At 41.0% G+C, this 144,179-nt stretch overlaps 2 protein-coding genes across 10 annotated transcripts in view; both read right to left on the bottom strand.

The window, feature by feature from the left end:
• The window catches only part of MGAT4A (alpha-1,3-mannosyl-glycoprotein 4-beta-N-acetylglucosaminyltransferase A), a 70,420-nt gene extending 8,144 nt beyond the window's left edge, over positions 1–62,276 (bottom strand). The window contains exons 1-12 of one of the 5 annotated variants that reach the window (XM_063339732.1): positions 62,154–62,276; positions 58,536–58,850; positions 35,473–35,640; positions 32,751–32,891; positions 30,689–30,822; positions 20,582–20,628; positions 19,882–19,995; positions 19,197–19,272; positions 18,171–18,285; positions 9,382–9,512; positions 8,622–8,729; positions 8,022–8,215 (exon numbers count right to left, since the gene is read on the bottom strand). In XM_063339732.1, coding sequence (XP_063195802.1) covers positions 8,022–8,215; positions 8,622–8,729; positions 9,382–9,512; positions 18,171–18,285; positions 19,197–19,272; positions 19,882–19,995; positions 20,582–20,628; positions 30,689–30,822; positions 32,751–32,891; positions 35,473–35,640; positions 58,536–58,629 — 1,322 coding nt within the window. In that variant the 5' untranslated portion in view covers positions 58,630–58,850; positions 62,154–62,276. Of the gene's footprint in view, positions 1–8,021; positions 8,216–8,621; positions 8,730–9,381; positions 9,513–18,170; positions 18,286–19,196; positions 19,273–19,881; positions 19,996–20,581; positions 20,629–30,688; positions 30,823–32,750; positions 32,892–35,472; positions 35,641–58,535; positions 58,851–60,733; positions 60,914–61,472; positions 61,493–61,704; positions 61,940–61,997; positions 62,021–62,153 lie in introns of those variants that run through there. The other 4 variants (XM_063339751.1, XM_063339722.1, XM_063339758.1 and 1 more) reach the window with 4 other exon arrangements.
• A 14,880-nt stretch (positions 62,277–77,156) lies between these two features.
• On the bottom strand, positions 77,157–143,731 carry CRACDL (CRACD like). 5 transcript variants are annotated; one of them, XM_063339902.1, is made up of 12 exons: positions 143,512–143,731; positions 129,248–129,377; positions 105,313–105,389; positions 104,190–104,355; positions 101,163–101,298; positions 100,635–100,799; positions 99,934–100,002; positions 96,554–96,784; positions 92,756–94,382; positions 82,085–82,284; positions 80,211–80,346; positions 77,158–79,403 (listed from the first exon to the last, which is right to left on the bottom strand). In XM_063339902.1, the coding sequence occupies exons 3-12, from the start codon at positions 105,377–105,379 to the stop codon at positions 79,258–79,260; spliced, it is 2,943 nt and encodes a 980-aa protein (XP_063195972.1). In that variant the 5' UTR covers positions 105,380–105,389; positions 129,248–129,377; positions 143,512–143,731; the 3' UTR covers positions 77,158–79,257. The 5 variants fall into 5 exon arrangements, with proteins under 5 accessions (XP_063195990.1, XP_063195972.1, XP_063195981.1 ...); XM_063339920.1 differs by lacking the exons at positions 129,248–129,377; positions 143,512–143,731 and adding an exon at positions 121,033–121,318 and having other exon boundaries at positions 77,157–79,400; XM_063339911.1 differs by lacking the exon at positions 129,248–129,377.
• Between the last annotated feature and the right edge of the window lie 448 nt (positions 143,732–144,179).

Raw genomic sequence — 144,179 nt, 5'->3', positions numbered from 1 at the left:
AAATTAATATCAGTGTTACTAATCTGCGCTGTTAGCTTTAATATTCTTCTTTGAATAGCTAAAATTTTCCATTTTGCAGCACTGATCCACTTTTCAAGAAAAATAAATCTGAACTACACACACCACTTTACCCTCCTCCTATTTTGCTTAAGAAGGGAATGCATCTCTCCTTTTCCTCACATCAAAGCATATTTAGGCCCAGAAAACCGTTATTTTCTCTATTACCTAATTTGTTTTCCTTTAGGGCATTAAAAAAAAAATCTGTCTTACTGTCTTTTATGTGTTATTTAGATAACTAGAAATGCCCGCATTTTTTTTTATGTGAAGTGGGATTCTATGCAATTTCTATTTTGTTAAGCAATTAAAAATTAGAACAGAACACACAATAACTTTATCAGTAAATTATAGCAGCTTTATAAAAGGAAGTAATATACAAAAATTCTTTAAAAAGCACAATTCACATTCACTGTCAATGTATTTGTGTTTTGTTTTGAAGGAAACAACAGACTTACCTCACTTGATGCTAAACATAAACATTCTAAGAATCTATTTATGAACATAGGCTTTTGTGCTCTGTAAACAACAGGAATCAAATCCTTTTCTCTGCTTATTCTCCTTACATCTGGTTTTAGCAATCTGATATATTTTAGTATATCCCATTTTCAAAAAATGAAAAGAGGTAGGAAGGCAGAGAGGAAATGTTTCCTTCCGTGTTTGAGCAAATTAACCATAGCAACGTGCAGCATAATAGTTTTTAATTCTGCACAACATGGATTTCTATAAAAGCAACATTCAGTCAGCAAATTTTTGGCTCTCTGCAGATGCCGTCATCCACTGCAAGAGTCATTATTCACCAATTCTACCCAGTATTTTTGATCACTGGATGCAAATGTGGTAAAAGAAGTCTAATCTACCTCCTCTCTGTCATTTTTCCAGAATCCTCATTAGGAAATGTTATTTTTCTGTCACTGGAAACCAGTATTAACCGTACATCATTTCCTTGCGCAAAATACAAATGGAAGATGAATAATTTCTTTTCCCTCTCTGAAACTCAATTTCTTCTCCTGTCCTTTATGCTTCTTACCCACTCTTTTGCCAAAATTGCTTATACTGAAAAAAAGGCTTAATTCCTCAAGTCTATATGGTAACCAATCTAATGGGAGCTTTTCTACCTTGCTGTTATAGTTTCCAATTAGGAAAAAAAAAAAAAACACCACACAAAAAAACCCCAAACACACACACACAAAAGGGGAACGTTTACCCCATTAACTTCTATGCAAAATGCCTCCTAAGATTTCATTTCCTGTGCCAAAACCAGCCAGGCTAACTGTCTATATATAAACTGGGATACACATTTGAGAGCTGCAAGTGATGAATTCCCCATTTTTACAGAAATCCCAAACTAGCACACCAAAGGCAGAGAACTATCTCATGTTTGTCAAAGGACCACAAAGTACCCTGACTGAAGAGGTGATGGGAAGATTCTGGGGAGTGGTCTGAGTCTTTTTTTATCCAAACACACACCTAAGAAATTCATTTTCTCACACCACATTAAAAGTCAATGTAAATCTTTTGATAAGGTTACACATACCATTTCCTAACTTTCTTCAACTGTGCAATGTGTGTAGGAAGTATTTAGCTGGGTAAGAAAATCCCATTGCCAGGTCTACTCTTGCCTTCTGTTTCCTAGTGAGGACTATGAGATCAGCTTTCTAAACCTGCACTGTGCTCTATGGAGTATACACACATCAACTGTAATAAAAAAAAAGTTTGGCACTAACTTAATTTTCATTATTTTTAATTTTTCATTTTGGAGGTGGTTGGGTTTTTTTGATATTTTGTGGTCAGGGGTATTTTTTTTGAGGGGTTATTGCTGTCTGTCTGTTTTTTAAGGGAGGGGCTGTTCTCTGTCCTGAAATCTCTGCTCTTCAAGGAATTTACTCAGTTTTCCACCATATCAATGTTAGTTAAACGGTCCTTGTGTTCTTGTGCAAGGTTACTTCTGCTGAGTTTTTAATCCGGTGAAATGTAGAAAGGCTTTGGGGTTTGTTTTTTTTTTTTTTTTTTTTTTTTTTAACATGTGTGTGTATATGTGTGTGTGTGTGAGCACATAAACATTTTTTTCCCCAGCTTAATTCTCCAGAAGCACAGACAATAACTCCTTTCAGTTTTCTTAAACATAGGCATTAGCCACTATTTGAGATGCACTTGGGTATCGTCACAGTCTGCAATTACAACATGTCAGAGACTCAAGCCCTTCTGGAAATCAGGTGAAGTATTTTAGGGTATCTCAAGTAGCATTCGACACCTAACTTTTAGGCAAAAGCATTAAGCCTCTAAGATTTCTGACTAAGAACTGTAAACCCAGGAACACTGCCAAACACGTAAATCCTGAATATTAGCGACATTAAGGAGAAAGCAGCATGTCCTTGGCTCAGGCAGCTCTTTTCTTCTGTCTCTGATCCATAGTTTGGCTTTTTTTTCCCTGCTTTTCATATGAAGTTCTTGCCTCATTGTTATGGGCAGAGTTCCATGCCGGGAGCAAACAGCATTAGTGGCTGGGAGCCTGCCTGCCAAATCCCTGCTGTCAGTGCATCCATTTGAGGATGTTCTACTCATTAGTACACAAGCTTATGTAAACACAGAAACCAAAGCCCCAAATTCTATTTTTTATATACACTAAAACTGTGATCCCACCCAAAATATACAAACATCAAAACATTTAAAATAATCAATTAAGAGACTTTAAATATTTCCTATCAACTGACACCATCATTAAAGCTTAATAAAATGAAGATGTTGTTAAACTTTAATAACCTATATTATATCTTTAGAATCAGAACAAAGACTGTTTCTAAATCATACACTGTGTGTGTGTGCACGTATTTGATTCTTCAGCTAAAATTGCCCAAGAAAGGTTAAATGTATTGCACTGCGCTGAAGGAGAGTTTCTATACTGTACAGTCATTATGAACAAAGAACAGCCTATACATCAGTCAAGTTACTGCTGTACTAATCTAAAATCCAAACAACTTTGCAGCTACCTAGGTTTTAAGTGGTTGTTACTGCAAAAGCAAATGATGAGAAAGTTCCACTTCACTGCCAGTTTTGGAAAGCTGTTAGAAAGTCTTTTTCCTTCATAATGCATTTGATCTTGTGTATCTCTAGCCACGGGAGGACTTGCAACGCATAGGATGGATAATGAAGTGCATTTTTAAATACATACATGACCAACTATTATGATAAATTTTTTTGAAACTTTCTTGTACTTTAAAAAAAAAAAAAATTCCTTTCGAGTTTTCACTGCCAGAGAACCTGTTTTAAAAGCTGTGTTTACTTTCCTTTACAACAAAGTGGCAGTAATAACAGGCAAGCAACTGTCACTTTTTATGCAGGTATTTTTCAGCACTGTCACAATAATTTCAAAGCAGACGAAGTAATGTATATGTTTAGTTACCAGGAGCCCAACAAGATACTCTTCACACTCCATACACTGATTTTTCTAGCTTAAATAGTCAAATAACTATTTCTTGCATGAGTGGGAATTCTATGTTGTGAGAAGATGCCACGGGAGATGTATGTGAGGTTAACATCACATGTTCCCTGGGATTCCAGGGTCAACAATATGAAAAATTAGATGAATAGTCTCAGATTCTGCACATCCAGTATCTATGCCAATATCAGAACACAAAGTAGTAGATGTAATCTACAAGCTGGTTTGTCAAACTACTAAGATTTCAGTTTAAAGCTGAAATTCCAGTCAGCACGTTCTACCTCATAAAATCACTTCATTAATAATCAATATCACATTAGGATGAATACCCAATAACTTGCTAAAAGAACAGAACTATGGGGCAAATACAGAGTTAAAAGCAGTGCTGGAGGGGGGGAGGAAAAAAAAACAAACCACAAACAAAACCAAATACCCCCCTGAAAACCAAACTCTGTGAATCCTTTTGAAAATATTCAAAGTAACACTACCAGGCAGTTACGTACAAGAAAGGATGAGGTTCATATTTTAAAAGTATAAAGCAAATTTAGATATATATACTGGCGAGGGTGGGGTGGGGTGTGGGTTTTGGTGTGGTTTTTTTTTTCCTTTCCAGAGTATAAAATACATCCTTGTCTTTTCCTGCAGCTTTTTTTTTTAAATAAAGATCAGCATTTGAAAGCAATTTATACTGAAACAAATCTGAAGCCCTTTTTATAAATATCCATTCTAAATTTCTATTGCAGAAAAACTGACAAGTGTAAACATAACCTAATTAAAACAGCTATAGGTTATATGTTTCCAAGGGTTTCCTCGATGTAATTAGCGCACGTGTTACTTGAAAACAATATCCGATTTGGGTCAATCACATCTATAGGGAGAACTCTGAAACTTAGGCAGCCAAAAAAGAGACGGTTGTGAGGACGCCAGACACCAGAATCACTTAAGTGCTACGATGGAACATCTTTCTGGGATGCTTTTTGTCATATTTTTTTGTTTTTTAATCCAGGATCACAGAGTTTACTACCTCTGTTCAAGATTCACTACTCATCTACCACTATTTTAGAGCTTCCTACATACAAAAAAAACCTCAAAGCAACATCTAAGGCTCTTCACAATGAGCTGCTTGTGTACAACATTCCTCATGGACATCTCTGAAGCAAAAGAGCAACTAGAAAAGAAGTATCTTGAATCTGTTATTTATAGTGAGGAAAATGAATTTACATCAGTACTAGCATTAAAGTAGTAATAATGTATGCTCCATAAAGAAACTCTTAAATATAGCTGTCAGTTTTAATAATTAAATGTGTGCTTGGAACAACAGTGTACATACCAAAATAGCGAAGTGGATTTCAATAATTATATAGCAAGCTAAGGGACAAAAAAATTAATTTTTTCTTATCTTTACAATGTAGGCTGTTATGAGCATTTAGAAAACAGTCCATCCATTTATTAAAAAAAAAAAACAAACAAACAACAAGACAACAAAAAACCACCCAAAACCAAACCACACCTTCAACACTGCTGTGCAATCTCTTTAAGAGCAAAGTCAGCACATCTACTTTCATTCTCAAGGATATGCTACTGAAAGAGAGGTATATATCTTCTCATTGCAAAAATAAGAATGAGATCCTAGCTTACTATTAAGGGACTTCAGCGTTGTGGCTGGAGATCTTTTGCTTGGAAAAAAAGCTACAAAGTTTCAGTAGAAAAGCTGTTACTAAAATGAGCATTTCACAATTTCAATTTACACATCTCTGCTCTCCAGGTGTGGTTTAGAACAAGCACCATCTATTTGACTGTTCAATATTCAGCAGGGATCTGCCAACCAGGTCTTTCACAAAATAGCCACAAATGTTACCTTCTGCTCAGCTCAGTTATCACTTTTAACTATTAAGAGATCCTTGCCAGTGTTATCTCTGACAATATTCTCAGATCTCAAAAATGAAATATTTAAAGACTTAATGAAAGCTAATTACTGAACTGCTATACTCAGCAGAAAATTGAAATTCAGTTCAGCAAAATGTTTGGCATGGAAAAATAAACTATAAGAACAAGTCAGTGCTCTGTCACAGCGTAACAGACCTGCCATTCATTCAGAGCTGTGGTCAATATTTCCATTAAAAAACTTGTTTATCAAGAATTTATTACAGGAGTTATTAAGCAGCTACACTTCAAACTGACTTGGCAGACAAATTTTTCTGTAAATTCAAAGAGCTCTTCTGTTACTCAAAAAAAAAAAAAAGAAAAAGAAAAACCTGTTGCATCCCTTCACAAACACAAGATGGCTTTCAGAAGTGTATTTTCTAAGCTTAATTTCCACAATCAGATACATAACTCCACCAGGTAAGTCATGTTAATGCTTGGGCCATTTTCCCTTTTCTGTGTTTCAACCCTCAAGTCCCAGTTTTATTTTTGACTGCCTCAACAAGCATCCTTGAAATATCAGGAAACATCACTGCTCCACTTGCCCTTCACCTACCAAAATCTGCTGCTGCTGAAGTAGATAAATAAAAACAAGTCACAGACAATTCGAAATTATATCATCTGTAGCCATAATCAGTCACTGACTTCAGAAAGGCAAAATACTGCATTTTTGAGGACACTGTGGCAATAGAAGCTAAAATCATAATAAACTTTGAAATAGCTTACAATGATAGCTCAAACAATATTAAACTTGAGTCTGAACAGGTAGCATCATTTAATTGGTAGACTTCCTTTGGGGAAGCAACAGAATACAAGATGTTCCCTTTCTTCTAAAACTAAAATGCATTTCTTCAATGAATAGCAATAACAACAACAAAAGAATCCTATTATCCTCTACTGCTGGGACTGTTCTTAACACAGCAGGTAGACATAACTACCTTAGGCCTAGCTACAATTTTCCAGGGCACAATAGCGAACACGATCTTCCCCACTTTTTGCACAGATAATTAGTACTTACTCACTCCCCTAGTTCCCTCACCATTAAGGTAACACATACCTAAGAAATGTTTTCTTCAGACCTGTGCATGTCATTTTTTAAATAACTGTGCTGACCTATGACACTTGCTGGCAATGCTTTCCAAAATTGCCATTATGCATTTGACTCATCGTAGCCCACCCAAGATCTACATTTGCTGCTTACAGTTACCCTATTCATAACGTAAATATATATAATTTAAAAAAAAAAAAGAATACACCCAAAACAAACATACAAATTGAGCGATGTTTACTTCATAACTTTGAAAAGGAAAAATTGATCAAAAAGAAATCAATGAATTCATACATCTGAGTTGAAAAATATGTAATTTTTTAAACTCTTGGCACAGGATAAAAAACATTCTGCCTTTAATCCAAGGAGGTATGGCAGTCATATTCCTCAACACATGCATCTTGGAAAGCCAACCAGGAAAGTCTTTTAAAGCATAGCAATCAACTGAAAGAGTAATTTCACATCTCAAACGACAAACTTGAGTTTCATAGGTCAGACTAGTTTGAAACAACATAGTAACAAGGAAACTACTGATCCTCACTGTTGTGCTAAGCCAAGGTGAAGACTTAGCCTTTGATTATCTACTAAGGCACAGAAGTTGACTAATTGGATTCAGTTCAGGACTGCAAAAAGGGCTGCTTCACAAGAAAAACATCCAGTCAAATTGATCCAAAGAAACTTTGCTCTACCAGACTATAGGTACTGATCTCAAAAGAACACGTAATGTATGTGAAGAAAGGAGAAAAGGAATCCACTAACATAGCAGCACTTAAACACTAAATAAGCAATTTATTTTTTAAGTTTTGGACTACTACTACATTGTCAAGACAGTAAAAAGCAAAGCAGCAAATGAGTCTCAATAAAACTAAAGGATGACTAAACTCTAAAGTGCAAACTCTATTATCCTTATTTAATCTAATAGCTAAAAAGAAGTCACCTTTCATCTAACAAATCACAGATATTTGTATTTCAAGGGCTCCCCACCCTCCTTTTCTTTCTGGTTAAATTTTAATTTTTTAAAAAAGGTCAAGTCGGATTCTTAGCATGGTGACTTTTTTCAAGCCCTAAAGCTACATCTAAAAAACATTACCCTTCATAGTTCCCAGCTTTCAGGTCTGGGGACATCGTGATATGTTCCAGCAAGATTTCTGATCTGGGCAATCAAGGGACCGAGGCTGCAGGGCACAACATACTGTACCACATACCATGCTGTACAATTGCTCTGTAATTAGAAGCAGACCAACCAAATACAAATAGAATCAAATTGACTTCTTTTAAATTCTATTATGAACTGCCAGAGAAGCACTGTTTTTGAATTGCATTTATCAAAAAGGCTCCAGATTAAATAAAATAAAATAAATAAATAAAAAAGCAAGACAAAAATTAGAGTAGTAAAAGAATTAGAAGGAAGACACTAGTGATCATAGTTTCAGCTGAACTCCAAAGATGCTATGTCATTTCACTTTAGGTCATAATGACAGCCCCAAATTCTATCTCCAAGCATTCTTAGCAAACAAGCGGCTTTAGATAAGAGATCAAAGGCAAATAATTACTAACCTTTCTACATTGACTGGCTTGTCAAATTTAAATAGAATATAATCCCCAGCAACTGGTGTGACAGCCCAGAAAAAATCTTCCCCTACGTAGGTTTTTTCTAGCGTATGCCCCTGGTAGACTTTTAAAGATGTCGAAACCTCTGCAGGTGGATTCACGTGGATTTTATGCAGTAATGGTTTCAGAAAGTCTTTATCCTAATTGAAAGACAGACAAACATCATGCAGGTCAGATAACCTGTTTTATTACATTCCTTTCTCAAGTAGTTACACTTAAAACAAACACTTGCACGAAGTGGAAAATGAATGCATTACTCACTTTTGAGTGTATCAGAACTTGTACTGATTAATAAAATGAACATACCATTAAAGTAAAAAAATTAGAAAAAACATCCCCTAGCAAAAATCCACAAAAATAGGCTGAGATTAGCACTTCTTATACTTGGTAGTTAACCAGTTTAAATCAGATTTCATTCCAACTGGAATAATATACAACGTGCCTGAAAATGCCAGACAACAAGAAAATGCCTGCCTTCTCAAATGCTACAAAGTTTTTTATTTAATCAGCCTGCTCTGGAAAGGAAGGAAAATTTTAGCTACTAACTGTGAGTTTCTGGATCTTCCCTGCTAGAGAGGAGTGGAGGCCAACGTGCTGGAAAAGAGAAGGCCTGAAGCGTATCCGTAGGTTAGATTTCTGTCGATCACAATGTTTCTGAAATGAGGGCGGGGGAAGGGAGGGGGGTTAAAGAAAAAAAAAAAAAATCGCATTAGTAAAACCAACACAAGGTTGCTGAGTTTTTACTGCAAGTATGTGATGTTACACAGACTGAAAAGACTCAACAAGAACCCAGACCTATTTATCCAGTTGTTCTTGTTTTCATTCCAGAAATCTACCAAGACTGCTGTGCAAATATAATACTGTTCAAGGTTCTTGCACAGAACCTGTTTATTCAGTCTTTCAGCAAGGGTGCTACTTGAGAAATGAAGGACCAAAAATCCAAAGTTTATTCCCTGTTCGGAACCTTCTCTATGACTGCTATCCAAGCAGTGGCATTCTGCAGAGCCTCAGTGGGGGTTAGGTGGATTAGTTTATTTTAGGACTGTTACACACAGAAACTAACTAGACTTTTGGTTTTCATCCTACTGCATCCATCTCCAAAATCTGATGCAATAACAGTTACAACGTCTCTCAGAATTGTCCCTCTGAAGTCCTTTTTGAGATTAAAATCTTGGTAGGAAGAAAGACTCTTTCAGGACATGCAGTAACCATAATATACAGTATGCTAGCCTCCAACTCACCAAACCCAACTGATTCACCACCATGAAAAACATTTCAGAAGCTTTATAATAAAAAACAAACTTACAGCATCCTTCTCAGGGTTACACACTTTCACCCAGAGGATATGGTCCAGGAGCCAATCAATAGGTTTCTCCTTATAAAACATAAATATGAACTCTACAATAAGAGTGATATCTGGAGACTGGAACATTTTACCTGTGATGACATGAAGAATAACTGGAGTTATTTTAGATTAAAGATTGTCTTTTGAAATCAGTGAGACAATAGCTGTTAAGTTTGTGCCAAGACAAGAAACGTTAGCAGTGAACAACTTGAAATCTCAATGTCAAAAGCTCCATACCTTTCAGCTATGAAAAACTAAATAAAACAACTATTCAAATAAGAACTCATTGTAATATATCTTGGTACTATCAAAACATTCAATGTATACTACAACACACTCTCCTTAAGAACAGAAATTGTCAGTCTGCAAAAATAGAGACAGAAAAGTTATGGATTCGTGTCTATTATTCTTCATGCCACCTGTAAGCTTCAAGCATCTGAGACAAGGAGTTGTTGCAAGTGTTATCTGCCCAGTCACACAATTTCAGCTTTTGCTGAAAAAAAAGCAGAGATTTTTTTTCTCTAGATCCACCAACTCCAGATCCTTCTGTATAGAAAATCAAAGAGAAAGAAGGAAGCTACTAGAACATAACCAGAGAAAATGTAACTTAAAAAAAAAAAGAGACATCACATAACAACAACCAGAGTTTTTTCTGAAATGCATAGACCATCAGCAAACTCATACTGAGGGCATTTCCAACTAGCCACACTCAAAGCAGTCAGCTGCCTAGTAGAAAGTCTAAGTCCCTCCCACAAACAAAAAATGTAGAACTTCTTTGCTAAGTACTACTGTGGCTTTGGGGCTTCCAAGAGAGCATACTGCTTGGTCAAGTACAGATAGACTTCTGGGTGGCACTGTGCTACAGGATTCTTGGGAACCCTGCAAACTGTGAGGCTTAAAGGAGGCCTTGGCAAAAGAAGGAAACTTGGTGTTGTTGAAGTCTATTTAATATCAACAAGAGCAACTATTTACATGGTCATGGAATACACTTCACTGCCAGTACAGGTGTCTGAAGAGAACGGTGGTCACACTGGGCTATTTTGTAAAACTAAATGCAGCACTTATGAAAGGTGCCTTGTATGAAGACACTGCTGCCACAAGCAACACGTAACTGTGAGTGGGGCAGTTCAAGGCTGAAGACAAGTGCTTATTGACTGGGATTGAGTGCCAATTAAACTCCCAAAGGCAATTCCAGATTTGAGGACAGATTCACAAAACATCATCAGGCTTGCAGATGAAGTCTGCCTGTACTTTGCTAGGCTGCAATGGAGGAGGCAAGGGAGAAAAACATTACATGACAATGAATCTCTCAGGAGGACATCACTGAAGTGATTCAGTTCTGCAGATGGTGCTGAGATGTGGGCAGTGCTGATTTAGACAGGGCTGGGCTCTTAGGGCACATGTGCATTAATGGATCAGAGTCCAATAGAAGCTCTTCTTTAATGTTTTCTGCCTGTCCACACTTGGGGATTTTGTACAACACACTAACACACAGCACTTAGACATGTAAAATATTTTTCTCCCACTTGTAATCTATGAGGCCTTCATAGGCTTTTAAAATAAGTTCCACAAGTAGTAGAGGTCCTAATATTTTATCCTTCAACATCTAGGAAGAATAGCTGGAGTAGACATTAAAAACGGCTTCCCCTCTGAGGTGGCAAAAACACTTCCCACACTCATCAGAAAATGGGATTTGGTTCTCACCTACAAGAGGACAAAATTCTTTGGAAAGTCCACTAAGGAGCTGTATAGACTAGTCTGCATGACAAACAAATAGGGAACAAAGTTTTGTATGAAGTTAAAAACTATCAGCAGAATAGCATGCTACTTGAGCAGGTGGCTGAGTGGACATGAAGAAACAGTACAAGAAGCCTACCTTATTTAGCCATTAAGGAGGATGTTCATGTTTATATAAAACAGAAGAAAGGATACAGATGAAGTATCACCCTGAACCAGTACTACACAAAAGATAAGTTATCTAAACCGATTAGGAACATACATTTCCACTATGAATATACATGTGGACTATCACTTAGAGCCAGACATTCAGCATTCGGTTACTTCTCTTTCTTTTGAGGCCCACTGAATTTTGTAATTCGTAGAAGATTATTGCAAGGTAGCATAAAAAAAAAAAAAAACAAAAAACAAAACCAAACCACCAAAGGGCAGGGAGTTCAAATTCCTGTTGTAATAGGGATAGAAAATTTCTCTACTGAAACAGGTGACTGAGCCTGGCATATTATAGAATATCTCAGAGTAGATATAGAATGCCATGTTGTTAGCTTACATACATTAGCAACAATGGTATTTTTAAGGGAAAGCAGGGGCCCTGTTATGTGTGCTCTGACATTGCCAGGTATCAGACTCTTACATATGGAGATTTGCTCTGAGAATGCCAGTATCTTGAATTGCAAGATCCTTTATTTTCTCAAAAACAGGATACATACTTAGGAGACCACCTAAAGGGCGTCATCCTTTCCAGAAAACAGGTCTAATGCAATCTCATTCCCTTATGACTTGTATGAAATTGGATAAGAACATAGCCAATGAAATAATACTTGTTTTGGAATTCTGAGATGGGTTTGGGGGGGTCTGAGTGAGGCAACATCATGATGCAGTGCAATAAATACGGAAGAAGCATCTGACAAAAGTCCCAATTATTTCATCTGTTGGAATGATGCTATATTCATAAAGCATATCATTCACACAGTAGGTTGGAGAAGTAAACACAGTGAGACATTAACTGGTCTGACATTGCTAAAACAAAGATATACCTTACAAAACCCTTGAATTCGGCTGCTTATAGAGCAAAAACATTGACATTACTTGTACATGCTTGTTGCAATGAGGTCCTCAAATAGGCATTTCCACTTGAAAATACTCTAACTAAAATTTGAAGCTAAATACAGGAAAACTGCAAAGCTTATTTCTTTAAAGACATAAGAAAGATGATTTTTATTAGTATATTGATACTATTTACACGCTATATTGTTGTCATATTGTTTAACATTATTTGTGGAAGTAAATATTTAAAAATGGGTAGGAAACAATCGTATGAGTTGTACAATGTTGTGTAAAACATTCATGCAGAATAACAGCTCTTTCAGCTTGTCACATTTCCAGCTAAATGGGCTCCCAATTTTCCTGGTGATTCATCTCTGCCTACTGCTTTCAATAGCACGGGGCAGGAGAAAAGAAAAACATGAGAAACCCTAATGAAACATGAGCTCAAAAATGGGACTAATCAGATGATTCTGGGATGTTTATGGAACTGAAACCATCATTTCTAGATGATACCTACTGAGGTAGTCTGTCAGTCACACCTGCTTCCATAGGAAGTGGACCTTTCCAAGTGGTGAGAGAGATGCGCAATACCACGTGACTTGGAAGACAAAACCATCCCCACGTTATTGCTCCAATCTCAACGGAAGCAGTCTGACTGAAGAGACAGTATATCCTCTTCCAGTAGGCATGCACAGTCATGCTGCTTTGGAATCCTTTTCTTCTACCCAAGGACCACACCGTACAATTTTTCCTTTGACTAGCTCATCTTATGAAGAACACAAGGATTACAGTCTTCAGCTGTCATCCACAGTGAAAAGACACTCACAGCCCATACCACTTATAACCTGAACACTAAGGTACAGGGTCCTTACTTACAATTAAATAAACAGAGAATAAGACTGAAGGTAAGAGTAAGAATTTACTCTTTTCCCTAATTTAAGTTATTCTAATTATACCTAAAATAGAAACAGGACATCAACAAACAAATTATTTACTTCCATATGGTAAACTTGTCCAGGCACAGATGCACTTTATTCTGGGCCTAGACTGGCATACTACTATCAACCATGCAGTCAACCACCTCTGACTTGGGGAATAATCCAGCTAATATGGTGATGTCACAGGGTCTACCAGGAAAAAAACCCAAAGAAAGACAAAGAAAAAAAACCTCTGATGCATCCAACTGCAACTAGTCAGCATATGGTAGGTAAGCATCAGCTGGCTATACCTGCACTAGCATCTTCAGACCCAACATTACTCACAGACCCAACTCTCTACATTATATTGTCCAACACCATGGAAGGGTTCAACAGCACTGGGAAAGCCTTCTCACTGTAATTCATAATGATCACTGGAGCTAAGATGAACAGGCAACACCCTGCTCTTGAGAAAAGCCATGTTCTCGCTTCAGTAACCAAGGACAGACATCCACATAGCACTTGCTGAAATGCTGTCACCACCTTCCACACCCAGCTTGGCACAGCCTTCCCCTAGCTCCTTGCCTTTCATCCCTCATCTATCACTTCTGTTTCAGGACATCACAGTAGTACTGCCATGGACCAACATCCCCCTTTCCTCCCCTAGAACATTCTTCCTCCAACAGCTCAAAAAACAAGCCTCTGCGGTGAAGCACCTGATGAAACAGGTCTTCAAAGCTCTGGACCCCTGACTGTCCACAGCTACTTCTTGTGATGGAAAGCAGCCCAGTACATCTCCTACTCCACAGATTTGACACCACAACTCCTCTGAATGAGCGAAGGTAGCAGCATGAGCCTGGCTTCCCTAGGGCATAGCCATAGCTCAAGAACAAGCAGCAGCATTTGCCAAGGTCCTGCAGTCCTGTGGCCTCCCATGCAACTGCAGGTGAGGAAAGTGCTGTAAGCCATAGTGCCACTGAAACGCCATCCAAATCCAGCCTACAGATTGCCCACTGGCCATCCCCAACATGCAGTCAAAAATCATCAAGCCAAAGAGACCTCAGCAAGAACTGTAGTCAACACACACTGCATCAAACCAAAGACAATGTGAAAGAATTGAAGCAATGGCTCATCTTGCACCGTGCTCACGCACTTGGTACGGTGCATGAGAACAGACATAAATCAAGGAGACTCTGCTGACAAAATTTCAGAGGTTTCAGATTCTGTGTGCGTACAGCCTACCCTTGAAAAGAAACTTCAAAATCCAAAAAAATTAAGACTTAAAAGTAAAATCTTGATCTATAAATTCCTAGAGATTTACAAAATGTGGAAGACTTCCTCCATATTACTTATCTATATTGATAAAAGTGAGAGCCGGGACTGAAAAAAAAATTGTGGAATATCTCCTTCTATTTTTTGTGCCCTGCCAAGAATTCTATTGATTTTCAGTCCATTTAAATGTTATCCTTAGTGAACTATTCTGCCCTCTCAGGAGATGGCAAGTACAATACACACACAAAATGAAAAACTTTATTTTCTATAGTTCTCTGAACTACAAATATCTGAATCATTCATCTGCATTCTTCTGCATAAGCATTGTGTTAAATGTATGCAGTCTACAGCAACAATAATTTTATACCTGCAAGCTCATATTCTAACTATAGTTGAAGCAGTTCAATATTTTCCCTGTTAATGATATGCAAATTACTGGCATTAAAACCAGAACCTCTTTGAAGTTATTTAAATCTCAAATATTTCACTTGATCTACTCTTCCCCAAGCTTCAACTATGTGGACAGTTTGAGCAAAACTGTAATCAGAACAATAAAATAATTGTTAATTAATCATGTTAACAATAATAATTGTTAATTAATTAAATAAAGTTAAAATAATCAGAATAACAGGCCTTAAAACATCAGGGCACAGTAAGATTCAGAGGAACTGTATAAGACAACCAAAAGGCTGATTTCAGGCTGCTCCATTAAAAGTTAGTGACAGCTGACATTATAGCCACAGCACAGAGTGTTGTAGATCCTCTGGAAAACACTTCAGCTCACAGGCAGTCTGAAGACAAATCAATATTTCTCCTAAAAAGCTAGTAGGACTTTCCCAGGTTGTGTCAGGGACCACAGCACAAACCAGAATTCAGAAGAGTAAAAGATGCATCTCCTTCCACAGAGCTTCTTAGAGAAACAGCATACATCTCACCCATTATTTATTAGATACCTGACAGCACTTCAGACTGTGCTTTCAGTATCAAAAAAACCCCAAAGAAAGCAACTTCTCTCTGTGACAGAGGTGACAGAATTCTGTAATCCTGCTGTCAGCCGAAATAGCTGCATTTGCCACTTTCTCATGTAGTACTTGCATAAATTAGATTTTCAGTTCAGAAATACACTATGACAAAAAAACATTTTTACCTCAGAACTTGCAAGCTGATCAAGGTTTCCAATAGCTTACAGCGAATCAGCCACACCTCTTTTTTAGAGATTATTTCTAAATCAGTAGCATCTAGGCAATTCAGTGCTCTACTTTCTCTCTTGGACATCTACACATAAAACTCATCCTCAGTTACAAACAACTAACTTTTGGTAATGAGGATAGCTATAGAGAAGAGCAAATTACCATAGTATCAGTCTGCATCAAGATCCACAAAGGGATAGTAGAGATGAGGCAAATCTAGATTACTTGCATAAAATCTCTACGCAATATATGGTTATAGTACAGCAATGTGTCTCAAAGTCAGAAGTTTTAGTCACTTTCACGAATACTAATTTTTCTTTCAAAACATAAAAGCAGGATAAGTAGTTAAATTGGGAGAAAAAAATCTGATTTAATTTTCTAGGTAGAAAAGCAAAATGAAGATGTGTAGCCATAGCTAAATGCATCTGAAATTCTATTTATATCATCTACTTAAAAGGAGGCAAGCAAATACGATACAAGGAACAAAGAACAGGGACGCAAGCAGCAGGAGCCAACAACTAAATTTAACTGTAAGTATTTTCAGAGCCTACACTGAAAAAAAAAGTATATAGACAGGATAGAAAAACAACTTTAAAATATTTTTCAACAGTTGGCAGATGATTAAGCCAAATCTCACGATTAAGAAAAATATACCTACCCCTTCTGGTTTAGACACTATGCCCTCTATAGCAGCACTGAGAACAGAAAGGGGTGTGAAATACACAAATAGTAAGTGATCTGAAATACATCTCCATGCGGTAGACAGTGCACGTCCTAAACTGTAAGTTGGTTTTACACCCATTTTGACATGTCAGTCTTACAAAACTGCAATTTGTGAGTACTCTTTACTATTTAATTAAGCAAATGTAGAATGAATGTAAGTTACTTCTATAGCCCAGAAACTTCATACAGAATTTACATTTAAAGTGCAATTAGGACTGGAGCTAAAACTCTAAATGCAATGAAGCCCACAATTTCAGTTTAACTGTTCAAAAGTAGAAACAAAGCCTAATCAGATGATGGTAATCAACCAGTCTCTGCAGCCACAGAATCACAGAGAGCTGCAAGGTGTTCCCCAACAGAAGAAACAAGTCTACTTAGGGCAAAAGCTCCAACAAATTCTTTAAATGCTTCTTTCTCAATGATAGGCAGCTCTGTTTCCTGTTCCTCCCTTTCACTTCTGAGGCCACAAAACCAGTGCCATAACTATTTCAGCAACAGTGCATCTCTGTTGGTAGCCCAAGGCAACCAAGCAGATCAGTTATGTAGTGTCCAGATAGATAAGGAGAATTCCCTCTGCCCATTTAATCTCTTCTCCATTGTTTCTGTAGGTTAGACCAACAGGCAAACATACAAAGGACCATTTTGTACCCTAGCATAGCATGTTTAGGAGATAACTACTATTTTCCTTCCTACTTGGCGAATGTCCGAGACCCTGAAAGTCAGGGGAACTATTGCCTCAGCAGCACACCTGATGCTGAGCTGGAAACAAGATAGTACTTGCCATTTACACAGTGCCAACCTCCTCAGTTCCGCCAATCTAGATGAATCTCCACTGTTTGCAACCATTACGGGTCACTGAGCTAAAATTGAAGCCTTTTTCTGCAAAGTAGATCCAAAGTAAAAACAAGAGAACAAGAATTTCCAAGAGAATGACAGAACTTGGGACTGAGCTTTATTTGTTACATGTAGGATTTTCTTCCTGTTCTGAGCTCAACTTACAGCCTTTGCATTGGAATAATCTGTGTTGTCTGCATACAGGAATCTCCACAGTCTGATTTAGCTTTTCATTTTTCCTCCCATATCTCCAGCTTATCACTTTTAAACAGATCATGACACATCACTGCAGTGATGAAATAACTTTTCTTAGTTTGTAAAAATCCCTTCGAGACATCTTTTTAATTGCTTTTCTGTTAAGTCTAGTACCTCTCAATAAAAACCTATTAGTGTAAGAGCAAATAGCCATGAAGCAATTTCAACAACAACTGGCAGTCAATCCACAACAGCCCGGGATGCTGCATTAGCTTCTCTCACTGTTGTTCATTGCAAATGATAGACGGACTCCAACTAGACCTAAGAAGGAGCAGACTGTCATACCTTCTCCTTGATGGAATAGAAAGGTAGAGATAGAACAAGCTTTGCAACCAAGACAAACAGGTGCCTGCTGATTCTTAGAAATTTTGGCACAAACACCAATGAAGTTGTTTTGGGTAGACTTAGTGATCACACTTTGTTCTTTTACTTCTGTCAGTTGTCTTTTAATGACATTTTTGTTTTAATGGCAGCTAAATTCAAAATAAGTCATTGCTTGCAGTTTGACTGTTAATATTTCTATAAATTAATTAACTTTCAGTTTTAAAAATGCCCTCTATTCCAACAGTTTGAGTTTGCCTCAGTCATATAAGAGTATATGAAACAACTGAAAAAAAAAAATCAAACCCATGAGTTAAACCAGAGTTCCTAAAAATGTCAATTAATTTCTACTTCTTGGTTCATTCCCAGTACAAAGAAGATAGCTTTGAAATCAGACCACTATTAATTCACAGACTCTGAGGATGAATGTGTTCTAAACTGAACATTTTCTTACCAATGAAACCCAGCTGAGAAAATTCTAGAATCATCCAATCTTCAGAAGCGAGCTGAAGTGCAAAATTTTTTATTGTGCTGAAATAATTCTGCTTGACAACGATGTCATCTTCAAGCTAGAGGAAAGTAGCAGTGATATCAACATAAATAAAAAAAAAGTACCAGCAATGCAATAGGAAAAAGTACAGCTAGGAAATACTGATTTACAATATATTGCTAACACATAGCCATATATTTCTAATACAAGCGCTGCTATAAAACCTAGATGCTATAGCCAAGAATAACTATTGTAGGGATCACAGTCTGTCTATTTGTGGAGAACTAATCCAGAATCTTTCTGTAGGAAGAATCCACAAATGTATCTCAACTTACTACTTCAGAACTTTGCTTTTCTAGCTTCTCTCTTCAGAGGAAAATCATCCACAAAATAATGTTAGACTAAGTGACATCATCAGTAGAACAAGTAGAATATATGCATTATTTGTACACAAACATGACTCTGTTTACTCACACACCTAACGGCACTGAAAGAATTTCTCCTCTGAGATAAGAAGCTAAGAGACACGTTGTCTGCAGAGATGGGATTCATTTCACCTGGCTTTAGCTGTCCAACAGAAGAACAGGTGCATGGTCCAAACTAGTCATCTAGTCCAGGCAGCAGAACTGCCAAGATGTGTCCCTTTAAGTCATACTAAGTACAGGCCACTGCTTTAAGGATCCTGCTTCTTCTGTCCTTTCTCCCAGTGCATTCATGCTCTCCTCCTTGTGCTGGCACTGATATTTGTGTGACTGCCTGATTTCAAAAAGACTGTCTCATGTAATTGGCTGTGCAGCTTCCAGGAGAGCTTTCTAATTCAGTATCCTCCACAACTTCCTCATATACCACAGCCTCCATACTTAATGCCCTCCTTCGACTATGGAATCAAGTTATCTCTTTTCTGTATAGGTCCTTCTATGGTGTGTCCAACAGTATAATTTCTGGAGATTCATTTGAAAACTTGTGTCAAAACAAAGAAGAGAAATTTACCTGAATGTAATAAACCCCCTTCTTCTGGGCATACATCATAAGAAAACAATAATCCAAGTTTTGTTTTGTTCTCCATCTGAAATTAAATGTTTAAGGATTATGAAAAAAGTTATTTCAATACATGCTGGCAGTGCAAAGTAAATCTCACTATGAAGAATGACACATATTAGTGAAATGTCAGGACGGCTGCTTTTGGCATTGTTCCCTCAGGAAATCCTCTGTCTGAAAAAAAGGAACAAACTTTTGCCTTATGCTTTAATACAGACATAAAACTGGTTTAACTTGCATCTGATTTTGTGAAAACTACCTGACATTTCACTAAAAATACATGTGCACTTTAAATTGTAATTCAGACAGAATTACTGGGTTTTACACTGTATTTCAGGAAGAAAAACAGTAAACAAAAAAGTCTACCTACAGCAAAAAAGTGTATCAAGTCTCAGTTCTCCTCCCAAAATTTAACACTAAATGAATTCAACCAAGCATGGCATTAGGCTCTGATCATGCACAGAACAGCATGCAGATAGGAGTGAGATGGATTCACAGAGCACTTTTAGCATCCACACACTTTCAAGAATTACAGTAAGAAAACATTTCAAGAATTCGCATCCCACTTGCCGTTTCATAAACAACAGAAGTGTAGGTGTGGGAGGAGATGGGAAAAGATCTGGGAGAATAAACTAACCTCACTCTCTCTTTTGAGTCTCCAAATGTCTCTTTCAAGTTTGTCAAGTCAGGATAGTAAGTTGCAGGAGGGGCTATTACTTCCACCAAGCCAGAACTGATCTCTGTAGAAAACCTGTAAATAGAAACATCCTAAAGTCACATGAAAGATTCTGAGTTCTGTAGACTTCCTCCTTGGTTTTCTGTTGGTACAGTTATTATGTGTGGTTACAACAATGACTTACGCAAATGAGCCACGTTAAATAAAAGTAGTATATAAAAAAAAATATTGTTTTCCTTAGCTTTGTCTTCAGAGCAGTATAGCCTCTTGCCCAGTAATTCAGAATTCTAACTAGATTCTAAACACTTCTTTTGCTTTTCTTTTTTCAGAACATAGTGATCCCTCCCACCCCCGACCATAGTTTTCTCCGAACATATGGAATACAAAGCCCTAACATAGATGTAAAATTTCCATTCATGTTCAACAAATCCTGCCTGTCTGTGTTGTACCAAATAATTTGATCTCATTTATTGTTTTACAATTTAACTGACTGAATCACTGCCCCTTAATTTGTCATCTATTACTTTGTTGTTTGAAAATCCAAACACCAAAGAATGCATGAGATGTATGATCTCATATTTCCAGAATACTGATTTAGGAAAAAACGAAAAAGCAAACCCACCACTAAGCTAAGAAGTCCCCCATTAAAACTACAACTTACTCTTTTTCCAGGCTTGCAACAACACTGTTAACATAATCAAGATCAGTCTGGAAAAAAAAACAAACACAAAAAACAACACACTTAACAGTTTTGGAGTTATACTTGAAAAGAACCCAGTAAAATAAGCATTGGAAATAGCTGTACTTGAAAATCAGTTTCAGCATGTAAAATATTTGAGTAATGTAGGAACACGTCATACACATAACTATATTTTATGTCTAATGGGAGAATAAACAATTTTTTTTTGTAAACAGAAGGGAATAATATCTACCTTGTATCCGCTTTTAACAGATAGTTCTAATCCAACTGTTGGTATTTTCTTGCAACTTCTCACGCTCTTAATGACAAAATGATCACTGAGTGTTTGTGGAGGAAGAACTTCATATTATTGTTAGATAATAATGAAAACATATATTAAAATATTATCAAGGAAAGCCTTCTGGAAAACAGGGCATTGAACACACTCTTCTTCCAAAAATATATCTCCTAAACTCTGCATTTAAAGTGTGAATGCCCCAACCACAGACAGCAATGAACATGGTGTTTCCCTGACTAGGGTTGATTGTTTGCATCGGAGATTAAACTTGAAGGACTATCAATGCTATAAATCACACAGTTCGTAAAGATACACTGTTTCCAAAAATGACTTGTTGGTTAAAATATAAATTGTGACATTCTGGAAAAGTCTAGATCACCTAGCTTGCCAGAACTGGCGATTACTCAACCTATTCACTTGCTCGTAAACATGCATTGCAGAAAAAAGAGAGTTTGTGAATTCATAAAGGTGACTGAAAATCCTAAACTTAGTTATACTTAATCTAATAACTTGACATGCTATTTATCAATCTTCAAAAGAAAATTTACACTCTATAAATCAACTCAGACTCCGGTGGCTCATGAGGATTCTGCAGAAATAGCTGCCTTTGAAATGCTGGAAACAAAGGAACAGTTCATACTTTTTCTGATGAATTTGTAATGCAGATTACCATTAAAGGATTATACACACGAAGTATAAATCCCTCCCAAGCATTTCTATAGAAGGACTAATCTTGTTTGATAAAGGTGCTTACCCTTTGATCTTAAAAAAAAATCACCATTCCTATTTTTAAAGATTTATTTTTATAAAATCCAACATAATGCCAGTGACGCACACTTTTCCAAAAAGGACAACAGTGGGTTTCTTCCAAAAGCAGAATCTAAATACTACAAGAACACGTGAGTAGAAAGCATTTGTCATAAGTTTTCTCATACATGTTTTCTTCATAAGTGCTATGCAATCACAATAGCTTCATATTCAAGAGATGTAGCCTGTATACTTCCAACCTCATATTGTAATCTGTGCTGCTGTCACACAAAGTCAAGATGGTCTGGTCTAGCTGCACTGAACACAAGACACAGCAAATACCACTGCTGGCTTAGTAGGTAGTCTTCCTTACGAATCAACAATCGCTGCATCGGCATAGTGCAAAAGGAGATGCCACTTTTAGAATTAAAAAAAAAACCCACTGAGATTAAAAGACTTTACACCATTTTTCACATGAGCAAATGCATTAAAAACTTGACCCTACCATTTTTTCTTGTATTGTGTTCAAGTGGAAAGGTTGTTTGTTTTTTTGTTGGTGTGTTTGTTTGGGTATTTTTTTTTGGTGGGCGGGGAAGGGCCAGGGGTGGCTTCTGTGAAAAGCTGCAAGAAGCTTCCCCTACATTCGATAGAGACAATGACAGCTGGCTCCAACATGGACCCACCACTGGCCATGGCCAAGACAATCAGCAACAGTGATAGTGCCTCTGGGATAATATATTTAAGAAGGGGAAAAAGTTGCTGCGCAACAGCAACTGCAGCCAAAGAAAAGAGAGAGAATATGTGAGAGAAACCACTCTGCAGACTCCAATGTCAGTGAAGAAGAGGGAGGAGGTACTCCAGGTGTGGGAGCAGAGATTCCCCTGCAGCCCATGGTGAAGACCATGGTGAGGCAGACTGTCCCCCTCCAGCCCATAGAGGCTAAAAGTGGAACAGATATCCACCTGCAGCCCATGGAGGACCCCATGCTGGAGCAGGTGGATGCAGCTACAATGAACTTAAATCTGTTTCATGGTATCAGTGCTCCCTGCAACTATTGAAAGGAAATTTCACTGGTGATCCCAACCAAAGCAGCACAATCTGTAAGACGACAGCTATGAATTAATGAAGACCACAGCTACCAAATCAGAAGGCAATAAGAAAGCCAGAATTTTTCCTTAATAAAACTATTCAGGTTGAAGATTAAATAATCCCTAGGAGTTGGGACCCAAGAAAAACAAGCAAAAAAAGTATGTTTTTAGAACTAATCATTTTGAAGCAATTAAATGCAAAATTGTGATAGGCCACAACCAAAGAGTTAACAGTGCCAGCCACAAAGATGCATCTTATCAATGAATCACACGGAGCCTTACAAACAAGTTTGTCCTGTTAGGTGGATCTCTGTGAACTAATGAGAGGCATATGTAGGGGTGTTTTTTTCCAATAATCAGCAGTTCACATCTTTCCGCCTGTCCTTTCTTCCTAATCATATGAAATTACTGATCTCAGAGAAAGCAAGAAACACTTGCAGCAAGACATCCTCCTTTTTTCATTCATACCAGATCAGATCAAAGATTGAGCCCCACTCACCATCTGGCTTCCAGCAGTGGCAGCCATAAACAGATACATAGCAAAGAATAAGAACAAGACAAACATACACAATACTCCCTCCTGTGACCATCCATGCTCTGACTATCTTCAGTTCAGGTTACTTCCTGAGACAGATGTGATTTTCTGTATTTAATATTCCTCAGTAGACTCCTCTTCAAGATACCTCGCCAGTATCCCCTTAAGCCTGTCTAAACTTTCAGCATGAAAAGATTTTAGCTTATGAGATCTATGGAGTTTCAAAAGCCTGTGAACATGGCAACATCTAAGGTTTAACTCCTTGCATCAGCAATTTTGATGAGACACACACATATAGACTGCTTTGATGAATCTCTCTAAAAGAAAACTGAGAGTCCATTGTGGAACAATCTAAAGTTTCAGACTGTCAGTGAAATAAGTTTTTAAGTTTCCTCAGGTTTTGTAAGATGCTGCCCTACAATTCTCTAAAGTACCTTCTCTAGTTTAGGTGAGGCTGCATTTCAAATTTGCAATTATTCTAATGTTTGTCTGAACAAACATTGTTATTCATAACAAACACACAAAGAACCAGAGGAGAAATGAACTTTCCAATATTTTTATTGATTTTTATGAGTGAGCATGTGCATAGCAAAGAAGTAGAATGTATTAGGTAGCAGACAAAACAAGATGTTAGAAAGTTCCTATTAAAAGCTGTCAGACAAAAACAAGATTCCTAGTTTTAAGAATCAACTCTTTTGTACTGTTAAATTGTACCTACTCCATACCTTCAAGAACGACAGAAGGTAGACTGTTTCTCAAAATGTAAGGAAAACCATGGCATTTTAGGCTGAAGGTCTATCTACTGTCTTAGCCAGTAGCAGATGCACAAGGAAAAAAAAAAAAAAAGAAAAAGATGCAATCACAGGGTATCTTGAGTTGAAAGGGACCCATAAGGATCATTGAGTCCACCTCCCTCCTCCTTGCAGGACTGTGTAAAACCAAACCAAACCATGTGACTAAGTGGATTGTCCAGATGCTCCTTCAACTCTGACAGGTGTGGTGCCATGACCGCTGCCCTAGGGAGCCTGTTCCAGTGACTGACAACCCTCCCTGTGAAGAACTTTTTCCCAATGTCCAACCTGAACTTCCCCTGATGCTGCTTCATTCCATTTCCTCATGTCCTATTGCCAGTCACCAGAGAGAGATTAGCACCCCACCTCCACTGCCTGCCTTGAGGAAGACGTAGACTGCAATGAAATCACCCCTCAGCCTTCTTTTCTCCAAGCTGAACAAGCCAAGTGACCTCAGCTGTTCCTTGTAAGTTTTGACCTCAAGACCTTTCACCATCTTGGTCACCTTCCTCTGGACACACTCTAACAGTTTGATGTTCTTCTTATACTGAGGCACACAAAACTGCACACAGTACTTAAGGTGGGGCCGCCCCAGTGCGGTGTAGAGTGCAATAAACAGGGTATGTACAGAACGAACCTTCTTTCTCTTCATATACCTCCCAGTTCTCAGTAATCAACAGTTTATAATTCCTAGGCCTGACTGGTATCCATACCATTATATTCAATAGCTCTTCCTGCATCTGGACTTTGTGAATTTGCGTGATTCGTTTCAAAACCCATTTACTCACTTGTATTTCACAATATCCAGTAGTAACAAGGTCCACAATTTAGCTATGTACCAAGCGAAAAATATTCTCTTTGTTTTAGATTTTGCCTCAATTTTATTTAGCAGCACCTAGATTGCATCTGTATCACCATGTGAAACTGAGAATCGGTTCTATCCACGGATGTAAAATCTAAATGTGTCCAAACAGGGCTGGAGCCAGGCTGACATACAGGCAGAGCAAGCACACACACACTTTGCATCAGACCATACAAGACATGGTCTTGTACTCTAGCAGTACCAAAACGACATGGCACTGCTAGAAGAAACAAAAATAGCCTTGAAGTTCAGACATCTACATCCCATTGGAAAAGTGGGATTCCTGCCCCCACTTTTATTTTGTGCCTCACCCCTCCTGCAACAACTTATCTAGTGATACTGGATACATTACAAATTTAAGTTTTTCTTAGTTTGCCACTAAGCATTACTAAATTCCCACGACTTGTCCACCTGATACTATCAGAAGTGCTAAACACTGGACTATGTCAATATAAAGTGCTACAGCTGCCATGAAAACTTAGACTATATGCTTTAACATTCGCACCTGGCTAGTGAAAAACTTCATTTTCACATTAGATTCTCCAAAGGGGGTGAAAAAAAAACAAAACTAAAATCGCAAAAAAATACAACATGATGGAATGCCATGATGCAGCACACAAGCAACATAACTGTAGCATTTTCTTGTTCTGGAAATTTTACTTGCAACCTTAGCTTTTTTAAAAGTTATAATTTTCAAGTTGCATATTGAAACACTCTGCAGAATGTACAAGTTTTCAGCAGCTGACTCTGCTTTGAGCAGGGGGGTTGAACTAAATGATCTTCTAGAGGTCCCTTCTAATTTCAGTGATTCTTTGAATCTCAGATCTTGCCTTAACAGACCAAACTTCTGTTTGGATTAAATTTCTATTTCAGTTGTCAAAAAGAGTCAGTTTTAGGAAGAGAAGTGCAAATAGAAGCAAAGATGGCACTAAAATTCCAAAGAGATATTTTTTTTTCCCCCCACAAGGAAAGGAAATTAAGATGCAGAATATCAAAATACTACAAATTCAAGAAGAGAAGCTGCAGGGGAAAAGGGAGGAAATTCAGACATTAACTGTATAGTACCTTCTAAACAATGTGGTTTATCCAGGCTGTTAGATTATCCAGGTCTTAATTCTTAAATGAAATCTAATATAAGTCAGTCTTAACTTATTCAAGAACATCTTCCAAAAAAAGAAAAAAATCCGTGGGAAACAATCATGCTAATCTGCAAAGCATGGGCATTTCATTGCTTACTAATTTCTACAATTTTATCTGATCTTTCATGTAGAATTCCTGTAGAATGGGGGTGGAATAATTTTACAGTGTATTTTAAATAACAACAAACAATGCAAAATTGAACAGCCTCCATAAAAGGCAAAGCAAACATATATTTGCCTTGAAATGGTGAATATATTTGAATGAATATAATTATCTATATACAAGTCATTAAAATTCACATAGGAAAAAGCAGCCACTAAAGTGGCATTTGAACCTATTTTTGGATATTTATGCAGTGAAGAAAAAGCCTTAAGGAATAAAAGTGCAGCAGTGGCTTCCAGTGGTTGCAATAGTGTATGGATATAAATAAAACCTGGGGAAAGAGGTAGTATCTGTTATAGTCCAACAAATGCATCTGAAAAAAAATTATTTTCAGGAATACAGTGTCTGAGGCAGCAAGTTCAGGGAATACATATATACATGGAATATAAGAACAAGACGCAAAGCAAAAAACAGGAATGCAGAATACTGTCATAACATAGCCCGCTAATGTTACATAAGCACAATGTACCTTCTGTGTCCTACATGAGCTAATGACTTCATTCCTCTCTTACTGGAAGTCCCCACTCTATCACACAGGTAAGAGATATCTTTCTCTCTCCAATCATTTCCACGATTAACCTGATTCAGTTCAGGACAGTGTTTCGCAACGCAGAGCCTTTGGCAGCAACAGCAGGAATACAAGCACACTCTTGTATCACTCCACTCTCATTTCTCCCTACGCTTGCGTCCTGCATGTCAGCCCCTCAATCGTGAGGGAATAAATCCATATGGATTGTGTTGTGAACCACAGCACCACATCAGAGAGCAAGTTAGCTTTTAAGAAGGCCAGCCAGAACAAAAATATCAAGGGACTCCTCAAAACAGGACATTTGGATGCAAGGTATGTTAGTGTCATACAGCATTCTACTAGTTTTGTGCATATTACAGATGAAGCCTGGTTTGTAGAGTCTGAAAGAAAGTAGTATATGTGGCCTGGCAACCTGGAGAAACTGTCTTCTCCTTGGGTAAGGCTGTAAATTGTTGAAAAGGTCTAGATTGTTTTTTTGAAGATAGTTGCTATGTACAGTCAAAAGTACCTTTCTATGGTATGTGTTACTCATAATGAGGAAAAATTCCGTCTGTCCTCCAAATCTTTAGGCCAAGGCAGACCACAATAGCAAAATTTGATAGTGCTGTCCAAAACTTAAAGTGTCAATTCAGTCAATCATCCAGGTATGAAGTCATCTGCTACAATGCTTCTGAAATAAGATTATTATTGTTACTCTCCATCTCATAAACACACTAGACATTACCGAAGAGATCAGACACAATTCCATCCACTAACAGTGATGCTCCCTTACCAGACGCATCAGATAGATACTGTGGCCCAGGTGCATCTCAGAAGGAATTTTACAGATAGAGAAGGATTTCAGTCAATCTTAAGAAAAGAGCAGAACCCTGAATTTTATCTTTGTGCTGGGATACTAAATTTGTCTCAGGTACACGGAAGTTTTCAAATCCTGTCAAGGATCTTCTCTGAGATCCAAAAAAGATTTTTAATCACTGGTTTAATCCCTTATAAAAGCTTTGCTAGGCACTGCCATGAAAAGGAGTGTAAAATGACACGAGGTTCCCAGTATCAGCAGTCCATACTCTTTGGGTACCAAAGCTTAGGTGCCAAAGAAGCAGGGATTGTAGTAGCAGCTTAAATATCTCAAATTCTCACTGACAGGCCAAACTACCCTTCCAGATATAAGAGTTAGCAGCATATCCAGAAGCTGTGTTCATTCGGATCAGTTTTGAGTGAGATGCCCAAAACAAAGGCTATCATCTGTGTAGGCTTTTAAAATTACCTGGTGAAGATAACGTATCATTCGGCACAACAGCCTTTTCTAGATTTGATTTTTTTAAAATACATATATTACATACATACATATGTATATGCTAAGATCTATTGGTCTGTCTCCAACTCGAGATCTTTTGAGGACTAGGAATACACTCTCCAATGCATCTCCAGGAAAGGGAGGCTCTCAAGTTTTCAACAATTAGCAGAAAGAATGGAACACCTCTTTAGCCAGGATGATACTAATACATCTGTGTTGAGACCAAGAGGCACAAAACACTCCTTTGTTTTCTATCAAGAGATCTGTTGATCAAAGGGATCTATAATTCAGGCCCAGAGCAAGAAGAGGGGAAAATATGGGCTCATTTATTTTGCTGGAGAAGTTTTCCATATTACACTCCAATGTTAATACATCCAAAAGAGATTCAGCAAGGTTTGACCCAGTATTTGCACTCAGTGCTTAATTTGCTAAGGCTTTGCTCATACCAGCCCACAGGATGGTACCTTGCTGGGTGCTTGTGTCACACTGACCCAACCAGTATAGACACTTTTCCAAACAAATAAAACAGAAAGAAGATTCTCCACAGAAGAAGGACAGATAAAACACTATTGAAGATCAACATCTTTTAATTTAGCAACCACTGTTTACATAGAGATGACATGGTGACAGTAAAAGATATTCAAGATATGTAGGTTTCTCTAAGCAGAAGTGCATTGTATGCACATGAAGCAATAGAGTAAGATTTGAATAAGCAATACGCAAGAAAGTAACATATGGACTAGTGCTCCAAGAACAAATGGCTGGTCAATTATTGCCTGGTCAGATGTAATCAGTAGCGAACAGAATCAGCAAAATGCTTTTGCATACCTGTAGTGTCTTCTGATTCTTACTGAAATTATTTGTCTTCCTGATATTTTTGGTCAAATCAAGGTCTTTCCAGTATACACTGATTACTGTTTGTACAAAAGATTGTGCTAAGTGCAGTCACTGATTAATGAAGTGGACTGACAATAATTTGTGATATATTTAGAACAAGCCTAAGATGCATTTTCTTCATGGTAGATGAGATGATCTCACAAGAAAAAAAATGAAATTGTTTAGACACCAGAAAAGTATGTTAATTTCTCTCATATTCAGTAGTGTGTGTGAAAATATATATGTCTGCTGTTTGATGATGTAAAGTACTTCAAAACCATGTTTCCTATGTTAATTACAAACCTATTTAATAAAAATACTAGACAACCATTTTAATCTGAAGTTCATAGCTTCTTAAATCTAGAGCCTATAGTTTATTCTGAAAGCAAGTTCTCACGCAGAACGGGTTTATGAGATTCGAATTGCTTGCTTCAAGTCATCTGATAAGCCTACGAACTAGCTACATAGTGAAGGGGAATGAAAAGATTTTTAAGTATAGAGGTATAATGAATCATGCCTATTTATTAGTCATCCTAATGAATACCTGCAAATTATTCTGTAATAAAGTTATTTTAACAAATTGGAGAATACAGACATGTGTCAGTGGGACAACTGCAGTTTACTGTCAAGCAATTCATTTAAATTGGTGATTAGATATCACATCAGCTGAGATATTTTAAAATTCCTTGAACTTCCAGTATGGAAGTTTACTGTGTATAATTACATTACTGAGAAATATCCATACAGTAAGTAAATATGCAGATCTCTGTTTAATAACCATAATGCATCTGTGTTTACCAGCTCATCTATTTATGTTCATGCTGTTTGAAGGCAGACATTAGCCTTAATTTTCAACTTGTTTTCTAGTAAAATAGTCAACTTTACAAGAGAGGAATGAGATTGATCTGCTAAAAAAAATAAAACATCAGGATTAAAAGCTTTTTAGGGTGCTTAGCACAAAGAGATTACAGTCCACTACTGGCTTCTGGCAATACTTCTTAAACACTGTCAACTTGATTTCTCAAATAAAGTCAGCAAGAAAATACTAAAGTCTTTTTAAAATACCATTTTTCATTTAATTATCTCATAAAAACATTTCTGTAAAGTCTTGCACTTTTTTTTTTGTTGGTACAAGCTATAGACAAAGCTCAGATAGTAATTTTCAGCTTATTAACAAAATTACCTAACCTCACACTATGCCCATTTCTTGCTGTACTTAAACGGCACTGGAGTTGAGCGGAGGTCATTTTCCTAATTTGATTTCCACTAAGTCATAGACAAAGCAATCAAACTGTCCAACTGAACACTGTTTGAATTAATCCACTAAAAAGATATGAACTTAAAATATCCACACCGTCCAGAAAAATAAAATCAGTAACAATCTATGCCTAACATCTCAAACTGCAGCACTCGTTTGAGCAAGGACTAAGCAGTAGCATGAAGAGAATGGGAAGAATCCTTGCTACAACCCCAGAGTACCTTAGCCATTATTTTGATGTTGAAGGAATAAAGTAATTAGCATATCTCTGTCACTAGGTATAAGCATCAAAAGATTTGCAAAATAACCAGTCCACTGAATCCACGTTCACTATTCCCTTCATAAATAGAAAAAGCTGGGCTCTTCAGGATCATTTCTCTGAGAAACACAAGACTGACACTGTCTCCTTTTTATGGAATCTGTCTACATCTCAATTTCATGGAATTCCTGAAAGGAGTGGTACTTGAAATTAAAGGCAGGTTAGAAACTGTATAAAAATATTTGATTACCTCTCCTATGAAGACAACCATAACACAATCCAGTTTTTCTTCAGGGGATAGCTTATCAATAAGAGAGTGGAGAGTTTCTGTAAGGTAAGACTTGACTTTTCTTTTCACCGTAGGTATTCCCATTACAATGGAAACTGAAATCAAACAAACCAGAAATGTACTTTCAGTGATTTCATACACAAGATAGAAATAAAAAAAATCTTATCTCATAATAAAGCATTGCTTAAGAAATCCAATAGTTAAAAGATGGAGTTAACAGTAATTTAAAATAGTTTAAAAATACACCACCCATCATCAGGAGCATGATTAACATACTCACAGCAAATACAGCAAACAAAAAAAAAGTAATCCTAGACATGTCAGACTATTGCATATGTAATAATCAACAACCATGGTATTAATCAGATAAGGTGCACCAGGGCTCATAGAGTGATTAAACTCCCTAACTTGGTTTTATTTTCAAATTGGCATAACCATTCTTCACAACCCAAGTATTTAACTTCTCAGAAATCATCTTTTAAAATGACACTGCTGAAAAAAACCTCTATTGCTTCCCTTGCACCTGATTTGGGTTCTTCTAGAAAAACAAGTCCAGGCCATCAGGACAAATTTCCAGGCAATCCTGGAAATCCTTTCTTAGTCTTTCTTCTGCACCCCACCCCATATCAGGGGCTGGCTACCTACTGGGAACACAGCAGACAGCAACAGGAACACAGTAAAAGGATAAAGCAGACTTCATGAAGTCAACATCAGCATTCTAAGCCATCTGTGTGAAATGATTTACCACATCATAAATATATAAAAATCAAACAACTTTTTAAAAAGGTTGTTCATCCTTCCTTATAGAGCCTGTTTTGCCTAGCAACTACACATTAAGAACCTCTGAATTTAAAAAAAAAAAAACCACAAAACACTCAAAAAGCACAGCGACAAGGAAAGGGGAAGATGGGAAAAATAATTTTAACTCAGAATTTCCTCCCTCTTTTTAATTAAGCCTGATTCCAATTTCTATTTTGTCATTTCAAACTTCTGTCATATATTCCCAATGGGATATAATACAGCATTCACTTAAAACAATAAAAGGAATATGAGCCTTTTTCTTCCTGAATAACAACATTGAAATAAATGGTGTTTATAGTCAGAAAAATAACACTAAAGGTTGAGTCCACATATTTGTCTCACAGGCATGTCTTCTGTTAAAAGAAGGAGCAACCAAACTTACTGAAGTAACAAAAAAAAAAAAAGTATAGGCCAGGAGTAACAAATGCTTCTTTCAAAAGCAAGGAGGGGGAGAAAATTAAAAAGTGAGAAGCCTAATGGAGAATGACACAAACCATTCAAGTCAGATGGCACACAGAGAAACCAGGATTCATTGGTGGAGCCTTCAAGCTTAGATACACACACGCTTTGAGGTCTATCAGCTTGGTTGGGCTTCATGCTATTTGTTTTCTAGAGCTCCAAGAGTGGGATTCCATGGAGCTATCCTAATGACCAATGCTCAGAATTTGTGAAGATTAAGAAAAGAGGGGGTCAACAGTATTGCAGCATAACACTGATTTTTGCCCCCCCTTCAACAAGTGTCCAAATTTTATTGAAGCAATAATATCTGATTATCCTAGTTCTCCCAATTTTAAGTTATACTTTGAAATATATTGTTCAAAAAAAACAGAAACTCTGAGCTAATTATATCCGTATCAACTCTAAACTAATTATATCCATGCATGGTTGCCCCACAAACCTGAAAAGCCAAAGGGATGTGTCCATTAGCAGTTCAGAATCTGTAATGTTTGAGCTTTGTTCCCTTTTACTTAGTTACAAAAAAAATAATGCTCCTTAATGTGTACCTTAACATGGCATGGGCTATGACTGAGATTATGCAGGAAAGAGCAAAGCTGAAGCCAAACTCCTTTCATCTTGCATTCAGTGCGAATTCTAAGAGATATCAATATCACACAAGTTAAATGATATGTCCTTGATCTACCAAGCAATGCAGTAAATTACATTACTAAAACGAGAAAGTTCTACAGATATAAAACATAAAATAAGCATCACATGAGCATACCTCCTGTCCTTCCAAGGCCAACCTGCACAGAAGGTTGAAGGCTTCCTTCATTTTTCAACAAATGAGGCAAATGGTAATAGATATTTGGCACTTGAAGAGATTTTCTACTTGTTAGCTCTTTTAGCAATTTCAGTGTCTCATCTGTAAACATACATGAAATCAGTAATGGATAAAACAAATAATATTAAGTTTTACGGAGTGGTAAAAAGTACAAAATTCCAAGCTTGGTCTTAACTGAAAAACAGAACAAACAATGCCTTTTACTGAGGCATTATATCTTGTGTATAAAGGACATCTTTGCTCATTTTAATTTTTTAAATAAATGATGGCAAAGATTATTTTCCACCTTGTAGGAATAACCTTGCTACAGATATAGTTAATACTTAGCTGATCACATAAGACTTAGCGTGTAATCACAGAAGACAAGAATGCCCCATTTATTTAGGGGTTTGGGGTGGGTTTTGTTTGGGTGTTTTTTTTCCCCCCAATAAATCAAAATGGGAGGCTTATTTACCCAGATTATTTTTTACTTATACTTACAGAGCTCATCACCACATAGTGATGCTACTGCAAATAACTTTTCAAAGCTACAAAATACATATTGGAATACACTGCATATACAGATACAAAACAAAAATAGGATTAAATATACAATTGAGATTTTCAGTATTTCTGCAATAAAATAAATGCTAACATGAATTTAATTTAGTCCATTAAAGTATACTTAAAATAATTCTTGCTCTTTCTAGAAACTGCCTCTCAGGATCTCCAGGTGGCTCTCAAAGGTGCAAATAACAGTTTTTAAATTCCCCTGCTGTGCATGTTGATTTTCTTACATCAAGTGTGAAAATAACTCTTATTTCAAAAAACAAATATGATAGCATATGGACCCTTCAAAAATTATGGGCTTTATAATATCAACTTAAGTAAAAAAAACCGTACTCAAGGTTTTGAAGATAAAATTGAATTGTGAAGAAGTGAGAAAAGTAATGCTGTAAGTGTCATTCCTCTCAGATTCTGAGCAGAGCTTCTAAGCTGATAGAAGGGTTTTGTTATGGGTTTTGGTTTGATTGGGGTTTTTAAAAATGTTTATTTTTGGTGAAATTAAATTCCTAACCACTTATAATCTTGAAAAAAAGCTTTGTAAATAGATGTTATAAATAGAGACGCTTATTTTGATCGATTCCAGTACAGGAACATTTTACTTCTCCTCCTAACACTTCCTTTAGCTTCAACTGCCAAAGCCGGACTAAGAATTCTGTCAAAGTGTGACAACTCTTTGTATGAATGAATAATGGTCTACATAAAACAATCTGGAATTCTTTCAGCTTCAAAGACAGCAAATACTACAGAGTATTATGTATACTTAAGTGCATTAAACTTAAAAAATAATAATAATAATCTAAGTTCTGAGCACAAAAGCTCAGGAATTCAGACTTCAGTTGACCACCCCTCATGGCTCCATATGGAACAAAGAGGATGTCCCAGTTGGGATCCAGACACAGTAGAATGTTGAAAATGTGAATTGGTAACTTCAGTTGCATCAGAAGAGACTAACTCCCTATAGCTATATTGTCTATAAGCAAGCTAACTCAATTTTAGAAATAAATGTGGTAATAACTTAATAATAAATCCAGTATCAAAAATTACTTGACTTCCTCTATTGTTGTTCACTTTAACAGCAAAAACATACACACAGAAGAGGAAGACAAGAGTCACGGTCTATGTTAAATGTAACCTTTACCCACACCATTCCCAAAGATTCAGGGAGCTATAGAGATCCGGTTGGATAGGCCATTAGTGTCAGACAGAGCAATTCATCATTAATATCAGCACTGAGGGCCTGTAATTATAATAACCACCCCCCCACAAAAAAATTATAGAAAATAGTAACCCATAGCAAAAATGCAAGTAGACAACAAGATTCAAAAAGTTTGATCCAGTTTTTTGATTTGCAAAACTCTTTTCCTCATTAGGCCAATACAGTGAAATTTCTGCAACCTACAGAATCAGACCTCTCACAGAAAGTTTGCATTTATTTGGTATTCATTTTCCATCTAGAAAAAACAGAGTGACTAAAGCAGTAATAGTGTGATTTTAAAAAGTTAGTTTCAATAATCTGGTCAGTAGTGCAAAGACATTCTCAAATATTGACAAATGCAGCTGTCAGTAAACTTGAGCATCAGCCTCCAAAATGGGTAAAAACTTAAAGATTTTACCAATTTACCATTTAATTGCTAGTTATTAAGAAGGACGTTATTTGTACATTTTACAAATCATAACCAATACATTAGCACTTAAGGTTTTACATCTTCCAGCTGACTTTTCAAGATATTTTAATTGCTTCAAGTTCATCCATTTCTTCCGTTTGCTCACCTTTCCCCTCAAGCTCTACTTTAAATGTGATGTAAATTATTGTGAAAATATATTCACTATGTTAAATAAGTAACCAGAAGTTCCAAACTTTTGGAGCTATGTGTGGAATAAGTATTCAGTCCCTAAAGTCATGAGAATGAAGAGCAAGTGGATCATTAAGAATAGAAATTGGAAAAAACAAAAGCCAAAAAAATCCCCACCAGATATACCATCTTACACTTTCTTTATTTGCACTGCTGAACAGTTTTATTTGGCTTTCTTGGTACTAATTTCTTATTCCATAGTAATAAGAAAAGATATTAGTAGTGCAGAGTTATAAAAAAAATAGCTCAATCACAGTATGTACCTGAAAAATTATTCATTGCATTCTTACTCCCATTTGTTTCTGCTACTGCACGCCTGAACTGCTCCAAGATAGCATTCAGCTCAGAAGAGCGTTGCAGAGTGCGATGCTCAGCTATACGAAGACGTTCCTTCAAAGCATGAAATTCCCGTTGATATGCAATCAACTTTTCTAGAGAGAAAAAAAGATGATCCTAGTTATTTTTGGAAACAAACACTTACAGACAGATCAAACAAGGGTCAGGGACTGCTCAGCTATGCCACATCTGAAATCAAATCAAGTTTGCACAGCCCAGCACAATCCCACCTGAGTTAGGCACCTTAGCATTTACACAGCATTCAGAGGGAAGAGTGAGCTGCACCAGACACTGATGCAAAGCAGGCATCAAGGGGGGTATGCCCCTCACCTTAGCCCCAGACAGGGGCAGCCTTTGAGTCCTCATTACTCAGCACCACAAGGCAATTCTGAATCTTTTCTTGGAACAGATGCCCACAATTCCTTTCTTTTAAGCAGCATAATGTGAATGGTGCCTTACAAAAGCACAGGTTACACCTTTTGAAAGCCCTCTCTGAATACTTTGTAAGAATGAGTAGAATTTGACAGTATTGCAGACATACTAATTTCAAAGCCAAATTTTAACTCATGGTATTGTCAGTGCCTGCAAGAACAAAAATTTTGATCAAAATCCTGCTAATGTAAATACATACATGTATTCTTTGAAAGGGAGAGGGAAACATCAAAACTCATTTGCTGTTATGTTGCCTATGCCCTTGCCAGCCAGCAAAATAAGCATCCCTGGTTTCTGCATCTTTCCTTCTTCCAATCGTCATTTCCTCAAGTCTCCTGCTCACCATCATGACTCTCCTTCAGCCAATCTACAGACATGGATTGGAGTATTTTAAGTGATTTTAAACCGTGTAATCAATATTCCAACCACACAGCTTTCATCCATAGACATATCTTTTTTGTTATTTACCTATGAATTCCTAGCCTTTTAGTACTGCAATGGTAGGGAAACAGGTTTTGCAAGCAATTTGAATCTCTTCCTGTTGCTACATTACAGTAACACATGGGGTAAAAAAAGAATTACAGTCAACTTTCCCTTGTTAATAATGCTGCATTTCCTCCAGTTTTATTGAACTTCTTTCAATTTACATTTATTTTCTTTTTTTTGTAGCTGGGATGTACTGTTCTGATTATGTTTAGAAAACATAATTAGCTAAAATGCCCTCTGTTTTGAAGACAGAAAAATAAAAACATAGTTCACTACCTCTTAAAAACATTTCCCTTGCCAGCCTTATTTTTCCTTTTTTCATTAAAGCCAAATGGTTATTCCTTTTGTGCCAACAAACCCAGAACACAGATGCTGGCCCACAATACAACACTAGGCACACTAAACGCTGACAACTGAATCCAGACTGCTATTTGAAACAGGACTTGGTGCTTCAGTCAGCAGTATTGAGAAGGCCAGGAAAATTTTCTGGAGTTTCTGGCACAAAGGGCATTCTTACTTGCCAGTGATAACCCAAAGAAATCAAAGATTGCTTGGAACCATGTCTACTAGTTACAGTAAGGTTACAAAATATTTTAACAGCTAAATGAATATAGAATTGTACTAGTATGGAAGCCACACTCAAGTATGAGTGTGATTCCCTCCCCAAAATGAATGAATGGGTGATAGCAGGTTATATAGATCCCTGTTAACTTCTGTCTAAACAGGGAAGAACAGGTGACCCACAAAAGGACTTGCAAGGTTTTATTGAGGGTTTCTATAGCAGTGGATAGCCTCAAAAGCAGCCTGGAGCACCAGGTCTCCCTTCTTGTCTTTCTTCATGGTAAAAGATAGCAAAGTTTGGTACTTCTGTTCTTCCTACTTTGAAAGGGCTAAACCTGTCTGTGGCAGAGTCTGTATTTCTCCCGGGAAAATGGCAAGAACCCTATGGAACACATAGTTCAGACTCCAGCACCTCAGGTAGGATGAATTCAGGTCTTCCTCTCTTGATTTATACAAATTCTTGTTGGAGACCTTTTCTTTTCCTACACTTAGTACAAGATAGCAGCACATCACACACAGTACTCCAATGATTCTGGTGCTCTAAGGAACAGCAGAGGCCTAGGACCAATAATTTACTTAGGAATACATCAAGGAGTGAACTGCAGTAGTTCCCTGCCACCTCCACCTAGCAAACTCCATAATGCAAAATCAGAAATATCTTATTGCTAAACTCAGCTTTTAAGCAGAGATTAAGGTTTTTCTGCCTCCCTAATTCAGGTAGGTAATACAAAAATAGGAACTAGAGGACCTTTATAACTCCACAACAAATTAAAAATATGTCATAAAACTACAAGAAACTTAGAGCCCCACTGAAAAGGCAGTTTTATCACATGAAGAAATGAAAACTGTAGTTTCATATTAAGAACTACCAATAAAAATCCCTTACTGCGGAGATGACACTTCCGGAGGAGGCAGCTGTTATAACACCTTTAATTTACAATTAATATAATATGTCAAAAATAAAAGAGGTAATTAGTTAATTTCTTTCTAAAGAAATTTAAAACTATGCATGCAGAAGTAAACTTTTATTTTCATAAATTATCATAGCAGTTTTTGAGCAAAGAATATAGTTTCACAACTGTGGCACTGTAAAATTTTTCCCAGTAGAAGTATTACAAAGAAGTTCAGTTCTGAGGCTCCCAGTGAACAGTACTGGTATTCCATTTATGGTACTTGAGACCTCAAAACTCTGAATTCCTTTAAGAAGTACTAGTTGATTGGTTCAAAGTAGTCAGCTTCTTACAGTTGCTTCAACCAGATATCTAGGTTAAGGAGGCTGCTCTAAAAGATAAGTAAACTCTTGAAACCCATCCTTCAAAAATGTATGACAATTTTTTTTTGTTAAGTCACAATATTATTCAGACAAGTAAAACTAAAAAATGCTAAAATTAAAAATATATTTTAAGTCAACTACCCTATGAGTATTTTTTCATGTTATTTACACAAAACAAAGTAAAAAACATTCTTTGCAAGAACTTAAGTAATTTAAAACATTTACATTTCTAACACAACCACGGCTAGCATTTTTTATGTATTTGAGACCAATGTGTAATTTGGCCTTCTGAATATGACTGCCTGTACTTTGAAACAAAACAAATTAAATTTAAATTTCTAACAGTTATATCTTTAGCATACTTGCAGTACTTCAAAGCATTGATCAACTGCTCAGATACTTATTACTTAACAAACAAACCAGTAACATCAAGTCTCATCTCATACTGAAAGGCACTTGGCAAAGGAGAAAATACTTCTTAGGGTCTTACAGTACCACCAATAGCAGTCACCACTTCAGACCCAGACTTTAGAAGAGTAAGTGTCCCTTAAGGCATCAGTTTATAAACACTCTAATTTGATTTTTGAGCATTCTTGACTCTTTAAGTACTCGGGAATGAACCTACAAGACTAAGTTTAAGGATCTACTTTTATTTAAACTTCGACTTACCTCAAGTTTGGTAAGCATTGTATATACAAAAAAGTCAATAGTGTAGGCAATATTTTCAAAACACATTTGACCATTTAGTGTTTTATTGTTCAAAGGTTTCCCTAAAACCTAAAGAAATTGAACTGACTTTTTGTCAAAAGTATCAAACCACTTTTTTCATTGCTGTTACAGTAAAAAGGAAAACACCAGGCCTAAAACCGTAAGGGAAACAGTCACAGAGATCAGTGGTCACCATCATGAAAAAAATATCTGTTTCTACAGTATTATAAATGACCTTTCTTCTTATGCTGAAACCTAGAGTAATTTACGAAATTAGAGGAAGAAATTCAGACAGTAAGTTATTGGCCTTGTACAGCTGATGGAAGAACCCCCAAAATACCTGTTCTCTGACAAATAAAACATCCCTCTAATAGCAGCTGTAGCCAACATCAAACATATCTGGTCTCCAATAGTTTCAGCATACAGTCATATCTTTATTTAAGAATAATATGCTATTTTACATTGAAACAAGAAGGCGATGCTTTTCCATACTTCGTTCTGGAAGCCAAAAAGATCAAATAAAAATAACTAGCCCTCCTACTTCAAATGAAAATATCTTGTTAAGAAATTACTTGAAAACTGAAAGCATTAATTCTTCATAATTTTATCTTAAACTTGAGTAGTTTCAGCAAAACTCCAGAAGCTTGGCTTGATGTTGCACACTTCTTGAAAAGTTAGCACTATGTTAACTCAGTTTGTTTTCTCAACCTTTTTTCCCATGTTGCAAGATGTCCTCCTAAATATGCAGAACCTAGAATTTAGACAAGCTCACTTGAAAGTTGATGCAGTATTTTGAAAATTAAAAATTCAAACCAAACTGTGAAGCTTTGCAAGTTTTTGACCAGAGATGGAATCTCAGCTCTCAGCCTACTCTTCCTTCTCTGGGTTATTTATGGCTCTCCCACTAAACAACTGTTAAAAAAGAAAGTCATTCCCAAGAGACACCATTAGCCTAAGTTACAAACTCAGTCCATTCTCCTCTTAGCCACAGACAGCCTCAATTACATTATTTGATTTTTGCTCCAAATTTGGACAGCTCATAAGCTAAGTTTTAAATCAGATGACAATTTCTTAAGCTCAACATGGAGCTTCTGAACATTTTAGCATACATCTAGTTTCTTAGTTTTGAGTCTTCTACTACTAGTCTGATCTGTTTATGTACTTCAACCCGTGACTTTTTAAGAGCAAAGAGCTTTCCCTTGGGATAAAAAAGGGCATCAAAGTAAAGGAACAAGATAACATGCTGTAGTTTGAATTTACAAAAGCATTTTGCAGATAAACTCAGCTCAACTAAGAGCAAGACAAGTACAGAGGACTTAGCTTTAACACATTGTAGGCCTGATTTATATCTCCTACTCTTATCCAAGTAAGAACTCTTGAAACCTCTCACCCCCTTTGTATGTTAAATAGGAACAGGAAGAATTGACTGCCATTTGACACACAGACAAAAGGCTCTGGTTGGCAACAAAGCATTGCACACAAATATTCAATTAGTAAAACGAGTAAGGGCAGGAACAGATACCTGATGTGGCAGGACCTTTCATCTATCCAAGAGGGAGATATTAAAATCATTATTCAAATGAACAGCATCTCACTGGCAACAGTACTAAATTCATCAATATAATAGTTAAGTTTATGGCCAATCCTAGTGACAACCCTTTCAGTTTTCTTCTTCCAACCCCAGGGCTCCCTCTCCTTAGACCCTCACTCAAAACCAACACAGCCTGAACCTTCTCAAAAAAAAAGGGGGGGGGGAGGGGGGGCTTCAGCTGAAGCCATTTGTGCTACCAGTTACAGGTTCCACAGCAAGTGTCTCATTCTTGTGCATACTCTGTTGAAGACTTATTAAAATGCCATTAAATAAACACTTACATCTGTGAAAATACACTGTAGTAAGTGCTTATTCAGGTACTCTTGTGATCAGTTATTACACAACTCATTTACTCCCATTATAAAAACCCCACAGTAGTTACCATCATGCCACAGGTCAGAGACAGTAACAAGCATCATGTATTAATTCATTACACTTGCATCAAGGATGTTGGTCAACTCACAGGTTAATACAAAATAGAGGTCTTAATGGACTGAGACCTTCCATGCTGAGTTTTATGTAGTCAGTGGGTGTGGCAAAAGCAGGTTACCCTTCAATGAATTAGGGATCCGTCAACATGCTAGACAATTCACCCTCGCATAGCTTTTACAAGAACATTTTTTTGTTCGGCTACATAAGGTGAAAAAATAAGTTCATCACTTCCCCCCAAAGCAGTTCAGATGCTTTATGTGATCCATGAAATTGTGGTATCAAGTACATCAGTACCCAGTAAATAAGGACAATACCTGCACTGACCTGCACTTCACTCCCACAAAGATGCATGCAACATGTATTTTTCAGACCATGCTTGATCCATAATACTCAAGTACCTTACCAGCTAGTATTTTGTAGTATCACCTGATCAAACAGTTATCCTTTTAAATTAAAATCCTGCTACGTTAATAGGTAGCAGACTAAATTATTTCCACTGTCATTCAAAAATAGAAAGACCAAATTCCTCTAGTAAATCAAAAGAGATTCTTACTACACTAGTACTTAAGTAATTTTCAACTTAATCTTAAAACTGATGAAGGCTAGATTTCTTATTTTGTGTGGGTTTTGCAAAATGTTAACTGTAAATACAATTACCCAATACGGTGATACAAGATCCTGCTCGCACTGTACAATCATCCAGCATACACATAAAGATGCACAGACAAGAAATACATAGTGGCATTTACTGAGGAAATACAAACATTGCTTCCATTGCCCTTTGGAAGTGACTCCAAAGCTCAGAAGATATTCATGAGGCACAAATCAAGCACTGCATTCTCAGATGTCTGACCGAGGAGAAGTGAGCAGAGGAATTGTCAAACCAATCATACAGGCATGGCAAAAAGCTCTGTCCACACAAAAGAGATATTAAGGTGTTCCAGAATCCACCTGTGACATTTAGGCTTATAAAAAACAGCAAAACATTGTAACAAGCTGTGGTAATTATCAAGCGTCAAAACCTGTACATAGGCACAAATCATATCTATACCCAGCAATGTCAAATAGTGAAGAGTAAAGAAGGTCTTAAAAATTGCCCCCCAAAATTAAATCTCAAGTGTCCTTACAAATCAGATTCTGATTTTGTCTGGAAACTGACTAAAAACTGGTATACTGTGTCCTTGAAATGTTACAATATATTAACATGGATGACTACTCCCCATAAACTAATTAGCTTCCTTGCTCTTAAGTGAAATTAAAACCTTTTATAAGCAAGTTATGATGAGTTATAAAATCTGAAGCAGAAAAGTAATCAACCATGCAAATACAGAATAAAGCTGTATACTGTAAATGCTAACAACAGGCATGCTATAAATAAAAGCTCTTAAGAAAACTGCTCAAGGTCAATTTTTTATCAGTCCTCTTTGAACACATGATCCTGTGGGCCTTTTTAGTTACAGAGTTTATAGCTATGCCTATTCATAAAGCTATGTTATTATTTTGAAGGGATTAGAGAATACGCAATTGTATTATATTATTCTGTGGAATTAAAGATAGTAAAGATAGATGATTTATATATGAAAAATACTTCCAACTAATCATGACAAAACATTTTCTGCTTCATGAAACAAACAAAAAAGGTCTTGTATCAAGATTTAGGAAAACAAGTGGGCAAGTCATTCTTTTATCCTTAATCTTGTTACTCAAATTGACAGGTCATTTCAGCAATCCGGTATTTCAATCTACCAAAACAATCCAGCAGAATTACTGTTTATTGCCCTTGTTTTCCACACAAATATACTTATTAGGACTAGAAATATTTTTTTAAATTGCTTATTTAAATAGCTTTCACTGTGAAAACAGTTTATTTTTAAGTGAAGATTCTGCAGGTTTTTCTAAATTTATGTTTAAAAAATAACACAAGAATTATAATTTTAGTTTTTCATTGCAACTTGTTCACATTTTGCACTTCAAGGATCTGTATAAACAAATAATGTTTTTTGTTCTCTCCAATTCTAATGCACTAGCACAAGTCTGCGTGTTTGCTTTGCAACTTTCAGGGCTTGATCCAATCTCAGTCCGGGTACTTTTGTTTAAACATTCTTTTGCAGCAGGAGCTGAAGTTGTTTTCGCTAAAATTTTTTAAGCAATCTGAATATGATCCTTTGTAATATCAACTAATAAAACCCTCCTATTTTGAAATGTAAATTTCAGAATCAATTTACTTGTAAACAATCTTTTGAAAAAGTAACCCCCCCGCTTTCTCAGAGATTCCACATATACAAACAAAGCAGAAAAATGGAAGTACTAAACAGATTGGACTCTGAAAAGCCACTTCCTCTCCCATTTTTTATATCTTTAATATAAATACAGTAAAATGCTACAGTTAACCAATCCAAAAGGAAGCATGTAGTAGTACATTAGGCAGGTTTGGTTTGTTGGTTTTGCGGGTTTTTTTGTTTGTTTGTTTTGTGTTTTTTGTTTTTTTTTTTTTTTCTTTTTCCCCTGAAAAGCTACCGAATAAAACATTTTCCTAGAGGAAAAACAATCCTAAGCAATCAGAAAGTCAAAGAAGCCAAAGTAGAATTGTGACAACTAATGAATCATTTACTTAAGAAGTATTTTAAGAGCTGGACAGAGCAGCCAGGAACAGCTTAAAATGTCTCCAGATGCAATTGCTCTTCTTCATCTCTATATACAAATTGTTCAATACAGAAAGGTCACAATTTAGAAAGTTTCCTATACAGTTATAAAACCCACTATCACACCACTCTCAAATCTCCGCTGATGAGGCCTCACAGGGGGTCTGAATGTTCCTTTGGACACAAGGAATAAAAAGAATAACATATCGGAAAACCCAGACACCCACAACTAAGGAGGTCAAGTCAACAGAAGCATATGGTGTTCTGTCTGTGCATTGGCTTCAGACAATAAGGATAATTAAACACACGATTTGTTTGAGAAGAGTTATTAGCAGCACTTGAGCTGAAGGTCTTCTTTTAAAACAAAGAACAGCAAGTTACAATGACATAAAAAAAATAAAGAAATCTCACATTTGCAATTTCTTTGTCCTGATCTGACTGTTAACTTAACTAGCATTCACACTTCTTTGCCTACGACACAATATTGCCTGGGACTCTATGGATGAATATAGTCCTGAGGGCTTTTTAGTTTCCACCTATTTGGTTTTTATTTTATTCCCAGTGCTAAGAAGCACTGTCAGCTCTGCTGGAATTTCTTCTTTAAAAGGGAAAGTGATATAAAAAGGTCACTGAAATCATATGCTAAATCAGCTCCACAATAAGTAATCAGCATTTAACATATCTCTAGCCCTGAATAGAAACACTACAAAATAAATAAAAGCTTCATAGATTCCATTCTTAAAAAGCAAAGCTGTACAAGGAAAATTATCACAACTTCTGTGTAGACATACATAGCACAAAGAGTTCAGTTTAAGAAATTAATAGAAAAAGAGCTCAGCTGAGTATGCAATCCACTGAATTCATGTAATTTGGACATCAGCTCTTTACAGCACCAGAAAAAATTACCTTCAAACAACCTTCACCAAACCCCTCCACTTCGATATTTCTTACTTGCATTGCATAAGACTCAAAGTGTACAACAATGTAAAAGAAACTAGGAAATGGTCAACAATAACATCACACTATTACCGCAAAAACAGGAACACAATTTCTAGCGACAAATTGTACAAAGATCATTATGTTATGATTATTTTTTCAAACTAACTGTCAATTAAAAAGCCATGCTACAACTCTGACTAAAATCTTATGCAGAAGATCTACTACTGCTCAAGCAAGCATGAAGCTCCAGTTCAGGCAAGTGTTAATCATACCACTGCAACACGCTTTATTTTTAAGATACAGGATAGGTTGATATCTAGCCTGCATTCTTGGCAACACTGAAGGACTAAAGCACATTAGCTGAAAGAAAGCATTCCCATTGTATTTTTTTATCATATTAAAATAAACCAATCCATTGTACATTTCTGCAGAAATGCCTGTATTAAGCATACGTATTGCATCCATTTATTGTGTTTGTTTCCTCATTTAGTTTATATGTGTTTGTATATATATATATGCGCACACACTTCACTGCTACCAATAAACAAGAATATCTTCTTAAAAGTACATAATAGTTAATTATGCTCATTTCTAACTAGACATATGAAAGAAGCTGTAACCACTTATGCTGATCCTAGCAGACTGTGGCTTCATAATGTAGCTATTGGCATCTGTGTGGTATCATAGTTTCAGCATTAAATATGCCAAAATCTAACCCTGGTAAAACAATTCTTTCACATCTGTTAAAAAAGAACAAGAGACAACCTCTATCACCTGAAATACAGATTTGCTGACAGTGTAAACAAATGTAATTACCCTTTAGGTAATTCAACCCCTTGCAGTCAATTCGACTACAAGTCATCTGTGAGATCTCGTGTTTCTCCTCAGATCTCAATCAGACAATATTTTCAGCTACTTTCTACAAACAAGCACACATACCTATATTAAGATATCAAATCAAAATAGTCATACTATCTAGTGATCTCAAATTACTGGAGGGTTTTGGTTATGTTTTTTTTTAAATGAAAAATATTTCCCTGCATACCACCTTTTTATAAGCTACTGAATTTCTAATTCAATTTACCAAAATAGCATTCTCTGCCATAAAAGAATTCATGAAAATAGGGTCTTTGATTCTCCTTGTTATTGATTTGATAAGTTAAAACTGGAAAAGGGATTTGAAAGAGAAAACAAGTCTCCATAAGAATTCATGGTAAAAAAGTTTCTGTTGAAAGTGTTTGTTTATCCAAACTAGGGTGCACAAACAGTAAACTGATTTTCCAAATCAATTTGGTAATCATTCAAGCTTCCTCTAATCATGTCACTCACATCTTGCAAATAGCCAGTCATCAACTGAACCTGTATTCTACACATTTTTAATATCTTTTACATATCTGATGCCCTCACACCAACTTCCTGCTTTAATAGCTACAGTTATAGCTATATGTTAAGATTAAACAGGTAAAGTTTTAGTCAAGGATTACACGCATTATTCCGTGTACTCATGATGTACACACATATGAAAATTCAAAAATGATCTGAAATCAACTTACTTTTTTCCCTTCTCCAGCTCTTGGTACACCAGTAAACTGTGTTGCTGACATAACACAATGTTAACAAACATAACACAACATTAACAGCTGGAACCAAAGCCAGACAGTGCCTTTCATAATGCCTAATGTTGAGGGACTTCATCAATCAAAGGATAAAATAAAAAATTTTTGGTTAAAAATTGAGAATAAAGTGCAAGTTTAGTTCTTTTCATTCTGAAAACACCCAGAAATCTTAAATAATAACCATAATTTAGAGAATACTGATGGCAGACTTTAATACTAGTTAGGAAAAGCATACACGCACATAGGTCTGCATTTGAAAAAAACAGACAGAATCAGGTATTGTTTAAGAGATGATCATCACGCCAATCAATATGTAATTGTGAGCACTAGTGTATCTCAAGCTTGTAATTATGGCATTACACCAATTCAAAATTCAACTCTAGCTGGACACCTGAAACTAGTTTAATCTTAACTCTAACATGGTCTCTATGTATCATATTTGTTTTGCCATCGTTTCACAGGCAACTTCCATATGAATAAAAAGAAAATGAGTAAAAGGTTAAAAAAATCAAGGACAGGGAGAGGACAAACAGATGTGTTTATGTCATATGCAAATGACAGAACAAATAATATACTTTAACAGATCAGAATTTCAATCATGGCAAACAAAGCCATAAACAGGAAGAGAGTGGTCTAGAAGCAGTAACAAACGTTTTCACAAGGTTAGAGAAGGCACTACTTGGTTTCTAGTTAGACTTGACTAAGGCCATTGGAATATGTCACACAGTATAAGAAAGCAAAATGGTTTTTTTTGTGAGAAGTAGTGTATCCAAAATACTCAGTGCAGAAAATTAATATTTTGGTTTAACTCTCCCAAATCACCTTGTTAATCATATATTTTTAATTATTTTCCCATTACACTACTCTTAGTCAATATTATTGAACATTAGTTTGTGATGCTACAATGCCACAGGGAAATGTGGTTCCATTTGTATTTCAAATGGGTTAAGGCTTCTGAGTAGAATTATAACTTTCATATTGATCCTTTCTGTAACAAGGAAGCAAAGAGTCTGTGGAAGAACTAACACAGCATAGGAATTATTCCCACAGAAGATATTCAAGAAGCATCATGGGGCTATAAAACCACACCTTAATAAAGATGAATTGAAATAAAGTATGTTTTGATTTTCCCTTACAGGAAAGGCTTTGGTTTTTGCTAAAGATTGTTTAAAAAACTGTTTGCATTACAAAAATTGTATGTAAAATTCCATTTTTACTTTTGAAAGATGCAAATCTATACAGCCATAGGATAGACATTTCCATTACTTTTATGCCATTACATTGCAGTAGATAAATCAATCTGCTATAAAGCTTTTTTTGAGAATGAAGTGTACAGTCAACTGCATCAGCCACCAACTCCACAGTTTCACTTAAATACCACAAATGGCAACACCCCTTTTGGCTTAACAATCAGACTTAGACGTTTAATTTCCATTTAAAAAATGTATCTATAACATCTCAATAAACAACATAGCAAAGTAGCCATAAATGACTTTTTGCTCTATGGCACATTTAATGATGACAGTAAACGTACAAACGCTAAGTAAGAGGCACCACAAGACCAGATACAGATAAAAGCAAACAGCTTAAGCACAGACTCTTGCCAGACCCAGAAGGCTATTCTCTACTAATTCAAAAAAGGACCAAGTACAAAAATACACCCACGAACACAATCACAAGCAGTTTGTTCCGCTAAACCAGCAGTATCATGAACAATCAAAAACTAATATATACAATTTATGTGTAAATGTCTGCTTGAGTTTTATTTAAAACAGCGCTCTCACCTGGCAGTCTGGTAATTTTGTATGCCTAGAGAGAGCCAAGACTGTGGGGCGGGGAGGGAACACCCAAACCCTAACATAGATACTGCATCCACACAAGTTTCACAGATTTGTCTTCCTACAGCTGTTTCCACGCCTTCTCACTTACAGGGACTTCTATCCTAGTGGCCCCAGCTCTTCCCGAAGACTCCCATCCACACCCCCAGGACCCTCCATTCCTCTGCCACTGTAAACCCAGGCAGCAGAACCAGTGTTTGACCCTTAGCACGCAACTCCTCATGCTGTCCCCTATGTATGTCTTCCCATACACATATCTTTTCCATGCATTAATAGCATTTGCCTTTAACCACTATCTAGGCAAAAGACAGCAGTACTGCAGCACAGAGCTCTGCACCCGTCATGTGGTCAGTGGGAACACAAGCAGTGGCTGCACAGCTAGCAAAGCTCAACACGGCTGCTGAGCTCCAGCCCTTCCCTCCACAGGGCCAAGTGGATGGAGGCTCTGTCACGGTCTTAACAGCCCATTTCCTCCAAACTTAGAGGAATATTGCAGAAATACAGTGTTACTGACAACACAGAATTTGAACCAAGTGAGGAGGACAGCAAAAAAAAAAAAAAAAATTATGAAGGAGCGACAGAGGGGAAAAAGAGGATACAGCAGCATGTCTTAAGGCAAAAGAAGCTGCAGTGACATTTCAACTTTTGAAAAAAGTTAACCACCTAACATTCCATCCTATGTTCATTATCTGTGTCATTAGTTTATCAATATGACTGCACCAGCGAACAACTTAAAGCCATTAGTACCGAATATACAAACATATTGTGAATGTCCTAGCATCATTTTTTTTCCTGCATGAGGACAAACTCTCAACTTCACCCAACTGAAACCTTTGATTCCTGCCACCTATGCATAGCTAAAATACCACAAAACCCAATGCAATTCATCTCTGGATCCCCAAAATACAAGAGAAAGAGAAGTCTTCCATTCAGTTATAGCTCATTCCAAGTAAAAAACTTTATCAAACTAAGTTAAATACAGTTAGATTTAAAGCAATGTATTACAAATACAGGGAAAACCATTAGCCTCTTTTTCAGTGTCTCTGTATAATATAAAATTGCACATTTATTGTATACAGTTGCCTTCTCAGTAAAGCAGTGTGGAGAACAAGGGAAAATGAGCCCCAACCTAAAAAGGTCATCTCCACCTACGAACGTATGTGTCCCATTTAAATCAGAAGAGAAAACAGTTATTCTGCCACACGGGAGTTTGAGAATGGTCTCCCCTATTTCTATCTAGGGCCTCCCTGATCAACAGATACATTTGTGCAAAGCGAAAATGTTTAACCCTGACATTTCCACGCAAACAAACTCTTCAACACATGCACCTCTATACATCCTCCAGAAAGTGACTCGCAACACGTTTGCCAACCAACCAGCCAGTAACTGAGTGGTAGATTCCTCTCAGACACCCCAAAAGCATGTGGACTATTGTGCAATTGCTCAGCAACTACTTATCACAAATATGCACTTACATAAAACTTCCCAAAGGTGTCACTTATTGTGCACACTTAAACAATCTCTGTGTACACATTTGGGATTTCTGGTCATGCAGTAACCTGGTCAGCAACAGGATGTCTGTGCACCCACCCATCCGGGGATAATAGGCTCAAGATCTGAAGGATTTCTGCCCAGGCAAGATTTCTATGAAGAAAAAGAAGTCATGTTCAGGAAAACCTAGGTGTTTGTATTCCAAATCTTCTCCAAGAATCATCATACTATATGCTCACACTCTGTTGAACATTCAGGGCTCAGATTTTTGAGAGCTAATATGCTGTATATTCTCAGATGGATTCACTCAGCTACAGACATATGTGGCAAGGAAACAAAGCACACAGGAAAGTAGAACCATGACACAGAAAGAAAAAGTAACCATTCAGTTCTTACTACCTGAAAGCTCCTGAAAACTTAACATGATTTGTTTCTACCACAGAATGGTCAGTAACTCTGGATTTCTGTACATGTAAATCAAGACACTCTTACTTTACACAATTGCTTTCCCTCCCCTCAGAAACTAACAAAACATACACACCAAGAACTACAGCAAGAAAAGCTAACTTCCTAAATTAAAATTAGATTAGTAACAGTAGATCCACAGGCAAATGTTTAACATTTTAATACATTAGAAGAAAATTAATCTATCAAAAGATAACCAGTCAAAAGAATGCCACTACCTCACAATTAACAAGGCTAAGAGCTGAAACTTTTAGAAATTCTTATTAGCTTAGGCACAAAATTCAAGCATTGCAGAATGTTGATTATTATTTCCATACGTGCTAGTGGGTTGAGGTTGCTGAGGTTGTTTTTTTGTGCCTTGACAACTGTGTTGAACAAGCTCTGCTTCTGAGAACGTATTCTTTCTAACTTGTCCTCCTTGCAAACAACTTGGGATCAAAGCTTCACGATGCTTGCACATCACTGCAAATTAACAACCTTGTAAGTCAAATGTGATGGAATCAAATTTGTTTTATTCAAGTCTTTCTGCAACAGTACCTCTAAAGCTTGTCTCTAGGGCTGTGCAACTAAGTATGAGGGCTGTTTATTTGCAGAACTACTTTAGTAGTGATTTGTAATGGAAAAAAGATTTAGTTCAGCCCATTTCTGAACTGTCTGAGAAAACACACATATTCACAGTGTTGATATGTAAGACCATGATGTATCTGTGGGCTACAATAGCAACATTTATGCATGATAAGCACAGGAAACTTTAGAATTATTTTTGAGCTTAAGATAGTAAAATTAAATACTGCTACAAGCTAAAACAGGTTTTCTGTTGTTTACTGTAAGATAGATGGGTGGCATGTCTGTGGGAAGCATCTACAGGAATAGACAGAAAGCTGCATGAAAGCCAAGCAGACAACCAGAAAAGCAGCTGGAAGCACAGCTCTAGAAGACTGTCTAGAGTAATTGCTTTTTAGGCAGAGACTATATGGAATAAAGCCTTGCACTGTGAGCAAAGAAACCACTTTCCATTCACTTTCGGCCATGTTCAGGAAAACAAAACATTATTAACAAAACTAAATTGTAGACTTATCAGTGTCTCATCCTAAAAAGAAACAACTTAGAGAATTCTAATCCTCAAGGTTGTATCAATAACAGAAAAAGCTTTTTTGTTATTGAGGCAGCAAATATAGTCATGACTACACAGCAGGAATAAGGTTACTCAGTAAGATGCTACTCTAAACAGTGGGGGTGAAGAAAGAAAAAAGAAAAAAAAGTCACACTTGAAAATAAAAACAAGTCACTTTGGGGGATTTTTCTAACACAATATTTTCATGGTTCCTAGCTATAGAAATGGCTGTGGACATTAACAATAAAAGGTTAAGTGAATCTGCTAAAATACAAGCAAACTTTTTATGTATTTTAAGGGATCAAATTTTATGATAATAGAGGGCAACTCTCACACATCTAATGCAAACATCAATATTATTTAGCAATTTAGTAATGAAATGCACCATCATACTGCTCTTGGCACAAGAAGAGAAACTTGACAAAGGTCAAGAACACCCAGTATAACTCAGGTTAGAAGGGACTTCTAGGGGTCATCCGGTCCAACTCCCCGCTCAAGACTAATTTCAGCAAGATAGCTAGTTCAAAGTTAGAACATTGCTGCCAGCTGTAGGTCTTCCCTGAGACTTATTTTGGGAGTGTCATATTGACTTTAAAAACCAATGTAACTCACTCCTTTTGTGCTAGCCCAAATCTCTATTGGTACCAAACATGGTATTGGTCTTTGACTTGCCATCACTGGTTTAACTTGTTCATGGCAATTCTTCACCCCTCCCAATGACCTACTTCAGTATGTAACTGTACTTCCCATTACAAATTTTTTTTCCACTACCTAACCATGATCTCCCTTTCAATTTCAGTCCCTTATATCCTGTTATTCACTATGGCCACAAACAACCGATTGTGTCCTTTTTTTTGTTTTTTTTTGGTAAGAACTTTTGAAGTATTTGAAAATTACTTTCCTGTCTCGCTTCTCACACCTTTCCTTTAAGCTAAGGAATGTCAGGACGCTGACCTTCCCTTAAAATTCAAATTTTCTAGATCTTTAATCACTTGTTGCTCCTTTGAACTTCACCTAATGGACCTTTTCTTTGCAGTGCACCATTCAGAAGTGGACACAGTGCCAAGCAGAGAGAAGATTTTCTGTGTCTTGCTGGGGTAGAAGTCATACTTCTTTACTTCTTAACACCCCTTTTCTGTTCAATTTCTTTTGTTTTCTGCAATAACATGATGACTCACACTTAGCATGCGATTTACAATAAACTGCCATTACTAACTAGAATCCCAACACCAAATTTCTTCCCCATTCTTTAGGTATACATTTGATTTTCTTCTGCTTTACTGCACCCTATGTTTTGTCTGGGGACTTTCACCTACCTTCAACCCTCCATTCACCCCCTGCTTCCTGACTAGGTCTCCAATTTGCATAAATTATTTTAAACTTCAATCTCTGCCTACCTTCACTGTTCTTCCCAGCATGGTACTGTTTGAAATTTAGTAAGAAATCTCCCCCTCTCATCACCCAGGTTCACTAAGGAAAATGTCAGCCACCACCAAAACTAGGACAGTTCATTGCGAAGCCCCTCTTCCTCACTGTTAAGAATGTGACCATGTATCTATTGTAACTACTCTAGGAAGACAGTTACTAGCAAGAAGATAAATACACACTGGTTTACAATCCATTGCAAAGGTTTCTTAGTAGGTACATCTCTTACAGTAGGGTACGAGCAGCTGTGTCAGATGCAACTTTCTTTCCAGGGTCGGCTAAATTACTCATGTGATAGTCTTTGCACAGGAGCATCAACCAGCATTTTGGAGGATTCATGCAAGCATAGAAGACTGAGGCTGAAGAAGTATTAAGAGAAGCCACACTGAGCAGAAGTATTGCCTTTCCACAACACTGAGGACAGGGCCACAATCAGAAGCAGTACCTCAAGATGTTGGCTGAGTCTGATCACATTAAATGCTCTGGGAGCAACCAAATTTTAGAATCACTTAAACTGTCAAGCTAACCTAGCTAGCAGGTTACAAAAAAAAGCAAGGGGACAAGGCAGTGCTGCAAAAGCCCCTTTGATTGTGATTCTTGCCACTGCACCTCACCAAAAGCACTGGTGTCAGAGAAGTTCTCCTGCAACAGGCACAAAACAAGACAAAAAGACACTGCAGACCTAAACACTGTCCACCTGAACAGCTGGGGTATATACATATTCTGTTCAATTCACCTGGGACAGTGTGTTCACTACCTGCACAGGACTCTCAGTAACCATTCCAAACGTACATTCCTGATTTCCTTTAATGAAATTCAACTCCTATTCTTAATATCAATAGGCTATATGCCTTTTTTTTTTTTCAGTTTTGGAAACCAAGCTTGAAGTGTATTTTAAATAAAGACCAGAGTAATGTTCATGTGCTGGTGTTAAAAAGAAAAAGGAACTCCTATTTCCTTTAATTTTAGCTCCTGGAAGGTCTGCAACAGATCTGCAGACCTGTTAACAGAAAGGAAAAAAAGACCTCTCTTCTCCAAACACACTGGCATACATTGTTACATGCACTTTCTACTTTAGCATCCCATCCCTTCCCTTTCCCTACCTCCACTCTTCCCAGTTTGTAGTCTATTTAACTTTTTTGGTTGGTTAGTCTAAATTCACATCAGTGGGAAATCAGCACATAACTCTGAAAATTGGAAGGTGCAGACCGTAATCAGCATTTACTCGAATAACAGCTTCTCTTAGGATCAAAGCATTAAGTAAGGTTGGTTACGGTTGCAAAATACTAACATGTATCTCTCAGATTTCTGATCTATTTTTAAAGAGAATATTTGCATAACCACTGCCAAGGAAATAAATAAATGCATCTTGCCCTGTTTCCTCCATGGTTCTGTAGGACTCTTCTCCCTCTGGGAATTAATATTCCTGGTTCTTACTCCAAAATTTTCCACCATTGGCTGATGCTTTTTGTTTTAGTCTCAGTTAAGTTTTCTTATGCTTGCTGTTAAGTTTAGATATTTTTCAGCACTTACAATTATTGTGCCTGAGAAATAGTGCGCTAATTCTAATTTTATGAAAACAGCCAGAGGAGAAAGAAGACAACAGTTTTATTTTACAGCCCAGACCATTTTCTCTCCAAATGAGAGAAAATATCATGCTTAAAACAAAACAGTAGCTACGACCATCACTACTTAAGTATGAGTGAATATTCAGCAAACTAGGAAGCTGGTGAAATATCTTAAAAGTCCTCTTAGAGGTCTTCCCATGTGAATTTAAATCAGCGTACCAAAATAAGCCATCCTCATACAATGAGGAGATCCTGCAGTTACAGCATCGCCCTTGGATGAACTGAAAATCAGATGCTTTTTCAACTAATCCTTTATCTGTAAAGAAGAACATGTTTTACATGGGAAATAGAGAACATACACTACTAGTTTCAGATTGCTCTGAAAACTGTGTAGCTTAGACAATCCTGAAGGGTTAAGTTGCATCAGAGTTTCACAATACATATTCCATACACGTCCTCACCACTTCAAGTAGCCAAATGCCTTCTAGAAGTGACACAAGACACTGCCAACTACTGTCTTTCACCAAGAACAAAGCACACATACTTTAAACAAAAAACTGCTCTACTTTTTTTTTTTTTTGGGGGGGGGGGCGGATATTGGGGGTTATTGGGTTGGTTTTTGGTTTGGGTTTTTTTTTTTTTTAATCAAAGGCAGCATAATCAGAGTAGGAATTTAACATAGAAAGCAAGTAATGAGGTTGATGAATGCTTTGCTGAGGAATGTCATCCTACCACACCTGCCCTAATTCAGTAAAATTATTTACCTTCCTTCCCAATTTCCATGCTGGTGACAGGTATCAGGAAGTTTGTTGACCGAAGAAGAGGAGGTTCTTGAGCATTATGGAGCATAATGCTCTTCCTGGAACATTACATACTCAGACCACTAGTCACATTAAAGATCAAAGCATCAAGACTACACTCTCTACATATCACACAACAGCTTTGATGTAATTTTTGTGACTGGTGTAATAGGTACGCAGTACTGTTTTGAACTGGTTAGATCGTCTTAAAAGCAGTGCCTTTAGGATAAAAAAATCCAAACCACTCCATTTCTGTAGCTCACAAATGAGGTGGTTAAGACCTATGATGCTGAGCAGGTCACTAGTACCAGAAAGCCTGATTCAGTCAAAAGAGATGGTGTTAAGCATAAAGTTATCACTTGCATAAGAACACAGTCTCAGGAGGAATTCAAGGACATCTTACAGTGAACCAACTAACTGTGAATGTGAAATGACTGCAGATCCTTTAAAAGCGGTCCTTTCGTGCATCAAAGTAATCAGCATTTTGATAAGATTTCCAAAATCTACTTCATTCATGCTAACCATAGCACATTTTTAACTCCTAGAAAGCAGTCTTACAACTGTTTTTCATGAATCCCACAAGAGAGGTCTTTCCCAGGTATATTCAGGGCTTGTACTGCTTCCTTACAACTCCAGTGCTTCTAGACATTGCATGGGGTCCAGAAAGTGACAAAGATCTTGGCCAAATTTTGAACGACCAGAGGTATTTTGGTCAAACTTCTTCAAACACAGTTAATTTCAAAAGCAGAACCCTCTCATTGGCCATTTCATCCAAACAGCAATATCTGCCCCATGAAAGGTTATTTACATAATCAGACCACTGGGTAAGATAAAGCCATGCTGTGATGGCACTTCAGACAGAGTATTTCCTTCAACTTCTGACAACTTTTCAGCATATCCTTAAAGTTCGTAAACAAACATTCTGCAGAGGCAAATTTTTGCACTTTAAACTAGTACCGAAGTCTGTATCGCTTTGAAGTGTCTAAATCCTATCCTGTATAAACTAGGACTAGGTATATTTACTAGAGGAAGACATGATCTACAAAAATATCACATCATTCCAGTCTTATTGCTATTCTACTAGTGATTCTGCATTTTAAGTAACAATTATCCAAGATCTTAGTTCCTCAATTAAAATTAATCACTTGAAGACTGGATTAGGGTCATTATAAACAAGGCACTAGGCTTCTGCTTTTAAAAAACAAAATTTGTTTTAGCTATCACTGAGAAGCTAGCAATTTGGGGGCTTGCTTTTTCTTTTAAAAAGTGTAAATAGTATTTTTTTTCCAAGTGTATATTTACTTTGTCGACTGAAGACTGACAAATATCTACAGAAATCTAGTGCATGCCATATAAATGTAATGAATAACAAAAGATGATGATCAGAGTATGACACCCCATAGCCTTTCGGTGAATGGGAACAGCAGGCACTGTATTTCCTTCTAATTGAGCCACTCACAAATTTGTAATGAAAAGTGTTATCAATGAACTAAGACACCATCCCACAAGGCTTCCTAAATAAATGTAAAATGATACCAGGCTGGAAAGAAATTCTTAATAAATGTATACCATCAGTTTCTGAACCTATTCCGTTAGTGCAGAAATGTCTCTGATTGAAAACATGGTACTAAATGAACTCAAATCTGTTTTGGTTTTATACAACCTGTGCAAACTAATAAAGTGCTAAACGTAAGTTAAAAACTAAAATAAAATTTAAAAAACAATATTCTATGTATAAACTTCTCTTGAAGCAGCACCTTAAGAGCAAGTTATCTAGACTGTAGTTTCATAACCATGATTTACGATTAACACGTTAGTGATATCTTGTTACACTGATTTTTATTTAACAAATTACCATCTTCATGCTCAACAACAAGATCTGGAAGAAGATAAATGCAGAACTTTTATACCAACATTAAGAACATATTGATTCTAAGCATTCATATGGGAAAAAGTATAAACACTAGAGCAGTCTGACCAACAAAAGCCTAAATTGTCACCAAGTGCCATATATACTAGTACTCTCTAAATAGCAGGTTTTTGTTAGTTTCTTTTAATGGAGACTTTTCTTTGTGTTACACTTTGACAAAAGAGAACAAGACTTGCAAATCATATGTCAAGTAAGAAAGAAAAAAGCATGAGAAAGAATTTCATAGATAGACACTTTTGCTTAAGTGAAAGCAAAATTCTTGCGAGGTTCTTCAGCAAGAAATTAATCAGTAACATAAAATGTAACTAGAGGATGTGGTATTAGTCAAAATGAAGAAAAAACTATTTACAGTACTATTTCGATATCCTTTTCCTGTCAGTCTTTGGCACACCTACACTTTTGTTGTCCAATTAAAAGTTCTATATATTACCACAGCCTTGAGAACCTGACATTTTTTCTGCTGCTTACATTCAGAAGGCTAGCCTACCAACAAACTGCTAGAGCAGAGCTAACACCACAAAGCATCTGCTTCTCCTACAAGTGTCCAATGGGGAAAAAAAATTCAATATGCCACAGAATTCATCTGCTTCTTTTATGCTTAAATAAGGGTTACAACTTGGCTGTGCTACAACAGACGGTATTCCTGGAAAACCTCTGCTTCCTCTTATTAGACCTGAGGCACAACTGAAGATAATATTGTCAGCAGAACAGTCAGAACAAACCACGTAGCAATCTGACTTTTAAAATTACTTGATCTTTGAAGGACATAGTCTACTATTTTTCAAGAGATCAGATGTTTATAAAGAAAAAACAAAACAAAACCAAAAAAGCCTTTCTTCTTCTAGAAACCATTGCTAAATGAGTTTATTTGCTTTACTGAAGGACAAAACCAAAACATCTTACTTGCACTAAACAATCCTGACCCTCAGAAAAACTGAATTTTCCAAGGTTCACATGTAGCACAATAAGATCAACAAAGATAAATAAAAAGGTAGAAGTCTGTTACGCATAATAGTTACTCGATTATTTCATGAGATTGCTTATGTTATGATAATAGATACATTTCCCATTATCTGGTCAATTTACTCATATTACTTTATTTCTTATATTGTACTCTGACAAGACATATTTTACATTTCATTCAAAGACAGCAAGACAAGTCTTTCAATGATGTTGATTGGCAGTTTGCCACTGCTATCACTGAATCATCGGGGAAAACAGAAAGCAGCACCAAAAATAACATTCTCCAGCCAGGTCCATTGGCCATATGTTACAAGGTGGGGGGAGAAAATAAAAGAAAAAAAAAACAGGAAAAAACCAAACAATAACAAAAAACAGAGACCATATGTTTTCCCTACAACTATAAACCAGAAAAAAAAAAAAAAAAAGACCCAAACCACAACTATTCAGCCTGGACCAACCCCTTCCTCCAACAGTAGCATTGGCTTTCTTCAGGTACATTTTTTTTTCTTTTTAAAACAGGATCACTCTAAGTTAATTTTCATGAACCTATTGGCAAGTGTTTATTCCTCACCAAGGCAATACCTTCTGGAGCAGAGCTAGTCAACAAGCAGTTTACAGACTGCTGACGTACAGCAGCGGTGCACATGCCTGTACTATTCATTCCTCTGACATACAACCACATGAAGGTCAGTTTAGTTTTTTAGCCTTTTACTTACCTTTCCCATTTTGCCATGCAGTATACCAGGACAAACTGAGGAAAGTAGTGATGAAAACTAACACGGTGGCCACAGTTCCATTTCGGAGCCTCATCTCATTTCAGCATCACACTTGTTTATGTTCTATTAGCGATGAGGACCTATCTGTTGGGCTTGCTGCAATGAAGTCAGCTGAAGTCCACCAGCAGCAGTTGGCCAGTAGCAACACGACACGTAGCGCTCACATATCAGAGGTATCATAAATCAATCCATTTCAAAGTGATTTAAGTTTTCTTACAGTTCTCATGGATTAAACTTCTCTTTATTCTTCTACTCCTGTTTAAAGGAAACAAAATTTTAACAGTTGATGCCAAAAATATAAGTTATATGAGTCCCCCGTGTACCAAAATACATTAAAGAAATACTACTATATGCTCATTGGTGTGGCTTACATGGACCTCCCTCGCACCACCTCAGTCTAGGCTCAGAGAATAAAACTTGTTAGATTAATTTGTCTTTTTTCTGGAGGAGCTGTATTTCACATGAATTTGATCATTAAAGGACAAACATACACATCACCAACATCACAATTTTATCATAAACTCAAGGCAAGATCATGCATTACCTGGCACATAATGAACTGATACAAAAGTTGTTTTCAGGAAGCCAGCAACTCAAGGCCCCACTCATAAGCACACACTTCGACAAAACCCCTCTGAAATCAGTGAGGCCTAATGTAATGGCAGCAGCAGAACCACCTGCAGCAAACTGACAGACCAGAGCTTTAAACAGCATTTACAAACCTGCATCACTCAACTTTCTCTGCTCAGTGCAAGAGTATTTGATCCATCCGCAACCATTTTTTTTCCTGGCTTAGCTGCAGCTAAAGCACAGACTACAGTCACACATGCAGAGATGTTCAATCTATACCAACTGGCAACAACCCAAAAGCCCTACAAAATGCCATGATATGACCATATCACTCCTCTACCTCTGCTACACAGGCACGAGGACAAAACACAGAAGTTACCTACAGTTCAATTTTATCCCAGATGAAGGTTCCATATCCTGGGATTAGAAATCCTTAACTGGCCAAACACAGCCATTATCTAACCGCACTGTCCTAACTGAGCAAGAGAATAAATCAACTGACCTTAAAAACTAAAGGGGGGGGGGGGCAGAGGGGAGATTTGTTTCTAAAGCACTAAATCATCCTTTACAGTAGCTCAAACATTAACACTTTACATTCTTTTAAGGCACTGCCAGTTTTTCCCCGCTATAAACTACATTTGATACAAGTATGCTATCCAGCAATAAATAACTTGCTTTGAATTTTCCTTGGAAGCAATCTCTGTCACACTCTTGCCTGGGTGTGTTTAGAACAACAGAGGAAAAATACCTTTCGTTATTACAGTACCAAGAGATTCCAGTCAAAACTCTCTTCCCAAGCTTGTATTGCAGAACACGCTACCTTTACGGAGGAGCTTGCAAAACAACACGTAACCAACAAGCATGGTTAACAATTGAACAGAAGAGAGCAACAACGTTGCAGAAATACACCCTCTTGCATTCAAAACTTGGTCACAACATCCAGGTTACACAAAGTGTTTAACTTCAGACTAGGATTACCTCACATATAATGCTAGTAATACGCTCTGTTTTGAGGAACTTTCGTCACAGATAGGTTTGTGGCTTTAAACATTAACTCAGAAATCACTTCCTGTGAGGAAGGAAACAAATACAAGTACATGGGAAGCAGACAAAGTGGATGGTAAAATTCAGTAAGAAACAAAATAATGAGCAGGAATAGAAAGAACCGTGAAAGGCTTTACAATATGAAAAACCTGAATTCAGCACAATGAAAGATAAAGACAACTGAGAGACCTATAGAAAGCTAACACAGAGAGCATTGCATGTCAGAAAATATCGTCAGCATCAGCACTTTAAACAGGACATGGACATAATAAAAGCCAGAAGGGTAGGCAATAGTAATTAGGTGAGAAGATAAAAGTCTGAGTGAACTTTAATAGCAAGGAGAGGCAAAGATCTCAAAACTCCAAGGTTTTGTAAGGCCTGTCTACATGGATTTAGGAAGTTCAGGTGATTGCCAGACTACCAGAATAAGCGACTGGGATACCAATAAGGTCAATGACACTAACAGTTTAACACGGCTTAAGCAGTCATGAAGCAAGGATGTCTAAACTATAATCTACCATTACCATTATTTTAGCAGCAGCCAGATCTCTCTGGAGCAGCTCAGGTGTGCATGAAGGACTGAAGGACCAGGCTGCAAACTAGACAGATTATCCCACTGTGAGCAAGAGACAGCTGGTCCGACATGCAAACAAGAGAGGGCAGCCAGGAAAGTAGAAATATCATTTGATAATGCAAGGAAAGTGGACTGCTTGCCTTGCCAGAAAATGTGGGCATCACTTTAATGTTTGCTGCAATAAAATCAGGATGTTGTGATCAGGGCTTCTCACTGTGCTATTTGATTCCACAAAAAATGCAGCCTGAAAGAATTCAGAAATAAAAAATAATAATAATTTACAAAAAAAAAAACACAGCAGCAACATGATTCAATTAGCAGCAAGCACGCACAACATTGTGTCAAATCAATAACTATCATGGTTTTTGAGTTGGCTGGTTCTGCTTTTATCCTCCTCTTCTGGTGTTGTACCCGCTCCCTTTAGCGCAGGCACCAGCAGCTCAGCACTACTTGGATGATTTATCCAAGCGTTTCACTACACCAAACTGAACACACCAAGGCCACGCGTGAACCAGAAGCCTTCCCCGCTTTTAAAAACGCGGAGAGTTAAAACAGCAGAAATCCATGCACATAAATTATTTAACACCGCACACACACACACCCCAGGTGGTCACTTTAGGTTCCCTCAATAATTTACCACCGAAACGCTTCAGCAAACCCCGTCACCGGCGGCCGCTAACGGCCGTTACCTCAGGCTCGCCGGCGCCCTGCCATTTCGCAGCCCAGTCCCCTTCAAGCCCGGGGAAGGGGGAGGGCGACCCGCTCCCTCCCGCCCTGGAAACCGTCCCGAATAAATCGGGACCTTCCCCGGTGTTTCTCTGCAGCGGTGGGGACTATTTAGTCAGGGCAGCGAAAAAAAACAAAACAAAACAAAACAAAAAAAAAAAACCAAAAACAACGGAGGCGGGGGAGACAACGCACCAGCTCCGAGGGAGGGGAAGGAGAACGGCGGTCCGGGGAGCGGCGCGGCGCCCGGTGCATCGGAGAGAGATCGCGAAGGGGGCGGGGGGGGGGAAGGAAGAAGGACAGGAAACACCAAACTCTGCCGAACCCCCAGCACGCAGGGAGGAGGAGGAAGGGTGGACAGAGGAAGAAGGGACAGCAGCGCTCCCCAGGCGGAGAAAGAGGGGGAGCAGCGCCGCTCTGCCCCGGACCCCCCAGCCCCACGGGGCGAAGGGAGGGGGGAACAGCAGCAAGCCCTCCCTTACACCTACCGCCGCCGGGCAGGTGCATGCGAGCGCAGAAGGGTGCCTGCGTGCGGGTGGGGGAGCAGGACGTCCCCTACAACCTCCCGCCTACCCTCCCTTCACCGAGCCCGGGACGCGCGGGGGGGGGGCTAAGACCCGGGGGCGGCCGCTGCCCCTCCTCACCTGCGCGCGGCGTTCCAGCAGGGGGAGCCGCGGGGCGGCGGGCGGGCGCGCGGCAGCGGAGCGACTGTGTTAGCTCGCGCCGGGGCTCTCCCTCTCCCTCTCCCTCTCCCTCACCCTCGCTCGCCCGCCCCTCGCCAGCGACGCAGCCGGCTCGCGCAACCACCCCTCCCGCCCCGCCCCACTCCGTATGGAACCGCCCCGGAGCTCCGCCCCGCCCACTCGCGCGGAAACCCCGCCCAGCGGCCAGGCGCCCGTCCCCCCCGCCGGCTGCCAATGGGCGCCGCCGCGTCGGGGAGCGTCGCTCATTGGCTGGGCGGCCTGCCGCTCTCTTCGGCCGCGGCTATAAAAGACTCAGTCTCGCGAGGGTTCCCTCAGTAGCTGAGGCGGGAATGGTGGAAGAGGGGGTTTGCTAGCGCTTCTCTGTCCACAGTGTGTCCTGTTTTTTGGCTGTGCGTTTTGGGGTTCATTGTTCTGGAAGAGTCCTAAGAAAGGCTTAGCTGCCCTAGCACTTGCTTACTTGTTGCCCCGTGGTTGGCTGTAGGAGGTCCATCTCTGGTTACTATAGGCTGAAGCCCCTGGCCTGCTGTGTGAGGGTGAACCTACACCCTGGAGAGGAAGTTGAGGTCAGGAGAAGGCCTCGTACGCTGGCTGTCGGTGCCAAGCGAATGATGTGTAGTGGTGCCCTGTGTGGTGTGTTTGTTCACCAGTGATGAGAAGTCACAATCATTAATTTTACCCTTGAGTTCGTACTGCGCTAATAATCTAGAGCTTGCATCAAGAGCTGTTCGAATTTAAGAGCAGCTTGGTGCTTTCGCACCAGTTCAATGAACCCTCTGTCTATTGTGCCCTTCACAAGTGTGGCTCTGAGAAGGTTCACATTGCAATGTGTGCTGACCGAGAGGCTGTACACAGCTTTAGAGGTGTGAAAATGAACTCGCTTTCCTCCAGAGGGTCGTTACTGCTGTGTCGTGCAACTGGTGAAAGAAAGTCGGTGGCAGCTTTACTCTGTGGGTTCATTATTTAAGATGTTTCTGTTCTCTACGTAATCCCCTATCTTCAGTGGTTTGTTTCATGTGTTCCAGGAATTTAATGCATGTTTGGTGTCCGAAAGCTCCCATTAAAATAAAATAGCACCCTCAGGTTAGGAGGATCCTACCTACCTCGCAAAAGCCATGGTCTTACCATGTAGTGCTAAATTGGCTAGCAACGTTCAATCCTTTTAATTGATTCGATTGCTTCCCCTTTTTTTTCTCATCTTTCACCTAATTTAGACAAAGTCTACAGTACACATTTTTACTCCCAGTAAAAGTAAGTTCTAGTAAGTTCTCCACTAGAACTTCATAAACTGTGCAAAAATCTTACTAGTTATCCTGTCTGAAGAGTGACACGTAACAAGTCTCCATAGATTTATTTTTTCTTAACCAATGTGTAAACATGTTACAGGATTTTTGCACATTTACAGTAGCACATTTTTGCACATACACAGGAGCCCTCAGTGATTTTGCTGGCTTTCTCAAAGCTTGTAAAGAGGGGCTGGTGGCAACTCAGGCAAAGCGCAAAAAAAAGCAGCTCAGGAGTAGTTTGCAAGGTCTTGACACCCAGGCTGTTCTGTGATTTTATTCATTGAGTGGTGAGAATTTATTATGTAAATGTGTGCCTCAGTCCTCCCTCTTATAAAGAAGTGAAATGAAGTGGATTTTTTATTCAAAAACAAATTCAGCACAATAACTTTCGAACAAAAACTTGTGCATGCACATCCTCACGTGCACACACACATCTACGGCAGAAACTTTTGTAGAGATCCCAACAAGCTGAAAACATTAGAGCCACCATTATTTGCCTCTAATAGATTAGTGTTGCTTAGGGATATGAATTTTTGCATTTCTGTGCCGGAAAAAAAACCTGCCAGAGACATTTTCACATAAAAGTCCTTTTGTCAGGAGAGCTTAGTCTGGTGAAGAAAAGACTCTGTTACAAGATGAGTTTAATGATAGTTATTTCACGAGGACTGTCTGAGCCTTCCTATTTTTTGTCCTTTCACTGATTGAACATTTGCATTAGGAAGGTTTACTGACTGGACCTTGACAGTACCCAATTAACTATTAACTTCCCCAAACAATAGAGTAATTGTAATGTGCTTGTTTCTCAGTTCCTCTGACATCTTCCCCTGAAGTTAGTTTCCTAAGAAAGAAGGCAAAGGTCAAGACAGGAAAAAAAAATAAAAATCAACATTGCCCTCATCTGACCTACTATAGCAATAATCAAACGCCTCTTGGCATATTCCTCTGCTTGAAGCGTGGAAAAAGCACGCAGGGAAGGAAAATGCTGCAGCTGCCAGACAAGAGGAGTTGGGGCTGTTTGGCTGATACACTGAAATGTCGCATACTTCTGATGAGCGTGGCAGCTCCCTTTTGGGCCTGAACAAGATTTAATGCGGGCAAATTTCTGAATTTTTTCTTCCTGCCAAGTTATTCTTTCATCCTGCAGCCACTGCTGTTCAACTGGAGTATCAGTTTGAAATTGGAGAAGATTAAGCACTTCCAAACACTAGTGTTTAAATGCAAGTGTTAAGGCGAAAATGCTATTAGAACCATAATGGGGGAGACTCGGGGGGAAGAAATTGTTTTAAAAATAGGGGAAGTTTAAATCCTTATTGTTCCAGCTTTGGTTGCTGAAAAATAAAAGACCAAGGAGCTTGCTATTCTATACCAGCAGGGGAAAAAAAAAAACAAAAACAAACAATAAACGACGAGAGAGAAATGCGTAATCGTATTTCGACAGAGGGAAGATTTCATGCTGGGAAATTTTTACTAAGGTATTACCTAAATGCCAGAGTAAAGGAAAAGTGGCAAAAGATGCTCCAGGCCTGCCCTAATTGTACATATGCTGCAGTGGCTCTTTCTGGCATACCTGAGCTGCTGAATTCTATGGGGCTGCACAGTTGTTGCCATTCATCAGATTTGGATCTCGTTTTATCCAGACCCTTTTCCTGACTCATTCAGAAGCATGACAGCGTTGTTGTCCTTGTGTTTCATGGTGCCATGTTCTGGCTTTCCCAGGCACCAGGAAAGATGCAAAAAAGGTAAAGGTGCTTGGCAGTGACAACAGAAGTCTTCACGGTTGCTCAACTGAGAAATGGCAGTCTGAAAATTGTCTGTGTCTCCTGACTGACAATTGAACCCTGTCTCGGAGATGGGATTTATTCCCAGCCTGACACTAACCTTGTTTTTTAACAAGGAACACCTTTGCTTGTTTTAGCAAGCAAACACCTTGGGACTTTCAGTGCTTCTACCTCCATTTCACCCCAGTTTTGCCTTTTTCAACCATAAGCCTTTCATGACCAAATCGTTTTTGCTATATGCTAGCTGAGCAGCTCGCTCAGTGAAGCTGTATTTCTGCAGGGCCTTTGATATGTAAGGTCACAAGCCACCCCTGCAGCACATGGCTGGTGAAAGGAAAAGCCAAGTCCCCTTCAACCACCTTCTTGCACCTGGTGTGTTGAGGAGCCAGGCTTCAAGCCATGGTGCAGCAGTAGGAGACCAGGCTAATGGGAAAGGGAGGGGAGGGAAAGGAAGGGAAGGGAAGCTTTCCTATCTCCTCCCTATGACTAGGTAAAATGATGCATGCGTAACAATACTGAAGGTTTTCCCATCTCACAGACAGGTTTGATGCTCATACAAATTCAGATCTCATTACGGCTTAACAGGCACAAACCGAAGCAAATGAATGCTTCAGTGGCTGAGCTAGCAAAAGACAGTTTTTGTTTCGTAGTACCGTAAACTTATTTTATACACAAAGCTGCTGGATGTACAGTCTGTGTATTAATGGGTGGCTTGTGTAGCACCTATTGTAGTGCTAATAATGAACAAATAGAGAGATGTAGAAAATTGTGTTAAAATATGATTGTAGATCCAAATGCTTAGTAGACAAAAAATGCCACATTTAGGTAATCTTTATTCTGCCTTTTCTGTCACTACGTTATGAAATAATCTGCTGTTACATGTTGTGACGCCGTTTCTCCGCACACAGCTGTTACTCACTCAGAAGTTAGGTGTGATGATGCCATTCTTTCCAGTAGGTAAATTGCTGGTCCACTTTAACAAGATAAAAACTGAGGTGGGAGAACAACTAATCTGTCCAAGAAGTCTCTCGGGGAGGTAGGAACAGAGCTCAGTCTCCAAATTCATGTTTCTCTACCCTCACCCCCACATCACAGTCATTTCACTCACTGTGGAGGTTCTGTCTGAGCCGCAAATGCCTCTGCCGTCTGCTCAGAGGTGATGAACATTTACATTTATTCATCTCCTCCTAAAGGCAGAGGCTTTTAAATGCATCCCTACTATTACATAAACATAAACCTGGAAACCATGAAGTTCATATTGTGCCAATATTGCTGACGGTAGCTGAGGTCCAATGCCTGGGTAAAAAACAGACAGATTCATTTACTATTCAAGAGATAGTCCAAGCGAAAGGAAATCATGTTAAGAATTAAGGATTTGGATTGCCAGCTCATTTTCCACATGCCTACTTCATGGTACTCTCTCTCTCCTAATTTTAAAAGATGGAAAAATTTTCAGGGAAGTTTTGAGACCTAGACTTTGTGAACTGGACATCTTCATCGTAAGCAAAATACACTGAGAAGATGTCTCCTTTCACTTACCTTGGGGCAACCTGGTGGTTGGTCTACCGATGACAGGGAAGCTGCAGTCAAAGGAAGGTCTGAATCAGGCCCTCAGCAAGTAGAGGTTTCTGAAGGGACCCTTTCCTAGCAAAAATAACTACAGGTCCAGACAGCACAGGGAAAGAATCCAAGTCAATTTACCTAGGGAAAAAAATACAATGTTTTAGAAGGAAGGGTCTCAAAATCTGGTACATTGTCTCATTGGTAGATGAAGCTTTGAGAGGGACTGTATAACTGTATAACTCTTTAATTTATGTTGTGCAGAATTGCTACAAATTATAAAGACTTTCTAGCTCCACCCACTACAAATGCCCAAATAACCACTTGAGTAATGTGCAGTTAAGACTCTGGCATATTCTCCAAAGACAGGGAGATTTGTAAAACCTGAGCTAAAATCTGCAAAAACAATGCAAATCTAAATTTCTCACTGCCAAGAAACACAGACTAAAACTTTATACTCCAGACTTCTGGCACAGGCTCCCCTGCCAAAGAGTGGGCTGGCTGCATGTTAGTCTTTGCGTCATTTTCTTTGTCTCACCTCTCTTCTTGTCTAGTCCAGCCCAGCTCTTCATCTTTAATCCTGCTTCCCACAGGAAGGCAGGGTTGTGCAGGACATGGTTCAATCTACTTTGTTAGGACCAGACATTAAGAGTCAAACCCAGGCACCCAACTGTTGGCTAAAACCCAACTCTGGGGCAGCTAACTCCCTCCTACTCTTGCCCCATCACCCAGGGGATGTCTGGTCAGTGGGTGTCTCCTTCTTCCACTGAAGGGCAGATCTGGACACCTTGTGCAGACCAAACTGGAATAAAGCGATTGCTGCCCCATCCCTTCACTTTACTCTCAGTTTCTGGTGGAGGTCAATAGCCTGCAAAGAGCCATGCTACAGCCAGGGCTTTGCAGATGGAGGTGCAGGGGGAAAGCTTCCTGTGCTTTCTTGGGCCAACCTGACATTTTTCTTCATAGAGGGGGAGCACTAGCTGAAGGATGAATTTGGTGCACATTTTCTGCCACTAGAAACAGCACAGGGCAGGGGATGACAATTCCTTCTCCCAGCAAAAGGTGAACAGGAGGGTTTGTAGCCACAAGCTACAAGTGGTTTACAAGGACAGAGCAGACTGCCTCTCCATCAGTTACACTAGCTGTGTGGCCCTCTGCATTCATTCTTGGTAAACTAATTCCCAGCCAAAACTATATGTGGAATCTGATGCTCGAGACAATGGTTGGGTGAGCATTTGCACTAATTGTAGTCATCGGCTGTGGCCTACCAATGCTTGAGTCAGCATCGCCTCAACGGGCAAAGAGGCACAGCCCTCGGTCTTGTACCTTCCTTACCCCAGCATGTCCTGCTCTCATCTTGTGCCACTCTCCTGTCTTCCCCAGCTACTTTGCCTTCATAATCCTCTGCTAAAATTGTGAAGAACAACCAGAAATTGTTAAACTAGCTCACACTGGGATGAAGGGAAAAAGAAACAGATTCCCGAGTGCCTTGACAAAACATGACCTTGCAATTTGTGTCCTTCTAATCATGTCCAGCCCCATCACGTTAGATACAGGTAAAAAGTTAAAATCCTAGGTGCGTCCCTAATCATTGGTAAGGGGATTTATGGTCTCCCCATCAACCGGTCCTTTCTAAATTTTACCCTAAGAAGCGTATTCACTGTGCATGTCATTCCACAGCAGGGCCATGGACAAGGGGGCACAAGTCCACTCTGTGGAGGATGAGAGCTGTCATTTGAACGCAAGGTATGCGACAAAGTGATTCTGTCAGCAGCTGATTTGGGAGAGGGTTGGGGAGAGAGAAGGAATAAGAGAATGGTATCTTTAGACCCCCTTGCTCAAATTACTTGTAGTACATATCATTAACCTTAACTTGTATCCCCCCAAGACATGACAAGTGTCAAGACAATCCCTGTGACCATGTGAACACTGCAGCACTGAAAATAATTATCAAAGCTGCTCTCCATTTAAACTAGCAGAGCTGTTGCTCTGCTGTAATGAAAAGATCTCATGCTTCACCCTATCGCAGCAGGGATTCAGGCTGTATTAAGTCATCCTGACCAGCCTTAAAGGCTTTAGTGATGTTTCTTTCATTTGAGTGTTATCTTTCTGCCAATTTAGAATCCCATCTCCTCCCCACAAAGCAAACCTATAGTTATCCAAGCAGCAGTGGGAGGATGGTAGATAGCAAGGAAAACATAGATAAGACAGAAGCATTCTTCATGGTGTTTAGAAATAATGAGTGCAATTTCCCACGTCTTAGGACTTTTTAGACCAAGGTTTTAGGAAAAAGAGAAATGAACCTCAGTCAGATGGGAGCCCTTCCCTTATATCTGCAATAACATGTAAGTAGCAACAGGCTAGGCGCTGTCGCAGCTCCAACAGGCAACAAAAATGACAGCAATAATATAAGAGCTCTGGGACTATCAGATAGATCCATCCCCCAGGAAGGACACCGAGGACACACATTTTTAAATGAAGCGGTTTATTCCTTTCTTCACAGCTTCAAAAGAAGCTTTAGATTCCCATCTCCTCATGCAAACTAGGTGTGCAGCCTCCTCTCAATTGCATGCAGATTACTCTCCTGGCACACAAAGGGAAACCAGCAGTTGAAAAGCAATATGTTGGTATTGTATTTTACTCCCAAAAAGTACTTTTCAGGATGACAGGTCCCAGTGTGATCCCACGTGCTGTGCAACTGTGTGGGCAAATGCTAATTCCACCCACCAAACGCGCAGGTATCAGGAGCAGACACCAATCAAAGCCGGTAAGCACCGCTGGCAGCCGGAGCACACTGAGCAATTAATAAACTCTTTCTGAAGTTTGTAACATGTCCGTGATGACGAGTTTGATGACTGCAATAGCTGTATCACTAGCATATTGCATGACATGCATACTGTTAATGTTTTTCCTATCCTGAGAGAAACAGAGCTGTAACTAATTACAAGACTGACACATGCAGCGTCCTTTGGTTTTTAAGGTGATTACACCTTAACCCTAGGTTACAGAGTTACGGCACATGTGTACTGACATGTTCAAAGTCAGGCTTCAGGACGACTCATCTCAAGGCAAGGGTGTTTATGAATAATTAAACTCTAAAACCAAAAAGGCCCAGGTTTTGTCCCTGACCACCAGAGAGGAAAATGCAAGGACAAGGTGGAGAGCGTCACGTTGGCCACAGGTGAAATGGGCTTGTGTGGAAAGCAATGGCTTTCCTCCCCGTCTCTCCCACACTGCAGGCTGTGTCGCAGCCTGCAGCCCTACTTCTTCCCTTTCCGTTGAGGTGAGGTTGCCAGCCGCAGGAGGGTGAGCCCAGGGCTGGCCTTGCTCCCCAGGGAGCACAACTGGGATGGCAGGTGGTTCTTGGGGGAAAATGACCCACCTTCTCCTCCGCAGACCGTGGCTGCAGCCTGGCTCTCAGCCTTACCCTCATGCTCGTCCTGTTTCGTCAGAACCTGTTTGTAGTTTTAAATCCCAGTAATACCATATCTGCTGCTAATCACAGCCCAACAATCACAACAATACTAACTCAGTGCGCAAACAAGGCCATCATCCAAGTATTGTTTTGCTTAACCAGAATGCTGGGGTTGTGAACATTTGCATAATGTTTAATTATTTAGTCAGAACATAAAATTTGTCTTCCTCTCAAAAACATTTTTATGAAATGTCTCAATAATTAAACATTACTATGTTTATTAACACCAGGGAAGATTCATAAAATGTATTAGTCAGAAACAAGCAAGTAGCTACATTTCACTGCGGTAATCAAAATACGCCACTCTGAAGTAGGTCCCCAAGCACGGCAAACACCAGCGTGAGCTCCTACATGCAACCGAGCAGAATATGATTAAAAGCGTAACAGTTCAGTGGCTGTACCTTGGAGGGGTCAGGGAGCCAGAATTCAATAGCTTAATTCACTCATTAATCAATATGTACAATTATATTGAGTCAGTTGAAGGGAGCCCTGTGTCTATGAAGGGTAAACCTTGGGGTCAGCTGGAGGCCCGTGTGTGGTGCCACAGCCAGGGAAGGCGGCTGCCGGCTCCTGCTCCCACATGCTGCCTGTCGGAAGGCAGCAGGACCCACGCACTGGGCGACAGGCCCACGTTTGCACCCCTTGTGTGGGACCTGGCGGCAGGGCATGGCGTCTTCATGGGGTTCATCTAAGCAATTCCTAACAAGGCTGAAAAAAAGTAAAATAGGATTTGGAAAAGCAGCCAGAGGCATGTAATAAAAACATCTGCCTAGACCGCATAGGGAAAGGGTTCCTCCTGCAGCATTTCTGCACCATCACTTTCTGATAGGGAAGAAGGGCTGGCTCCAACCTCAGTTATTCTGGTGTGTAAATAGAAAAGTTCCCCTAAAATGAATGGTCAGAGCCTGGACTGAAGTTGCTGAATGTGTTGGGGATGTCCTCAGCACCAGGCAAGACCTGGAGGTTGTTTTAAGTGAGTAAAACTGACAGGCTGCAGCGGAGGAGACGGACACTGGTTTGTCACACACCAGAGTCCAGTTTGATCAAAACAGTTTCTGTGACCAAATGTAAAAGCTCCAAATTGTACTAAGTTGCTTGAAGGGAAGGCAGAATTCAGGGCCAGAAATAGGAGTAATCACCCACTGAATGGGGAGGAAGAATGTCTTTGTCTTGGGAGCAAGCATTTGCTTCTAAAATCAAATGTTTTAAAAATTAGAACTTATTAGTTTATATATAAGAGAAGAATAAAATTCAAAGGTTATTTTATTTAGACAAGGTGGAGATTTTTATTCTCTCTTAATTTCAACTTCATACTTCAGTTGTATTTCAAAAACGTTATGCAAGAAATTAAACTTGTATCCTTCTGCCCTCTCCGAAACTCATCTGTTACTTGCTAACAAGGATTCCAAATTACTGGAGCCAATTTCTGAGACATGCGTACAGTTAAGAGGCTCCCTTTTTGTCCATCATTTACATTAAAAGCAGCCAAGGAAACACCTCTTCTCCTCCGCTATCCTTGGCATAACTTCTAAGACTCAGTCTGGGCATCACTATTTTACAGCGCAGTGCCGGGGGTCGTGTGAAACAGGAGCTGGTGAAGGTAGGGCTTATTTTGGTAGGTAGATTTGAGGAGCTGTTTATGCAATGGGGTAAAAGCAAATTGGGAAGCCAGAACCAATTTCCCTGTTTGAATAACCACCCTCTGCTTTCCCCGCATGAAATGTAAGCCCACACGAATGGGCTCTGACAGCAAGCACTGCCTTTTTCCCAAGCCAAAGCAAACCCCTCCTTCCCATCCTGCTTTAGGGAAGTAGGTCACAGTAAAATCTGCCTCCCCGATCTCCTGTCCACGATCACAAGGTAAGATAAATTACATCCTCAACAATAATGGGGGAAATTGTGGCGTGAAAAGGCAATTCAAAAGCTCAGTGTCTCTCTGGAGAGCAGCTGACAGCACGATCCACCATCAAAAATGATGTGCAACCCGCTGCCCCAGGCTGCTCGCATCCTGCTCTCCACCGACGGACCGAGTTCAGTAGCTGGATGGGATGTTGAAGAAATGCAGCCACCCTTCGGCGGCCGGCAGCCCACTGCGGGCTGCTTCTGCACACTGAGGAAACAAACCGAAAATCACAGAGGAGGATGAAGAAGCAGCAATGAAACTGGGCAGTAAGGACTCCCTGCTGAGCAGGAAAGGTCGCCTCTGTTATCTCTAGCTCCAACTTCTTTGTCCTTGTGTTTCCCAGCAGGTCCTGTGAGCGCTGGAGCTGGATTTGCTTCGAACCACCATTGAACCACCAGGTAGCCCGGGGGTTTGAAAGAGCATATGGGTGAGCTTTGCAATGCCACAAGGCCGGGGTGTGGGAAGTGACTCCTTGTACCTAGGAGTCTTTTATTTTGTGGTTCAAAATAAAGGCATGAACCAAACAAAAGGCTTCATTAAGCAAAAAGTAATCCCTTTTGCGTACTCAGGGGGAGTGCTGCAGGAAGAGGCAAAGGAGTTAAAAGAAGTCAACCCTTGTTTAAAGGAGTGGCCAGATGGGGAAGATGTCTGTTTTGCCTGGACAGGCTCAGGGCCTTATTCTTCTGCCTTGTCTGCAGGCAGCCTGCCCATCAAAATTATCTCCTGTGCTGAGTGCAGACAGGATGAGCCAACGGCTTATTAAGGAGTCTCTGTTATTTCTGCTGAGAAAGGTGGCTTTTATTTTCTGAAGGGTTATTAACTGAATTCTTCTCTTGTCACAACTCTGGGTGTTTTCCTTGCTCTTTCCAGACAGTTCTGCTTGGTTCTTTGATGTAGGCAGTGGTTTGGAGGGGTTTATTGATAATGTAGTTACATTCAGGGGGAGAAGGAATAAAAATAATATGGGAATAGGATTTCTTTGGGAGACATGATCACCAGAGCATGACTTTGGGACAAACTTGTCTCTGCGGTTCAGAGACCTCCAGTTTCTGACATGGTGCTGAAATCTTTATAGCACCTTGGGCTGTCACTCGCACAAGCAGTCCCATGCCTGGAGTTGGAGCCCAGAGTCAAGTAAGTATCGTTGCCTCATCTCAATGCGGTCTGATACCAGCTGCTGGTTGGGGAGGGCCAGCACGGGTGGTGGTTGGCAATAGGAGGGTCTTGCCAGATTCCTCTGCCTCCTTGCCATCTCTGATGGGGCCATGCTTTTTCACGGTTTGTCCCAAGAGCAGCATGGGTGGCCCAGTTGCCTTGTCATCCCTGAGTTGCTGGCACGGGTGACAAGTGACAGTGTGGAAGCCACATGCTGGTAATCATCACAGGACCCACTGGTGCAAAGTGCCATTTTCCAGTAGACAGTGAACAGAGATTTCTTTCTTTTTTCTTTTTTTATTAAAATGTTTCTCAGGCAGACTTGACTTTCAAAGGCAGGGTAATAAATTACATGTCAATTCTAAACTTTAGAAATCAAACCATATTTGGGTAAAATGAGTTAAGAGGCCCTCAGATACCACAGTACTTGGCTCAGCATCCTTGAATAGGCTTCAGTGGAATTAGGAACCTGCAACATACACCATTTCATATGCAAATAAGTAAATAAACAAAGGAAAAAGAAATCAACAATGAAAGTACTCAATGTGAAGGTGTGAGATGGAAGGAAGGAAAACAGGCTGAGAGAGTTGTGGTTGTTCAGCCTGGAGAAGAGAAGGCTCTGGGGAGACCTTAGAGCAGCCTGCCGGTACCTAAAGTGGGCCTGCAGGAGAGATGGGGAGGGACTCTTTATCAGGGAGTGTAACGATTGGATGAGGGGTAACGGTTTTAAACTGAAAGAGGGGGAATTTAGATTAGATATTATGAAGAAATTCTTTATTCTGAGGATGGTGAGGCACTGGAACAGGTTGCCCAGGGAAGTTGTGGATGCCCCATCCCTGGAAGTGTTCAAGCTTTGGGGGGGCTTTGAGCAGCCTGGTCTAGTGGGAGGTGTCCCTGCCCATGGCAGGGGGTTGGAACTAGGTGATCTTTAAGGTCCTTTCCAATCCAAACCATTCTGTGATTCTGTGAAAATTGTCCTCTATCACTTTGCTTTGGTAAAATCTTACACACTCTTAGCTGCATTCCTAACAGTTCGTAAGAGAGCAATTTGGGATCCCAGAGGGGGAGATAGTTCAACATTTTTCTGAATGACCTCCATTTAAGCTGCCTTAGATGAGCTAGAGAGGTTTTCTTTTGGGAATGCAGCCAGTGTACGTAGAGAATTAGAATCTGCAGATGAAGCAAAGGTGCTGCAAGTTACTGCAAAGGAAGAAGAGCTGAATGAACCGTGTGAATACGTGTCCCATCAGTCTCCAGCTTCAGAGAGTAACATGAGGCAGAGAACTGGGAGTAATAATCCATAAAAATCTTCAAATGGTATTTATTGTGTGAAGCCAGACAATAACGCATCCCAGGCTATAAAAACCTCAACGGTTCCTGTCGCCTGTTGAGCGGCTTGGTGAACATCAGGAATATGTGAGCCTGAGACCTGTGCCCACTTGGAACTGAAATGCCTTCTACAAGAGTTAATCCCTTTGCAGTCACTCTGTGCTGGATCACGCAGGGTTACATTCCCCCCTGGGGTTTTATGAGACATGTAGCACTGCCCAGTGCTCACAAATGGCTTTTTTTTTTTCTTTTCTTTTTGGACTCTATAACAGTACAAAAGTTATCTTCTAACCGCAAACACAAAATCCTGTAATTAAACCTTTGTTACCCACAGCAGAGTGCTCATCGTGTATACAAAGCAAACATTTTGGCAAGTTTATTATGTTCCTCGAGACTAAGAGGGAATTAATGGCATTGCAAAATTACAGCAAGCTGCTTCCTTCGCTGCTGTTGGATATTTTCACTGGCAACAAGATTTTATATTCCTCTTCATCTTGGAAAAAAAAATAGAACAGATTTAGTAAACGTTTTTACTGTCAAAGGCAACACAGTGCAAAACACCATATCAAAGTAAAGGCCAGAGGGATATTTTGGCCTTAAAAATTAATTGCACTTTGCTGTACATTAAAAATAATTTAGCTGTCATTTTTTACTTAAAATTACTACCTCCATTGTGAGGTAGCTAATTAGGATAATCCAACTAGTAAACTGTGTAAGTCATCAAACCTAGAGTTTTTGCACGGAAAGATGCCTGATACACAATTTCATTGGCATTGTGCGCGGTCCTTCACCGCTGGGAAGGACGACTGCTCACAGACTGTCACCTTGCTCGTTAAACGGAAAGCCAAAGATGTATCATGCAGCACTTCTGGGAGAAACTCCTCTATTTTTCAAGTCCATTTGTTGTTGTTCTTTGACTGTAATTCAGACTCTGTTAGTTTATGTGCATGAGTCACGAACAAAGGGCAAATTTTTGCATTTTATTTCACTGTTAGATGTTATACCCCAACGCTATATATTGCAGCTGCCTGAGCAAAATGGATCAGCCTGAGTCAGTCATATTGCTTCTCTGCTGGAAAAGTACATCTGACGTCCTTAGGAAAGCTGATCAGACGTGAAAGGTTCTTTGGGTGGTATTGAGTGTGAAACATAAATCACTGTTCATACAGAGAAGAAAAATATATTTGTATTTGCATCTTCCCATTGCCACAAATGAGCCATTTGTCCAAGGAAGAATACATGGGCTCTAAAACTATTTCCTGCCTACCTGTTGACAAAACAGCTATAGCAAGACCTACTTGCACGACCCTTTGACTTACAGTGAAGAAACCTGGGCACAGACCAACACCATGAGAAAATAAAAACTCCCCTTAGTCAATCAGATCAGAGGTCCAGGTAGCCAAGTGTCTTCTCTTGCACAAAGGCCTGGGCCATTGGCAGCAGTAGGAGAATATAAAGTGAATATGACACGAATAGGAAGGAGAATAGGAAGAATATGACGAGTCCATCAGTCACACGGCCTCCCAAAGCCTTTCACAATCTCCCAGGCCAAGGGCCTGGCTTTCATGGTGAGCGGCACTTGATGGATTTTTGTCTTCCACTGATTTGTCTAGCAGGTTTTTGAAGTCATCTAAACCTTTGGTGTCAACAACCTCCCTTGGCAATCGTGAAAAGAACATCATATTACCACATCTCCGAAGCATATTCTGAGATACTTAAAATTCCTCCCTAATTACAGCAGAATTGGTCAATACAGAGTTCATTTCACATAGGTCTGAGCAGCCTGTGGGGCCTCAGCCCCATTCCCTTGGAGGTCAGGTGAAGGTTGCTCACCGGCTCAGAAGGCTCCACAAAGCCAGCTGCCACCACTCATGGCGGTCATTCACACCCACTTGGTGCTAAAAACCAAAAGTGAATGGAAACCCTAAGGCAGCAATATCTGGACCACGTATCAGTCAATGGCAAAACACAGGCTGACGTCTGTCCCGCACTTCCCACCTCAGCATGCTCCCAAATTCGGATCCCAAATACTGCACCAGGAGTCAGGCTGCTCTTGGTGAAGAGCTGGTCCCCCCTCCCCTCCTCTCCTTGATGCGTCTGCAAAGCGGGGGACACAGGGCTTGTTCTCCTTGAGATTCTGCAGGTCTTGCCATGATACCTCCGCCTTCCGTCTCCGTTATTCCTGACCATCCGTCTATGAAAACATGAGATAGTCAAAGAGATTTCTACTCTTCCCCATACAGCTGCGCAGGTCATGCTCCAGAAGTCAGTCATGATTCAACACGGTTTTAATCATTTTAAAACGGGAGAGAATTGGATGGAGACAGACCATTTCCTGAAAACACTGTGCTCTTTGCATGGAGTGGCGATAATTAGAGGAAACAAATTTGGTCTTTTTTTATATATTATATTCCTTTAATACAGAAACCGTTTTTTTTTTTTTCATGATTGCTACAAAAGGTAATAGCTTATCTTAAAATTACACTTTATGCTATTGAGTTGTTTATTACAGAAAGGGTGTTTTGGAGAGAGAGGGAGTTAAGATGTTTTTTATCGTATCTGAAAAATGTACCTATTTCTACTGTAGGTCCTAGAGTAAGATTTGAATACCCCCAAAAAATCACTTGAGATTAAGGAGAGTTCTTGCTTGCTTATGGGGCAGCAACTTGAAAGTTGGTTACACAACCAACCTTCGGGCAACTGAGCCCAAGGTTGCATGTCCCGTAATTAAGTTACTATTTCTGTTGTGGATCTGCTTACCAGAGAGCTGTCTTGCCACTTCTCATTTCAGCGGGGACATCCACGCTGCCTTTTGTGATCTGCATAAAGGAGAAAACCCTGGGCCAGTTGGCAGAAACCAGTTTGCGTGGGGACCTGAGATGGGCTGGAGCTCGTCTGTCCAGCGGCCGCATCAGGCCCTCAGCAGCGATGGTGGCTGACTGGCTTTATCCAAAGGCTTTGACAAATAATATAAAACTTGTTTTTCCTCGTCCTGTTTTTGACAATGAAAGACAACCTGCCTGAAAACTGGGATCAGTGTCTTGGATATTCACATGCTCCAACGCCGCCTTTCTTTATTCATTACAAAATGCAATTGTCATTACCGAGGGAGTTTCCTCCCTCCCTCCCTCCTTAGAGAAAACACGATTTGGAAACTGCAAAGGCAGGTGTTAGGAAATTCTGTGCTTCCTAAAGTCTCGCTAAATTTTTGCAAAAAGAATGTTAATGCAACAAGAAAAACAAAAATCACAAATATATACATAAATAAACCTAGGGAGCACAGTGCTAAGGTATTACTTTGCACATATATACGTACGCTAAGTTAAATGTTTGTCTTAGCAGTGGGGCATTTTGTTCCAAAGAAATTAGCTAACGGGATTTGTTGTCAGCTTCTTTTAACTCATGGGGAGGTCTTAAAATATATTCAGAATGATTTTGGTCAATAAGCAGAATAATTTCTCTTGTCGGTCTCGTTAAACAGGTGAAGGTGAAGAGCCTAGGAGACTTCAAGAGCAGGAGTCCCCAACTGCTGTGGGAGATGCAGGCCGATGAGCATGAGAATTTTATATAAAGGTAGTAAAGTACAGAGATGCTATACATCACTATTTTTTTAATAAGAATAATTAAGATTATGTAGGGGGAGATATGTGAAGTTGACATCGCAACTGAAGTTCACAGTTTTTCCCAGCATTTCAGTTTGTACTCTAGTTAAAAGCATTTAAATTCTTATTTTTTAATTAAATTCATACTGTCCTATCAACCTATCCCATACTATCCTCCTAATTGAGAATGATGATTTCACATAAAACCAGTTGCAACCAGATAAATTCAGGTAGGAAAGTAACTGTGAACGCATTGATGAGCTTCCAGCCGCAGTTCAGTTTCCTTACTGCCTGCCTGCTTGCAAACGCTGTGCAACCAAGGTTGCTCACAGAAGGAACTGAGGAATTTTTATTCATGGTCACGCATAAATGTGCGTATTTGTGCCTCACGAAATGTAACCTAAGCCCTGAAACTGGACCACTTGGCTCAGCTAGGCAAACACACAGCTCATGCAACGCATTTTAATGGAGCACTCCCCAGCCCCTATTCATGAATACCTCCATGGTCCAAACAGCTTTGATAAAAAGAATGTCAGGCAATTCCAGTGAAACGCATCAACAGAATGCTGTTAGTGCACAATTTATAAGTGTAAACAGAGAAAACCATAGCAAAGAGAAGTTTCCAGCAGCAAAAGTTCAGTAAAGTATAGCAAAGATCCCGTTTCGATGCAAACGTCATTAAAAGCAGAAAACACAGGAAATACATAAGGTAAAAGTTTTATTTTCCGAAGTGTAAGTATGTCCTTAGCATAATTTAAGTAATCCATTGCCATTGCAATCCTGATTGCTACAAAGTTGAAGGTAAACTTTTTGACTGCACCTATTGCACACTTTCTCCACAGCTGTGTAGTAAAACCCTTCTCCTGTATCAAGAGACTCCTCCCTGTGATTAGCTGGTCTGTAGAAGTTCGGTTAAGTAGTTGACTTAATTGTGAAAGATGCTATTTGTTTGCATCGTTCTATTTTATAATCTGTGGCATATCACTCCAAGCTTGCGATTTCTTTTTGGCCAGTTCCATCCACGATGGCTGATCCGGAGCAGCATTACTGGCTTTCTTAAAGTGGCTTATTTCCTCTTTATCCACCGGTGCTGGTGACGGAGCTACTGTGAATAAAACACATGAACACATACTCGCTTGCTGTGCAGCCGTACAGCCTGCCTCTTTCATTAAAAACTTCCCGTGCCTCGCCCTACAGTAGAAAATCTTTACATTTCACATGGAAGCTTCTGCACTACGGCCCTGAGGCAATAACGGTTCCATGCTCAACAGAATATAGTGTTTTTCTCATTAATAGTATCTTTTGATCCCTAAACTTACCAAAACCAACATAATGACCCGGATTCCTTGCTGTACCCTGTGTTAACACCAGGCCAAAGAAGAGAGTCTTTTCATTAGCAAGGGCATTCATTTGTGAATTCCTCCCAGCCCCCAGCTTACAGGAATTTTATTACCTTCCAAACTTCTGCCCTTCTTTCAATTTTTAATTTACCAAAGAGATTCGAAGTTATTGTGGGAGGACTGATGGGCAAGACGGTTTGTGATCACATCATTCCAGCTTGTTGAGGAAACCACATTAAAATTGAACGCTATTGAAAATAATGTTGCATGCATTTTACAATTTACGCTGGGATAGTGCATTTGGGACCCCGTCCTGTGAAACGGCCTAGCGCTCTCGATTCACATTTCTTTCAACGTGAGTTTTGACTGCTCTGTAATCAAGGTGGTTGAAAGAATATGGCACCAAATAAAACCCCAGAGGTGAGTGCCAAGAAAATGGTTTGCCATGCTGATATGAGGCTGGGGAAGAGATTAGGATCTAGCCCCCACTCCTCTTCCAGCGCACTCAAGGAGGATTTCTTCTGACAAAGTTGTGAGATAACAAGCTACATTTTAAGCATTTTATTTCATACCAGGGACATAATGTGACAGTGAATTGGTTCTCAGCAGCGGCTCCTTCACTTCGGACTTTGTCTCTTTCCTCTGTTCTTCAGAAGTGGCTTTAGGTGCCAAGTGTGAAGGTTTGCTCCACTGCTGCTTCAGTGACCCCTAGGCATAGAGAGGGATAAAATCCAAGTAACGCAGAGAGAATGAGACCAGTTTAGGAGGACAGGAGCAAAGGGAGTGGATGTGGTGCCTGTCACAGTGCAAAGACCACACATGCTCATCACACATTGGTCCCAGCCCTCTCACTTGAGCCGATACCTGTTCAGAAAGCTCCAGTGGTTTCATGTTAGCATCCATGATACTCAACTTTACAAATTAAAACCATCCCTCCGTATCCGTTATTCATAATGGTACCTATGAGTAGGTTATTATAGTCTTCAGTGCCAAATGTATTCCAAGCCCTTTGCACACGTCTGCTAACACAAGGGTAACATTTAGGATATAGGATTTGGAAACGGCTTTATTCACTTCTATTTCCCTTCCACCTCCCAAATTTTGTGGGTTAGGGCACTGTATTTTTGTACGGTTGATGGTAAATGGATTTTCCATAAAAAAAGAAACGGATTTTCTTGCCAGTATCAAAAACTACCCTGAAGTGATAGTGCCTGGTGCCATGTGGGAGAAGGAAAAGGTGGGAGTAGTACAGTGGCACCAAACCTCACACGCTGCAGTCAGGAGCATCTTGGCATGTTCCTCTGTTAGCTGATATAGGGAAATAAAACGCATGGCATGAATTTTAGGGAACATTGCCAGCTAAAAGCTGGAGTTTCCTATTCTGACACAGAAACTGTATTTTGGGATCATTTAAACCCTTGGTATTTTAAGTGCTGTGACAATGTTGAGCATTATTGCAGTTCATATCTTGTCTAGACATTTTATTAGGTATTATTTCTTGTTAATCTAACTGCCGCTATTTTTCATCACCTAGAGATCTTCTTTTATTCCAGGATATAATACAGCTATCTGGGTTTCTAACGGTACCATCTGAGGCAAGAAAGTAGGCCATTTGCACTGGGAATGCTGTGCTGGTATAGGACACACACGCTCCTGCATCAGTGCAGAGTTCTTAGCTGCGCAGGAGGCGATACAGGCAGCACTCGCACGCTGCTGCCTCCGTGAGCTAGCCCAGGACCAGGGAAGCCTTGTTAGTACCCTGGATTAATGCCAAGCACTTCTGCTACCACGGCTTTGTCATCGGGGAAGATCATTTGCTACAGGTATCTCCCTCTTTTGCATGGGATCTCTGAAGAGGCAGCGTCAGCCTGTATTCACGGCACCACACGGGCATCCGAGTTATCCATATACACAGAACAGAATTTATATCTTGGCACTGTCTGTAAGTGCAAAAGTTATTTTTATTCTGTTTCACTTCTCAAGGCTCTAAAAATTGTTACCTAGGAGCTTCTGGGACCGAGCTGTTCATTCAGTATTAAATCATCCAGGATGTATACAATGTTCAATGAAATGCTGTGCTGAGAAGGATAGTTACAGAAAGTGTATATTCTCTGTATTGAGAGAGATCTGAGACTGAACAATTTAGCACCTCTTTGGGGGTGTTTTAGCATGCAATACACGCATTAGATCTGGTAAGTATGTATTGGGCACCCAAGACATTTTACACACCTCGCATAGTTCCAGGATTTCTTGGAGATATAAAATTATATATCTGAACAATCAGAGGACTCTGAATCTGTAACACATTTCCAAGAGCCTTTGTTACTTATGATTATACTCATTAAGTATCTGTAATCATTACAGTATGACTGGTAATATAGCAGTAGATCCAAAGAATACTACAGGAAGGTGATACGAAAGCATCACAAATTTGTATTGTAAGTACCTCTGTTCGTTCCTTCTCTTTATTCTGTTTCTCTGTATCTGACTTAACATCTGGAGCCACAAGTTTTTCTCTGTCGAGTTCCTGCTCCTGCTGCACACCCCTCTGCTTTTGCCTTGCGATGGAAATCCAGGCTGGCTCTGCGGGACTGTCAGGATCTCTTCCGGACTCTCCAGCAGCCATGGGTGAAGGCACGCTTCTCTCTGTTGACAGATTATTTATGTACATGGTTATATGAAAGAGAGTCGTAATTAGCTTCAGCTCACACTTGCTCGATGTGTTGATTGGTCCCAGGATGTGTGACCAGCCTGGGTAAATAGGAATTCTGTTTACTTTGGTCCCCAGAGAGCAATCTGCCTGTGCTCACTGTCCTAAGTTACTGTTCTACTGATGAAAAACCCTTTGCATCTTTGTTCGGCTAGAGCTGCAGTGTCACTGCCCTCACGTGAGGGAGATGCAGAAACACGAATTGAGTTTCATTAATCTACCTATTTTCCAATGTTCCCCCTCCTGCTCCCTCCTCCCATCTGCTTCGTGGCCTCTTAGGGACAAGCAGCAGCTGATTCAAAGCTGGACACGGCTGGACCATGGTGTGGCAAAGGCAACCCCCAACCCTCGGGCTGTGGCTGCCCTCAGTTCCCGCTCGTCCCATGCCCACGCAGCAGCAGCCGACGCCTTACTCTGGTTCCTGCCTTCCTTCCACCCCTTTAGGAGCAACCCCCCTCGCACAGCCCCTTGGTGCCTCAGGTGCTGTGGGTGACTGAGCACAACAGTCTGCAGCAGCCGAACGCAGAGGAATACTGCGAAAACTACAGGGTTAATTAACCGTGTTTTGACATGAGGTTTACTTTGACTTATCCCTGCTGATGCTGACCGCGCTCTCTGTCGGGACCAGTCACTTTCATCGTGCTCCACCAAAACTGAGATGTCAATGAGGTAAGAAAAAAAACACCCGCTGTTCCTAGAGTAAAGGGTCAAAAGAGCTACCCTGCTGTCCTCACAACTGCTACCCAGGGACAAGCAGTATCCAGAGGTATGGGGAAATGAAATACCCTCGATTCGATACTCTGTGAAGGGAAATCCTGTCTATACACTGAACAGAAGTGGATCAAGGGAAGAGCCTTAGCTCCTCCGTTGGCTCCAGCACCCAGGTTCTCCACTTCTTCGTTGGGTCACGCTGCACCCAAAATTCAGTTTTCCAACTGATGTGGAGCCTCTGTGTGGTTTAAAAGAGGAACAAGAACAGTACTAACACCCTTAGAACCATATTAGAGCCATAAGGAAAGATGATTTAACCTTTCACAGCTGTTTCTGGCCACTAATGTACCCAAATTTATGGAAGACTATTTCAGAGTAGAAGTTAAGCTTCTCAGCCTCAAATCATGCACGGTCCTGTCCCTAGGAAAAGTTTGTCCCTCTGGGCTCAGCTACTGCGCTGGCGTAGGGCTGGGCCACCCATCCACAGGACCCCGTGCAGCTGTCAGACGCGTTTCTGGAAGGCTGTAGGCTAGTTTAGAGGAATGTGGCCCTGATCAGGAAGGCAGGCCAACGTGTCCAAAAGCATGTTTGAGATGCCTCACGAAGGCATGGGAGATGAAAGGGATGATGCTCTCCCAAGAGCTGGGGTCTGCAGACTCAGGCACATTATGAAAGCCCACAAACTCTTTGCTCAGGGATTTTCTCAAGTCACTGTTGTACCTCACCAGAGACAGACTAGTTATTTGAGCAAGAAAACATTGTAAAGCCTATGTCAGCTAAAAAACACAAAAAGAGAAAACACAAGTTTTGTTTTAAGGCCAAAGCAAGACGTTTTGCCAGCTGATGCCTGCATTTCCCTTCACCTTCACCTCATGTGATCTTGCAGGGAAACCTCTGAAAAAAACAAGACGGAAAGTCCAGCTGTGCAAATGCAGCACAGTAAAGCAGGGCCCCTGGACACTGAAGGAGCTTCCCTCCCTCTTGCATGGCAAGTTACTACAATTCTCTGCATCCCACCTATGCCCCGTCCTTCCACGCCAACAGCTGTTCCTCCCATAATCTTCTTCCCTTCACCGTCTGCCCTTGCTTCATTTTTGTCTCATTTTACAGGATGATAGAGAATGAGACTGGGAGAGATCTCAAGATGCCATCTAGGCAAGATCAGCTGCAAGATCAATTTCACATCAACTGTTTCCTGACAAATATATATCTAACCTGTTCCTAAAATCCTCCAAAGATGTGACAGACCTCTGTCTTCCTAGACAACCTATCCTATGGCTTGTCTCATCTTTTACTACATGATTTTTTCCCTACTGGGTAAGTTACATCTTCCTTGCTTTAATTTAAATCCCAGACTTCTTCCCCTATACACTATGGACACAATCAGATTACTCACAGCCTCCTTGTGGCAGCCTTTTATGCATTTGAAGACTTAGACCATGTTTTCCCCATTTTTAAAACTTTTCTGATTAGTCACATTCTCTAGGTCACTCTTGCTTTTGTAGGAATTGCCCTAATTTGGTCCAAATCTTCTTCAAAATGTGGTGCTCAAAACTGGCACGTAGCGCTTGAGGTGAAATGGTGCTAGCATCAGCTGAAGTGGAAGGACTAGGCCACTTCACCTGAGATGGTCTCCTGTGCACATCAGTCAGTATGATGAATTTCTTGCAGAATTATTTTATTCCTGTTTTGTATTTAGTTTGTGAGCTCCAGATCGTGTTACATTTCCTCTTCTACCCCCCTTTGTATCTACGCATTGGATTATTTTTGCACACATAACAGAACTTTCTACTTGTCTGTAATGAAAATATTCTTCTCAAACTATGTTTCCACTTCTAAAGATAACCCTGATTTCTGCTACTGTCCTCCAGTGTGCCCACAGGCTTTCCAGCTTGGTAATACCTGCAAATGTAATAAGCACACACTTAATTCTGTCACCCATGTCCCTAAATATACTGAATAGCGTCAGACCTAAGACGGCCACCATCTAATATGACAGTGAATCATTAGTTAGCACTCAGTAGCTTTGCATCAACCCAATGAACAGCCTCACCAAGACTATATTTATAGAAACGTCATGATATTTATAGCAATTCCCCGTGCTACCAGTTATCATTTGATTTGACTGCTCTTGACCAAGACATAGTTGGAACTTATATTGAATTGCTGCGATTGAATTGAATCAATTCAGTTGAATTGCTGCAATGCCTGCTAAGGCATCTGCCACCTCATTCTCTCTTTTGTTTGTAGGCCTTGTCCTTGAACCCATCTGCACCTTTTTAGGTCATGAGCAATTTGGGCAGGACCTGTTAGTGCATCGCCCAGTAAAGCCAGTTGCCGCGCTTCATCAGTTCCCAAAGCACTGCTGTGATACACAGACTGACTGCCACTACTGAAGGTGATGGTGACGTCTAGTCTTCCTCAGAGGTGAGGATCCCTCATGCAGTACATAAAGTAGTTTTTCACTTTAGTTACCTTCTATCTGAATTAGTCAACTCGTTTTCCTAGCATCCTGTGACGAATAACCATCCAAAGACAGGCTCAGTATTATGAAGATGTTTCCCCATTGAAGCCTCCCTGTGCCCTGCCAGACTCATCCTGTAAATCCATCCCATCAAACATATCCCTTCCCGCCACGTACAGGCCTCTTCTCAGCCCAGAGAAGACTGGTCTGCTTCTTTTCTGACTGTGCAGCTACAGACACACCACCACACACATCCTTTTCCATCACCTTTTTACCTTCCTTCGCTGTCTGTAATGTCTCAGCGCTCACAAACACCAACGTCTTTACCCTAAAGGACCTTTTCAATCCACCCACCAGCTTTTCCACAATACAGGGAACCTGGCTTCTGCCTTGACGCTTCTAGTGATGTACTTAGTCTCTGTGATGCAAAGTCACCCCTTGTGTTTTGTCCCATTTCCCCTGTCACACCACAGGAGCTTTCTGTAAACAGCAACTGAACCACACATCGTCTTCCTCTGCTCCCACCACACAATCAATACCGACAAAATGACTGCTATGCCCAGGCTGTATTTACTGCGCTACACATAATGGTCTTATTGCTACCTGTGCTCCTGTTTCCCTGTCATCCTCATGAATTTAGGATTTATCTTTCTGTTATTTCGATGTGCAATGCCTAGCACAACAGGGTTCCCAGTCCCGCAGTGATATGTCTGGAGGCCGCTATTATAACAATGTTTTTCATAAGGCAGATACTCTTAACGAAGGCATCGAGCACTTTGGCTCTTCAGACAGTTCTCCCTGATGAGACGCCAGACATCCTAGTCATGCCAATTAGAAGGCAGCCAAATTAGAGCCAAGTATCATCCCATAAGAGATGGTATCAGAATGCCCCTATGATAGTAGGGAATAAAAGCTCTTTATCATCATCTTTAAAGTTGTTATATGTATCCGTCCGGGCCTGACTTAGGACAGCAGAGTAGTATCACCTACAGAGGATCAAGAGCTGATTTGCTTCCGGGAGGGGCTTTCTTGTTTCTTTAAGCAATTACATTCTGCCCTTGTTCCTGTGAGAGTCCTTGCTGCAGAAAGCCAGGCAGGCAGGGGAAATGCCTTCTCTTCAGCAAAAAAACATCAGATGCAACCCCTGCAGGATCTGCTACCTCATCTGTCAGCCAGAATTACTGTAAGGGCTAGGAGAGGTGTATTCACTATTTATTATCTTTCCCATTGCCCAGAGGTCCTTTACATCCTCCCATCTCCAACTAGAGAAGATTTCTTGGCAGCATACGTGCACAGTTGTTCCAACCAGAAGGATGAAAGGTGGTGAAGTAATCCAGGAGACAATATGGTGAAGTAAATTGGCAGTTTAAGGTGACCTGAGACTCTCCGTGAAGCTCTTGGTACCCCGAGGGGAACCAAGAGGCCAAAATCTTTCTCAGGAAGTGACTCATAAAAGAAGTGCTGCTTGCACATTCTTCTTCCTCAGTTCAGTGACTGTCTGATCACCTCGAACAAGCCCTCCCTATCTTATCTCATCCGGTGATGAGGTAGTCTGCATGCTTTTACGGTGCACCACGTGGCAAAGCACAACTTTTAAGGAAGCAGCTAGTCAGAGTGGAACCAAAAGTATTCAAAAGCACAATCTAATTCCTGCTTATGCAGCATGTCACATGTACAGCAGCTAGCACAACAGTTCCCAGCTGGTAAATGCCACTTTTAGGGAGACAACATAGTACGTAATGCAAGCAGTGGCATCCTCCATCGAAGCTGTGTGAGTTCCACAGGCCACAGCCACCGCAAACGCCCCGTGTTTCACTTCTCCTCTGGTGAGGCAGGGCTGAGCCTCTCACTTCTGTGTTATACTCATAAGATTTTCTGAATAAAACTAAAATCTGAATCATATTCTTCAGTTCTTACTACAACGTGTTATTTTAGACAATATGCTATTCAGCTCGTTACTCAATAACTTCGTAAGCTAATAAAGGATATTGCTGGCAGCGATTTGTCTCTTGTTCATTCAGTTTTAACCTCGTGATTGCATCTTTCCCTGGTTTCCTTGGAGCTGGCTTGGCCTGAGGCTTTTTGAAAGACAAGCAAGCCTCTTCTCCTTGGGATAAGTCACCAACAATGGGAAGATACCAGGTCAGAACTTGTCAAGCTGCTCTGTGCATAATGTCACCATGTATTAAAGCTAGCATTTAATGTAGGCTGCCGAAGTCGTCTGCTGCCACTTGAAACCCACCCAGAGGCTGCTGAAGCCCTCCCTTCACCTCCTTCCCACAGCCACCAAAAAGCAAGACCAGCCGCTCCATCTGTGTTCTTCACCATTTCCACAGCTTCCAGACTGAGCACCAAAGATAAGCCCTGAAGCCAAGTGAACCACAGCCACCTGCTCGATTCCCTCCCACAGATCAGGATCACGCCAGCTCTTCTCCGCTGGCTCTGACAGCGGCAGGGCTGGCTGCCCAGTGGTCCCTAAGGGGGCGAAATTCCCCTGCTGCAGCCCCATTAAATGCAGGTATCTCTTTCCTTCAGTATCTTCCTAAAGCAGCTTTTTTTTTTTTTTTCTAAGACCAAAGCTCTGATCTTATAGATCAAACTTATTCTGCCTAAATATTGTGGAAACGAATGTGTACACTTCTCATTGATAGCTGGATATTATCCTTTAATGCGTGTCAAACTGGTTGTGTGAACAATAAGATGAAGACAAAACATTAATCTTTATGTACAAAAGGAGATCTGTGATTGACTTGTTATTGTGCATTGGTTTATACACACACGTAGAAAGTGAAAGAGAAATACACACCTATTTCTGTCTGTTGACAGACAGAAACACTCGGTGTATTCAACTGTATCTGGGGGTGTATGCGCTGCTTATATGGATAACCACAGCAAAGACATACTGAAACATTACCCTGAGATTTAGGGATTGATTTTTTTTTAGAGATGGCCTCAGATATTGTACCGGTTTCCTTTAAATCTAAAAGCCTTTGTGCGCACAAAATATAGCAGAGGCTCTTTATAACATTTAAATCTCGTACCTGAAAATGAACATCTTCTGCCTGCAAGCACTGCAAAGAGTGGTTACTCTTGCCATACATCTGTGCAGGCGAAAGGTCAGAGGCAGAATATTAGAGCCTTTTGAAAGTCATACCTCTAACAGCAAGCAAAGCTGACTTGTGGATTCCCTGCGTATTTTAAAAGCAAACATACTCAAAACGAATCCAAACAACTTTACACAGGGAGATAACACCCCCCGTATACAACAGTGTCATTGTTTTATAACATTGCTTATGCATGCATACTTAATTCCACACTGTTGTATCTTTGCTCATGTATAAAACACCAGTTATTTTTGAGAAAGGCTTTACAAACGCGTATGGCGTTTAGTATACCCTGGCCTACATATTTCCCTTTGTTTATTAAAGCACTACGTGCATTTGTGTCAGTGCACACACCCAATTCCTTAATTTCAGATGAAGCTATTCTAAAAGATTTGGCTAAGTATTCTTTTGACATTTCTTTCTTCTCTAAGCTGCTCTGCGAGGGATTTGGCTTTTGGTTGGATCTATACCACCGATGCCAGGGGAGTCTTTTTGACACAAGAAACTGCTATGTTTGCATCAAAGTCTATTTCGCTGCTGGAAAACAGCCATATTGCAAAATAGCCTGACACAACTGAAAAAGCAACTTCTTTTGGAAGAAAAAATAAAAGAAAAAAAAAAAGATATCTTTCTTTTCAGCTGTAGCCAGGACAGCATTAAAGCAATGTCTTTTTTATGTAGAGAGAAATGTTTTTCTTGTCATTTCAGAGCCTGTATTTGCTAGAATACACACCAATTCCATTCCCTGTTCCATTCGCTGTCATTACCTGAGCTCCTCTTCTCTGTTAGAGCATGTCTCTCCACTGCAGCTCCTCAGCTGCTGATTTTTATATATCCTAATATGCACATTCACACAGGTGTTGCTTATGGTTTTGCTCTTGTAATAACCTCTTCGCACGTGTTAATTTTCTGCCCTTTACAGGATTTATAGCAAAGTGTATCAACCCCAAACAAGGCAGCTTAACCTTTCCGTTCTTGCAAAAACTTGTGCCTTTAGTTCCAGAAACTTAAAAATTACTCCTCCTGAGGTGACTAATTTCACACAGCCATTAAAGAGCCACCATGCAGCCCGACGGAGGCCAAGAAATCCCCCACCAGTTCCCCAGAAAACTCTGGAGAGCAGGAGCACTGCTTTCACCGGGGGTGATAAGCCAGCATCCCACCAGCCCTCCCGTGGCGTTTGGTACCAGGAGTGCTGAAAAGTTAAAAACTGAACTGAATGAACAAATTGCTCCCGTTCACGCCATGACACAGCAAATTGACTTTTTTGAGATGAGTGTACATGAGAAGGGAACTGCACCCCCTTACATCAGCATTTCACACCCTGTCTTCTTGTTCAGCACAGGGATTTCCTAACGCGCAGTGGGAAGAAGCTCCCTGACAGCATAAAGGGCTGATGGTGACCACAGCTCTTCAAAGGGCTGATGAACTCAAGGACTAGGAGAGGGCTGGGGGCCTGCATTAAGAGTGGGTGGATGAAAAAACAAGAAGTGGGTGTCCCGGCAGATCAGGAGGCCAGAGACAGCGGGCAAGCCACTCGAGCCACAAAGGGCCGTGCTGGTAACACTTGTCAGATTTCTGCTGCTGGCGGTTGCAAAGACACGCTCCCGACTCACTGGGCTGAGGCGAATATTTCAAAGAGCTTAAAATGGCGTTTGGGCAGGGGTATTGCCCCACTAAGCCCTCACTGCGTCCCACGGCTCTGCTACATCTTGGAGAGGGGCATCACTTCTGGGGTCACTGTGCACATCACCCCACCAAGGCTGGTCTGGTGCCAGGGCAACCAGAGGAGGTGGGCACACTTCCTTCACCCACGACTTCAGGCAGCTAGCTCAGGTTGAAGCGGTAACTCAGCACAAGGAGGTGCTTGGTCAGGTGTCTAAGGAGAAAGGGCTGCAGCGGGGTAGGAAGGACCTCAGGTCAGTTTGGAGCTGACTGCTTTGTATGTAGAAATGAACACTTTCTGAGTCCTGCCACGCCCACATATCACAACCCATTACCAAATGACTCAAAGCTGGAAATACGTGGAAGACCGTAGCAGCTTTGCTTAAGTTGATACAAGATCAGCGGTGCAGCAGAGAAGGAAGACTAATTGCTGTTGCCAACCAATCTGAACTGCTGTGTTAAACAACACCCGGCCATACAGATTTGGTGTAATACTGTCAGGTGGAGAGCAACACGTCCAAAACAGGTCTCCTTGACCTGCAGCCCCAGGTTCAAATTCCAGGTGCGTGCACCCCTGCCAGGGGGACCGGGACACAGCTCTCACCCGCAGACCCTATTTTGCAGAGGACAGTCCTGAGGCTGTCCTCTGCAGAGGACAGGGGCAGGAATCTCCTTCACACCAGGGTTGAGGAGCCAGAGGAGAAGTCTGCCGCGATTGAGAGACGCCCCAACAGAAGCCTGGAGGAGAAATGTGCTCTTTGGCTCCATTTCTTCCCCTTCTCCCTCCTCGAGCACTCGCTGTCTCCTGCCCCGCTCCCACTGCAGGCACTCTGGGACTCAGCAAGAGGGAGGGGAAGAAAGGCTGTGTGCAGGAGCACTGGTACTCCCGCTGCTTTCCTCCACCCTCTGCAGGACCAACCCGACCGTGCTAGGCTGTGGCGGTGTGCTCTCCCCTTTCCCCCGCCCCGGGTCCTGCTCTCCTTGCTTGTTCCTGGGATGACTCTCCCCAAAATCTCAACTGATCAGAGATTTAGCGTCACTACAAATAATCAACTACTCCTCAGGGCAGAGCAGAGGGGAAAATGCCTTTAAAGGGAGCGTTGGGATTATACGAAGGGAGAGCACCTTGTTCATGGGGAGGCTCTGGCTGGATGGCTGGGGGAGCCTCATCTGTCTGTGGAAGCAATGAGTCCCCTCCTTTATGGCCGCTGGGAGAGCAGAAAACTGTAAATGCGCCCAGAGCTCTGCAAAAGTATCTGCGATACTGCAGCAGATGACAACTGGAATCTGCTGTCACTCAGGGCATCAGCAGGTAGTCTCTAGGGCCAGGAAGAGGCTTTTGTCACCCTACAGGACAAGAGGCCTGCTGCATCCTGAGGTCTTCTTTTGGCTTGGTGTTCCCCCACTCTGAAGCTCAGAGACTGACCCCAACTGGAGAAGACCAACCACGGAGGGGAGCTCCGCAATGGCACAAATAAACCTTTGCATTTGCTTAGCCAGCATCTCCTCCTTACATTCTTAACATCAGACTCATGAGCAGACAGATTGGAGGCAGGGAATAAGTTTCTCCCACGTATCAGAGACAAATGTTTTTTTCCCCTTTTGGCCGTTCTCTGAAGGGAAGAGCAGAGGTCTCCTCCTAGAATTGCTTGAGCGTACTTCACCTTACTTGTTTACTGTCATCGCAAAGACCTCAGACAGTGGTGCCACTTCCCGTCTTTTCTGTTCTCTGCCTGTAGCACACAATGTATTAGTCTCCAGAGGACTGATTATTTTTTTTAAACTCTAACCCAATTATATAATACAGACAACAGGGTGAAATTTAACAATCTGCAGTAGACACGATCTTACGGTCTCTGCTGGCTTTAAACTCCAGGAAGCCGCAGGGTAGTTAATTTTTGTTTTTAAACAAGGAATGAGTAATGATAAAGATGGATAAATGAATAAGCAAAGCTCAGAGGAGACAATAAATAAATGGCTTGTTGAGCATGCCAGGCAGTTACTAGTATTTCTGCCTCAATGCTATGGTGAAAAAGAAGGGCTAGAGGTCTGAGTCACTCACCCCACGCAGGGCACTCCACTTAATATGTGCTCCTGGCTTTTGAATTGCCATACAGTAGCTCTAAATGGGGACACTTAGTGGCTTGATGTTTCTGTTTCACAATACTTGCTAATGCACTTTGGTTTTTGAGCGTCACTGAACATTCATTCAGTGTCCTGAAATGCAAACATCACAGGCAAAAAAGGTCTTATTCTGCCTGCCGCTTCTTCCCTGCTGCCCTTCTGATAATCTTTTCAGCAAGGGAGAATCAGGGAGCGGCACCACTGAAGGCAGAGCCGTCATCTTGTGCTCACCAGTGTTGTGACTGACATGACAGGGCTCAGGGCTGCCTCACGCCCTCTCACAGGTAAAGGTCATTCCTTGCGAGTTAAGGAAACGTTATAAATTATTGGGAGTCTTACCAGGCACTTTACAAGGATTCGACTTTTTCTCCAAGTCTCGCTCTTCATTTCGGGATTCAGGAGAGTGAATAGCTTTGTCCTGCTTCTCCTTGCTTGCAGCAGGATTTGGAATGGTTATGTTTTGCAAGGCTGGCTTTTTAGGCAATGGAGGTTTGCTACTAAGCTGTTCAGAGGACTTCGCTTTGGGTTTGATCTTTTCATCTAAAGAATCACCAATATTTGTATCGGCCGTTTTTTTGACCTGTGCCTTACCACCTTTTAGAGAGGAAGTCAATCCCTCATTTTCTAAATTAAACTCTGCACTGTATCTTTTAATCCCTTTTGATTCTGGTGACGAGTTGTCTCTGTATTTCAAGGACAGTGAGGTGGATCTAAGTTTCACTTGAAAAGGACTTTTATCTTCCCAGCTTGGCTGATTCTGAGATACCACTGAAGAATCGCTTGGCACCGGCACGGCATCGACAGCCAGAGAAACGCAGCCAGCCAAAATTTCTGTAGGTTGGACTGTGTTCTCAGAGTCAGACTCTGGCAGCAAAGTCTGCTTTTTGTTGCTGCTTTTTTCCTCCTCCACATCTGATCCCTTCTGCAAGTCTTCTTTCCACTTCTCGTTTCTTGAGGAAACCTTTTCTTTGGACAGAAAGAATCCGGTATTTAATGGGCTTTCCAACTCTGATCTTTCTGGGAAGTGTAGGCTTCTAGTCCTTGGTCTCTCCCGTGCAGAGGAAACAGAAAACTTTCTCAAGGCATTTAGTTCATTGGCTGCTTTTTCAGCTTTCTTCTCCAAAAGTTCCTCCTTGTGGACCCGTGACTGACTGTTCTCCTTACCAGAAGCAGCTGCCTCTTGTGCCGTCTTTGTTTTCTCTAGAGAGCAGGAAGCAGATGATCCCATCTGCACTGAGGAAGCAGGATATGAAACATGGAATGAGTCTGTGGGCTGGAAAGCACCTATGGAAAATTGCTTGCTGGACTCTGACAATAGAGCAACCTCTTTCTTTGCCTCTTTATTACAGGGCATTTCCACAGGTATCTGATCATCCTTCCGTGTATTTTCTTCAGACCCTTCCAAGCAAACAATACTACTCCTACTAAGGGAAATATCTTCTTCAGATGGTATTTTATTTACTGAAAACACAGTAAGAAGCTCCTTATTTTCTTGATTGAAAATATTGATTGACACATCGCTCACTTCCCCAGACAACAGAACCGGTGTTTCTGAGGAATCTTCTTGCTTTTGCACTTCTCTGTCTGGACCAGAGTCGGAAGAAGTTGTGAAGTCTTTGCCTTCTAACGGCAATGAGGACTCAGACTTCACACACGTCGTTTCCAGTGTTGGTTGGCAGCCCTCCGGTTTATTCTCTGGTAGCAGGGCTTCCTGTGCAACAGCAGACTCAGAAGCAGGCTGAGTCATCGCTGGTCTCAAAGCAGGGGAAAGGTCCTCAGGCGTTCTGGGCTTTGGCCAGGAAGCCACATCCTGCGCTGCAGCTGTGCCGCATGGCAGTTCTTGATTGCTGGGTTTGAATACAGCATCTGGCAAGCCTGTCTGCATCTCCTTTTCATCATCCTCTTCTTCTTCTTCTTCTTCTTCTGGGGTACAGCTCAAATCAGTCAGAGATTCAGACTGGGTCCTCTGCAAGAAAGAAAGTCAGAAAGCTCCATCACCATGTACAGATTTACTTTTTCTCTTATTCCTCTTTGCATTTACAACCAAGATCTTAGAGAGGAAGGCAATACTTGCCTCCAATGCTGATCTCGCTGTTTTCTTAACCTACATACTGGATGCTTTTTTAGCTAAGCAGATCCTGGAATAATGTATTTAACCAATATAAAAGCAATCAGTGACACTTCCTTCTGCACAACTAGTGCTTTCATGCCTTTGTAGATGGGAAGTTCATCAAAACAATGGCCATTGGACCGTCCTTGGCACTTGATTCCCCAGAGCATACTGGATATGTTGTGTTGCTCTTGGGCAAAAAGCAGCACTTGAAAGAGAAAAATCTGTCCCTTTGTATTTTGCTACTGCATACTAGCATTAAAAATAAAACAACCCATTCTTGCATGACTCTGAAGTGGGAAGGGTACATAGAAGGAGGAGCAAAAACGTAACCACTCCATCCGATTATGACGCTCTAGGCCAGCTGAGATCTACCCCCATATGGCAGTCTTCTGTCTAATCCCTCCGCCATACAGCATTACAGCCCTGCCTCCTTTGTGTAAAAGTCCTCTTTTTCTTTCAAGAGTTAGACTATTTGATAAAAGTTTATAAGTGCATACGTAGTTACCTGTGAGGTCTTGTGATTAAGCTTCAGGTAAGGACTGGCTAAATACACAGGTTTATTTGAAAGCACGTTATTAAGCTGCTGAATAAGGCTTTTCATATGGTGCCTGTATTAGCTCACTGACTCACTGTCGTTTGTCTGGTAAATATGTATTTTGGATGTAGGCCCTAATTCTAAGAACGCAAAACTTGCACTCTGAAGATACTTTTAGGGTTTTTCCAACTTCTTGTTTTGCAAGCGCAATTGCAAAGACAGAGCTGCGATGCTGCCTGCATTCACAATCCATACACACAGGAACATCAAAGCGGAAGACATCAGTCAGCCAGAAGCAAGGTGCACAGGCAGAGTCAGGCAGGAGAATATTAAGAATGGCATTATCGAAAGATGTGAGCACCCTCCACCGAAAACAAGGAGGGTTCAGTCATCTGGCAGCTCATAGTGCAGACTGGACAAAGCAATTGTATTTCGGTAATGATGTTACAACGGAAAAGGAGGTATGATCAGTGAGGTATTGCTTTACACGCTTTTCTAAATATTGGCCGCAGTATTGTGTTGCGTGCAGTGGTGCTCTACCGAGCCCAAAGATCACTCACAGATTTTGGAAACTACACAATATCAGCTAAGTAATATTTAGAGACAGAGGGAACAACATTCCTGGTGTTAAGCAAGCCAATTTAATGGCTTTAATGTATTTAAAACATTGAAATAAACCACAAACAATAAAGTGCCAATACTGTAGTAACAGTTGCAAACTTTAGTTTTAAAAAAAGAAGGGAAAGAAGAAAAATTAATCTACGCCCTTCATAAGACATGACAAAGAATCAGATGAGTGGTGTTTTAAAAGGATGGTTTAAAAAATTCTTTTTTCATGGCATACCATTTTTAATATGTTTGTTAATAGTATACACTCTTTTTTCCCCCCGTGGAGACTTATTTTAAGTCTCTGTAGTGCACATAAAGGGTTTACAAGTTTTGGGTCAGGGAAAGAGTTGAATTCAGAACAGTCATAATGTACAGAATTCGGCTCCAATTAATAGGTCACTACTTATTCTTTCTGTACTTTTTGAAAATATAAGCCAAATTATATTTAGAAAGTTAAAACAGCTCCTCTATCAATACTCTCTCAAAGAATCAAGATTTTACAGGATCTTTCAGACTAGGAAAAGTACTCCAGTTGATTGTAACTCTTTCTGAAAAAAATTTTTTAAGGAAGAAATTAAGCAGTCAGCCCCAACTTCTGCATCACAAACAAGATACTAAATTGTACTGTGCAATAAATTTAAGAATAAAGTGTTACATAAACTGCTTCATCAAGAGTTAACACGTGATCTCATAATATTTAATCTGTTCTTAGTGTCTACTCCAGATACATAGCCCCATCTAACAGCAGCTATTAAAACCCAATGAAATAACCATGCCGCAATCTGACTTCTCTTACTCATATCTGAGTTTCAAATACAAAGTCCAGTAAGAACTTCCTGGTTTTGCGTCAAAGGTGACACTGTTTTTTTTTCACAAGTACCTGAGAAAATCTTCTCATTTTACTGGATCTCTGGTTCCGGGGTTTTATTAAAAGCTTGTGTCTAGCAGCAGAATTATCCAAGCAAGAGGAAAGCTCAGGTGGAGTGTCAAAATCAGCTGCAGGCAAGACGGCACCATCAGATATCTGGGGAGCTCCAGTTTTAGCACTTCCATGCTTAGGGAACAGCTGACCGTCTGTAGAGCGAGATCTAGAAGAAGGACTCAATGTAACCTGAAAAAAATAATAATGCCCAAATAGAGAATCAAACAAAGAAACAGAGACATGAAAATAACAATTCTACAAATAAGGGGCCATGTTTACTGTCATTTTAAGGTTGCCTCTTTTTCTTTTTGACATCTCTTTGAAATACATTGCATTTCCTAACGTTGCACATGGAGTACTGGTGTTAGCAATTCTGCATTTAACTAGAAGACCTAAAGCACACAAATACCTGGCCAGCATGGTTTAGAAGACAGATTTATGAAGAGTATTCAGTTACAGAACCTAAAGGGCCAGTTTCCTTTCTGGGTCTGTCCTCCAGCATTTGTGTCTAGGTTCCTATAGCTCCCTATACATCATCAGGTCCCTTCCAACTCTGCAACACCCTCCTAAAGACAAAAGAATTGAACATCAGTTGCATTGAGATTTAAGTCAGCTTGCGTTTTCTCCTCATTTATTTGTATCTGCAAAATAACTAGGGAGTTTACCTGAACTACAAAATTTCATTTGTAGATTATTCTGGGGAAGGAAACAATGGACAATTCCTACTAGAGGCCAATAACCCATCCATAAACAACTCCTGAATGCTCCAAGGGGTGCAGTACTTTCACAAAGCTGGAATCCAGCTTGCCTGTGCACTTCACCAAAAACTACCCTAGTGTCAGGGCTGATGCAAAAAGGAGACTGAAAAATTTATGAAAAATTACTCTAAAAAGGGTTCTCCCTTCCTCTCAGATTCAGTTTTTGCAAACAGGCAAAATGATATTCCCAAACTATCTGTCATGGCATTAACATGACCTCTGACAACTCGTGACAGCACTCCCTTTGTAGGCTTGAAATTCCGGTTCGTTTCATTAGAGGAGCTTTCCTTCTTTGTCATGCTTTCTTCTGCGGGCTTTCTTCTTCTTTTTTCTTTTCTTCTTCTTTCTTCTTTCTCTGGAAGTGATACTTTACTGAGGGGGTTGGATGGGAGAAGGGGAGAGCAGGACAGTGTTGGTTTTATTTAGGGAGGGGAAAAAGCACCAGCGTTTTCTGCAAGTAGAATTCTGCATTATGCACTGCAGCCAAAAGTTACTCTGTAGTGTAGCGAGGGCCCAGCTACGGCTTCCTCGACGGCCAGGGGAAAACGCCCATTGATTTTAGTGGAGGCTGGATCCACAGCTTCCGACCATGGTTTCTATTTAAGAAAAAAAAAGTGGCTCAGCCATGCTGAATAATAGATGCTCTCATTAATTTTCACTCTACGATATCTGCAGTCTAGTACTCAAACATGACTAATGTACAACAAACGATATGTGGCTGCATTATACGTTAGTACCTAACAGTGAATACATTGACATTTCAGCTCCATGATAAAGACGCAGCACATGTTCTCTTTCAAGGCACGTCATTATTTGCCTGCCTTTCTTCTGGCTTCTGCTTTTCCTTGAGAACTTTGCATGTCTTCTCGTTGGCAGTGCTCAGTGTTGGCCACTACGCTGGAAAATCAAGAATCTGGTTTGTTACTTAAATTTCAGCAGCCCGAGTGAACGCCAGCTCTGAGCCGGCTGCAGAAGTTGCCTGTCCCACGAAGCCTGGCTCCAGTGAAGCCTGTTGGAGGAGGGGATGGCTGGCAGACCCCCTTCTCCAAATCTCATGTGCACATGGCTCAGCTGTCCTTCAGCTGGTCATGCTGGGTGGCACAAGGTGGAGGGTCATGAGGGAGCCCCATCCCCAAAGCCCAGATGGGACAGTCGCGAACCCTTTCTCCCTTCTGCCATCCAGGAAAGCTTCCAAGACACAGCAAGGTGTCACCCAAAACCTCAGGGCTGCATTGTGCAAAACTGCTCAGATGGTCTCCTCTGACTTCTAGAAGCGGGGCTAATCTCTCCGAAATGCCAGGTAGTCGATCCTGTGGTTTGGGAGGAAAGTTGTCAGATGGCGCTACTTTCTGGCTGCGCTCTGAGACTGGACTGGGATGAAGAGAGCTCTGAACGAAATGGTGGGACATGTGGAAAAAGCTGAGCAACCGCGTAGTCACCACCACGTCTCAGGAGTCAGCGAGTGAGTCAGAGAGTGATGTTAATGGAACAACAGGGCGCCATAAATCCTCCTTTAGCAAACATGCATCTGGACTGAACAAATTTACAGTGAGCCTATACCAATTTTCAAGAAATACCTTCTTCATGCGTTCTGTTGTTTTTCTTTAAAAATATTACAATTTCACTGCATATAAGCAGTTTTTCGAACAGCTTCATGTGGAATCTAACAAGTGTGGCCAGAAATCTTTGCTAAGCCCTGCTGCAGCTGGCCTTGAAATACATTTTGCATAATTACCAAGGAATAGTCAGCTCAGGACTAGCTTCTCTATTTCCTTTCTGCAATTCGCCTCCATTCCTACTCCTATTTCTAGGAAACGCTCTTCCCTTTACCCCCTGTGTTGTTTCCACCATGACTCCAGCTGCGGACAACTAAAAGGGACTCTTCAGAGCCTTTCAAAACTGGCCTTTAATCAGCCAGAACGGCTGGCTGCTGATTGAAGAAAGCCGTCTGTTTGCCTGTACTCAAGTCCTGAAAACACCACTTCAGCAAAATTCACAGCTCGCGCGAGCTCACGTGGCCAGAATCCGACTGAAGGCTGAACCTCAGGCCCCTAAGCAGCAATGTCAGCCGCTATCATCAAGCAAACACTTTCTACATCAGTGCGAGGTAACCTTGGACTTAAAAGCAAGGGGATAGGCAGATTTCCAAGGATCTAGATTTCGTTCGCGGCTCCTCAACAAGCTTCCTCCCTTATCCCAAGCACGTAACCCAAGCAGCCCTTGCTGCAATTTCCTGTCTTTAAAAAAAAGGGATACTGTTTCAGCGTCTAAATCTGCTTGGCCATGTTTGGAGATTAAATCACATCTGTAAAGTTTGCTAAAGGATATAAGCTATTCTAGAGGGCTTAATTATTATCAACGGGAGATTACTTGGCGTCAGAATTATGTTGATAAGTAATCATAACTTTACATTAGAAGGACAGGATTAAAAAAGCAAAGCAAACAGGTAGGCATGCAATTATGTACACACAAGGGTTTTTTTGCAGCAGACGGGCAACAAAGTAATATTTATGCCTCACATTTCTTTAAAAGACTACAATGCATAATTGCTTGGCCCTTAATACATTTGGCAGAAGTTACCTGTTCTTCTTCTTCACTGCCTGTTCCAGCTAAACTCAAAGAGCTAAGGTGCTTGTGAGAGTCAGAGAACTGTGGGATGGAATGAGGAAGAGATTCAGTAAAAGATGACAAACGAGGTGGATATATTCGCAGAAACCATCTACACATAGCGCACACAGATACTGACAATGTAAGTTGTTTTTCTCTATAGTCTTAAGGATTAGCAAGGACGCTGCAAACATAAAGTGTAAGACAAGCAGATAAGGAATGAAATAATGTATAACAAAACTATCATTTAAAAAGAAAAAACAGTTCCAAATTCTTTTATGTTTCTTTTTCTGATGACAGCCTAGAAAAACATTAAAGAAGAGAGCTCTCTTATCAGCACATTCAAGGGAGAATACAGATTTTTCAGCTTTTTTTTTTTAATGCCTGGCAGCTCTCTGTAGTCCTTAAAAAAACCCCAGCATCCCCATGCACGCACACAAACACATCCTCTCCTTCCTAGTTCTGCATTTTCTGGCATGATATTTATATTTTAACAGGAACAAAGACTCTAAGCAGCTGTTTATCCAGAGAGATAGCATTTCACCATTTCAAGTAAAGTATTTCAGGCATAAAGTAGTGATACATATAGCAAACCAAATAATTTATTCTGCCTTCCACACATCAGTAAAGCAAGTCATTAAACACTGGTTTTTGTCAACACCAGAATTACTCACTCTTGTTGTTGTGCCTGAATATACGTTTTCATGCAGCAAAGACATTTCTGGAGGGCTCCTGGGTAATCCATCATCTTCAGAACTGGTCCCAGCATCCTCTGTTCGCTTTGCATGAAGTCCAAATGGAGGTGGAGGTCCCAGTTTCATGGTAGGCTGGAGCTTCAACTTCAGCATGGCATAAAATACATTAGTATGTGACAGCAGTGGAGGTTTCCCCAGTACGTTTTTAGCTCAGGTCAATGAGTTACTTTTATTTTAACTTCACAATTGAATGATCCAGAGCACAGGAGATTTCTCTTTAGACATTCTCTTAGGGAGCCAAACAACCTATCCGTTTTTCAACTATCATTTAAGTAGAACCAAGATACGATACTGCCGTCTAATTAAACGCGATATTTAATGTAAGCTGCAAACAGATATTAGTTACTAATCAAATGTTCAACCACAAATATTATCCCAAAAAATCAAGCCTGGAAAGACATTCTACCTCTTGCATTTGAGAAAATTATGTTATGTTGTGTAAATTACCTGTAAAGCTCTAATCCGATCAGAAATGTTTTCTTGAGAAAACACTCTTACTGGCCTTGCAGGCTCTTGCCCAGTCTCAGGGATGAAAATGCTATCATGTGACAAAGCTCTGCTTCCCATAATGCCTTTATGTGTCCTGGAATAATACAACAAATGAGTGAAAACGTACAGATTTTTTTGCCAGTCCTATTACTCGTAACTCAGGTGGCCTGTTGAACGTGGAGTGGAAGACACGCATGCGCAGCACACATTACACATGAGATTCCAGACTTCGACATGAATACAATACAGTCATACAGGCTAATCTAGGTAACACCTTTAAAAATCAAACAACAATTTGCAAATGCTGTTATCTGTCACGTTAACAAACTGAATCAAGGTTAAAGAGAGTTTAACCCTGGCAACTGAGTTACATCTTATGGAAAAGCTACTGCCCCTTAGCTGGAAGCCAGCAGCTGGGTGGCGTGACAGTGGCGCTGGCAAGCCCAGGTGCAAAATGAAGGGAGTTCACATAAACGAGCCTGTACCTGAGAAGGACTGACTTCTTGCTCATGTGTCTGGCAAATGACTGACCATTACCAGAGGAAGAATAAGTACCTTTTACTATTAAAGGCTGTGGTACAGCGTTTAATGTATCTCCGCCACGTAGGTCATTAAGAAACATATTCCAGGCAATGTAGTTCTCACATAGAATCATTTGCATAAATCCTTATAAGATGCTTTCAGGGTCCTGTGCTCTATGTAAGGATTCCTGGGATTCCCCCTTATGAGCCTGGGGGACACGTTTTTTCATCGACAGCTCGTTGTGGGCTGGTGAGAGGAAGCAGGAGATGCTCTGTGGGTAGCTTCTCTCATATTCTGTTTCCTACTTTAGAGGCAATGTGGTAAGTAACGTCTTTTGCAAATGTTACATGTGGGGCACGAACACCTTTTTTCCTCATGGGAATGGTACAGGAGACCCATGGACAGACAGCTAGCTGCTAGGAGGTCTCTTGTGCTCACAGCTTAGCTCATAGCCTAACAGAGCAGGGACCAGAAATGCATTCACAAGGCATTTCTTCCAGGATTGCCTTCTTTTAATTTTTTTAAACAAGACAGCTACTAAATGGCAAACCAGAGTACAGAACTGTTCAGGTTCATATAACTATCAAGTTAATTGAGCAGGCATTCTAGAGAAAAAAAAAAAGAAAGAAAGAAAAAAGGAGAAGAACTGTGTATTTTTGTATCTTAGTTACTGTCATAGGGACATTCAGGAACATAAACAAACAGCAGAAAGTAACATTTTCCTTGTAATGGCTGCTATAAATATGTTTGATAAAACAATAGCAGGAAAAAGTTGATCTGTATTCCTGCTGCAGAAGGAAGGAAAGCCTGCTGCTCCTGCTTAATGCATAAGAGACATTAGAAGAACAATTTATCGAAGTGAAAATGTGCTCTCTGCAATGCATCCAAGGTCAGATAGATCTATAGCAACTTGCAAAGTAAGTGCCAGTCGGGGATGCGATGGCTGCTCAACTCACCAGCATTTTACAAAGACCGCAAGGGCAGCTGGATGAGCAGCGTTGCTACACGTGCACATTTATCCCCGCGTGCTACCTTTGCTTTCTCTTTCTAGCAGACGCATACCTCCTGGATGCGTAGAGGAGATACCCTAGATGCCTCCTCAGATTATGAGTGCTCGAATTAATTTTCCTTCCTTTCAAGGAATTTCCTGGTCTTTGTCTGTCTAAACACATATTAAGAAACAATAATGTAACAACCCTGCAAGTAACGGCACAGGAACATTGCCAGACCAGCCGAAGATCATACTCACTCGGACATGGCCTTGTCGAGTCGTGCACGAGGGAGAGGAAATCTGAGCATCCATGTCTTAAATATATGTTGTCGAACAACAACGCCATAGCCTACTGTTAGAACTGGTGCTGCCAGCCCAGAACTCCTGGGGCTTCAAGCTGGACTAACGTTACTGTTGCCAACACCACAGAAGACCAAAAAAAAAAATAACTGTTAATAATTTCTTTTGGTTGTTTGGCGCTGCCTGGTGGCCGCATCGTATAATGTCGTTTTAAATGGCCCGGATGGTTTGCCTTTCCCATTCCTGGGCACAGCAGCATCTCCTCGCCTGAGGACCAGGAGGCTTGTTCTGAGAGGCACATCTACCAATGCAAGGACTTGCTTTTTAGGCAGCTGAGGGGCTCTTCAGTAAATCTCTCCATCCAGGAACACATTTGAACTTTAGACAGGGTTTCTCACAGCTACCTTTCAGTAGCGGGTAACATTTTTGGCAATGCCTGAACAAAGACAGGATTTTCAGAGGCAGACAGACACACAGGCTGGGATTCATCCGGTCTAACTTCGGACGTTAAACCACAGGTATCTACATCGAAGCTGGTAACCCCGGTTCTCTAGAAATAGACGCTTCTAGAGTCTGGTTCATCTGAACAACTTCAGATGTCTACACAAGAATGATACGAGCTTCCTTAGTAATGTTGACTTCTCTCTGCTGATTACAAAAGGCAACTGGTGACTAATTTAGACGCAAACATTTGTCCCTTGGTCAGATGAATCCCACGTATACAGATGAAATAAAGGCTTCACGGCTTCTGGTTCCTGCTGATTGCAGTTGCAGTCACCCCCTTATCCCTTCCTTGCTTTCAAAAACTGTCATAAAAGGTTTAACAAACCTTAGGAGATATATCTTAAAGGCATAAGACAATTGTGGTAAGATAGAAGATAAGTACCTAATTCATTTTTGAAGATGGGAATTACATTCTTTTGAAACGATAACCCGAGGCTTATTGATGATTAAATGAAAGCATTTTTATTTATTGTTTCTTTCTGCGCCCCATCTAGTTCCCTTCTGATTCGCCTTGCATCAGCCATTTTAATTTGTACTTTCCTGAAGAAGCCAACTGTTTGAGAATGCAGCATTCTGAACAAGAAAAGGAGGCAATTTTGGGGTGTCTTTAATCTATAAACATGGCAGCAGTTCTGTATTTGTTTACCAGCCACAGTCCAAAGACTTACTTGAGTTCATCTTCAGAATCATAATTAACATGGATGTCGTGTGAGGCTGTGACATCGCTCGTTGACTGGCATAGCTTCAGACTGCTGCTCCCAGAAGACGGTGTTTCTTTCCTTTTTTTTTTCCCAAAAAACTTTTTGAAAGATTTGAACTTTGATTTTTTCTTTCCTAAATGAAGAAACACAAAGAAGATGCAACCAGCAGCATTTGCAAGTTTTTTGAACAATAATAATTCCCTTATAAATTCTTCATAAGTGGATTTTTTTCTGGAAGAGGCAACACAGTCTGCTCTTGCATTAATGTATTTTAAGACTATACTGATAGCATGAAATTACTATTATCTTGGAGAATGGATTACAATGTTTATGACACATAAGAAATAACCTACGGTGTAGGATCTTTCCTAATAGAGTTTCTACATGCCTCTTGAGATAATTAGGCTGTGAAGAAAAACTTTGGTATTAACAGCCTGGAATATAGAGAAGAAATTACAACTTGGAAACCCACTGCCTTTGTTCAGCAAGCTAAATAGTGAAGATAAGGACAATGTTGTTACCAAAACCAATTTAAATGTAGAAAAGGCTTACTTAGGTGGAATGTGCAGTGTCGGGAGGCTAATGCTTATATAATGTCACTTTTATAATACATCCCAGAATATTTTGAATGATAATTATGAGACTCAATGGATCACAAAGTATTAAACAAGAAATCAAGCAATAATCTTGAAAAGCAATGCTAGTCTGCTCAGTAAGGAACGACCTGAATTAGGATCAGCTGCAAGCTCTGTGAAGGAAACTACCTGAAATGAAATCGGAGTTTTGCACAAGACATCCCAACAACTTGTGCCTGTCCCATGTAAGTTGGCAAGACTGTACTGTGAGGCATCCCTGTCAGCGTTTCACTTATCATTGTTGGGTAAAAAAGTTAACTTCGTCCCAAAATGCTAGAAAACTCTTATTTCAAGTCTCTGAAAATGTCAAAAACACAACAGCTCTTGGAGACAGGAGGAGAGAAAGGGAGAACACGTTCTCTAAACAAACAGATTTGCTTCTGTGATAGAGCTAAGGCATTGACACTCAAGAAGTCACAGCACTTTTCATTCACTGGGGAAAGGAGCAATTCTACCTGAGTTGTCCTCTCCATCTCCTTCAGTCTCTCGCACCTTAGGGTCCATTATCCTTGAGGAATTCATGTGACAGTCACTAAAGGAGGTAAAAAAAGTGTCAGTCATATCAACAAAGTAACAGTACTTCACTATATATATGTATACATACATACGCACAAGTTACTAAAATGGAAAAATATAAAATATTATGTGTATGCTTTTATATATAAATACATAGACAATATATATGTAAAAATATGTAGTATATATAAAAATATACATAAAATATAACAATATCCCATAGGATGAAGCTTATTAGTCTAAGGTATAATAAATTCCATAGAATTTTTCCACTTTCATAAGACAATAGTACATTATGGTTTAGTTAACCAACTGGCCTCTCCTGGCTGAAAACTGAGTTTGATGAGATTCTCAAGTGCTTCTAAAAGCATGCATCAGAGGAGGTGGGCTTCTTTGACTCTCCCTCTCTGCACCTATTCAGGACCACAGGCAAAATGTCTTTTGTGATTACTACAGTATTTGGGTAACGTGTACAAGTAATGCCACATCTGTGACACATCTAGTCAATCATTACACAGGCTCAGGGCGTTGCAACAGCAATGCAGGAGTGCAAATCAATACCGTTAAAACCTCAGCTGCTATATGCATGCCCTGTAGCATCTATAAGCTATACACATCCAGGGTGGGATCCTACAGCCTCTACGTAAATTATAGATGCCATAACTCAGATCCGCAGCTGTGGCTCGCTGGCACAGCTCCGCTGCATCCAGCTGCACTCAGGTGAGGGTGTATTTTTTTTAATCCGAATGTTTATATGCCATACTTCGCCAGTTCTGAATAGCAAAAACCACCGGGGAATAAACATGCACATAATGGAAATGTTAGTTTGAAACATGCAGGCAAGCATAAACACATTCCCTCTGGCAAAATCCAAGCAGATAATATATTATATTTCTGACAATCCAGAAACGTGTTGTTGTCCCGTCTCAAACCTTAGCAGCCAATTTTCTAGAGAATAAAAAAGATTTATATAAAGGTTAGCTCCACCATAATGTCAGAGAAGATTTCTATGACTGATGTGTGACATCTGAGGCCATGAAGAGTGTTTCCACTGGGTGTGCCAAACATTTGGGGCCAGTAATACATGACGGAGGTGCAGCATGCATCTCCTCACTTAGGAGAAACAGAAAAACACTGAATGCCGATGAGCTCTTTCCCTGCCAGCCGTAAGTCTTGAAGCAAGGTCCTTGCTCCCCTTCTGACCTCACGCAGCCATTCTTCAGGTCTGCCACATTTTTGCTGTTTCTAAGAATTACTGTGTCTTTCCAAAAAGTGTCCAAGATCTGGGGAAGGCAGCCTGCCACCACTGTGCTGTTGGGGACATCTCTTGCAAGGGTGCAGCACAGGGCAGGAGAGCCAGCTTCTGAGAAGGAGCCAGGTCCTTGGCCAGGTCCCACCACTGCTGGTGGACATCCCTGGACGGCTCTCCAGTGTCACCTGGGGGAAGAGCTGGCTGCTTCGCTGTGGGAGAGCTGTTGAAGAGATCCAGGGGGTGTGCAGGGAGCAAGGTTGTCCAGGTAGGACGACTTTGAAGTGAAGTAGAAAGCGACCTGAGGTGTGGGCCAGAGGTGCCCAGGGTGGAGGAGACACTGGGCACAAGCATCAACAGCCTCTGCCTCCTGGGCAGGAGCCTGGAGGCTCTGATGGTCCCAGCAGGGATGTGGTTATTTTAAATAGTAAACAGGGTAAATAAATCCTAGAAGTTTGGGTGAGATGAGTGATATCGTTTTCACAGTGGGGGGACTGTAAGGCTTTTATAAATATTGCTGCATCTCAACTTGGCGTGCAATTACAAGGATTGGGGAACTGTGTGGACCTTTCACTGCCCAGAGCTTGCGAGTGGATGTACCTCAGGTTTTCAGTTCAAAAGGTGAGTTTCCAGCCAGAACCTAGGGTTTGATGTGACTTTCCTGGGCCCACACTGGCTGATGTGCAGGAGGAGGAGGAGGAGGAGCAGGAAGTGGTGGCAGCCCTCGCCACTGTCGCTATGTTGTGCAAACATGCGCTGTGATGAGGACCACAAGGTGCGCCTGCCTGCCCAGCACCAAGGGTGCAGGAGGCATTTTATGGCTGCTATTACCAAGGGAAGATTTGTTTGTGCCAAAAGACAAACAGGCAGCCTTAACTTGAGGATGGGGGGGGGGGGGCGGGGAAGGCAGGGGGAGGTCAGCAAGGGGTGGAAAGGACTGGAAGGAGCCACAGAACACTTGGCAGACAGCGCGCTGGTGGCTGGGTTTTCAGAAATACGCTCTAAAGTCAACAGATCAGTTTCTAGCAAACCTTGATTTTAAGCAAATACCGAAGCTGAGACTTAGACACTTGCTTGAGTGTTTTGCCGAGTGACTGTTTCCACTGGAGCAATATCCCGACACAGGACAAAGAGATACTGGCCCCTGCTGAGCATCCGATACTCAGAGATCCAGAGATCCCTCTGTACTGCTCTGCAAGCGGGGCGCTGCACTGCTTAGGGTCTTACCAAACCTAGCTGTAGGCAATCAATCACATTCATTTATATACCTTTAAAATTTACAAAGATATTTTTACTGACATGGGGGAAAGTTGTTTTTCCTTTTAAATGCTTCCTTTGCCTAACGCTGTTAGAGAAACACTGGTTTTCACCTGCTCACCACCCACCAGGAGATAACCCTATTTTCTTTCCCAAATAATATAAACTCAGAGAACTGTTCTATCTATATCTCCCTTTTTTTCCTTCACTGTAATGTATTTTAAACATATCTTTAGGCAGGTTTTCAATCTTTCAAGCTTTTTCCTCAACGTTTGTAATAAAAACCTCCAGTAATAATACATTCATTGTAGGAAAGATTTGATTAAAAGATGATACTTAAGAGCGGAAGCAAAAAAAAAAAAAACAGAGGCCAAAGTTTACCCTTGGTATGACTACAACTGCCTGTTGCTCCCCTGGCATAAACAGAGATTTGATTGTTTGTGCTGGAGCTAAATTTTATCTTCCTCAAAGCTTTGCTTAGAATCTACGAAAGCCTACACATTTAACAGCTGTGCAAGAAACGCTGACAAAATCCAGCAGCCTTGAATCGGCACCCACCAGCACGGGTGCTATTCAGTGTGCGGTTACACTTGGATCTGGAGGCTCAGCTGCAGAGCGGGGCTGCTGAGCTTTCTCATTTCCAGTTTCCCTAAGGATCTGCTGAGTTCCATCACTCAGTTAAACCACCCTATGATCTGAACACTCAGCAGGATTCGCATCCTAGAGGAGTGGTCTGCATCGCTGCTTCTCCTCTGTTAGCGAGGGCAAGATTTACCACGCTGCCGGCAGTCGTACCCTTTTTTCTTTCTTTTTTTCCTTTGCATTTTATGTGTGATTCTTTTCACAGCAGAATACCAGAGATATCTGGTTTATCAATTTATTATGAGATTTTATAAGCCCAAAATGTCTGATGATAAATTGCTAAATATTACCCGAGCTTATAACAGTATTTTTTGTATATTGGACTTTTCCCAGCAGAGACTTTTTCCACTTTCCTTCTTTCTTCCCATGCCTCTTCCAGAAGAGCTAAGACACAAGAGATACAGCTGAGACTACGCCAGTGCAGAGAATAGAGAGGGAATATGGCAACACAATAGGTGTTTACTCCCCTTCCTATCCCTCCCAAATGTCAGTACATTCAAAAGTGTGTATCCAAAAAAATCACAGCTGAACTGAACAACACCAATTTACACCTTTTATTCCTGTGTTGTATAAGAATATTCTATTTCTAGTAGACAAAGAAACACCAGTGATTTAAGTGATTTTAAAAAATCTGAATTTAGGGAAATTATTTCACATGAGAGGAAGACCTGCCTTTTTCTGTCTCCAATATCATGATACGCACATGATTACATGGCCTTGTGGATTTGGGAAAGGAAATGCAGGAATTCAGGGGATATAAAGAAAACCCAAATACTTAGAAAGACTCTTGTAGCTGAGGTAGTAAGCGAACCAAAACCATCCTAAATACCAGAGGTGAAGACTGAGGGCAGCTTTTCCTCATCCACCCCCTCTCTGAGGGCTCATACCTGAAATGAAGGCACCGTCCATGGGCCATGGCGCCCCTTCTCCTGTCACATGGACCACAGAAAAGGGACAGCTCGAAGTTTCCAGAGGGAGCACGCCCAGGGCACCCGCCCTGATGCCCTGCCAGCAGCAGCCACATCACCAGAGCTTTCACAGCTCTGGAGATGCTCCAACTCCCCGGCACGGGCATTAGTGAAAGCACCACCTGGACACGCCCCAGGACACCACCCTTGGCATAGCGCAGGTCCAAAAGCGTGTTGTGATCACCTGCATCCCAAGCAAAAGTTTATTCCTGTAGCTAGGGGAGACCGTGTGCTGAAGACGTTGTGCAACAGGGTGTGGTAGAAGGAAATGTAAGGGAGCTGGGGAACGAGCTTGGCATGAGGTGTTATTCAAAAAGCAAGAGAAACGCTGCTGTTCAACAGGCCTCTCTGCTCAGACCTTCTCCCACTAATAGAGATCCCAACATCACCCCTGCTTTTGAGCTCTCAAACCACTTTCAGTGCTCCCAAGTGATAACGCTTGAACCTAGCCAAATCTCTCACAGCACGTCCAATTATAAAATCCTTTCCAGAAGTCATCCATCATCTTGAGCTTATGTTACTAAGATAAACCTCTCCTCTCTACTCCCCCTTTTGCAACGGGAGGTCTAGGAAGCACAGTGAAGTGCTCCCGCTGAGCTAGCATCGTATGTATGAACCCAGGTATTAGGATTGTCCACGTGAGAGAGATGCAGGTCTCTGGGAATTCAATTAGTTTGTATAAACACATCCAAAAAGCTCACATGAAGGGACAGGAGAATTTGATAACAACTGCAACACCATTTCCAAAGCCATACATCTTCCTGCTCCAGACCTCTCTTTGTATCAAAGGAGTACAGATTTCACTTCTCATTCGGCCTCCAACTTTTAACTCAAATGAACAAATGCACCTGAATGTATGTTTGCATACACACAGCCACCCTAGGAGCTTTATCTGGAGTCCCAGCACTGTGACTGGAGGGCCAACCTGGCTGTCTACCATGTCAGCACCTATACAGGATCTGTACATATTCTAGCTGTGTCTCCATCCTTTTTGAATTATTAAAAATAATTTACCCAGAGAAGACGTATTTTCTGAGAAAACTGTTTTCCTCTACCAAATCTATATAAAATTTTGAAGATAAACTTCATGCCAATCCAAGACGAAAAACACCCTGTCACTTTTTTGTACACAACTTTGCTTTTTGTTTTCAAAATTGCGCAGACAATCCTATCCTTCCATTTTTTCCAAATGTTTTGAATCAGTAAATGTATTACTTTGCAAAAGTCTCTAACTTCATGTGTTCTCTCCTTGGTTTAATAATTTAGTGCGGATGCTGTTAGCACCAACTTGTTTGTGCTGACTGATGTCCATGGGGACATCATCTTCAAAATGCGGTATTTTCACAAATGGTTTGCTGTCTAAACCATGATAGTTCCCTATCCATCTTCATCAGTCTCACACTGAACCTGGCACACTTTCCTCATCTTTTCTTATCTGCATTATTGGTTAATAAAAGGTTTTGTTTCTTTGCTTGTGGCTGACATTCTTCTCCAGCTACTGCTACCCTTGTAGCACGCTCTCATGTTATTAGGAAATCTGTATATTGCACAACCACGACGGTGTGGTGAGAGCCTGCGTGCTACCCCTCAGGCTCAGAGCAAGGCTGGCTGCGAGTAGCTTTGCTGACAGCATCCTCTCCCTGGTTATGTGAGCCTTAGGCCAGCATCCAGGTGAGAGCACCCTGCCTGCACACAAAGTCAATGCCCTGCTCTCTAAGACTCTGCCTTTTAGGGATCCTCCCATCCTCTTCCCAGTCGCTGCCAAAAGGATTAGAGCTAGCCGTGAGTGATTTGCCCTTTCTCGCAGAAATGACTAATGAAAGTTAGTTGCACCAACATATAATCTCTTCCAATGCTGCTCCTTATGCCAGAGTTTGCTATTCCTCCACCTCCAACATCGGTGGAGGTAGAGGAATAGCAAGCTGTGGCCTGGGGACCAGCTACGTATAACTACCGACACACCACCATCTCTCTGCACCAGCCCTTTCCTTGGCAGTACTCACATCTCTCACTCAAATCCCCTGTGGCATAAGGTGGTGCCCGATGTCCCTGTGATCACTGACTGAAGAGACATCAAGCGATCTCAAGTAATAAAATACCTGCTAAAAGGAAGATGGGAGAGGGGAGATAGGATACAGCTCACTGCATGGGCTCCCCTTCCAAGCCTTTGTGCCAACAGGGCGAGACTTGCCATGACCAGCGTGTCGGACTTCACAGGCTGAGACAGGAAAAACAGAAGAGGCAGCAGGTGCCCCTTCCCAAGCCTTTCAATGGGTTTTCTGGGTGTTCAGCTGTCTTTACTTGCCTCTTTCAGTGCTGTTGGGCAGTACGCATTTTCCTCCGCCTAAAGCCCTCCCTGGTGCATCTGTCCCTGTTATTCCAAAGACTCTGCAGATTCTTGAGTCTGATCCTCACCAGCCCTTCTGCTCTGCCCCTGCCAACAGCACATTCCTTTCTCTATTACAAACACAAGGCATTTCTAAGGGTTTCTAAGGCACAGGTGAGGAAAACCCTGCTCTCTCTACCTGTTTTTTTTCAAGAACTGATAGACCTTCCTTCCCCCATTGTTTCTGTGAGAAATGAGAATCACTTCATAAAGTAAACACGCCTCCCAAGCAGCTTTTGAAGAGCGAGCTTTTTGTTTTTTTAAAAAAGTGCATTGCAACAGAACACACAAACATAAGAGGTCAGAAGGCACCACTGGGATTGCCCAGCCTGATGTCCCGGGTAGCACAGGGAATAGGCTGTCCCCCAGAAGAATGAAGGGAATTGTGCTCCCCTGATAGAGCTCAGTAACTCGGGGCTATACACCTTGTCAACGGTCATATTTTGTTCATGGGAAAAGCCTTAGCTCTTATGCTTTCTTTAAACCAAAAAAAAAAAAAAAACCCAACAACAAAGCAAACCAATCAACCACATAAAAGCGTTAAAAGTGAGGGGGGAGGAACTTACATTGGCAAAAGAATAAAGCAAACTCATGTGAAATGTCTTATTCCTATGGAGTAACCCCTTCCTTCTTGCTTTCAGTTCTCTATTTTTTGTGATTTAATAGAGGAGCCAGGAGATCTATTCTACCAACACGGAAAGCATTATTATTAGAGGACTTGTTAGAGTAATAAAGCCACACTGGCTCTCCTTCTTCTTTCTCAGCACACAAAGATATAAAGGCATAGCTGCTTTACACAAAGACACAAGACCTCCCCTGGCCAGCTCCCTACCAGAGATCCTCTGCTATATTTAGGAGCACAAACAGCTTGACATAATACCAGAGTGTTAGGCTTGTGTCAGCCATCTTTACTGATAAAACCACAATCTGTATTTTTAACTTAAATAATACCGAGTGTTCACATAGCCTAGTTTGGCTAATAACGTTCTGAAGAAGTTCATGTTTTCTATACAATTGCAGGCTAATGTCACTCAGAGTCAAGGGTCAGTAAAGTATTAAAAATTCACTGTGCCTCTCCTTGAAAAGCAATAGAAAAGAAAGTAAAATGTCTTGCTTTAGTTATAACAAAATTACATTTGATTCTACATGTCACAATTGCAATTATTCTTGAATTCAGCACTGGGAACATTCCTCAAGCTATTTCACAAAAATAATTATACAAGGTCTTTTGGTATTCAGAATGAGTAGAAAAATCAACTTCGTTATAAGGTCTCAATGCCTTTAAATTCAAACATAACAGGCTTTCATTGATCTTTCCTTGCTTTTGGAATCATAAATACAGTAAATCGGCTATATACATACAAACACACACACTTACTTTGTGACAACGGAAGAATAAGACACACCTGGAATCACAGCAAGCCCTGAGGAATGGCACACTTACATCGGCTGCCCCATCAATTAAGCTAATGTAAGGGTGTTCTTGTACAGTGCAGAGGTTAATGGGAGTTCAAGATGCAGAAAGTGCTTAGCACTACCCAGAACAAGATCCTTATTTAGCTTTACCTGCTATTCAGAAGAAAACTCAGTGGGCCAAGTTAACCAGACAACGAAGGTAATTGCTAACATCAGAGCTGAATATGGCCCAATTTTCATCCATTCTGAACCCATCTATACTGCATGCAGTATTTATTCTCAGCTGCATAATGAGTGGTGTAGTCAACAGTGTCATTTCAACAGTTTTATTAAGTTTCTTTAAAAGTTAATGACAAATCTTTTCAAATGTCAGGTTCATCTGAACACAGAATATAGCTATATGCCAGGCCTACTTCCAAATATTTTGCCATTAGTGTGATGAAAAATACAGTCCGGTTTGGCCAAACACAAGTAATGAGGAAAGTGCATGAAATAAAGAGACTAGGCTGGGCTTTACCGGGTTCCTCGGGAATTCCTGTGCTGGAAGGATGAAATAATGATTTGGATCATCTATGAACCATGTGCAGAATAGTTTTAATATCAAATATTTAAAGTAAAGAAAAAAAGAAAGAGAGTAGGGAATGCAAAGAGAATGAATTAAATATTCTAAGAGAAGCCTGAGCCCTTCCAGGCAGAGATATACCAGCCTACCAGCTGAGACTAGCCAGAACAGAAGCAGGTTGATTTCCAGGAGCTGCTCATGGAAGGTGCCATCAGGAGCCCTCGGTCCTCAGCACTCCCTTGGCTTCGCCTCATTTCAGCCCACACCGCTCTGCCGAACTGGCTGCAGCCGTGTGCTAACCTGGAGTCACCTCGGACGCAGGGATAACAAGAAGCCATGTCTCAAGCCCAAGGACCGGTCCCCCTCCTGGGTCATCCTAGCATGAAGGAGTGGCGAGGACGGAGTGAGATCCAGCTGGAGCGGCAGGAGGGCAGTGGGAGGTGGTGGGGAACGGGAGCATCTTCCCCTGCATTCCCTCTGCAGCGCTCTGACTGCCGACTCAGAGGCCAGTTTCTTCCCCAGCATCCACACAGACCGTCCAAGAGGTACAGCCACTGTCAGCGCAATCTCAATCCTCTAAAATTTCCCCAGGGAACAGCGCTCACATATTTCAGCAATAACTGCTACCTTGTAAACACATTCCACATTCCTGTTGCATTAAACCCCACAGGCCAAATGCAAAGCTCAACGGCCTCTTGTCTAACTGTTGTACAAGGCTTGCTCTGAAGTGGTACACGTGGCAGGCTTTTAATTGGGAAGGACCTTATTTAGCCTCTTTTGACCTTCCCAATTTAGTCCCTCTCGGCTTTCAGTTAGTAATTATTTTCTTGAGCCCAGATGGGAGAGAGATGAGCCACGGGCTCCTTTCTCTTTCCTCCAGCCGAGTAACGCTCAGATCACTTCCAGAAAAAAAGAGCATGAGATTTTTAATGCAAGGTCACAGCAACACATGACTGCCGCAGGGGTTTCAGGTAGGAGGCCAGGTAAGTTGGACAGTCTTCCTAACCCAAATAATTTCTTATGTGAACAGGCTGGAAGGTTACTTTCTGACCACACCACAATAAACAACATTGCTGAGTCCTTTCATCTTTGCTCGGAACCTTCCTCCACAGTCTATAAGAAAAACAGTCAGGATTTCACAAATGTAAGAGCCCTAATTTTTTGTCATCTACTCCCTCATGACATGTACTTGCAAACTTTTCATTCTTACTACCCATTCAGGACATATTTGTTATTTTGTGTTTGAAAGAGAGGAGGTATTTTCCCGTAGCTCTTCTCTCCCTGTACACTTGCAGGTCTGTGCTCCAAACCACACTCTGTGCTCCAAAACAAGGATATGAGCAAATGGAAATAACTGCCGCTTGCTCAGATTCTCATTTTCCCCTTCGCTCCTTCCCTGCAGCAATAACCTCAGTGAAAATAGCCTCTGGCGAGTCACTCCACACATTTCACCTCCAGTTGCCACTTCAGACTTGAGACTTTTGGAAGTCAATACCCCTGAATGCAGCTTAATAGATTTTACTGCTGCCTTGTCAGAAGTCCAGAGCCAAGCCTCCAGTGTGCCCTACACCACCAGCAGAAGCCCACTTGTTCCCTTGGACGGGGAAGTAGAAAGCATTTGCATGTGCCAGTTTGTCCAGGACAAGTAACAGTGAGCATGTGTCCTCATATATTCAGAAGATTATATGCAAAAATGTCACATGCAGAACAAAATGAGGAGAGGGCACTGCAGAAAATACAAGAAAGGACAGCACTGAAAAGCTCCAACCTTCCCTGACAGTGCTTCTAACAGTAAGGGACGTAGTCACTGGGAGGGCTCCTGCTCCTTTATCTATCCAGAGCCGCAGAAGAATACACTACCAGTCACAGTGTCATACCAGTTGTGCATCCTCTCTCATCTGCAAAACAGATGGATCCAGCCCTGACAGTGCTTTCATCTTAAACCAGTGCAGGAGGACAGGTGACAAACATCACTGTATGATACTGCTGCTCCTTAGGTTTAATTTCCTAAGGAAACAACATTTACGTGACTGCTCTGTCTATCCTGCTCCATTTCCCCCTGTTTCCCCACCGCTTTTGAAGACGTTGGTCCTTATCAGGTGAGTTCAATGGAGAGATGCATCCTAAAGCTATGAAGCTCCACCCAGCTTTGTAAAAATTGGTGATTGTGCAGAGTCCCCACTGCAGCAAAGCAGTTACCTGTTCCACTTGCTAGCCAGATGAGCAGCCAGTACACTCGTAGCCCAGGCACAGGCCTGATGAGCCTTTAGGCTGCCCATTAGAGCGTACGGACAGTTCAGGATATGATGGAGAGTCAGGAGGAGAAGGGAGGGACTGAGAAGCGAAGTCCTGCAGAGAGCACATGGTGGGATGCACACTGCAATGGGGGCATTACTGGCCTGGCGGAAGCCAGCTGTTGTTTGGAGAATGACACTGACGTTATCGTAATGCTGCCACTTTACTTGGAGGTGGAGAGAAGAAAATAGAGTGGAAGAGGCAGCTGCCAGCTTTTGTGGCTCTCTGAAAGACCTGAGATTCAGATCTGCCTTTGACCTCAGGTCACGTGGGACTTTCTGGAGAACATCACGGCGTTTCAAGAAACCATACTACAAAGGTACAGTTGTTTCCGTTCATACCACGGAAAGGTATGCAAAGGCTCTCCAAAGGGGGAAAAGAATTGTTGGCACCTGCATTTTACAGATGGGTACAAGAGTATGGAGAGATTAAATCCTTTTCATGATGTCCTTCAAGAAGCATCTCTCAGAGTAGGGACCAGAGCGAGTCTGTCATGCAGAAGCAGTGCTCCGCTCCAGGCCCGTCCTTGGTCCAGCTCCGCTGTAGCCGATGGTGCAGACGCAGGTGCCCTCTCTGGTCCAGGGCCCAGCTCCCTGCGGTGTAGTGGAAGGCAGGAGGTGAAGGGAACTGGATTCCACTCCCTGGATCTCCCTTGGAAGAGGTCCCATGAACCACTGGTGGGGAATACACTGAGAGAAATGTCCCCCTTTCCCACATCACCACTTGCCCTCAGTCTCTTCTCACTTCTGCCACTGGGGCAGAAATTCTCCCTGTCCTCCTCTGAGCACTTTCCTTGTGAAACCCCTCACTGTTCTAATATCCCTTTGGCAGAAAGCTCTCGTGCACATTTGTTCCTGGCTGTATCTCCCTCTAGGCAATGGAGAAAAGATATTCAGATATTAATAGGTCTAAATCACCTAACTCCGAGGAGACACGTCTCTGTGGAGGAGAGAAGGAAGCCAGGGTTACCTAGCAGCTCATGGTTAGATGCTTTGCATTCCCAACCCCACTGTCCTACCCTGTGTGCCAAGTAAGCCCCAAAGGCTACACAGGAACCTGCAAATGATGTTTAAAAGGGGTAGGAAGGAAAAGATCCATCTGGGGACTCATCCCTTTTGTCCCCAGGCTCCCATCTTTGAATACACCATGAATGTTTTACTTCAATACTCAAAGCCTGATGAGATGCAGGTTATTAATTTATGACTATGACAAGATTATTATGGTTAATTTAACATGTGCAGGCACTTAACTAACTACTGTTGGGAAATATTTGTCATTAATTCAAAAATTTCCTGCCTGCAATTTGGCAGATAGAGCGTGAGCTGCAGAAATCCAGCATGACATAAAGAGCTCTCATCTGCCATCACCTTTACATGTGACTGTACAATACTTGAGCTCTGCCTGATTTAAACGAGCACAACAAAATGTACTGCAGCGTTCATGAATTAAATGGCATCGGCATTCAGATGCTAGAAAAATCTAACTTAAGAGTACGATCTTTCAGACGTAGGAAGAGGAGCAGAGAGGCACACAACCTCCCCATGGAGAGTGAGAGGGACACCATTGGGAGAGAGGGCGGCAGAGAAGCATTCCTAATCAAAGCTCAGAAGGCAAAACTGTGTGAGTAAAAGCTGCTTGTGGTAGGCTTTCCTCCCACCTCCTGTGGGTCTGCCGTGATCCCAACCGAGGCAGGTGGTGCAGAGTAAACCACTGAAGTGGTTTCATTCAGGGGCAACCTGTCTCTCAGGCATGGCACAACCTTTAGGGCCATCACACACCCTGCCCTGGCCACTCCTGGCGGGGAAACTCCCCACCTCAAACTGCTTTCATTTACTTTCCCAGGGAGGCAGGTGAAAAAAATCTGTGTATACAGAGCTAGTTACTGCAATAAATCCAAATTCATGTCCAAAACGGCCAGTCTCATGGCACCTGTGAAGGGTCCTAGTACTTCCTGGCTTTTTCTGATTCCTTGGGCAGGTCCAAAGTAACAGAAAAGATGCTCAGCACCCATCAGTGTCTTACATAGTTTAGTGATCAATTGTTTTGCCCACAAAAGCCCTTTAGCTCTGTGTTTTTGCAAGCCCTATCACTATCAGACGCATCCCACCTATCAGCCCTTCCCAGCGCAGTGGCTCCATCCATTGCTGGGCCTTTTTCAGTTCTCTTATACAGTACAGTCTCCTGAGGAAGAGCATGTTTTGGTACACCACATCTTTGAGCTTCACATAGGTGTGTCAGGATAAAACTTGGGAACATACTACCAGAGGGGACTTCCTGAACGTTCAGTCCCCTGTTGCTGCTGGGAAACACTCCAGTCTTATTTTGAAAACTATTCAATTTCCAACATCCCTTTGACTGAAATGCTATTCCAGAACTTTGTAACTCTGATGGTTAGAAATTCCCCGACTAAATGGTCAGTCTATACCTGTTTATTTTTGTGCCAATATGGTCCTTTCCCCGAGGCAGCTTTTCTATCCTGCCTCCTTAGAGAAGGTGTCCACCTCCCCTTTCAGCCTTCATCTGTGAAGCCAAAAAAGCCACAGCACCTTAATTTCCTCCCAGAGATAAGCTCTCCATTCTCCTGGCCATCTAACCCTTCTCTTTACCCGTCCAACTCCGAGCTCACCTCTTCTGGCAGACAGACGCCCAGAACCGGACACTGGATCCCGGGCAGTCTCTATAGCTAGATGACACAAACCTCACTCTTGGATTTAAGCCCCCCAGCTCCCAGCTAGACTTGCACAGGTTGGCAGACAGGCGGAGAGGAAAGCATTTACCTTCCACCTCTAGCCTGCCCTCTACTGCAGAGTCCAAGGACATGTCTGAGGCGTTTGCTATCAAGAAACGCCATTCTGTGCAAGTCCTATATTCCAATAACCCCCCCAGACTTGGCTCTTTCCTACGTCCAGCCACCCAGATTGCTGATTCTGGCTGCCAATACCAGACTACAGAACACATTCCAGCTTCTTTTCAAACCCTGAAACCTCGGCATACGTTCCCTTGGCTGGACTCACAAGGGCCCAGCCATCTGTGTATCTGCAGAGTGAGTGCCTCTGGTGTAGGTGTAATGGGAAAATATTTAGGCTTTTACATGCAGTTGGCAAATGTACTAGCTCAAGCTTGAGAAAAATCTGACCCTCTTTGCCTAGGGGCCTCCTTCCTTTTAACGTTTTTTTCAGACATTTAAAAAATATTTGTGAGTCACGGCAATGGCCAGGGAATGAGATGTCTAGCAGAGCTCCCAGCTCTGGCAGAAGAGCATTACTAAGAGGACACCACAAGGCTTTGTGAAGAGGAGAAAGATGAGAAAGTGCTGTATGACTTAATCTCTCGGGTCCCACGCTCTGAGGGTGCTGCTTTACTAAAACAGCTAGATCAAAGTGAATAAAGAGGTTTCTGCTGTTAACTGTCTCCTGAAAGTTGTTGACCTTGAGACCAGAACAATTAAATGAAATGTGAAGCACCTTCTCAAACAGGTATTTCTCCTTCTCTTTCTACATCAACGTAAACACACAGGAGTGTGAAGTTACACACTTCGGAGAGCCTTTTGTAATAAATAACATCCTGAACTGCACAAAGATCTTGCCCAGGTAAGGATTTTTTTCTCTCTTCTTACACGGACATATACACCGTGGATCCTAGGAATGGATGTATGAGCTCTCCCGTATGTATGATACAGACAAAAAGCTTGGGATACCAAATTAGACATGCACACTTTGAAAAGCGGCCACTGTATCAGGTATGCAATGTGAGACTCTGGGAATTGTTTTTCTGAATACCAAGTGTGGAAAATATCAATTGAAACTGCACTTACTCAGTCTCTCTGAAGAAATCAGCTCCTGAATGCCTTAGAGTCAGCACTCAAATTAAACAGCTTCATATTAGAGATAATTAAAATATATGGCTTAAAAAACAATTTGGTCTTTTACATCCCTATTCAAAATGCACCACTACAGTACTCCTGTGCAAAAAAAAAAAAACACCCTACAAACATGCTTACAGTGTACCTGTCCTAGAGATTTGCAGCCAGATCTTTGGCTGATGTCACTTGGCAGGCCTCTGCTGAAGTTAGTTGGAGCTGTGTCAAATCATATCACTGAAGAGCTGGAATGTACTGTTTATAGACTTCAGAAAAAGCCAAGTTAAATAGCTTATATGCACCTGGAGACATTCATTTCCACATTTTTCAAAATACGAAAACTGTATTTTCTGTGAGGAGTGGTCCTTCAGAAACTGTCGTGCCAGCCCTGTAGCAACACTAGATCCGAATATAATCTGGTTTAAATCCTACCATCTCTGCTATCTGTCAGTAGAGAAGAGAGGCTACAGCACAAGGAAGACAATTCATTTTTCCTAAATTTTTTTTTTCCGCTGAACGGCACATCACTTTAATTTTTACATTTGTCGAAGGGTTTCTACTTGTAATCTATGAAAGGAAAACAAAAAGCAGTAACAAATCCCATTGTGTTACCAACCAGAGGCAATGATTGCTGGCCTCTGTAAACAATACATAGTTAGAGGGACTTGCTGTTTTCCATTTTGTAAATGTGCTACAAGGAGCCAGTTGCAGCGAGAGCATGGCAACCGATAACTCTTGCTCACTTAAGGATTTTTCATTAGCGAATTCTACAATAAATTAACTAGAGAAGTTTGAAGGTTGTTTTCAGCACTTTGTAAACAGACATCACAAGGAACAAGGGAAGGCACTTCTATCTTTCCACTTAACTTTTTTACTTACCATCCGACGTAACTTTAGTAAGTACAAAGGCAGATCAATACTCCCACAACTGAATGTTGTGCATCTGCGTAACCAAGAAACACATTACACCTGTAGGAAAACAACCTTTAAAGCACCTCAGACATAAACTTTCTTCAGCTGCTTACCTGCGTACGTTCCTGTTTGCGAGATTCAATGTAACACAAGAGACTACCGGTGTTTCAAAAGGGATCTGTCACCTCGCCAGACATTTAAGCGGTACCAAAAAACAGCAGAGGCACTTCAAGTTTGCATGCACAGTTTCAGTTCAGTTCGACTTGGGCAGTGCACACTACGTCTCATCAGTTACCCAGCACCGGGCTACGCTCTGCCTTCCCAAAGCGGGAGTTATTAGCACTGCCCCGATCCCTTCACCAAGTGATCCCTGTATCTAACGCCGAAGGAGTCGGCCAGAGGAGAAAGCACCAGTATCCCCCAGTTGCTAGGAAACAAGCAGGGAGATCCTGACCTGAATTCTTAGCGGAGGCTGATGTCGCTCAGGAAGCTTAGCTGGGTCCTTCCTGGAAAGGCAGGGACATGCCAAAAAGTTACTCCTGGCTTTGCAAAGGCCACTGGGTAGCACCCCCCAGGACAGAGGGACAGCAGCTGAGCTGTTTTTATGCCCAAAAGGCACCTGTTGTGAAAACGGGAAGAGCAGGTGCAAAAGCGGAGGGTGAATTTTCTGTTCTTCGTGCCAGTGAAACTAGAGAGTTTTTAACCTTGAAATAAGATCTTTGTATTTCAAATCTGGTCATTAGATAAAGCAGAAGAAACCATCCACTGCACACACAGCCACAGCACTAACAAAGGCAGTGGCAGAATATTAAACATACGAAAATCAAGACATTAAGATTATCCCAGACGTGTGCTACAAAGCATATTCTAAAGCCAAATTCATAACATAAAAAACTGAAGAGAAGCAAATCAGGAACATTAATGATGACACAAGAACTCTGCATTTTCTGACCTTTTAAATATTTTAAGTTACTGCCATGCCACTGTATTAATTACTCTATTTAGCTTCAGCCTCGTCAGCATGCATTTCCTAAACGATGAAAGTAAGAGCAGAATTAGACCTGAAGAGCTAAAGTGCCTCTGGGTCCCTTGCATGGGGTACACCGGCCCTAGTATAGTGAAAGGAAATACGTGTTTATTCCTTTCCTATACAGTGAAAGGAAATAATGACTCCTCGGACGCAGCATAAAATAAACTTCTTGCACAGTCCAGATTTATGTGAAAAGATGCTTGTTTGCTCTCTACCGACTCTGAGGAACATCCATCCTCCTGCCCATCCAGGGCAGTAGCTCCAGTATCATCTTTGTAGGGCACACTCTCTGCACAAGAGGTTTGTAGGGGGTATTACCTACCACCCAGCCACCACGTGGGCAGAAGAGGGGTCTCGGGCACAGGAAGGCTGGCCCATCGTGTCTAGAGAAGTCCAGCTATGATTTTAACAGGGAATTACACCACAACTTATGATAGCTTTTTATCTGTTAAAAACAAAGCAATGTTTTAACAGCAGGGAAACATACACAAGCGTCTTTGCAGAAATGCCAGACCACCTCAGCTGTGCAATGGCACACCTAACGTTTGCTGCCGATGGGTGTGGTGTATCCCCCAAAAGGGTCTCCTTTCATTATTACATACTGCCATGTTCAGTGGTCCAAAAAGCTGCGTTCAACACAGGCTCAGGGTCAGGCAATTGTCTCTTAGGCTATGCTTCAAATCTCTCTCTCCCCCACAAATGTCCATATTTACCCAGGGAATCAGTCTATCCCTGCAGCAATTGTAACTGCCCAAAAGCCAATGAGTATTACAGTGCTTCAAATACCTTTCTGAACAAGAGCCAAAGCCCATCACGTTGATAAGAAAATTATCATTCTTTTGGTCATTTCCCTTCTCTCATCTTTTTAGAGAAATAGGAAGAGCTAGTTTTAAGTCCTATCCCAAAAGCACTTAAATTTCCAAACAAAATAGCTATGGATGTCATAACCCAGGGAGCAGCAAAGCTGAATTAATCCAAGTCTTAGAGAGAGTCACAATAAAAAAGTCTTCATAGATAACTAAGCAACATTTGGAGGAAGCAAACTGAAAATTTAAGATTTTAAATATATACTCACCTGCTGCTAAATAAAAGCTGACCACGTAAGAGAGTACTGAGTACAAGTCAGAAATCATAGCTCTGTGCAGTGCAACAGTATTTTAAGTAGTGCAGGTATTCTGAAACAATTTTCTTTATGAAAGGCCATCCTAAAGATACCATCACCAGAAGGCAGAATGATGCAGAGAACCTACTCATAGAAATATCTGTATTTTAGATAGCGATAGATTCGTTTTTTACTATAGGTTCTTCTTTTGCAAACCAAATGGAGTGGATGTCACTTCAGGGCATTTTTTCCTACAAATTCTTCTGAATGGCCTTAATGTTCAGTAACACAGCAATGCGACACTAAATCGTAGGAAACAGAGAAAGCTTGGCAAAGGGAGAAGTATGGCAAATACAAGCTTTCAATAATGAGGCCCTTAATAAAAGCAAAGAGAAATTAAAAGACATGAGCATGAAGACTTGAGAAGAAATGGAGAATTGCTGAGCCTGAAAGAGAAAGGGACACCCTTTCAGGAACAAGAATTTCAGATGTGAAAGAGGAGGAGGAAAATGAGAAAAATACTTCTGTATTTTTCTGTAGACAGACTGAATGACATTTACCAGGCCTGTCACATGGGTAGACAGCCACAGGAGATATTTGATGATGAAGACAGTGCTTCGGGTAGGTGCCAGAATCCAGAGATTTCCTGGCCACAGATGAGCCAATAGCTCAGTCAACGATTTGCCACTGACACTCTTGGCAAAGTTGCCAATTATTGTACAGCCATTCATTTTCTTAGGTGTTTTCAAGCATAATCAAAATGCCGTGAAGACTCATGGGAAGTTTTAAACTTCTACTGGGCAGAAGAAGGGGTGTGAGTGGTAGATGGAACAGAGTGAGAACAGGCAATAAAACAGTGAGAACGCAAAACAATAGATTGTTTTTTTATAAGAGTGAGCAGAAGGATGTAGATGGGAACAATGCTGCTGGAAGGGCTGATTCAAGGGAGAGCCCAAACTGGGTGCCTTTCTTCCCTCTTAACATTTCCTCTGGTCATGTCTTGAAGAGCAAGAACAGGCGAGTAGTAAAATGGATCTGGGTGGGGTGCAGAAAAGCCATTCCAGAGTGTTAAAAATAACCTGTCACATCTTCTATTGCCTAAACTGGCATAACTCCACCAGTTTTATTTTATGCCAGCTCAAGATCCGGCCAAACGCACTGAGTATGAGAAAGGCAGCAGTTCCTCTTACATGCTTCACTTCGCCTGCGGGCAGGTTTCAGCAAGGCACGTGTGTTTATTCCAGGGTAAGATACTTAATGAAGGATTTAATCTTCCTGATGAATACAGAAGAATGCTAAGGTACCAAACTCATCTAACACACCTTGCAACAAAATACATTGTTAAAAATTTGCTTTACTCAGCTATGTATTTGTAAAGCCATGTAAAACAGACAGTTCGAAATTGCCTGACTTCAAGCACCGAAAGTCAAACGCTGCAGCCCAAATCTCTCAGCAAAGGTATAGTTCTACAGTAATTGAGATAGCCTGTAATCTGGTCACATCTCCGCATACATCAGTAATACAGTACCGAGAAGTCTCCCGGTTGTTCAGACGCAGAAGGAGCTGCGTGAAGCATTGATTCACGCTGATGAATTGTAACCAAGCAACGCTGCCAGCATCCCTCCAGCCCATTGTTCATCTGAGCTGGGGAGAATAGCAGCAGAACAGCGCTGAAAACCTGCCAAACTCCAGCTTCCCCAGTTAAAGGATACCATCCCCTCCAACGCTAGATATAGCAAATCCTTTAACCAAAATTTCACAGAAATAAACTGTTACTTCCCTCTCAGTAAAAAGATAATGACTTGCCTGAAGGCAGTAAATGAATTTCTGTGTGTCCGCCACTCTCTTGTAAAGAATCTTTACAAAAGAAACAGTTTAAATTTACTTTACACAAAAAGTACAGGGCAATGAATTATTCATCTGAGCAGAGGGACAGAAATACTGCCTTTTTGTTAGTCTGGCTATTAGATGCTGAGGGAAACTAAAGACAACTTTCTCAGATACAATAACCAATCAGGAACAACACAGATGAGACAGAAACGAAGTAGATACTTGAAAAATATGTTCAGTAAGAGTTGGCAACCATTTTCCATGTGTCTGAAACCGACAATGCACAAAATATCACCGATGTGAGCCTTATTATCAACAGAGGCATTAAAAATGACATTACAATACCAAATTTTTTCCTTTTATTGCAGTTAAGTGCAAGTGGGTGAGATTATTTGTTCTGTTTAATGTCACAGACCTGGACACCAAGACCAAAATTCATCGAAAAACAATCCACCATTGCTCTTTATGTGAATGACGACGACACTGTTGGCCAACAAAACCATCGGTTACTACAGAACTTGGTGTGCCACAGTCCCCCCCTTTTACCAGGAAAAAAAAAAAAGAAGGCACATGTATGAGTTATGAATAAGATACAGAATCGACTTGTTCTTATAATGTAAAAGACAGGCTAGCAGCTGTGTGCGTTTCTCAGAATATAAAAAAACAAAGCACTGACCTGTAAAACAGAAATAGTAATAACATCTGCTAGACTTCTGGGCTCTGAAATCACATTCCCTGAGAGCAAGCTTCCAAAAGAAAGGCTGAGCACTTATGTAAAATACCATTTCCCTTTTCAATGAATTATGCTTCTCTTAAAACTTTACTTAAAAGCCTGAGTGTAAAACCATATACATATCTCATATCTCTTCTCTGAGAATAAATGTAGTAGGGCAAAGTAACAAATGGCCAGGGCATTGGCATAAAAATGGATTTATCAATGTCTTTCAGAATTTGGGATATATTAGGTCGTCCTCTTTGCTTACTCCCTCCTCTTCTTTTTAGTTCTTTGTCCTTAGATGTGGTCTTCTCAATCCCATCGTTGGGGACCAAGCAGTCCTCTATTCACTATTCTATGTGGAGTATAACCAGGGTCTCGCACAGGCAGAAATGCTGCTGCTGCTGCTTAGGCTCTCTCTGCTTGGCAATTTAGGGTCTTTCTTCTAAGTCTTCAACACTGCCAAAGGTTTTGACGCTCCACAGAACTTCTTAGAGGGTCAAAGCCTGCTCTCCCATGGCATGAGTTCCCAGCAACTTCCTCTTGGTTGTGAGCATATATTTAAAGCAGAACTTGGTCTAATCTTCTTCCTTCCCCTCATATGTTTGCCAGATGGCTTTATGTAATGTCTGTTCTCTGGATTGGCTCTTAGATTGATTTTTTTCCTCTACACTTGCCATCTGCTGGCCCAAACAGCAAAACGATATGCTTGCTTTTCAATCTCACAGCATGGATTCATTCCTGTGGTCTACTTGACATCCAAAATAGTATGGCAGACAGACAGGCAGGTCTGGATAAGGCCCCACTCCACCAACAGGAATTTTCTCCTTCTTGGGCCTTTGAGAGCCATTACCTCAGGAGAAGAATTGTAAGAGGGAACAAAGCACAACGCCAGAGCAAAAGACAAGCACCAAGAAGAACTGAACCATATTGTCTCGATGATGGAAAGTAGTCTGTGTTGTGGCTATCACCTGGAAGCAGGACGTGCAGCCCCACCAGTTGGCATTGTGTGGCCTCGTACAAAGAGAAGACATCACGTTGTGCAGTGGCTAATGGCAGAGAATTGCACGTGCCCTTCCAAAACAAACAAAAACTTGACTTAGGTTCTTTGAACAATTTTCCAGGGGCTTTGGGTACCATCTTGCTCTTTTCAGTGACAATGTACAGAGACTCCGGTGAAATAACTGATGTGAACATGGGTACCATGCCCATGCCCTGCTTGGTACTGAGCACCTGCCGTGCAGCAGCACTCCAGGGGAGAGGGAAAGGAAAGCCACCGCTGGCCATCCCAGAGCTCTGACAGCCAGGACAGGGGCCTGAGAAACTGCAGCAGCAGCTGGCTGGGAAGAGTGTGAGGAAGAGGACAGAGGCAGTACAGAGGGAGGAGAGGAAGGGAAAGGTGCCAGAAAGTCTTGCTATCACTCCACCTAAATGCCTTACAGCAAAGTAATGTGCATGTTTTACCCATCTTGTTACTTTAAACTCAGAATTTTTTAGAGACAATTCCGTCTCTTGAGTGTTTGCACAGTTCGCAGCACAATAGCTCCTTGTGCTGGCTGAGTCCTTTGAATGCTACAAGAATACAATTAAATAATATGAGCAGTAAAAAACCTGGTGCTATTCATACTTGAGAAGATCTTGCATGGCTCTGGACAAATCATAGCCACAGCAACACTCTTAACAAACACATTTGCTAATCCTCTCATTATTGTTGTTGCTCTCCCTTAAGGGTATCTTAAGGACCGAAAAAATCCATTCCTTTCATTAAAAAAATATTCATTTCATTTCATATCTGAATGCCACAAAAGACCAACAATTTATCCAAAGAGTCTAAGTGAACAAAAGCTTGAGAACTCATAATTCAATGCTTAAATTTGCATATACACTTGTCTTTTTCTGTTTCTCTTGCATTTTTGGTGGCTCAGCTGACATCCAAATAGCCTGCCTGCTCTCAGGTTTGCCTTACATGGTGAAGTAAGTGGGAACAGTGTGAGGTCTACAGCATTTAGATCTCTTAACATTAAGAGATCATAACAGATTAATCCTGAGACAACTGACCTGGTTCTACTTCTCCAGACCTTCCCACCTCAGTTATGAAACTAATAAACCTATCCCAGCTGTTCAGTGTCCTTGGTCTCAGCAGCTCTGATCCAATGCCCATTGAGGCCAAAAGAAAGATTCCCTAATTACCCAGTGAGTGCCAAATCAAGTGCAATTAGACTTGATGGCAACTGAACAAGATGTATAAATTCTTTTGCAATGCAAATTCCTTCGCTACTGAACTATATTGCACTGACCCACCTGCTCCAGGTCTTCGTGTAATCTGATACTTAATACACCACCCAGCATTCAAGGGAGTGGTCCTGAGAAACATATCTCTTGAAATTCCCAAGCTGATTTATGTTCTTCATGTTAGTGGCTCATAAAGAAATGACAATCAGGTTTCTGGTTGTCACCATCATGAATGGAAGCATAAAAAAATTCAGTGACAAGTTATGAAACGTTACATCTGCTTGAGAAGGTAGAACAACCAGCCAAAAACAACGTGTAAAACATCACCAGATCTAGCCAGATACAGCACAAGCCAGGTCTGTATTTGAAAGCCGCACTGGTACAGATGTTAGTAGGTGTAGTGAATAAAGGACAGGAAGACTGTACTACCAGCCTGCATATCCATGGTAACCAAGAGAGGAACTCCTGGGGAGAGGAGTGGTGAGATGGGGAATAAAGGAGGTTTATTCTTTTCCCCTTTGCTATAGGGATAAACAGCTTTCACATTTTATAGCAAGATTATTTAGGTCGGGGCCGTGTTCACCCCCGGATAACAAGAGCAATAAGGAATAAGAACAATATGGGTTCATCAGGATCTTCAGTACACAGAGGGCTTATCTAGCTTGCACTGTGGTCCACGTCTTTGCATGTTCACAGCTATTGTTGCACCTTGGCTGAAGTTGATGCAAACACACCCAGTCACATTACAGCCAACCCGTTATAATATATACAATACAGTATAGTACCCAAGACATGCACTGGTGGGTTGGGGCACGCAAGCTAAAGAAAGAAACAATGGCCTGCTATGCAGCTATCAGTATACAGTGTTTAGGTACGAAGTAGCAGTATAGCCCATTTCTCTTTGTGTATATGAGTATGTTCTGAATACATTTATGATGACACAGTTGCATCCACTCTAGGCAAGGTTCGACTACCTTTACTGTCTTATAACTACTCATAAAAGTTCTGTTACTGTTGAAGGACAACATCCAGAGAAAGAATGAGCTATTGCATAAGCAATGAAATGACTGGGATCTCCACACAATGCACAGTGACACCAGCCTCCTCCCATGTATGTCTACTACTTTACTCTAATGGCCTAAACGGCAAACCCTGGAGGTCCTGCTCCTCTGTGTACCCCAAACGACCCCCGCAGAACCACCATCCCTCTCCATTTCCTTCCAGTTGTCACTGGGGCAAGAGGCAGCGCTGAGGCCGACATGGAGCTGAGTCCATGCGGACTGGCTGCTGGGTACCAGCGTGCCGAATTGCCAGGCACGAAGCCAAGCAAAACAAAAGAAACAGGCACTGTCTGCACTGTCGCTGTACGTAACCTCTGAAGTAGCAGGATGAAAAATTATTACAAATACAGATACTTACAATAATCTCCTTTTCTTACTCTCCTCTCCCTGCCACAAATTTCAGTTTATTCCATCTGTGAGTCTGACAGCTCTCTGCACGTGGTCCGTTTCTCTGGCTCGTTCCTCGTGCGAGTTCTCCCTGGGCTTCACTAGAGGCAAGAAACAGTGACATCAAAAAGAAAAGGGAAGAGAAAGAAAACAGAGGCAATAAAGCCTTAACATACTCAAAAAGCCATCTGAACATCAAAACAGGAGCAGAAAAGCTCCTTCTCCTTTTAAAATACATCTTTTGTTTCCCTGCTATACTATTTACAGGGTATTTTTTTAATAGTCTGTTCTAAAATAAGTTGGGCATGGTCTTGTTACTCAATATTGTATGATTTGATAATCATACAGTAGAGCAAACTACTTTCATAATCTGGAATAAATTCTTAAATTCTACAGTGACTTTAAGAAAACGGGGCTTAAGTACCTTTTATTTCTCCAATGACATATATGCCCAGAAAAAAGTAATTTTCTCTCTATTTTAGTTGGTTTTGAAAGTCTTGGAATTGACAGTTGTATGCAAAGTTGTACGCAAACAATTTATACCTTCACTTTTACAGCTACATTAAATCAGCACCGATTTATGCAGTACACAATATCTTTATTTCTTGATTAACTTCCCTTCAGGCTTTCACTGTAAGCCAGCGATATTTTATTAGAGATGAGATAAAAGCAATACTTGTATTAACTTCCTTCATCATACTCAGTTGCTTGTAACTTTGGCAGGTGGTCTAGCTTTTAGACCCTTTGAGTGGGAGGGCAAAAGGATGAATAGCTTGTGACTGAAGTCCACCCCACATGCAAGAGGCAGGTTACGGCTGCACAATGAACCTCGGGTCTGACACACTCAAGTTTGTGCTTTGACTCAGGAAAGTAAATAACGGTCTTGTCAAGCAGCCTGCACAAAGCTGTCAGGGTGTTCTGGTGTAACACACGGCACGTTATCAGGCATTACACATCCAACACAATTAATTAAAACATTTAGAAACTGAAGTGGTTTCCCCTGGTATTTGACAATCTGCTTTTCCTAAGCAAAGTGGCTGAGAGTTTAATAAGAAATGTCAGGAAGACTAGTTAAAATTTGAAGTTCATTTTTATTATTAATCTTTTCATGTAAGTAGACTACTTGCATGCTCCTGTCACAGCAGCTCTCTCACCCACACTAGCAAATGGCTTTTGTTTCCTTACCCTAACCTATTACAGCAGATATTGTCTCCAGGTCATTACACGCTGTACAGACCTGTTGTGGAAAATTGTAAATGACACCACAGCAAACTCTTGGGCTGAGCTAATACGAGCTCTCAGCTTTAGTCCAGATTTGATAGCAAAATAAATAGAGTCAGGATGATGCTGAGTGCTATTGTAAATTCCAGCCCAATTCCATCCTGAAGAGTAGATGAAGAAAATAAAATGGTGTAATCATTTATAAATATTACAACAAAAACTGGACATTGGTAATTTTTTTTTTTGCCTTATGCTTCAGAAATAGTGGCCATTAAAATAACAACTATTCAGATAAGAAAAGCTAATAGGAAATGAGGCTTTATATTGTGGAGATACTGCTGACAAAATTTAGTGCTGTAGGAGCAGATGTGGCTGGAAAAAGAATTTGCAAATTCCTTTTGTGGAGATGGAGCCAGGAAGCCCCTACTAGAGGCTCCTACCACCATCATCCACAGATCCAGAGTCCCCATGAGTCCAACAGGAAGGTTCATACTGAGACGTACCTATTTGCACACATGATCCTCTGTTATAATCCAAATTACTGTTGTGATTGAGCTACATCTTGTGGCTTTCATTCAGAATAAGACTGCAAAGCAGCCGAGCTGGTTATTAAACCAGATAGTTGAAGCAACATGAATAAAAATTACAAAATTACACTTAAAGGTTACAGTCTAATTGCCAGTAAACCCATTTATTTATTTTGCTTTGACTAAAAAGCTTGCTACATCAGGCTCATTGCAAGAGTTGCAGAGAAATTTTCTGCAAAGCTTGAAGAAAACTGACCAAAAATCTTTTGTGTATACACGACAAACAATTTACAGTGCTGTCTACTCACCGAGTCATTTGGCGTCAACTTCACAGGACCAGCCTTTACTAAAAAAATCCTCTCACCATGAGAAAGGTTGTGGAAACAACCTCTTTACTCTAGAGCAGATATCATTTCCTTAAAGCACTCAATCAGAGTCCAAATATAAACCCTTGGATGCTTGTGCTAACAGTGCTGAGTTACACAAGAGATGGTAACCAGCTGAAAGAGCATAATTTTGTCAAAACAGCAGGTCAGCTAGCACTATCCTTCTGTATACTGCAGACTCACTGCAAATGTTAGAGGAGCCAGACCATTTCCTTGGTTCAGATATCTCTGAAATGGACCAGCCTTCAGTCCCATAAAACCTTTGAACTTCCTTAGAACTGAGCCTTGCCTGTTCAAGGGTTGAAGCCCACTTGGAGATCCTGGAATACCAGATATGCAATACTAAATTATTACACACCCGTGATTTCAACTTGCTTCTAGGAAAAAATGTCTCTGTCTTTCTCCTATCATCTCCCACCGTTAAACTTCAGGCTAAAAAACCAGGAAAATTCATAACTCAAGTTATTGTTGTGATTGACTTAAGCATTACTGAAGCAATGGCTATAATTCAGAGCAAGTGTAAAATGCAACAGAGCTTCTTTATCCAAGAAGATAATGAGAGCAGCAGAACCATCATCTATATATGCATGGCAAGTCCAAAGAAGCAACTGATGTTGTGGGTCAAAGGAATGCCCCTTAAGATTGCTATCACAAACACAGATACTTGTATGTCAGAGATAAGTCTGTGGGAAAGAAAGAAAGGAAGGAGAAACTCTCTAGGAAAAACAATACAGGAAAGGCAGCAGAAAGTCTGAGAGAGTGAGAATGACAGAGAACCACCTCACCGGTCGTGGAACAAAGCAGGGACCGATGCTCACAGAGGCCTCCCTCCTCTTAGTTGAATGCTACTTCATCCATGGAATCAAGGTTTGGGTTGGTTTTTTTTTTTATTTTCAGGATTGGATCTGGCTTCATCACCAGATTAACTTTAGCTAAAATTTATTAAAAATTGCCTGGTTTCGACAGCCTGAACTCAAGGGAATCCAGGGTCACAACCCCAATTCTGACCTTGCAGCAGCACTTCCTTTTTCTGTCTTGCCCAAGTATGATTTTATTTATACACGCTACTCTATGTTCTCAAGTTCCTGTGCAAAAGTATAAGAAGCAGACCCACTTTTAGGCAAGTTTTGTTGATTTCTTTCACAGCTGTGGCAAGAATTAATAACGGCAAACCTATCAAAAGAAGCTGGTGAGCCTGTTCTACAACGCAGAGGCCACAGACAGGAAGACAGCTGCACACCACACCAACCAGACCCAACGCTCACAGGAGCTGCAAGAAGGCCCCCTTTTCCAGCTCTGAACTCCATCAATCTTTCAGAGGAGCCAGTAAAGCTCCTCACTGTATTCTGCAGCCTGTTTTACCCGACACATTACCTTCACACCATCACGGCACCCACACTCCGTCGGACGTGTGTACAGGGGAAGCAGGTACCTGTGAAATTCTGTCCAGCAGATAGAAGAGCAGATTTCCTGAACTCTCTGAGGCTTCTCAGCTGATTGCAGTATGTGCCACGGTTTCTCAAAACCAATGAGTTGTTTCAGAGAAGCATGAAACTTCTGAGGAGAACGTGTCAATTCATTCACAATATATGCTCCTCTACAAATATCTAACACAGATTGGAACTGACATTTAAGATGACCCACACCCTATATAAGCCTCACAAAAACTGCCTAGTTATTCACTTTTCCAGCTTGGCAAACTAAGCCTCCATACTCAGTGTCAAGCTAAAACATTTGTTAAAATAATTCTTGGCTTCCTTCCACTCCAAACAAATTCATGAGACCGATATTTCAACTAATTTTTGACTCAAGCAAGCAGAAGTAGGGAGGTAAAAAAGCAGAGGTATAAAAGCCTTCATTAGTTAGAATATGAACTTTTTTGTACACCTTTTTCTTCCACATAAGGATAATGGAAGGTTTCGGCTATTTTTTGAGGTCACTGTCTCCAATTAAGAGTAACACATGAGCTTTAAATAAATCAGACAACCGTGGAACAATTTTAATCCCTGAATGAATAAATCCCTTGGGGGACCTGGCTGCAGAGAAATCAATGGGCAATTCTATTAAGCCTTAACAGCAAATAAGGCACAATCTGGCTCCTACAGTGAACCTCAAAGCCACAAATCCTGTCATAAGAATTTATCAGATTCGTGTGATCAGTCATCAGTGTACAGAGCCCGATTATACCCAGAATGTCTTCTGCTTACAGCAGCTGTTGGAACAGCATTGTGCAAGATCATCTTTGGGTTAGGGGCTATAATCCTACAGGGAAAAATAAGACAGTAATAAGCGTTAACCGGGTGAATACTCATTTATTCCAGGGAACTCCTACCCTTATCAGCACCCTGCTGCCTACTGACCTTACCTCTAACTCAGAAGTGGTAAGTGTCAGCTGTAACTGTGAGAAGCTCGGCATTCGCTCCCACAGTCTTTCACAGCAACACATAAATGACCTCTCCTGCCCTACGGACTGGAAGTGCTCTCTCTAACTGTGGGATCAAACACAAATCACTCACACTGTGCTACAAAAATGCACCACAGGCTGGCACAGAAAATAGAACCGTGCCTTTAAAAAAAAAAAAAAATCATCAAAACGCAAAAGGCGATTTTCTCTCCCCGCCAATATAACTAAACCCTCACCTACTGACATCTCTCTGGGTAAGGATAAAGTCAATTTGCCTGTAATGGTTGATATAGCCTAGCCCATGTTTAGGAGCCTCTACAGTATGCCTCAGGATGCATCCGTTCTTGTAAATGAAATGCTCTTAGGACCATTCCGTGGCACTGGAGCCAATGGCTTGAAATCAGACTGCTAAACTCTCATGGTCCTTGAAAGAGGGTGACTACATCCACACTGCTTGTTGAAAACCATCACCAGCCTACCTAACAAGGACCGCATCCTGGGCTGTTCTAAAACCCAAGAGGATAGGTTCTCAGTGCCTGACTAGGGAACGTTCCCTGCTCTGTTCAGTAGAACAGATGCATCTTCCCTCTCCAGTTACCCAAACTATTTGTCAGAGTTAGGTTGATGGTTGGACTAGATGATCTGAAAGGTCCCTTCCAACCCAGGCGATTCTATGATTCTATTCAGACCTGGGGCATGTCCAAGGTGCATGACAGCTGCCTCTTGGCTCACAGAACCAAATTTTCTTTCCTTGAAACTAAGGCATGTGAACAAGGAAAGAAGGTGAAAATAACACACATACAGCTACTACCCAGACAGAGCTCTGATACAGACATGGCACACCTGGTGCTCAGAAGTTCAGAAGTACTCACTACAAGCATCCACTGTTTAGATATATAGTTCTAGGGAGTCAAGTTTTCAGAGCCGTTATATGCTTAAAGATAGAGATGGGAGCCATCACCTCTTGCAATGAAAACGAATCATTAACCGATAAAATGTACAGTGGGATTTTCAGGTTAGGTGCCTCAATCCTATTGAGGTTGACTAGAATTATATCCCTGAAGATGTTAAGAGCCTCTGTGTAAGAGAGATGCCTCTGTTATCCCTCTTCACACAAGTACGATGTCTCTAATCCAGTTTGCTGGCTTACGAAAGAAATAAATATGGAAGTAATACTACAAGCGTTTTCCTCCTCTCCTGGGTAAATAAAAAATATCACCTGCATATTTCAGCTTTGAGATCTTGCTTCAAGTCTATCTCTGAGCAAATAAATGGAAGTCCCAGTGGAAGCTGCTGAGGTAAATTTCAACATTGCCTGGTAGCGTGAAGCACAAGACAGGCAGAAAAATTTAAGTAGTTTAATTCACACCAGTTTGGCATTTTGACAAAGGGGTTTTGTGGAAGTAATTAAAAAAGGGAACCTGAAGTCATTAGAAAGAACAAATAATTTTCACAATGCCACTTTACTTTTTTACCCAGCATCCTTTCACTGATGCATGTTATCCAGAACTCTGTAATCTGCACAATCAATTTAAAACCCCAATATAGAATCATGGAATCATAGGGTTGGAAGGGACCTCTGGAGAACATCTAGTCCAACCCCCCTGCCAAGAGCAGGGTCACCTGCTCTGTTATCACAGATAACAGAGGACACACAGAGACAGAGTTATCACTTCACTTAAAAAAACTAAACTGGTAAAGAATCACAGCACTCTTCAGCAGTTGGTTCAGCAGCAATTGGAAAAGCTCGCTTTACAATCTGCAGCATACTTTCTTCCTACTTTCATCTCACAGAAAGATGTGAAAAAGAGCTAGGCTATAAGATAAAAAAATCATACATGTTGTCTACTGTAGCTTCCATTATTTTCAATCAAATAACCTTTGAGATAAGTACATATTTGAAGTGAATATTTGAGAGCAGTAAACTGGACAGTAGACAGTATCTTCTTATAAAGCAGGCTGGTGAGGAACAAGAAACAGATACAGTCTATGACTTCACTTTGATAATTTGGGGCTAAGTGGTTTTGGGGGGATACATCTCGGCAAGAAAGAAAGTGAATGTGTGCCCTGCCAAATGGGTCTGACAGTTCTCCCTGGGCTGTGAAATTATTTTTTTCCTCATTTCTGCTATAAAGCAATTAGCACACTAGGAGAAAATGATAGCACTGACACAAGATAATATGCCACGTTAACTGTTCCCATAAACCTTAATGGTAAGTAGGAGGGACAGAAGTAAAAAAATGTTATGCTCCTTATTGTAGCAAGGGCTGCGTATTTTTCAAAATTAACTTGGGTGTATTCATGTTTGGAAGCCAAATCTAAGACACCTGAAATAGGCTCCATTTTCATAAACCATTGAGCGCTCCTCTCTGAAAAACGATTAGAGTCCACCTACCTTCAGTGTCTCAAAGCCACCTAGGAAAATTCAGAACACTTCACTGAAATACACTAACTTGCCTTTCTTCAAAAGCTCCTTTTCAAAACCCTGGGAGAATATTGCTGATGGGGATAGCACTTTCTTTTTCATGCTTGGATTATGTGCCAGTATAGCAAAAGCCAGCTACCACTGCTGGCCTGAATGGATCAAGCAAGATACCAAGAAGGAGGATCTCTGTGTGTCTGCGTGTTCATTCATGCTCACAAAACTGAGGACACACAGATTTAAGAGACTGATTGACGTATTTCAGCTGTTTTCTCAAACAGTGATCAACAAGTTTCTCATCTGCCCTTTTTGATTTACGCTCTTTTGTGTATTTGTTCATGACACGCTGTTGAAGTAACTAAGAACCGATCTCTTAGGCTAAAGGCATCAAGTAAACTCTATTTTATTATGATGCTGCCACCTATAGTCTTTCTGAACACCACACTACCCCTGCAAAGTTTTGATTTTGATTTAAATTTATGAAAATTACATTGTTTATCATTTGACCCTCAACACTCCCACTCCCACCCCCAAGAGAAACGTTAATAAAAGGTTTGGGGTTGACAATCTTTTGTCATCTTTTCTCTGTGACTTCCAGCCCCAAAGATCTTCCCGGTTTTGCCTGCTCTGATGTTCTCTGACAAAGACTTTGCTATCAGCAGGTCTGGGAAGAACAGACAACTCTGTGGTGAATGCTGACCAAACTAGCATGAGTGCTTACTTCCAAATAACAGAGAGCACGCCCAAACACACTACATGACCAGCCTACAGCGCAGAAGACAGGGATGGAAACCAAATCTAAAGTTTCTGTGAGGCCAAATGGAGAATTCTCACCAGCTACTCCTATACATACTTCATTCGTGTTCTACTTCTGTACACTAAGTACCACTAAGCAGTGACATTAATTTTTTTCCACTCTCAATGTTTTTCTGTACAATAATTTTTTTAAGCTAACATATCATTAAATAAAAAACTGATTTCTGATGAGATCAGATTTGTATGCCTTTTTGCTGCAGAGCAGCACACAAAGTGATGCAAATCCGCAATCTCTGCTGGAGTCTTACAAGCAGAGACCTAAGCCATATAGATGTTTGGCAAAACATTCCCAGCTATGAAACTGTCAACTCAGTGGTGATGCATTAAACACTATACCAACCCAGAAGGTCTGCAACTACAGAAGTTAGCAGTTCCTTCTTCTTCTAGGAGTGGAAGTGGTTAGAAGGACGGACAGCGTGTCTGTATCTCCTTAACCTCCAATTTGTCTAAGTACCTATGTCTCTCCTCCGTCTTTCCATGGTCAGCTGATGGACTGAAGCCCCTTCTTCTGTCCAAACCCCTGTCCAGCTTCTGCAAAAAGCTTAGTGATACTGATTCTAGTATTAAGGAAAGATTGTCATGACTGTTAAAATTTCAGGAGTTACTAATTTTGATGGCATGCAGTGCCCTTTTATCTCCATATCTGAGTCCTACTTTAAGCTCCATGTTATATATATTGTATTTATAGCTTCTTTCTTCAGCTCTAGAATATTTTCCATTAAGAAGAAATCTAATCAAGTGTAGAATCAAATAAAACCCACAATTCTAAAATACAGACAGCCGATAGCATTGTATTAGACAATGAGTTAGAAGATGATGCTGTTCCTTTGTTATTCTATTTTTCTTTAAATAGCAGAGTTGCCGAAGCTGATGTGATAAAAGAAGAATGACACGGAAAAAGAGAAACTGGGTAATCTTCACATCTCAATTATCACTTTGCAATAAAAGGGGTAAAACTGCAACTTGCCTCTGCTGCCCAGTACATTCATGTGCTACAGATAAAAAAAAAAAAAAAAGCACACTGAGTTTTTAGCTTTTCAGGAGCCAATATTAAACAACAACATTCAAAATAAATTGACTTTTTTAAAAAATCAAACTCTCTTGCTGCTTAAAAAAGCAGACCTATTGTGTATTTTTATCCATAGAATATAATAAACTGTTTATGGGGACTTTAGTGTGCTGAAACACTTTTTATAACTTTGTGTGCTCTCAAGAGTTTATCTCCCTTGTAAATTCAGACTTGCACATCATACCTAAAACCGTAACTCTATCCATAAAAGAAAAAGCTGTACCTCAGTACAGTCAAAACAATTTCCTTGGAGGATTCTTTTTAAGCTAATTCTGCCTTAGCTTAGCAACAGAAAGTGTTTTTTTCATAAGAAAAGTACTTTGTACACCTTGTAAGCATGTGGGTTTCCCATACTCCTGGAGCTGACCGATGAAGTCTGCTCTGAAGCAGCTGAGAGCACTGAGAACCGCAGGCCTGAGAATTCTGGGAAACAAAATGCACAGGAAGAAATACCACAGAAATGTGTCCTGTTTTATCTCATTCTCTTCGAACATTGACACACAGGCTAAAAAACTGTTTGCCCTAAGTAAATACTCATGTAATTACACTTCACTAGGCTCTTTCAAGGTCATGAAGAGTCAATGGTGACAAATTGCTAAAAAATCCTACTGTCTCTCTTATACCTGTTTTGGCGCATGTTTCTCCAAGTCGTTGATTCAATTTTCCTCTTGAATTACTTCAAAAATTGTCAGAATTTAAGGCATCACCAATGTATACAGTGAAACTTGCGCCCAAGGTATGTTTCAAACATGCTCTACAAAGGGAGATACACCATCTGCTGTTTAAAGGGCTCCAAGACAGTTTTCTGTTAGTTAAATTCCTCCAACTACTGGATAAGTGACTCCTGCCAAGAGATATTTTGTTGGCTCCAGAGGAGGCTACACAGAATATGGGCACCAGGAGCAGAAGGACTTGCAAGAGGTATGAACATAATAGAATGCTACCCTTGAAATCAAGGCAATGATTATTTAAGTCTCAGCTTCATTAAAAACAACGCTGCTGATTGTTTTTGCAGAAACATTTACTAATACATTTATGCTATACTCCCAGACTGCTGTCTGTATTTTCCCAGGTGCCAACAGACCCAATTGCTTGTTTTTGAGCTGCCAAGATATTTAGTTTCGGCCTGTTATAACTCATCAAACAGATGTAGGCATTTTACACTCAGAATTCTACAAAGTACAATGTTCACACTTTATAGACACCAAAATTAAAGTACTCCAGAATTACTGTACTGATTGCATCATTCACTTTTATATTTAATTTTAAAGCCTTCCGTACTCCCTTACGTTGTTTTACACTTTGTTTTATCCACATCTACCTCCAAAACGTTAACCTAATTTGACACTGAATTAGAAATTTTTTTCTATTAATGACTATATGAGATCACACACATTTAATGAGCCATCTTCACATGGGGTGATGGAGCGAAAGAGGCTGCAGTACTACACTGAGAAGGCTCTGGGGAAGGATGTATGCTACTCAAAAACATAACCTGAGAGGACTTGACCTTATCAAACCCAAAGCTGAAAGATGGAGAAACATCATTTTAAGGCAGTTCTGCTGACTTTAGGATGAGTAGCAACCCACAGAAATGCTTCAGTACAGATAAAGCCACGTTCCTTAAGGGGCAGTTTTGCCCACGAACTGACATTTCACTAAAAGAAAATGGGTAACGAAATGGTCTCCTTCCCTGGCCTTTTTGCATAGCCTCTCTTTTCTCTTTAATAATACAGAACCATAAATCTCTCAGTAGGAGAAGACTGTATATTTAATACCTCAGGTACATTACATTTTAGTGGTTTATGATTGAATTTCCATCTCTCCTGTGATTGTTAACTCTCTTTCAAAGTATGCAAAGCTGGGAAATTAAGTAGCTTTTTCTATGAGTGTGTTACAATCCTGGCATGTACAGCCTTTGTTCTGCTGCCTTCCAACAAAGATTTCCATGTTCAAATGGATGTTTTTTACTATTTTGGACTGATACAAACCAGACACATTCAGTTCATCAGCACCTACAGTCTCAGAAAGGCACTTCTAGGCATCTGAAAACATAAATTAAGTGCGTATTGCTGGATATATACTACATTTCATGAGCCAAAGACAGAGCTTGCTGTTAAGAAGCAAGACCTCAGAGGGCGAGAGAACTGATGCGCTCCAGCTGTGAGGGCACAGGACAAGAGATCTTTGACACTAGTGAAAACAGACTTAGGAGACACCTTTTCTTTCTGCACAGCGAGTGCTCTGCAGGGTCCCTATCCACAGCGTGGTTTAGTTATAGTGCCCCAGTCAGAGACTGGTTGTGGTGGCAACGTGCATCTGAAACCAAGAGTGGAATCGCCAGATGATCTACAAGGCAATGGCCATTTATTACGTTTTCACACAAACACAGGGAGAACTTGCCTCTGTGTCATTAGACATCGATGATTTCACTTTAGTCCTGCTGAATCCGAAATGTAGCTTTGCTACTGCAATAAATATTTGCCTAAGACATTTCCATACTGTAATCATATTTTCTGTTCCTTAGTAACAGTTCAGTGCTAGTCCCTGCTATTACAGAGCTCTTTCTTTCCTCCTCTTTGGTACTCTTCCGTCATGGCAATAAATACTGAATGTGCCAGCCAAGTAACTTACAGCTGTAAGTGTCCTGCACCAAGGGATAGCAGAGGATGTGCTATCCCTCTGATGATTAGAGGGCTGGAGCATCTGTGCTATGAGGACAGGCTGAGAGAGTTGGGGTTGTTCAGCCTGGAGAAGAGAAGGCTCCAGGGAGACCTTAGAGCAGCCTGCCAGTACCTAAAGGGGGCCTACAGGAGAGATGGGGAGGGACTCTTTATCAGTGAGTGGAGCAATAGGACGAGGGGTAACATTTTTTAACTGAAAGACTGTAGATTTAGATTAGGTATTAGGAAGAAATTCTTTACTGTGAGGGTGGTGAGACACTGGAACAGGTTGCCCAGGGAAGCTGTGGATGCCCCATCCCTGGAAGCATTCAAGGCCAGGCTGGATGGGGCTTTGAGCAGCCTGGTCTAGTGAGAGGCGTCCCTGCCCATGGCAGGGGGGTTGGAACTAGGTGATCTTTAAGGTCCCTTCGAACCCAAACCATTCCATGATTCTATGATGTCAGTACAGCTACAGGTCACATGTGAGCAGAGCCCTTTTCTCTGGAGAGCTCAGTGGAGGCAGAAGACACTCATATTCCTGCGCACTACCTTAGAAGCAACACTACTGCTGAAAGGTTACCGCCCAGGTTACTTCCCCCCCCCAAGAGAAGAATCAGACTACATATATCCACAAGGATACTTCATGCTAAAGAAAACATTTTTAATTAAAACCACAGTAGAAGTAAAGCTCACGAGGTCATTGTGAAAGCAAAGAAACAAGACCTTCTACTGTCAATAAACTCTGACGTCTGTACATAGACAAATTAATTACCCATCACTACAACTACAGAAAGTTCCTACTTCATCACCAGATCAAGCTAAATGCACCTGCTCCCTTCCCTTTAATGATAAGCCAACTCCTACCATGGAACTGCCTTCTTTCAATGATTAAAGAGCTACAAGGCAAGAGCCAGTAATAATGTTACATTTTTTCCTTCTGTAATCTAATCTTTGCCCTGTAGAAACTGCTGATGAGAGCTGACTTCCACTTAAAATTTACATAAAAACAATCCATATCATGTTGCATGGAAAAGGACCGGTGCCCCAGTGTTTATTGGCACGGCGATATGAGGAATGAGAAATTACTCCGATGCAAAAATGATATCCAGCCTTGCATCAGTATCAAACAGGCTTTGATGCACGGTTACTATTTTTGGAGGCTAATGATATGTGAGTGATAAAGCAAATGAACTTTTTAATGATGACAAATACAGGAGAATATACAGCGCTGAGTAGAGAACATGACACCCAACTGAAGAAAGATTTATGGGAGCTAATTATGGTATGTCAGATTTATAAGGGAAAAACAGCAGAAGAGGAAAAACTTCTAGAAGATCTTGCATGCATCAACCTGGAATAACAATTTCCTTTCAGACAAAGGATGTAACGTATAGCCCACCACACACTTCTAGCTGATATTTATAGTGCTTTGGTATTTGTATGTATATAAAGCCTAAGGCATGCATGATTTTATGCAAATAAATACAATCAAACTATAGAACTGTAGAAAAAAAAATGTAGGTTTTAACTAGCATGAAAATATGGAAATAATTAGCACTTATAATGGTATTAAATATGTGCATTTTTTTCAGTTAATTGTGTGGCAAAACTGGCAGAATGATGTCTTCACAACTAAAATAAATTTAATTGCACTCTTACAGCTTTTTTAAATGAAGGGATTCCTATACAGTGACCTAAGATCAGTGGCAATCAAAATTCAATACACAAAACATACTATTGACAATAAAGTTTGTCAATAGAAGCTAATATGAGAAAAACTGACTCATATCATTTTGAATCTCATGTCCAAAAATATAATTAAGAGGGGAAGAAGTCACAATGTTCGAGGATAATTCCAGGCCATAGGATCAGTTAGCATTTTGCGAGATGCCTGAGGAATAGAGAGGGAAAGCCACAGCCTTTTGGGGCAAGAAAACATGCCTGCAAGCTGAACTCGTCCTTCTCTAGAGACATTCAAAACCCACCTGGGTTTTGACGCGTTCCTGTGCAACCTGCTGTAGGTGACCCTGCTCTGGCAGGGGGTTGGACCATATGATCTCCAGAGGTCCCTTCCAACCCCTGCCATGCTGTGGCTCTGTGATTCCCGAACGGTGTGGAGCCGGTGGGAGCACAAGCCTGTTGACCTCCATCTTATTCACACCTTTGACAAACCCCAAAACGCCCATTGCGAAGGAAGCCTTTTTGTGTACCTGGAAACCACCAGCACCCGCGTCTTCCCACTGTGTGCCCTCACCCCTAAATTAAACGCTTGTGTGGATTCACATTGAGCGTCCCCCTTCACTATACTCTCAGAAAAAAAACAGGCTCCGGAAAACACAGCCGGGAACAGAGCCCCTCGCTGTCCCGGTGGCCGGGCGGGCACCGCCGCGGCGCCCAGCCTCCCCGCCCGCCCCCGACAGCGGCGGCCACGGCTCCACCTCGGCCCGGCGCCAGGCGAGAGGGAGCCCCGACGGGCTGAGGCGGGCGGCGAAACGCCGGCAGGCGGGCTGAGGCGAGGGCGGGCAGCGGGCTGAAGGGAAGCGAGACCCCGGCGGGCGCCCCCCTCTTTGGCCAAGCCCGCAGCCAAAGGGCCTGCAGGGATGGAGGCCGCCCCCCACAGCGTCCATCTTTGGGCACCTGCCGCCGCTTCCCGGAGGGTTTCCTCGCCTCCCAGTAAGGCGGGAGAGCGGCTCCGCGGAGACTTACTTACATGCTGCCTTCACTCACCTGGGGCCCGCCTGAGGAGGGTAGTCAGCAGCCCTCCGCCGCCGGCCGGGACACCGGCAGCCCACAGGCGGCTGGAGAGCGGCGCCCGCGGCTGGCAGCGCCCGGGAGGCGGCGGGGAGTGAGTCAGGCGGCACCGGCCCATCCGAGGGCGCCGCGCCGGAGCCGCTGACCTACAGCCACCTGTACCGTAGCCCTGCCTCACTCCTCCTCCTCCCCCCTTCCCGGCGCTGCCCGGCCCGGCCCGGTCGCCACCTGCGGCGCAGGACCCGCCCGCAGCCGCGGGGCCAAAGGCGAGGCGAAGGCGGCGGCGCTGCCCGGGGAGAGGGCGGGGTGCGCGGGGCAGGCCCCGGCTGGGACCCTGAGGTACAAGGGGGCTGAGGAGAAGAGAAGCGAAGCAGGCTGGCAGCTGTTGAAAGAGCTATTTCACCACCAGAGCTTTCTGCCTGGGGTTTGCCTTCCCCTGCCCTTAGTGGTTTGAGGTAGCAACTGGCCATCTCCAGGTACGGGGGTTTTTGTTTTTTTCTCAAGCGCGTTAAAGACTGTAGGAGCTGGTGGGGTAATTGTGGCATGTCGCTGCAGTCAGGAGGTACATCTGCTAAAAGCAGATCAGACCCAAGTTTAAAAATCAGCCAAGGTTACCTTATGGCGGTATCGGAGTGAAAAGCTCT

This window comes from Chroicocephalus ridibundus, chromosome 1, assembly GCF_963924245.1.
Source record: "Chroicocephalus ridibundus chromosome 1, bChrRid1.1, whole genome shotgun sequence".
Taxonomy (NCBI): Eukaryota; Metazoa; Chordata; class Aves; order Charadriiformes; family Laridae; genus Chroicocephalus; species Chroicocephalus ridibundus.
The sequence above is the reverse complement of the archived record's forward strand: the minus strand, read 5'-3'. Positions and strand labels throughout refer to the sequence as shown.

Excerpts from the sequence above, each read along its gene's own strand:
- CRACDL (XM_063339902.1), bottom strand. The coding sequence starts at position 105,379 with ATGAATTCCTCAAGGATAATGGACCCTAAGGTGCGAGAGACTGAAGGA. Across the intron at positions 100,003-100,634 it reads ATTCAGGCACAACAACAAGA|TTCTCTGACTCTCACAAGCA; the intron begins GTGAGTAATTCT and ends TCCATCCCACAG. Across the intron at positions 82,285-92,755 it reads GAATCCTTGTAAAGTGCCTG|AGAGAAGCGTGCCTTCACCC; the intron begins GTAAGACTCCCA and ends ATCTGTCAACAG.